At 45.4% G+C, this 144,179-nt stretch overlaps 2 protein-coding genes across 2 annotated transcripts; one reads left to right on the top strand and one right to left on the bottom strand.

Moving 5' to 3' along the window:
* Nucleotides 1–35,016: 35,016 nt before the first annotated feature.
* LOC115142171 (uncharacterized) lies at nt 35,017–35,619 on the bottom strand. Its single transcript, XM_029681633.1, has one exon. The coding sequence runs from the start codon at nt 35,617–35,619 to the stop codon at nt 35,017–35,019; it is 603 nt and encodes a 200-aa protein (XP_029537493.1).
* A 9,614-nt stretch (nt 35,620–45,233) lies between these two features.
* Nucleotides 45,234–121,777, top strand: LOC115142168 (adhesion G protein-coupled receptor B1-like). Its single transcript, XM_065008538.1, is given in 34 exon segments — nt 45,234–46,338; nt 65,847–66,005; nt 68,556–68,681; nt 69,403–69,573; nt 70,161–70,265; nt 70,268–70,324; nt 72,313–72,477; nt 72,594–72,758; nt 77,323–77,424; nt 79,167–79,273; nt 79,564–79,758; nt 79,981–80,049; nt 80,431–80,539; nt 84,380–84,523; nt 86,720–86,795; nt 88,453–88,555; nt 90,356–90,399; nt 95,154–95,280; nt 102,104–102,207; nt 102,503–102,605; nt 102,805–102,955; nt 103,079–103,148; nt 103,592–103,658; nt 104,667–104,752; nt 106,566–106,631; nt 113,389–113,487; nt 114,811–114,982; nt 115,252–115,347; nt 115,457–115,496; nt 116,457–116,738; nt 116,741–117,123; nt 117,966–118,001; nt 118,409–118,567; nt 119,310–121,777. Coding segments are annotated over 34 exon segments (4,899 nt in total). The 5' UTR covers nt 45,234–45,572; the 3' UTR covers nt 119,505–121,777.
* The last annotated feature ends 22,402 nt before the right edge of the window (nt 121,778–144,179 follow it).

The raw sequence follows: 144,179 nt of genomic DNA, 5'->3' as shown, positions 1-144,179 counted from the left end.
AACATGCATTGTGAGGATGCAGGGCCAGGGAGGGGAACTCAGGGCGAGGGCAGGCAACAGTTACAAAGTCCACCCGTTACACTATGACACTGACCAACGAGGCTCACTAACTCTGACCATCAACACAACATCACACAGAGTGATGATATCCATCCTTTGAGACAGACATGCTTGTTTGTGTTTTCGTGTTTGGGCCTGTTGTGTGAACCAGTCGTAAGGCTTTCTCATTAAACATTTACCCTTCTCTGATGCTAGCTCTCCATCACGCAAGGATAGAGTCTTCAGTTGGCACATCACTGGGCTTGTAGTGTGTTTTGGAGCAAAACATTCATACATATTGAAGCAATATGAGCTCAGAGGAAAAGTGAAGTAAGATTGTTATAAACTGTATGCCAAGGAATGTTTTTGTTTTTTAATGGAGTGGATCTCACTTTCTCTTTCATGCTCTTCTACAGCTGATAAAACAGGCTCTGAAGACATGGTATTGAATTAGCAAGAGATCCTTTGCCTGTTATTTTTATCCTGGGTGTTCAATGGGGGTGAGAAGGGAATGAGGTAGAAGAGAAACACCCTCACATCTTATGTGTGTGTGTGTGTGTGTGTGTGTGTGTGTGTGTGTGTGTGTGTGTGTGTGTGTGTGTGTGTGTGTGTGTGTGTGTGTGTGTGTGGATGGAGAAACACCCTCACACCTTTCTGCTTCTTCTGTCTGTCTGCATTTCTGGTGTGTTTTAATTACATTGGGAGTTGTTAAAGATCAGGGGGGTCTGGTAAGGACGTGTGTGTGTGTGTGTGTGTGCGTGTGTGGGTGTGGGTGTGTGTGTGTGCGTGTACCCATACTGAATGTGCATGTGTAATGAGTACTGTAATGTACTGGACACTTGAGCCATGCATCATTGTATCCCTACAATGCAATGTGATGCTTTGTTAGAAAATCTTTTTTAGACTAAGTTATAGACTACAGGCAACAAGTTTGTGTGTCTGTTAAGGTTTGCTGTGAGTGTGAATCATTGTAATGTCAAATAAAGTAAAAGTAAAGTTGTAGTCTGCACCAACAAGCAGGCATGTAGGCCAAAGTATAGGGTTTGAAGGAGAGAAATGACACAGAAATTAGAAACACAGAGACAGACACAGGCATGCTCCCTCTTTCTCTCCTTCTCTCTCTCTCACAACACACACACACACACACACACACACACACACACACACACACACACACACACACACACACACACACACACACACACACACACACACACACACTGTACACAGAGACAGACACAGGCATGCTCCCTCTTTCTCTCCTTCTCTCCTTCTCTCCTTCTCTCTCTCTCTCTCTCTCTCTCACACACACACAGACACACTGTACACAGAGACAGACACAGGCATGCTCCCTCTTTCTCTCCTTCTCTCCTTCTCTCTCTCTCTCTCTCTCACACACACACACACACACACACACACACACACACACACACACACACACACACACACACACACACACACACACACACACACACACACACACACACACACACACACTGTACACAGATGCTCTGGCGTAGAACTCACAGATGGCTGTCTTTCTGCTTCCGCCACAGTTTTCTTTTAGGGGTTGTGACCTTCTGTTGGGGTAGAGAACATCCCAGTACATTTTTTACATTCAGCTATCTGTATTTCAGCTTTCTATTTTAGCTTTATGTGGATGTGGACTGTTTAAGATTCAATTTGAATGCATTTTTTGATACAACTATTTCACAAATTGTGGTTTTACAGGATATGTGGCTACTGTGTCTATGTTAGAGGTACATTTCAATTTAAATTTCAATATACAGATTGCAATTCTGTTTGTTCATGTTGGTTGTTGTTTTTTTTAAAAATAAATATGAATTCTTATTAGCTTACATTTTGTTTACAAAACCCAACGATAAAAGACAGGTTGTTGGATCCAATCATTTCTCCCCAGTCTGTCTGTATACTCCCTGATGAGAACAAGGCATGGTTGTGCTTTGATCTCAAGTCCCTTAGATCATCATCTGTATCAGATACCACATCTCAGTGAGTCTCCATTCAATCCCCTCTGATTCCTCTATGAGTTAGTTAGCCTAGTGTAAACACAGGAACTCATCAGAGTTACCTCCATTCTCCACACTAATTGGTTGCCTGAGCAACATGGTATCATTAAAATCATTAAAATACTGAAAGCTGTATCATTACAAAATGTCAAAACGCTGAAAGCTGTTGTACATAGGATCAAAGAATCTGTTTTAAATTTTTGAGTAGTGAGTAGGGTAGCACAATTCCTAGAACCTTCAATAAACTCCCTGGTTTTCCTAACATCCTAGACGGAGGGAATTTATTGAAAGTTTCTGGTATTTTTCAACCCCAAAAGTGAGTATTATTATAGGGTAGGGGTGTTTTAAGATAGTCCATATTGGAATTATAACACTGAGTGGTAGCATTCAGAATCATACTTAATTCCACATGTTGCAACAGAAAAGAGAAGATAAGGATGTAGTAAGGTTTATTTGAGCTTGTACACATTCACAGCTGAAAGCTGAATTACAGTATACAGACAAAAGGAAACAAAAATAAGAAGATTTTAAGGGGAAATAAAGAGTTGATATAGATAAAGTTGAATTAGCATAAATGTCTGATCGTGTGACATAGTATGTTATGAAGTTCTATGTCTTAAAAACCTCTTAGCACCACCTGAGACGTCTGCGTCCCACCCAGCCATCAGGAAATGCAAATGCGCCACGCCAAATGCTAATAGCACTCGTTAAAACTCAAACGTTCATTAAAACACACATGCAAGGTACTCAATTAAAGCTACACTCGTTGTGAATCTAGCCAACAAGTCAGATTTTTAAAATGCTTTTCGGCGAAAGCATGAGAAGCTATCATCTGATAGCATGCAACCCCCGGAAATACCTAATGGGGACATAAACAAAAGAATTAGCGTAGCCGGCGCTACACAAAACGCAGAAATAAAATATAAAACATTCATTACCTTTGACGAGCCTCTTTGTTGGCACTCCTATATGTCCCATAAACATCACTATTGGGTCTTTTTTTCGATTAAATCGGTCCATATATACCCAAAATGTCCATTTATGAAAACTGCGTGATCCAGAAAAAAACACAGTTTCAAAACGCAACGTCATTTTTTAAAATGAAAAAAGTTGCCTATAAACTTTCACAAAACACTTCAAAATACTTTTGTAATCCAACTTTAGGGATTAGTAAACGTTAATAATCTATCAAATTGATCACGGGGCGATGTGTATTCAATAGCTCCACGTCTTCAAATCATGGTCGAAAATCTCTCTTCCAAAACATCCTGTCGTATACCGGATGATATGGGGTGTCTCTTCTTCGTTTGACCAAGGAACAACCTCCAGGCAATTGCCAAGACTGGCGACATCGTGTGGAAGCTGTAGGACTTGTAAGCTGGGAGCCATCTATTTTGCTGTGCCATAGACAATACATGCAACTGGCGCATTGATATTTTTTTCCCTTTTTTGTGATCAGTATTCCTTGGGCTTTTCCACGAAACACACGTTCTGTTATAGTCACAGCCGTGATCTAACCAGTTTTAGAAACTTCAGAGTGTTTTCTATCCAAACATACTAATCATATGCATATACTATATTCCTGGCATGAGTAGCAGGACGTTGAAATGTTGCGCGATTTTTAACAGAATGTTCGAAAAAGTAGGCCACATCCTTAAGAGGTTTAATATTGAGGGTAAAATGGCGCCGGAAGAAATGTTTTTTTTCCGTGTTATCTGTAACTTATTTTGTACATAATGTTTCTGCAACCATATCTTATGGCAAAAAAAGAGCTTCTGAATATCAGGACAGCGATCACTCACCTCGGATTAGACAAAGATTTTTTCTTCAACAAGCAGGACACAGGATGTACTTCAGACACCCAACAAGGCCAACATCCCTGTCATTGGCAAGAGAAAGAGACGCAGGTACAGAGGACACAGAGCGGAGTGCCTCTTAAGGATCCACAGACGACGAGTGGGAAAGCTGCCCTTACCATCAATATTACTTACCAACGTGCAATCACTGGACAATAAATTAGACAAGGTACAATCACGAACATCCTACCAACGGGACATCAGAAACTGTAACACTTATGTTTCACGGAATCGTGGCTGAATGATGACATGGATATTCAGCTAGCGGGATATACGCTGCACCGGCAAGACAGAACAGCACACTCTGGTAAGACGAGGAGGGGAGGACTGTGCATATTTGTAAACAACAACTGGTGCACGAAATCTAAGGACGTCTCTAGATTTTTCTCGCCTGAAGTAGAGTATCTTATGATAAACTGTAGACCACACTATTTGCTGAGAGAGTTTTCATCCATACTTTTTGTTCATTTACCACCACAGACAGGTGCTGGCACTAAGACACGCAGTCAGCTGTATAAGGGAATAAGCAAACAGGAAACCGCTCACCCAGAGGCGTCACTCCTAGTGGCCAGGGAGTTTAATGCATGGAAACTTAAATCATTTCTAACTAATTTCTATCAACATGTTAAATGTGCAACAAGAGGGGAAACAATTCTAGATCACCTGTACTCCACACACAGAGACGCATACAATGTTCTCCCTCGCCCTCCATTTGGTAAATCTGACCACAATTGTATCCTCCTGATTCCTGCTTACAAGCGAAAATTAAAGCTGAAAGCACCAGTGACTCGGTCTATAAAAAGTGGTCAAAGAAGCAGATGCTAAACTACAGGAATGTTTTGTTAGCACAGACTGGAACATGTTCCGGGATTCTTCCGCTGGCATTGAGGAGTACATCACATCAGTCACTGGCTTTATCAGCAATTGCATCGAGGACGTTGTCCCCACAGTGACTGTATGTACATACCCCAACCAGAAGCCATGGATTACAGGCAATGTTCGTACTGAGCTAAAGGGTAGAGCTGCCGCTTTCAAGGTGCAGGACTCTAACCTGGAATCTTATAATAAATCCTGCTATGGCCTCCGACGAACCATCAAACAGGCAAAGCGCCAATACAGGGTTAAGATTGAATCATACTACACCGGCTCCGATACTCGTCTTATCTGGCAGGGCTTGCAACTATTACAGTCTTCAATGGGAAGCACAGCTGCGAGCTGCCCAGTGACACGAGCCTACCAGATGAGCTAAATCACTTCTATGCTCGCTTCGAGGCAAGCATCACTGAGGCATGCATGAGAGCATCAGCTGTTCCGGACGACTGTGTAATCATGCTCTCCGTAGCCGACGTGAATAAGACCAATAAACAGGTCAACATTCCCTTGGCCGCGGGGCAAGACGGATTACCAGGACGTGTGCTCCGGGCATGTGCTGATCAACTGGCAGGTGTCTTCACTGACATATTCAACATGTATCTGATTGAATCTGTAATACCAACATGTTTCAAGCAGACCACCATCGTCCCTGTGCCCAAGAACACTAAGGCAATCTGCCTAATTGACGACAGACCAGTAATACTCACGTCCGTAGCCATGAAGTGCTTTGAAAGGCTGGTAATGGCTCACATTAAAACCATTAAAACCATTATCCCAGAAACCCTAGACCCACTCCAATTTGCAAACAGATCCACAGATGATGCCATCTCTATTGCACTCCACACTACCCTTTCCCACTTGGACAAAAGGAACGCCTACTTGAGAATGCTATTCATTGACTACAGCTCAGCATTCAACACCATAGTACCCTCAAAGCTCATCACTAAGCTAAGGATTCTGGGACAAAACACCTCCCTCTGCAACTGGTGAGCGAAGGTAGCAACACATCCGCCCCGCTGATCCTCAACACTGGAGCCCCTCAGGGGTGTGTGCTCAGTCCCCTCCTGTACTCCCTTTTCACCCATGACTGTATGGCCAGGAACAACTCCAACACCTTCATTAAGTTTGCAGATGACACAACAGTGGTAGGCCTGATCACCGACAACGATCATACAGTCTATAGGGAGGAGGTCAGAGACCAGGTCGGGTGGTGCCAGAATAACAACCTATCCTTCAATATGATCAAGATGAAGGAGATGATTGTGGACTACAGGAAAAGGAGGACTGAGCATGCCCCCATTGTCATCGACATGGCTGTAGTGGAGCAGGTTGAGTCCTTGGTGTCCACATCACCAACAAACTAGAATGGTCCAAACACACCAAAACAGTCGTGAAGAGGGCACAACAAAGTCTATTCCCCCTCAGGAAACTAAAAAAAGGTCCTCAAAAGGTTCTACAGCTGCAACATCGAGAACATCGTGACTGGTTGCATCATTGCCTGGGACAGCAACTGCTCGGCCTCTGACCACAAGGCACTACAGAGGGTACTGCGTATGGCTCAGTACTGTACATCACTGGGGCTAAGCTGCCTGCCATCCAGGACCTCTACACCAAACGATGCCAGAGGAAGGCCCTAAAAATTGTCAAGGACCCCAGCCACCCCAGTCATAGACTGTTCTCTCTATTACCGCATGGCAAGCGGTACCGGAGCACAAAGTCTTGGACCAAAATGCTTCTCAACTGTTTTTACCCCCAAGCCATAAGACTCCTGAACAGGTAATCAAATGGCTACCCGGACTATTTGCATTGTACCCCCCCAACCCCTCTTTTATGCTGTTGCTACTCTGTTTATCATATATGCATAGTCACTTTAACTTTACAGTACATTCATTTACATACTACCTCAATTAGCCCGACTAACCGGTGCCCCTGCACATTAGCTACCCAGACTATCTGCATTGTGTCCCACCCCCCATCACCTGCCAACCCCTCTTTGGTATTGTCTTTGACATTGTTCTCTGTAGATCTTCTATATTCTATTCTGAAAATGTATACCGTTTCAGTTTCAATGGACACAGTAGTTTATTGATCCACATAGTGTTTGTTTAGTTAATGTTGTCAGTAAGTAAGGTGCTGCTCTGCATGGTTTTACAGGCGACTGTTCTACGAGATGGGTATCATGCTGTGTAAATATGCTTAGAAAACCCAATGATAAAGGACAGGTTGTTGGAACCAATGATCTCTCCCCACTCTGTCTGTATACTCCCTGATGAGAACAAGGCATGGTTGTGCTTTGATCTCAAGTCCCATAGATCATCATCTGTATCAGATACCACATCTCAATGAGTCTCCATTCAATCCCCTCTGATTCCTCTATGAGTTAGTTAGCCTAGTGTAAACACAGGAACTCATCAGAGTTACCTCTATTCTCCACTCTAATTGGTTGCCTGAGCAACATGGTATCATTAAAATCATTAAATTCATTAATATGCTGAAAGCTGTATCATTAAAAAAAAATAGCTGAAAGCTGTTGTGTATTTTTTGGAAGATGGCATGTAGTCTACCTCACTTTGTGGGGGATTAATTTGATAATGGACTTGAAAGTGAGTAGGGTTGCAAAATTCCTAGAACCTTCATTAAATTCCCTTTTTCTTCAGAAATCCCAGATGGAGGTTTCCCGGTATCAGGAGGGAATAACCAGGAAGTCCAGAGTCCTCCAACCAGGATTTCTGGGAAACCAGGGAATTTATTGAAAGTTCCAGGAATTGTGCAACCCTAAAAGTGAGTATTTTTATAGGCTACAGGTGTTTTAACCCTCCTGTTGTGTTCATTTCATGTTCATTAATTCTATGTTCCCGGTCTAAAATGACCACCCCATTATAGCTGATTATAAATCCATAATAATACAAATACAGTGCCTTGCGAAAGTATTCGGCCCCCTTGAACTTTGCGACCTTTTGCCACATTTCAGGCTTCAAACATAAAGATATAAAACTGTATTTTTTTGTGAAGAATCAACAACAAGTGGGACACAATCATGAAGTGGAACAACATTTATTGGATATTTCAAACTTTTTTAACAAATCAAAAACTGAAAAATTGGATGTGCAAAATTATTCAGCCCCCTTAAGTTAATACTTTGTAGCGCCACCTTTTGCTGCGATTACAGCTGTAAGTCGCTTGGGGTATGTCTCTATCAGTTTTGCACATCGAGAGACTGAAATTTGTGTCCAAGTTTGACAAGGAGATTTGTTTTGAAACCATTTGAAATGTTTAAATAGTGGCAGGATTTTATGTCATCAACCCGGGATATGGCGTATCTCGTTGGGCCTGGCGTCATCCTGATAACATTTTCAGCCGACAGCCGACCTCTCCTCTCAGGGGTGGATGAAAACCAGGACATATTCCCATTATTTGACCGAATGTAACAACAACCTCAGCAGGGCCCTCTGCCTCATCACTGGAATGTAACAACAACCTCAGCAGGGCCCTCTTCCTCATCACTGGAATGTAACAACAACCTCAGCAGGGCCCTCTTCCTCATCACTGGAATGTAACAACAACCTCAGCAGGATCCTCTTCCTCATCACTGGAATGTAACAACAACCTCAGCAGGGCCCTCTTCCTCATCACTGGAATGTAACAACAACCTCAGCAGGGCCCTCTTCCTCATCACTGGAATGTAACAACAACCTCAGCAGGGCCCTCTTCCTCATCACTGGAATGTAACAACAACCTCAGCAGGGCCCTCTTCCTCATCACTGGAATGTAACAACAACCTCAGCAGGGCCCTCTTCCTCATCACTGGAATGTAACAACATCCTCAGCAGGGCCCTCTTCCTCATCACTGGAATGTAACAACAACCTCAGCAGGGCCCTCTTCCTCATCACTGGAATGTAACAACAACCTCAGATCCTCTTCCTCATCACTGGGCCCTCTTCCTCATCACTGGAATGTAACAACAACCTCAGCAGGGCCCTCTTCCTCATCACTGGAATGTAACAACATCCTCAGCAGGGCCCTCTTCCTCATCACTGGAATGTAACAACAACCTCAGCAGGATCCTCTTCCTCATCACTGGAATGTAACAACAACCTCAGCAGGATCCTCTTCCTCATCACTGGAATGTAACAACAACCTCAGCAGGGCCCTCTTCCTCATCACTGGAATGTAACAACAACCTCAGCCCTCTTCCTCATCACAGGGCCCTCTTCCTCATCACTGGAATGTAACAACAACCTCAGCAGGATCCTCTTCCTCATCACTGGAATGTAACAACAACCTCAGGGCCCTCTTCCTCATCACTGGAGGATCCTCTTCCTCATCACTGGAATGTAACAACAACCTCAGCAGGACCTTCTTCCTCATCACTGGAATGTAACAACAACCTCAGCAGGACCCTCTTCCTCATCACTGGAATGTAACAACAACCTCAGCAGGGCCCTCTTCCTCATCACTGGAATGTAACAACAACCTCAGCAGGACCTTCTTCCTCATCACTGGAATGTAACAACAACCTCAGCAGGGCCCTCTTCCTCATCACTGGAATGTAACAACAACCTCAGCAGGGCCCTCTTCCTCATCACTGGAATGTAACAACAACCTCAGCAGGACCCTCTTCCTCATCACTGGATTGTTCCTCATCACTGTCTCTTGGTCTGGATCATATTCTGTGTTGTCTTCAACTTCTGACACTTCCTCCTCTAATGCATCTTCACTGTCAGTTTCCTGGCCTCTCTCCTCCTCACCAGTGTCATGATCAAAGATATGATCTAGAGCCTCACATACAGTATATCGTTTGGTCATTGTGCTGCCACAGAATGAATTATGAGTTATGAGCCTCAAAAAAGCTTAATTTACCAGCGCTGCTAGAAAAGTTCTATACATTATTGAAACAATGTTGCGATTGTTTGTAAGAATGCCAACAGGTGCGGTTCCCATGGGGGAAAGATTCTGTTGGGGAAAGGTTCCCGTGGGGGTTGCCATGGAAGCCAAGAAGGGGAGTGAGGTGTGTGTGTGTGTGTGTGTGTGTGTGTGTGTGTGTGTGTGTGTGTGTGTGTGTGTGTGTGTGTGTGTGTGTGCTAAACACACATGCATGTGGGGAGTCTGGGAGAGGAAGTGTGTCTGTCTGATGAATGGGCATATGTCTGAACTCAATTTTATACACTAATTGTAGTCTCACTAATTCATTTCTAATGACCGGTCATTTTTGACCGGGAACACCACAGGTGTATAAAAGTTAAATAAAACACCCAAAATGTAATGGAAATCACCTAAGTATATTTGGTGTGTTCAGATGCCCTGTGTGGACAAAGTCATGGAACCTTGTGACAATCATATCAAATGAACTACATTTTTCAGAGAGAAAACTTGTAAATCGGTTCAATTCGACTGGAACAATGCAGGAGGGTTAAGCTAGTCCATATTGGAATTATAACACTGAGTGGTAGCAATCAGAATCATACTTAATTCCACATGTTGCAACAGAAAAGACAAGATAAGGATGTAGTAAGGTTTATTTGAGCTTGTACACATTCACAGCTGAAAGCTGAATTGCAGTATACAGACAAAAGGCAACAAAAATAAGAAGATTTTAAGTGGAAATAAAGAGTTGAAATAGATAAAGTTGAATTAGCATAAATGTCTGATCGTGTGACATAGTATGTTATGATCGTCTACGTCTGAATACTGATGTAAATAAGGTATGTTAATAGGTTCTGTTTTTGCCACACAAAAACACTGTTTTTGTTTTGTCATTGGGGGTATTATGTGTAGATTGATGAGGGAAATCATTTATTTAATCAACGTAATATAAAACAAATTGGATTAAAGTAAAGGAGTCTGAATACTTTCCGAATGCATTGTATATATATATATATATTTCTTGACAGGGCTGTCCTGAGGGTTGGGTGATGTTTTTGTATGTTGGGTGTCATTTGGGCATCATACACTCTACATTAGTGAGGGGCACTGACAGCCATATGTATTGTCTTTGACCTTATTCTCTGTAGATCTTCTATATTCTATCCTGAAACAATATACAGTTTCAGTTTCAATAGACACAGTACTTTATTGATCCCCATAGTGGGAATATGTTTGTTAATTTAATGTTGTCAATAAGTAAGGTGCTGCTCTGCATGGTTTTACAGGCGACTGTTCTACGAGATGGGTATCATGCTGTGTAAATGTGCTGTGCTTAGAAAAATCAGATGCTTAGCTGCTATTGTTGCGTCTGGTCTGTATAATCTGGAGTTTGCACCATTCGATGATCACAGCAGTGGTTTTCTTTTCATTCTACATGTGTTTATGCAAGTTCATGCAAGCAACACTGAAAGTCTTGCAGTAATTTCCTATAATCATAGACCCATGCATCTCCCATCCCCACTCTCCTATTCTAGAGTTTCCAAACAGATGTTAGCTAGCGCTCAGCTGCGGAAGGATTGGCATTATCATAAAAAAAGGCATAAAAAGCAGTCCCAACCAAACGGCCATATCGGGTCCAGAGTACATCTGTTAGTCATTTGTCTTCCACTAGTTAATATGTTTACTACATACTGCGTTTGTCTTCCACTAGTTAATATGTTTACTACATACTGCGTTTGTCTTCCACTAGTTAATATGTTTACTACATACTGCGTTTGTCTTCCACTAGTTAATATGTTTACTACATACTGCGTTTGTCTTCCACTAGTTAATATGTTTACTACATACTGCGTTTGTCTTCCACTAGTTAATATGTTTACTACATACTGCGTTTATCTTCCACTAGTTAATATGTTTACTACATACTGCGTTTATCTTCCACTAGTTAATATGTTTACTACATACTGCGTTTGTCTTCCACTAGTTAATATGTTTACTACATACTGCGTTTGTCTTCCACTAGTTAATATGTTTACTACATACTGCGTTTATCTTCCAGTAGTTAATATGTTTACTACATACTGCGTTTGTCTTCCACTAGTTAATATGTTTACTACATACTGCATTTGTCTTCCACTAGTTAATATGTTTACTACATACTGCATTTGTCTTCCACTAGTTAATATGTTTACTACATACTGCATTTGTCTTCCACTAGTTAATATGTTTACTACATACTGCGTTTGTCTTCCATTAGTTAATATGTTTACTACATACTGCATTTGTCTTCCATTAGTTAATATGTTTACTACATACTGCGTTTATCTTCCACTAGTTAATATGTTTACTACATACTGCGTTTGTCGTCCACTAGTTAATATGTTTACTACATACTGCGTTTGTCTTCCACTAGTTAATATGTTTACTACATACTGCGTTTGTCTTCCACTAGTTAATATGTTTACTACATACTGCGTTTGTCTTCCACTAGTTAATATGTTTACTACATACTGCGTTTGTCTTCCACTAGTTAATATGTTTACTACATACTGCGTTTGTCTTCCACTAGTTAATATGTTTACTACGTACTGCGTTTGTCTTCCAGTAGTTAATATGTTTACTACATACTGCGTTTGTCTTCCACTAGTTAATATGTTTACTACATACTGCGTTTGTCTTCCACTAGTTAATATGTTTACTACATACTGCGTTTGTCTTCCACTAGTTAATATGTTTACTACATACTGCATTTGTCTTCCAGTAGTTAATATGTTTACTACATACTGCATTTGTCTTCCACTAGTTAATATGTTTACTACATACTGCATTTGTCTTCCACTAGTTAATATGTTTACTACATACTGCGTTTGTCTTCCATTAGTTAATATGTTTACTACATACTGCATTTGTCTTCCATTAGTTAATATGTTTACTACATACTGCATTTATCTTCCACTAGTTAATATGTTTACTACATACTGCGTTTGTCGTCCACTAGTTAATATGTTTACTACATACTGCGTTTGTCTTCCACTAGTTAATATGTTTACTACATACTGCGTTTGTCTTCCAGTAGTTAATATGTTTACTACATACTGCGTTTGTCTTCCACTAGTTAATATGTTTACTACATACTGCGTTTGTCTTCCAGTAGTTAATATGTTTACTACATACTGCGTTTGTCTTCCACTAGTTAATATGTTTACTACATACTGCGTTTGTCTTCCACTAGTTAATATGTTTACTACATACTGCGTTTGTCTTCCACTAGTTAATATGTTTACTACATACTGCGTTTGTCTTCCACTAGTTAATATGTTTACTACATACTGCGTTTGTCTTCCACTAGTTAATATGTTTACTACATACTGCGTTTATCTTCCACTAGTTAATATGTTTACTACATACTGCGTTTGTCTTCCACTAGTTAATATGTTTACTACATACTGCGTTTATCTTCCACTAGTTAATATGTTTACTACATACTGCGTTTGTCTTCCACTAGTTAATATGTTTACTACATACTGCGTTTGTCTTCCACTAGTTAATATGTTTACTACATACTGCGTTTATCTTCCACTAGTTAATATGTTTACTACATACTGTGTTTGTCTTCCACTAGTTAATATGTTTACTACATACTGCGTTTATCTTCCACTAGTTAATATGTTTACTACATACTGCGTTTGTCTTCCACTAGTTAATATGTTTACTACATACTGCGTTTATCTTCCACTAGTTAATATGTTTACTACATACTGCGTTTGTCTTCCAGTAGTTCATATTTTTACTACATACTGCATTTGTCTTCCAGTAGTTAATATGTTTACTACACACTGCATTTGTCTCTACAACAGAAGAGTGACAACATCTGGTTCAGAAGTGCTGACTGTCCAGTCTGCCATAGTCAGCTACTATAGAAGAGTTCTTGTGAAGTGAAGCATGTTTGTCTGTGACCTCAAACGTTCTGTTCCATTTAGTCCAACATGTTTGTTTTGTTTTAGATGACGCTAGCTGCAGCTGAGAGTGTGGACTGTACACTGTGGGTGTAGGCCTACTGGGCATGTTGTGTAGTTTGGTTGCTATTCAGTGTCCCTATATAGTGAATAGGGTTGTGTGGCATTTAGGACATTGCCTTTGTGTGTTTGGTAAATCATTAGAAATGTAGTGTCTCCTATCCTCCTCTCCTCTCCTCTCCTCTCCTCTCCTCTCCTCTCCTCTCCTCTCCTCTCCTCTCCTCTCCTCTCCTCTCCTCTCCTCTCCTCTCATCTCATCTCATCTCCTCTCCTCTCCTCTCCTCTCCTCTGCCCTCCTCTCCTCTCCTCTCCTCTCCCCTCCTCTCCCCTCCTCTCCCCCTTCCCTCCGTACCCCTCTCTGTATCTCTGTGGAGGACAGTGTTGATGGATGAGCTGGGTCAGTGTGGAGTGTTTGACAGTGATAGCCTCTGTCACTGCTCAGACAGTGTGCTTGTCCCTCTTATCTTTCCCTCCCTCTCTATCTTCCTAACTTTCCTCAGACCCTCTCTGGATTATTGGCAGTTGTCTCAGGATACTGAGGCTGAGTATTCCTCTGTGGGATGATTGGATCATGTGGATATAGGGGGTATTGGAGTGATGGCTGCAAATGGGTGTAAGTAAAGAAGTAGATGTGGAGGGATGGAAAGAGGGATGGGTGAGTGAGAGGGATGGAGGGAGAGGGACGTGGGCAGACTGATAGTGTCACTGGATTATCTGCACAGCCATGTGGTGTACAGAGTCAATAACTGGTCTGTTATCCACACAAAAAAACAAAATTGAAGGTTATTTGCATACGCTCCTGATGCATATTTTCGGTTTTCTGTCATCTATTGCGTTCAGTATTTGTGTTTTGGGAAAGGCAATGCGTCCCATGCTGCTACGACAACCTTGCTATTCTATTATATGACCGGAGTAATAGAGGGTAGACCTGGAAGGTTTGAAGGAAGAACAGCTAGTCCTGTACATGGTGTTGTTTAGTGGCAGTGGGTTCAGGGTGTGGTGATGCAGAGTGGTAAAGGCCTCTGTCTGGCAGTGGGAATGCACACACACACACACACACACACACACACACACACACACACACACACACACACACACACACACACACACACACACACAAACGAACATACACACACAAACACAAACCAAACACATACAGTGGGCATCCTCTCACCAGGCTTGTCAAGGCAGTGTAATCAGCCATATTCACCATGGAGCTCTGCCAGGGCCAGAGCTGGCACCACAAATACACCCCAGAGCTCGGTGTGTGTGTGTTAGTGCTACCACCCCCCCCACAGACACTTACACAACTACTCCGCGGCCCATCCCATATCATTCCCACATGACCATCCAGCTCCCTGGGGTTGTATGGAATAAGAGACAGAAGTACATTGCCGCTGGATACAAATGGAAGATGTATTTTATTTTGGTACATATGGATGAAGCCAGGAAGATCTATATTCCATTCCTAGTGCAGGAAGATGCACATTGTATTTCAGTGTATATGAGTAGATGTGCATAGCCTTTGGGTACATATGGAATCAGGGATATCAGAAGCATATTACACAAAGGGCCTGTATAGCCATACAGAATCTATGGTCTAACCCTTGGGGAGAGGACTGTGATGAAGCTTTAGTAATAGTTGTTAACTTGGGTAATTGTGCCCCAAAGCCATGTCATGGTTTTTTGAGTTTGATGATGAGAAATATCACATTAAATCCTTCTGGCATGGTAAAAGAGAGACAGGGGGATGGAGTGAGAGGGATAGAAAAAGACAGAGAGGGAAATGGAGAGGGAGGGAGAGAAAGAGAGAGGGGTAGAGAGGGAAATGGAGAGGGAATGGGAGAGAGAGGGAGAGAAGGAGAGGGAGGGAGAGAAAGAGAGAGGGGAGAGAGGGAAATGGAGAGGGAATGGGAGAGAGAGGGAGAGAAGGAGAGGGAGGGAGAGAAAGAGAGAGGGGGAGAGAGGGAAATGGAGAGGGAATGGGAGAGAGAGGGAGAGAAGGAGAGGGAGGGAGAGAAAGAGAGAGGGGGAGAGAGGGAAATGGAGAGGGAATGGGAGAGAGAGGGAGAGAAGGAGAGGGAGGGAGATAAATAGAGAGGGAAATGGAGAGGGAATGGGAGAGGGAATGGGAGAGAGAGGGAGAGAAGGAGAGGGAGGGAGAGAAAGAGAGAGGGGGAGAGAGGGAAATGGAGAGGGAATGGGAGAGAGAGGGAGAGAAGGAGAGGGAGGGAGAGAAATAGAGAGGGAAATGGAGAGGGAATGGGAGAGGGAATGGGAGAGAGAGGGAGAGAAGGCGAGGGAGGGAGAGAAAGAGAGAGGGGGAGAGAGGGAAAGGGAAATGGAGAGGGAATGGGAGAGAGAGGGAGAGAAGGAGAGGGAGGGAGAGAAAGAGAGAGGGGGAGAGAGGGAAAGGGAAATGGGAGAGAGAGAAAGAAAGGGAGAGAAGGAGAGGGAGAGAGAGAGAGGGAAAGGAAGTCTAGGCAATTGGTTGTCCAGAAAGGAAGACAGGAAAGAAGATGAGGTAGGCTATGTTCTCTATTTACTCTCCTATCACACGCACGCACACACACATGCGCTCACACATGCACACGCATGCACGCACACGCAAATGCGGACACACTGTGAGTTATTTTAGTTAAGGGCTCATTTATTTGTTTGTGTGTGTGTGAGCCGTTTGCAATCGTTAGGCTGCAGGTGACAGTCGTAAATATTCTGCCATTAATTTGTAGTATACTGTATATGGATGTCAGGCCCTCCCTGGGATCCCCGGACTAAAATAAGCTTTGTTTGGCAGCTCAGCACTTGTAAATCTGCCTGTGACATTTTGATAGCGGGCGACACACCGGGGGGAGAGAAAATATAATTAGTGGAGGGCTGGATTAAAATCTGTCACTCAAAGACCCCATTATCGACACAATGAGCATGAGGCGCTCCAGGAAGACGCAGCTGTTGGCGGGAGACAGACCGACAGAGCCATCAGCAAGTCAAACGACAGGAAAATAAAAAAGAGAAGGATGGAATTTAAAGGGGAAGAGAAGGTGTGAACTTGTGGGTGTGTGGTCTTGTCAATCAGGGTAGTTGTGGGTAAACAGAAAGTGGTAAATATTTCAGCCGTCATGGCAGAGTGTGGTTAGCTGGTCCCGTCTGAATGGTGATGAAGGAAGAGGAGGAGAGAAAGAGACCGCCTCAATAGAGCCCTTCAGTCCTGGACTGGGAACCTCTACTGCCTGCCTGCCTGCATGCATGCCCACACACACACAACAACACGCACACACGCACACACAAAATCGCAGACCTGTGGCGCCCCAGCTGAGTGGAGAGTCCCACAGGACAGGGCTGCTCTGTGTGTCCTCATTGTGCCCTCTATTCCCAGGCCTCTTGTCTCTCTGGTCTCGGCCTCTATTCCCAGGCCTCTGGCCTCTCTAGTCTTCTGTCTCTATTCCCAGGCCTCTGGTCTCTCTAGTCTCTGTCTCTTTTCCCAGACCTCTGTTCTCTCTGGGCTCGGGCTCTATTCCCAGGCCTCTGGTCTCCCTGGCTTCCGTCTCTATTCCCAGGCCTCTGGTCTCTCTAGTCTCTGTCTCTTTTCCCAGACCTCTGGTCTCTCTGGGCTCGGGCTCTATTCCCAGGCCTCTGGTCTCCCTGACTTCCGTCTCTATTCCCAGGCCTCTGGGCTCTCTAGTCTCTGTCTCTATTCCCAGGCCTCTGGCCTCTCTAGTCTCTGTCTCTATTCCCAGGCCTCTGGCCTTTCTAGTCTTGGTCTCTATTCCCAGGCCTCTGGCCTCTCTAGTCTCTGTCTCTATTCCCAGGCCTCTGGTCTCTCTAGTCTCGGTCTCTATTCCCAGGCCTCTGGCCTCTCTAGTCTCTGTCTCTATTCCCAGGCCTCTCGCCTCTCTAGTCTCTGTCTCTTTTCCCAGACCTCTGGTCTCTCTGGCCTCCGTCTCTATTCCCAGACCTCTGGTCTCTCTAGTCTCTGTCTCTATTCCCAGGCCTCTGGTCTCTCTGGTTCAGTCTATTCCCAGGCCTCTGGTCTCTCTGGTCTCACTCTCTTTTCCCAGACCTCTGTTCTCTCTGGGCTCGGTCTATATTCCCAGGCCTCTGGCCTCTCTAGTCTCTGTCTCTATTCCCAGGCCTCTGGTCTCTCTAGTCTCTGTCTCTTTTCCCAGACCTCTGGTCTCTCTGGGCTCGGTCTCTATTCCCAGGCCTCTGGATTCCCTGGCCTCCGTCTCTATTCCCAGGCCTCTGGAGTCTCTAGTCTCTGTCTCTTTTCCCAGACCTCTGGTCTCTCTGGGCTCTGTCTCTATTCCCAGGCCTCTGGTCTCTCTGGCGTCAGTCTATTCCCAGGCCTCTGGTCTCTCTGGTCTCACTCTCTTTTCCCAGACCTCGGTTTTCTCTGGGCTCGGTCTATATTCCCAGGACTCTGGCCTCTCAAGTCTCTGTCTGTATTCCCAGGCCTCTGGTCTCTCTAGTCTCTGTCTCTTTTCCCAGACCTCTGGTCTCTCTGGGCTCGGTCTCTATTCCCAGGCCTCTGGTCTCCCTGGCCTCCGTCTCTATTCCCAGGCCTCTGGCCTCTCTAGTCTCTGTCTCTATTCCCAGACCTCTGGTCTCTCTGGGCTCGGACTCTATTCCCAGGCCTCTGGTCTCCCTGGCCTCCGTCTCTATTCCCAGGCCTCTGGCCTCTCTAGTCTCTGTCTCTTTTCCCAGGTCTCTGGTCTCTCTGGCGTCGGTCTATTCCCAGGCCTCTGGTCTCTCTGGTCTCACTCTCTTTTCCCAGGCCTCTGGTCTCTCTGGGCTCGGTCTATATTCCCAGGCCTCTGGTCTCTCTGGGCTCACTCTCTTTTCCCAGACCTCTGGTCTCTCTGGGCTCTGTCTCTATTCCCAGGCCTCTGGTCTCTCTGGCGTCAGTCTATTCCCAGGCCTCTGGTCTCTCTGGTCTCACTCTCTTTTCCCAGACCTCTGTTCTCTCTGGGCTCGGTCTATATTCCCAGGCCTCTGGCCTCTCTAGTCTCTGTCTCTATTCCCAGGCCTCTGGACTCTCTAGTCTCTGTCTCTTTTCCCAGACCTCTGGTCTCTCTGGGCTCGGTCTCTATTCCCAGGCCTCTGGTCTCCCTGGCCTCCGTCTCTATTCCCAGGCCTCTGGCCTCTCTAGTCTCTGTCTCTATTCCCAGACCTCTGGTCTCTCTGGGCTCGGTCTCTATTCCCAGGCCTCTGGACTCCCTGGCCTCCGTCTCTATTCCCAGGCCTCTGGTCTCTCTAGTCTCTGTCTCTTTTCCCAGGCCTCTGGTCTCTCTGGCGTCGGTCTATTCCCAGGCCTCTGGTCTCTCTGGTCTCACTCTCTTTTCCCAGGCCTCTGGTCTCTCTGGGCTCGGTCTATATTCCCAGGCCTCTGGTCTCTCTAGTCTCTGTCTCTTTTCCCAGGCCTCTGGTCTCTCTGGCGTCGGTCTATTCCCAGGCCTCTGGTCTCTCTGGTCTCACTCTCTTTTCCCAGGCCTCTGGTCTCTCTGGGCTCGGTCTATATTCCCAGGCCTCTGGTCTCTCTAGCTTTCTAATACTCTAGTGTCCCTAAGGGGCCCATGATAAAGCCTACCCATCAGCCTATTACTCATTCTCAAAGCCCCATCATTCTAGTCATCATATTTAAAAGCCTGGTTAGTCATCACACTCAATGCCCAGTCATCTCTGGATCGTTTACTGACTTCCATTTGTCTTCATCACTCGCTTATGTAACTCTACATCAGGGGTAGGCAACTAGATTCAGCCGCAGGTGTCACATGGAATGATGCTGGAGAGACGAAGCAGGTACGGGGAGTGAAACATTAAATAAATAACTGACATGGAACGAGACAGGAACATCGTCAGCAAACAGGTAACACAAACAATAAACAATTAATGCAGCAGCAGGGAACAGAGCTGGGGAACTGACAAATATAGGGGAGGAAATAAACAGATGAGTGAGTCCTGGTGAGTCCAATATTGCTGATGCGCTTGACAAGGAAAGGCAGGTGTGCGTAATGGATGACAGGAGTTCGTGATGCAGGGCAGCCTGGCACCCTCAAATGCCAGGAGGGGGGAAGAGCGGGAGCAGATGTGACAGCAGGATGTTCTGGGGGCTGGAACAACTAAAATCATTTGTACACTGCAAAGGATCACAATTATGCCCAAAAATAAATTTAATTTGAAAATAACAATTGTTTCATTCCTTGATTGCATTGAGACACGATCACATATGTCCCTCTTTTTATTTGTGGGAATAATTGAGAACAGTTTTCCTAAATAAATATTAGTTAAGCTGAATTGCTGTTGATTTTTTTTTAATATTACAAAAATTCATATACAGTACCAGTAAAAGGTTTGGACACTCCTACTCATTCTAGGGTTTTTCTTTATTTGTACTATTTTCTACATTGTAGAATAAACTATTTGAGATTCTTCAAAGTAGCCAGCCTTTGTCTTGATGACAGCTTTGCACACTCTTTGTATTCTCTCAACCAGGTTCATGAGATAGTTACCTGGAATGCACATCAATTAAAAGGTGTGCCTTGTTAAAAGTTAATTTGTGGAATTGCTTTCCTTAATGCGTTTGAGCCAATCAGTTGTGTTGTCACAAGGTAGTGTGGGAAACAGAAGATAGCCCTATTTGGTAAAAGACCAAGTCTATATAATGGCAAGAACAGCTCAAATAAGCAAAGAGAAACGACAGTCCATCATTATTTTATGACATGAAGGTCAGTCAATCTTTGTCAACTTTGAAGGTTTCTTAAAGTGCAGTCGCAAAAACCATCAAGTGCTATGATGAAACTGGCTCTCATGAGGACCGCCACAGGAAAGGAAGACCCAGAGTTACCTTTGATGCAAAGGATAAGTTCACTAGAGTTAACTGCACCTCAGATTGCAGCCCAAATAAATGCTTCACAGAGTTCAAGTAACAGACACATCTCAGCTTCAACTGTTCAGAGGAGACTGAGTGAATCAGACCTTCATGGTTGAATTGCTGCAAAGAAACAACTAGTAAAGAACAACTACAATAAGAAGAGACTTGCTTGGGCCAAGAAACACTAGACTGGTGGAAATCTGTCCTTTGGTCTGACAAATCCAAATTTGAGATTTGTGGTTCCAACCGCCGTGTCTGTGAGATGCAGAATAGTTGAACGGATGATCTCTGCATGTGTGGTTCCCACCGTGAAGCATGGAGGAGGAGGTGTGATGGTGCTTTGCTGGTGACACTGTCTGTAATTTATTTAGAATTCAAGGCACACTTAACCAGCATGGCTACCACAACCTTCTGCTGCGATACGCAATCGTTTCTGGTTTGCACTTAGTGGGACAATCATTTTTTTTCTCCAAAAGGACAATGACCCAGCACACCTCCAGGCTGTATAAGGGCTGTATGACCAAGAAGAAGAGTGATGGAGTGCTACATCAATTAATCAATCAATCAATCAAATGTCTTTATAAAGCCCTTTTAACATCAGCCGATGTCACAAAGTGCAGTACAGAAACCAGGCCTAATTTTTTTTTTAAGAAACCCAGTCAAAAAACCCAAACAGCATGCAATGCAGATGTAGAAGCACGGTGGCTAGGAAAAACTTCCTAGAAACCAGAACCTAGGAAGAAACCTAGAGAGGAACCAGACTCTGGGGGGTGGACAGGTCAGCACCTCAGGAGTAAATGTCAGTTGGCTTTTCATAGCCAATTATTCAGAGTTAGAGACAGCAGGTGCGGTAGAGAGAGGGTCCAAAACAGCAGATCCGGTAAGGGTAGCACATCCAGTGAACAGGTCAGGGTTCCATAGCCGAAGGCAGAACAGTTAAACTGGAGCAGCAGCATGACCAGGTGGACTGGGGACAGCCAGGAGTCATCAGGCCAGGTAGTCCTGAGGCATGGAGAGAGAAAGAGAGAGAGAGAGAGAGAGAGAGAGAGAGAGAGAGAAGAGAGAGAGAGAGAGAGAGAGAGAGAGAGAGAGAGAGAAAAAAAAGAGAGAGAAAAAGAGAGAGAGAATTAGAGGGAGCATACTTGAATTCACACAGGACACCGGATGAGACAGGAGAAATACTCCAGATATAACAGACTGGCCCTAGCCCCCCGACACATAAACTATTGCAGCAAAAATACTGGAGGCTGAGACAGGAGGGGTCGGGAGACACTGTGGCCCTGTCCGTTGATACCCCCGTGGACAGGGCCAAACAGGCAGAACAAAACCCCACCCACTCTGCCAAAGCACAGCCCCCACACCACTGGAGGGATATCTTCAACCACCAACCTACTACCCAGAGACAAGGCAGAGTATAGCCCACGAAGATCTCCCCACGGCACGAACCCGAGGGGGGCACCAACCCGGACAGGAAGATCACGTCAGTGACTCAGCCCACTCAAGTGACGCACCCCACCTAGGGACGGCATGGAAGAGTACCAGTAAGCCAGTGACTTAGCCCCCATAATTGGGTTAGAGGCAGAGAATCCCAGTGGAAAGAGGGGAACCGTCCAGACAGAGACAGCAAGGGCGGCTCGTCGACCCAGTGCCTTTCCATTCACCTTCACAGTCCTGGGCGAGACTATGGAACCTACTGAAGAGATGAGTCTTCAATAAAGACTTAAAGGTAGAGACCGAGTCTGCGTCTCTCACGTGGATAGGCAGACCATTCCATAAAAATTGAGCTCGAAAGGAGAAAGCCCTGCCGTAGCGTACGTGTAGATATGTACGGCAGAATCAAATCGGAAAGATAAGTAGGAGCAAGCCCATGTAATGCTTTGTAGGTTGGCAGTAAAACATTGAAATCAGCCCTTGCCTTAAGAGAGGAGAGGAGGAGGGGCCGCTGGAACATTGTGGATGTATATCATATTTTCCCTGAGTGACATAGCCACAGAGGTAGTGTAGAGGGCTAGCACTGGAATAATATGATCATATTGTTTGCTTCTAGTCAAGATTCTAGCAGCCGTGTTTAGCACTAACTGAAGTTTATTTAGTGCTTTATCCAGGTAGCCGGAAAGTAGAGCATTGCAGTAATCTAATCTAGAAGTGACAAAAGCATGGATTCATTTTTCTGCATCATTTTTGGACAGAAAGTTTCTGATTTTTGCAAAGTTACGAAGATGGAAAAAATCTGTCCTTGAAATATTCTTGATATGTTCGTCAAAAGAGAGTTCAGGGTCCAGAGTAACTCCAAGGTCCTTCACAGTTTTATTTGAGATGACTGTACAACCATCAAGATTAATTGTCAGATCCTACAGAACATCTCTTTGTTTCTTGGGCCCTTGAACTAGAATCTCTGTTTTGTCAGAGAAAAAAAAAAAAAAGATTGACGCCTTCAGATGACCTGGCCTCCACAATCACCTGACCTCAACCCAAATGAGATGGTTTGGGATGAGTTGGACCGCAAAGTGAAGGAAAAGAAGACAACAAGTGCTCAGCATGTGGGAACTCCTTCAAGACTGTTGGAAAATAATTCCAGGTGAAGCTGGTTGAGAGAATGCCAAGAGTGTACAAAGCTGTCATCAAGGCAAAGGGTGGTTACTAAAATATATTTTGATTTGTGGTAAAAAAAAAAAAAAAGGTAAATACATGTTATTTCATAGTGTTGATGTCTTCACTATTATTCTACAATGTAGAAACTAGTACAAATGAAAAAAAAACTTGAAGTAGTAGGTGTGTCCAAATATATATATCAAGACTCGGTATATATACAGTATATATACAGTATACATATATACATGTATATACATGTATATACATATATATACAGTCGTGGCCAAAAGTTTTGAGAATGACACAAATATGAATTTGCAGTCTGCTGCCTCAGTTTGTATGATGGCAATTTGCATATACTCCAGAATGTTGTGAAGAGTGATCAGATGAATTGCAACTAATTGCCAAGTTCCTCTTTGCCATGCAAATGAACTGAATCCCTCAAAAACATTTCCACTGCATTTCAGCCCTGCCACAAAAGGACCAGCTGACTATATGTCAGTGATTATTTCGTTAATGCAGATGTGAGTGTTGATGAGGACAAGGCTGGAGATCACTCTGTCATGCTGATTGAGTTGAGGAGGGTGGTGCTTGGAATCACTGTTCTTCCTCAGTCAAACATGGTTACCTGCAAGGAAACACGTGCCGTCATCATTGCTTTGCACAAAAAAAGGCTTCACAGGCAAGGCAAGGACATTGCTGCCAGTAAGATAGCACCTAAATCACTTCAAGGAGACCGCTTGAGACCGCTTCAATTGTTGTGAACAAGGCTTCAGGGCGCCCAAGAAAGTCCAGCAAGCACCAGGACCATCACCTAAAGTTGATTCAGCTGCGGGATCGGGGCACCACCAGTACAGAGCTTGCTCAGTAATGGCAGCAGGCAGGTGTGAGTGCATCTGCACGCACAGTGAGGCGAAGACTTTTGGAGGATGGCTTGGCGTCAAGAAGGGCAGCAAAGAAGCCACCTTTCTCCAGGAAAAACATCAGTGACAGACTGATATTCTGCAAAAGGAACGGGGATTGGACTGCTGAGGACTGGGGTAAAGTAATTTTCTCTGATGAATCCCCATTCCGATTGTTTGGGGAATCTGGAAAAAAGCTTGTCCGGAGAAGACAAGGTGAGCGCTACCATCAGTCCTGTGTCATGCCAACAGTAAAGCATCCTGAGACCATTCATGTTTGGGGTTGCTTCTCAGCCAAGGGAGTGGGCTCACTCACAACTTTGCCTAAGAACACAGCCATGAATAAGGAATGGTACCAACACATCCTCCGAGAGCAACTTCTCCCAACCACCCAGGAACAGTTTGGTGACAAACAATGCCTTTTCCAGCATGATGGAGCACCTTGCCATAAGGAAAAAGTGATAATTAAGTGGCTCGGGGAACAAAACATTGATATTTTGGGTCGATGTCCAGGAAACTCCCAGACCTTAATCCCATTGAGAACTTGTGGTCAATCCTCAAGAGGCGCGTGGACAAACAAAAACCCACAAATTCTGACAAACTCTAAGCATTGATTATGCAAGGGCTGCCATCAGTGGATGTGGCCCAGAAGTTAATTGACAGTATGCCAGGGCGGATTGCAGAGGTCTTGAAAAAGAAGGGTCAACATTGCAAATATTGACTCTGTGCATCAACTTCATGTAATTGTCAATAAAAGCCTTTGACAATTATGAAATGCTTGTAATTATACTTCATTATTCCACAGTAATATCTGCCAAAAATATCTAAAGACACTGAAGCAGCAAACTTTGTGAAAATTAATATTTGTGTCATTCTCAAAACATTTGGCCACAACTGTGTATATATATATATATCTAGAGAGGGCAAAATGATATATATATATATAGGGCAGGGCTGCTCTGTGTGTCCTAATTTTGCCCTCTCTCGATTCTATATTATCTCTATTCTATTTATTTATTACTCCACCTGGATTCGGTCTGATGTTGCAAAATTTGAACTTGTGTTTTTTACATTGGATAAAAATATAGACTCAGAGCTACAAAATGTTATATCATATACTGCATTTGAGGAACAATGGGAAAGTAATTCTGCTTTGAAAGTTGATCAACTTATAAACTCACTTTTGAGAAAATCGCCTTGGAATGTCTTGGTATCTAGTGAAAAGCTCCTCTTTGTCTACACCCATTCAGCATCGTTCACACCCTCTTAAGCTTTAGCTCCACCCATCTTGTTTCACTCTCGGAGCGTACACTTGACAGTCAGGCTGATGATTTGTTTTACCTCTGGATAACATGAAAACAGCCTAACCAGCTCATCTGGCAACAATTGTATTAGGCTTTCTTGCAGACCTTTACTGACACTGGCCATATTGAACTGGTGTTGTACACACGTCACGTAACGTTAACGAGCCAGCCAGCTATGGACAGTGCTAACAATTCCACAGTGCTGGGAGCTAACCAACCAGAACTAGAAAAGCAAACAACTCTGGGAAATGAATAATAACGTCAACGCGGGAGCCAGACAGCTAATGTTAGCTAGCTAGCTAACAGTATACTTTAGCCTAAGACATATAGCTAGCAGTGGGTCGGTTTTGTTCGCAGGCCAACTGCTCTAGATGGATCCAAAATAGCTTTCTACTTCCTAGAATTTGCACCACTTTTGGCTCGTGTCCCCATGAGCACCTCCAGACACAGCCTCCCTGTCTACTGCCCTGCCCCCTACAGCACATCATCAGGGTACCATGGGATCTCTGTGGGTCTGACAGGATGCGAGGTGATGGGTGTCCCTGTATCTGTATCTGGTCCTGATACTGTATCTGAGCTCCATATCACTCAGCGTGAACCACTTTAATCTGAGAACTCACTAAAACATTTTAGTTCTGGTCTTTCTCTGAGCCTCTTTGTTGAGATATGTGGTGCATGGCTGGGAAATAGATCTAATTCACACACTCTGGGCAAGCACAAGGGGGGGGAGTAGTGTGTAGCTGGGGGGAGAAGGGGGGGTTGGTTAGCACACAAGCGTGTGTATATATGTGTGTGCGTGCGTGTGAGTGTGGCAGCAGGGTAGTTCCCTGACAAGTGCAGTAACAAAGGCTAATTATCTGCAACATTTAAAGCCTCATTGCGTGTGACAAGCTTTCCCTGTCGTCTCCAGCAGGAGAAGTAACATGATTCAACCCCAAAATAGACTACTTCTACACAACGGCCTGGAACACAACGTGTGAAATCTGATTGCAACGCCTTAAATAATACAGGGAGGGAATATAGCCGTAATGTCTTGTTCTTCAGCGCTCACTTTCTCTATTTCTCTATCACACAAACACTCACACACTTTCTCTATCACAAACAAACACTCACACAAACACTCACACACTTTCTCTATCACACAAACACTCACACACTTTCTCTATCACACAAAAACACTCACACACTTTCTCTATCACACAAACACTCACACACTTTCTCTATCACACAAACACTCACACACTTTTCTCACACAAACACTATCACACAAACACTCACACACTTTCTCTATCACACAAACACTCACACACTTTCTCTATCACACAAACACTCACACACTTTCTCTATCACACAAACACTCACACACTTTCTCTATCACACAAACACTCACACACTTTCTCTATCACACAAACACTCACACACTCACACAAACACTCACACACTTTCTCTATCACACACTTTCTCTATCACACAAACACTCACACACTTCACACACTTTCTCTATCACACAAACACTCACACTATCACACAAACACTCACACACTTTCTCTATCACACAAACACTCACACACTTTCTCTATCACACAAACACTCACACACTTTCTCTATCACACAAACACTCACACACTTTCTCTATCACAAAAACACTCACACACTTTCTCTATCACACAAACACTCACACACTTTCTCTGTCACACAAACACTCACACACTTTCTCTATCACACAAAAGCTGACACACCGCCAGACAGGCACTCACACTCTGATAGGCAAAATACACACATTTACCGTACATATGCTACACTGAAACACATATACACACTTCCTATCTCTCTCTTTCGCCGCAGATTTCCCATATTAAGTAATTGCTGAGTCACTGTTATTGTCTCAATGCTGTCAAACAGCTGATTTTGCAGTTAGTCCTGATACCGTATCAGTGTAATGTATTCTGATACTGCTGGGGTTAGAACGTTGTTTTTGTCTGAAACCATAGTGTCTGTCAGGCTGTGAGGTCATGAACTTATGAGGTCATGCAGTGAAGTTGTACTAATGTTGGCACATTGTGTTGCTCAGTCTTTTTCATCTCTTTGAGTGACAGTAATACCACATTGTAGGGGAAAGTGGGGTAAATGGAGATGTTTACATTCAGCATCGCTCCATCAATTTCAGGATGTTGTGTATCCCTGGAAATAATCAGAATTCATTTAAACATTACAGCTTTGAAAACATAGCTTGTCCAAAGAAAGTGGTCTCTTGGCACAACTTAGCCCAGGTATGGGGATGGTTGAGCATAGCCACAGGTTAAATTAAGCCGCATACACATTTCTGGACTGAACAAAATATTACCACTACCTTTTTAAAACCATTTATTTTATTTTTATTTCACCTTTATTTAACCAGGTAGGCTAGTTGAGAACAAGTTCTCATTTGCAACTGTGACCTGGCCAAGATAAAGCAAAGCAGTTTGACACATACAACAACACACAGTTGCACATGGAATAAACAAACATACAATCAATAATACAGGATAAAAACCTATATACAGCATGTGCAAATGAGGTAGGATAAGGGAGGTAAGGCAATAAATAGGCCATGGTGGCAAAGTAATTACAATATAGCAATAAAACACTGGAATGGTAGATGTGCAGAAGATGAATGTGCAAGTTGAGATACTGGGGCGCAAAGGAGCAAGATAAATAAATACAGTATGGGGATGAGGAAGATTGGATGGGCTATTTACAGATGAGCTATGTACAGGTGCAGTGATCTGTGAGATGCTCTGACAGCTGGTGCTTAAAGCTAGTGAGGGAGGTAAGAGTCTCCAGCTTCAGAGATTTTTTCACATTCCAGTCATTGGCAGCAGAGAACTGGAAGGAGAGGCGGCCAAAGGGGAATTGGCTTTGGGGGTGACCAGTGAGATATACCTGCGGGAGCGAGTGCTACGAGTAGGTGCTGCTATGGTGACCAGTGAGCTGAGATAAAGCGGGGCTTTGCCTAGCAGAGACTTGTAGATGACCTGGAGCCAGTGGGTTTGGTGACGAGTATGAAGCGAGGGCCAGCCAACGAGATCATACAGGTCGCAGTGGTGGGTAGTATATGGGGCTTTGGTGACAAAACGGATGGCACTGTGATAGACTGCATCCAATTTGTTGAGTAGAGTGTTGGAGGCTATTTTGTAAATCACATCGCTGAAGTCGAGGATCTGTAGGATGGTCAGTTTTACAAGGGTATGTTTGGCAGCATGAGTGAAGGATGCTTTGTTGCGAAATAGGAAGCCGATTCTAGATTTAATTTTGGATTGGAGATGTTTAATGTGAGTCTGGAAGGAGAGTTTACAGTCTATCCAGACACCTAGGTATTTGTAGTTGTCCACATATTCTAAGTCAGAACCGTCTAGAGTAGTGATGCTGGACGGGCGGGCAGGTGTGGGCAGCGATCGGTTGAAGAGCATGCATTTAGTTTTACTTGCATTTAAGAGCAGTTGGAGGCCACGGAAGGAGAGTTGTATGGCATTGAAGCTCATCTGGAGGTTAGTTAACAGTGTCCAAAGAAGGGCCAGAAGTATACAGAATGGTGTCGTCTGCGTAAAGGTGGATCAAAGAATCACCAGCAGCGAGAGCAACATCATTGATGTATACAGAGAAGAGAGTCGGCCCGAGAATTGAACCCTGTGGCACCCCCATAGAGACTGCCAGAGGTCCGGACAACAGGCCCTCCGATTTGACATACTGAACTCTATCGGAGAAGTAATTGGTAAACCAAGCGAGGCAATCATTTGAGAAACCAAGGCTGTTGAGTCTGCCAATAAGAATGTTGTGATTGACAGGGTCGAAAGCTTTAGCCAGGTCGATGAATACGGCCGCACAGTAATGTCTCTCATCGATGGCGGTTATGATATCGTTTAGGACCTTGAGCGTGGCTGAGGTGCACCCATGACCAGCTCTGAAACCAGATTGCATAGCGGAGAAGGTACGGTGAGAATGGTCGGTAATCTGTTTGTTAACTTGGCTTTCAAAGACCTTAGAAAGGCAGGGTAGAATAGAAATCTTTAGCAGTTAGGCAGTCTGTAGCAGTTTGGGTCTACAGTGTCTCCCCCTTTGAAGAGGGGGATGACCGCGGCAGCTTTCCAATCTATGGGAATCTTAGACAATACAAAAGAGAGGTTGAACAGGCTAGTAATAGGGCTTTCAATAATTTCGGCAGATAATTGTAGAAAGAGAGGTTCCAGATTGTCTAGTCCGGCTGATTTGTTGGGGTCCAGATTTTGTATCTCTTTCAGAACATCAGCTATCTGGATTTGGGTGAAGGTGAAGTGGGGGAGGTTTGGGCGAGTTGTAGTGGGGAGAGCAAGGCTGTTGACCCGGGGAAGGGGTAGCCAGGTGGAAATGGCCAGCCGTAGAAAAATGCTTATTGAAATTCTCAATTATTGTGGATTTATCGGTAGTGACAGTGTTTCCTAGCCTCACTGCAGTGGGCAGCTGGGAGGAGGTGCTCTTATTCTTCATGGATTTTACAGTGTCCCAGAACTTTTTTGAGTTTGTAATACAGGATGCAAATTTCTGTTTGAAAAAGCTAGCCTTAGCTTTCCTAACTGCCTGTGTATATTGCTTCCTAACTTCCCTAAAAAGTTGCATTTCACGGGGGCTATTCGATGCTAATGCAGAACGCCACAGGATGTTTTTGAGCTGGACACAGGGCAGACAGGTCTGGAATGAACCAAGGACTATATCTATTCCTAGTTCTACATTTTTGAATGGGGCATGCTTATTTAAGATGGTGAGGAAGGCACTTTTAAAGAATAACCAGGCATCCTCTACTGACGGGATGAGGTCAATGTCATCTTTATTTCCCAAACACAATTCAACATAATCACTATCACTTTTATGTCTTTTAGTCATTTGAAACTTATTTTAGCACAGGCGTAACATCTAACAAGCATGACTGCTATGGTTTAGATACATTCATCATGAAACCTCTAACACAATAAATTCATTTGACTTTTTGGACCTAACTTTTTGGACCTAATCACTTTTTCAATGTGAGCTCTTCCTTCACAGACTCCATGACATGATGACCTCATCCTAAATATTTGGTCAGATGATTCATTTTGTGTATGGTTTCCTAGAATCAAGGGTGGCTCAACTTATCCCTTAGGCTCAACTTCCTCCAGTCTCCCCTATGGTTTCACTATATTATTTCATTTCTGTGGGTTGATGGGTTGGTGGTTTGGCAGAAACTTGTGGAATAGAGTTGACGCTGACAGGCAAATCAGTAGTAATGAGAGATTTCTTGGCTCATGAGGTCCTCTTTTGCATAAACATATTTCCATTTGCTATGGAAATTCATAACAAATATTATCGCCACATGAAAAGAAGGGTAAATTGTGAAAGTTGCCAGGAGAATATGATATTCAGCAGCACTAATCCCACTCTCCTTTTGTTTACTGTCTGGCTTATTTGATTTGTATGTGATATGACTTAATTTGATTTAGTATCCAGTGCAATTCCCTTTCATATTTATGTGATTATGTCCAAGCACAAAGCTCCTATTATGCAGTAAATTATGCTTGATGGAATAAAGGACCATCACTTGGCCATCTGTAGCATTCCCCACTGTGTGATGTGGGTATTAGGAAGAGAAGATGAGACATTTCCTATTCCATGCACTACCCACCACACACATGCACACGGACACATGGACACGACACACACACACGCACACACACACACGCAAATATTTATATCGCTGGATTTACACTTGCAACCCTTGACAGGAGAGGCAGGTGCCATGTCATCTCCCGTTGTTCTCAGACATGGATGGACGTGGAATACTGACTTGTATTGCACCTGATCTGGCTGCACAGAAACACACATACACACACACGCTCATGCTGGCACGGAGACACACACACACATGCAAGCAGGCACACGCACACATGCAGGCACGCACGCTTACACAAACACAGACCCACACCGTGTCCCCTACGTCACCGCAATGTGTTGAAAAAGCTACACAGAGGTTGTTTTAGGGCCAGCCGGGGCTGTGTGATTCAGACCAAGTGCTACAGACCAACCACCAAAGCAATTCATCTGTTTGTCATTAACGGCCAATAAAAGTGTTTGTTAAACCACTTCTGCAATTTGCTTGTGTGGCAAGAAGACGATAATCTGGGTTACAGATGTCACCAATTAGGGTTATATTTAACACTGCATCCATTCCAACCAACACAGACACAGGAAGGGCCATGGTGGCAGCACTGCGTATTGTCTGTGTGGGATAATTGCTCGCTTTCATACGATGTGACTGCGCCACTGGGCATCACTCACAGAAAGGCTCTGCAAGTCATCACACCATTCAGGGAGGAAGAGGAGAGGAGGAGAGAGAAAATTATGTTTAGGGCTACTTAATACATGTTTGCTTCTTTGCACATATAATCAATCTATAAGCCTAATGAAGGAGATGTGAAATTAAACACTTTCTTTCCTCGGAAGGTGGAGGATCTGATGTGACGTGCTAAACATGGAGAAAGGCCAGTGTGGTGTGGGTGGGGAGGACCCGAGAGATAGGGAGGGAAAGGGGGGGTGGGGTACAGTGAGACAGACAGAGAGAGAGATGGTGTCAGGAAGAGAAAGACAGAGACAGAGTTAAAGACAGGACAGAGAAGGATATATGGGCAAAGGATGAGAGAAAGAGAGATGGAGAAAGAGGGTGAGATAGAGTGAGACAGGAAGAAATAGAACGATGGACAGATAGACAGAGATGGAGAGAGGAGTAAAAGGAGAGTGACAGAGAGGTGGAGAGCAAGAGGCAGAAGCAGAGGGAGAGACAGAGGTCTAGTTCCCTCCCAGTGCATCCTATTCCTTTCAGAGCACAGGTATGTGTATCCTATCCTCATATAAACATTAGGACCAATGCTGGGAAACAGACAAAAGGAAACAGAAAACATTTCATACGGACAGATAGACAGGCAGGTAGGCAGGCAGACATGTCGCACCAGACTGCCCTCCTAGCTCCTCCCCCACTCTATCAATTTCCTCCCACGTTTAGTCTCCTAATTGAAATGAAGTGCAGCTAAGCACGAAGTGATGTCTGTGAGGGGAGGAGCTCTAAAACAACAGACCAGACCGAGAGAGAGCCTTTTAGGGAGAGAGGAGAACTCATTCACCACCAGGCCTGTTTAATCATCTTACTAAGAGACCGAAGTGTGACTGACTGACTTTCTGAGACTTGTTCTTTTTCATTCTATTACTGGTGTCTTTTCAGTTGTACTTTTGTTGAAATGGTTAAGCTCCAACATAGGAAGAGGTGAAAATGCGTTCTCTTGTTTTCTGAGAGGCTTTTCACTTTGCAATTAGAGGTTGAGAAGAGACAGATACTTTAATGACTCATTCCAAGATTTCCTTTGTTCCTCTACAGTTATCTATTGTTTCAGTACTACTTACCATTAAATCGTCATTCACAGATCAGTGAAGAAAAATATATTCTTGTAAGAAAACCAATGTTCAATGGGTGCATACTGTTCTTGTTCTCTGTGTGTGTGTGTGTGTGTGTGTGTGTGTGTGTGTGTGTGTGTGTGTGTGTGTGTGTGTGTGTGTGTGTGTGTGTGTGTGTGTGTGTGTGTGTGTGTGTGTGTGTGTGTGTGTGTGTGTGTGTGTGTGTGTGTGTGCATTTATGCAGTGGTGTATGTGTTTACCCGTGCGAGTTGAGGCAGGCGTATTTCCGTTCATTTGTTTCTCTGCTGATGAGAAAGGTTTGGCATTTAATACAGTAAACACATTCATCACCATAGACAGATAATTATCTCCATAATGTGGAAGCCTTCGCAGGCCTCCCTGGGTTGTTGTCATAGTCATCAGTGGATGTGCTGTAGACAGAGATGTGTTTTGCCTTTTGTTGCTTTCTGTTTGTTTGTTCAAATAACCTTGCTAGCTCTGGGGGGCACTGCAGATCTTTATTTTAGAGAGAGAAGGATGGAGGGATAGATGGATGGAGGAGAAGAAGAAACGGGTGGCACATCAAAAAGGAAGCCGATAAAAGAAACCACTCAGGAGAAACGCTAGTCGGTCATGGTGCTTAGGTCCTCTGTCTGACTCTGTCTGGCTCTGGACGCTTTTTTCCTTGCACCCAGTTTTTCTCTCCTCCTTCTTTGCTCTTTCTGCTGTCGCGTTCTGTCTTTGCTGCTTCCTGTTTTCCCCTTACTTTCTCTTCTTCTCTCTCTCTCTCTCTCTCTCTCTCTCTCTCTCTCTCTCTCTCTCTCTCTCTCTCTCTTTGTCCCAGTCCTTGCTGCACCTGTTTTCTTTTCTCCGCCCTCCTCCCCTTCTTTTCTCTTGGGTGCAGTTTTTTGATTTCTGCAATCCTGGAAACTGAAAGCTAAAAGGCTAAATGCTGTTGATATTCAATGATTACATGCTCACCTCCCCTCTTTTCGAGTGGGGTGATAAAACGTTACGCTCTTAAATTTCCCAGCTCATAGAATAATGCGATGGCACAACAGTACTTGATTGTATGCAATTTACATTTTCCTGTGATTTATATATTGCATATTCTCTCATTTAGTTTGTTGTGCCCGTTGTGGCTTCCCTAATCAGTGTGTAATCCTGGAGCTGATGATGAGGGAGGAAGAGGGGATGTGAACAGAAGAATACTTCCTTATCTATCTCGCATCCCAACTCTATCATTTTCTCATCAGTGTGTTGTGTGCTGTGTGACTATGACAGAGAAGTGGAGGCAGCTGAGAGAAGTGAAAGGAGGGAGTCTCTCCCCTAGCTCTGTCTCTGTGATTGTGGCATTGTTCTAGTGTGTGTGTCTATGTGTGTTGAGGCTGGCCTGCCTCCTCTCAGCATCAGACAGCTAGCTATCCTCTGGGACGTGTAGACTGTGGTTTCCTGGTTGGGTTAGTCAGCTAGCTAATGCAACACCTTTGTTCTCCTAATTGCCTGCTGTGTCTGCCTCGGGGCGGAAATTAAATTGCATGAATTATTCCAGTACGTTGGAATACTACAATTATGAAGTCGGTTTAACACGTTTTGCACTATATCATAGTTCCACCGTAAGTCATCATAACTTATGCACATGCAACTTCGATTATTTCTTCCATCACCATTTCTGAATGAAATTGGTGACATTTTCCTTACTGACAACATGGTGTCCAAATCTTGAAGGGCACGGATGTATGTGAATCTCTGAATCTCTGTCCTCTTTGGTCCTGCCTTGGTTTGTTCACCATTCCTGTGGAATAGATTGTGTGTTAATAGCCTGCTGTACATCTGTCTGCTGGCTTCTCAAACACACAATCATTAAAAAGAAGAGGGGGGTAGTAAGAGGAGCACTGGGAGGCAGCACAGGAGGTGCTCCCGGTGCATGCTGTGTGTGTATGTGTGTACGTGTGTGTTTGTGTGTGAGGGACAGGTGGTGATGTATAAAGAGACCAGCAGCTCTTTCTTTCTTTCTTGCTCCTGTTCTGTTGAAGCCACATCCATTTCATTAGTGTCAGGCTCGTCTGGTAAAACGCTGCTAAATCCGGCTCTCTGGACACCTTGGACTGAAGGTTACTCTAGGTCGGAGGAGTGTTTAAACAGGGCAGGAAGGGAGCATGTGTGCGGATTCATAAGAATGCAACCCACTAAATGTACTGCTCCAATGTTTCCCTTCCCAGGATCAAAATGATATGCTCAGAAGGCCCAAGTGTGCTCATTGGGTGTGGGGACTGGTGGGTACTTGCATGGGGTGTGGGGACTGGTGGGTACTTGCATGGGGTGTGGGGACTGGTGGGTACTTGCATGGGGTGTGGGGACTGGTGGGTACATGCCTGGGGTGTGGGGACTGGTGGGTACATGCATGGGGTGTGGGGACTGGTGGGTACTTGCATGGGGTGTGGGGACTGGTGGGTACTTGCATGGGGTGTGGGGACTGGTGGGTACTTGCATGGGGTGTGGGGACTGGTGGGTACTTGCATGGGGTGTGGGGACTGGTGGGTACATGCCTGGGGTGTGGGGACTGGTGGGTACATGCATGGGGTGTTGGGACTGGTGGGTACATGCATGGGGTGTTGGGACTGGTGGGTACATGCCTGGGGTGTGGGGACTGGTGGGTACATGCCTGGGGTGTGGGGACTGGTGGGTACATGCATGGGGTGTTGGGACTGGTGGGTACATGCATGGGGTGTTGGGACTGGTGGGTACATGCATGGGGTGTTGGGACTGGTGGGTACATGCCTGGGGTGTGGGGACTGGTGGGTACATGCCTGGGGTGTGGGGACTGGTGGGTACATGCATGGGGTGTTGGGACTGGTGGGTACATGCATGCAATAGGTGCCCGTTTGTACAGTAGTTTCATGTTTCAAGTAATTCATATATTTCTGGTTGAGATCATACCAGCTGGATTACAGATTCAGTTTTAGTCAGACAAGTTTAGTGTTTCCAAATCCATGTCTGACATCTTTGCTCCTTCCAGAACTAGAACCAGAGGTGATGTTAGAAGGTAATGAAATAAGCTCTGCTGTGTTCATTCAGACAGTTCTCATAGCCTCACTGCTAGTGGAGACACACTGCATTCAACGGACCAAGAGCAACAACGCTAATTGAGTGGTTCCGTATTGTGATTCAGCCTGCCTCCTCCACAGTAGCTAGTTGGAGTATGTGCTTGTGTACCAGTGGTGGCTAGTGAATCAATGTCACTGCACTGACTGTCAGACGCTACTAGTGCCAGACATGTTCTTCCAGGAACTGGCCCGCCTGGCCACATTTCTCTCTAGTGTAGGCTACACATTTGGGACACAGAGGCTAAGTCATTTCCTGTGTTCTTGAAAAGGTAAAGATGTCTTACTGTCTGGAAAGTATATGGTGAAAGTGTTTTGATATTTATTTTAAAAAATGATGGTAGTGGTAGCACTTGTAGGAATCAACTATAATTGGACACAAAAAAATACAAACACAAACCAAAAATATTTTCCTACAAATGAATCAAGCTGTCCTCAATCCAAAACTGTATTTGGGGAAATAGGCTATGGGTATTTTGAAAGAAAATACAGCCTACTCACAAACAAATACGTTCCTTTTCAGAGCTTAAAAAACACTGGCAAAGCCAGGGTTGCGTTCAGTACAATAGAACCAGTGGAGGCTGCTGGGGGGAGGACGACTCATAATATTGGCTGGAAAGGAGTCATTGGAATGGTTTTAAACACATCAAACACATGGTTTCCTCCCCTCAGCAGCATCGACTGGATAGAATTGTGTGCAACATTGAATTCAACATAAACAGTGCTGTACTGAATGACCAAAACGTTGTGCTTATGCTGGTTCAGAGGGAATTTACCGTATGGTGCACTACATGAGTTTTGCGATTTCAGATGGTCACACCCATATTGATCATCCCACAACTTGCCACACCCACCAAATGGGAGCAAACGTACCTCAAAGACTGTTGAAGAACGGTGCTCACCATTTTGGGGAACCGTCACGCAACATAGAAAACGTTGAAGCAAAGTGAACACACCTCAGGTAAAATTGCCAAGTGCCACTCTCTGGACCAAACCATTACCACAACAAGCAGGGGTGCACATAACCAACAAAGTAGTTGAAGTCCCCATTGCGAACCTAAGGGCATTAGAAACATCTCAAAGAAGACTTTCATCATCATAATACTATACACAGACCATTCTCAATTAAACCAGTATACATTTTCAATAAACAAAGTAATCAAATGACAGAAACCACTGGAAAAGGGGTGCACGCTTCTCGAGCATCCACGGGATACAGGCTACATGCACAGATCTGCTCGTATATAACCTCATATATAACGAGCGAAGCTAGAGGAAGCAGCAACGATCAAACACAATGGAAGCACTCAAAATGCACAAACAAACAACATACATTAACTCGAATGACACAGAAGGCTTGGGCCCTTGTTAGCAATTTCATAGTCAAACATGTTTAAAATCAGTAACAAGGTTTGGAAACATGATTATTTAGCAGACAGTGAACAAGGGAGAGCAAGGCTTACATTTCAGCGGGAATGTGAGACAGGCCGCCATCACAGTGTTCTCAGCCAACTTTGCCCAACATGCTGCATTTGCTTTGTTAGACATACATATAAAACGTACTGCCACACAGGGATCCAATGGTCCACATTTGTCTTAGTATTGTATTTGATCTCAGGGGAGATGGGAATGGTTAGCGAGGCTTTTGGATCAGCTTGATTGATCAGTGAAAACCTAGATGTGGTGTCTGGTGTCCCTGACTCCTCCAGTAAGCCTGCTATATGCCCTCTCCTGGCTCCCCATCTGAAATCCATACAGGTCTGAGAGAGCCAATGCTGCATCATGAGGCATCCAAAGTGATAGTGCCCGTTTAATAGGACTAGTAATTGTTCTACCATGAAGCAGTTTTCCACAACAAAATAGTTTTAGAATGAAATAGTTTGTATTTTAGTATTATGGATTGTAATGAAGGACAAATATCCATTTAAACAACAACATGTTCTATTGACATATTCACCTATTTATTGTTTCTTAACAGGCAAGTTAGTTTAGAACAAATTATTATTTTCAATGACGGCCTAGGAACAGTGGGTTAACTGCCTTGTTCAGGGGCAGAAACGACAGATTTGTACCTTGTCAGCTCGGGGATTCGATCGTGCAACCTTTCGGTTACTAGTCCAACACGCAAATTGAAAACAAACGAAGCTATTGATCACACTATGGCAAGCTAAAGCAAAGGCACAGAGATAATGAATGATTGCAGCTGTTTATATTTTTGGAGTTAATAGCCGCATAATTGGACAAATTTGTGTGCTCACTGATCAAATATGAGAGGGGACATCTTAAACAAGCCATTGTCTCTCAGGAAGGGACCGTTCTGCACTTGACTAATGAACCAAAACAAAGCTAGGCCTATATAATATAATCCTTCTGTCTGGTGGTTACACATACTTTATATTTTCAGAGATCTGGATGAACTGGGCATATGGTTCTCTTCTCAAGCCTCACTGACTGTGTCTAACAATATTCTGCTGTGTCAGTTGATTAATGTGCCTTCAGAAAGTATTCACAGCCCTGGACTTTTTCCACGTTGCTGTGTTACAGCCAGAAATGGATTAAACTAATCTTTCTGTCACACATCTACACACAATACCCCATATTGACAAAGTGAAAACATATTTCTAGAAATGTTAGCAAATTTATTGGAAATGAAATACAGAAATATCTCATTTACGTAAGAAGTCACAGCCCTGCGTCAATACATGTTAGAATCACCTTTGGCAGCGATTTCGGCTGTGAGTCTTTCTGTGTTAGTCTCTAAGAGCTTTGCACATCTGGAAAAATTCTAGATCACCTGTACTCCACACACAGAGACATTTACAAAGCTCTCCCTCAATTATATCCTCCTGATTCCTGCTTACAAGCAAAAATAAAAGCAGGAAGCACCATTGACTCGGTCTATAGAAAAGTGGCCAGATGAAGCAGATGCTAAACTACAGGACTGTTTTGATATCACAGACCGGGATTGTTCCGATGGCATTGAGGAGTCACTGGCTTTATCAATAAGTGCATCGAGGACGTCGTCCCCACAGTGACTGTACGTACATACCCCAACCAGAAACCATGGATTTACAGGCAACATTCGCACTGAGCTAAAGGGTAGAGCTGCCGCTTTCAAGGTGCGGGACTTTAAACCGGAAGCTTACAATAAATCCTGCTATGACCTGCGACGAACCATCAAACAGGCAAAGAGTCAATACAGGGCTAAGATTGAATCATACAACACCGGGTCCGACGCTCGTCTTATGTGACAGGGCTTGCAAACTATTACAGACTACAATGGGAAGCAAAGCCGCGTGCTGCCCAGTGACACAATCCTACCAGATGAGCTAAATCACTTCTATGCTCGCTTCGAGGCAAGCAACACTGAGGCATGCATGAGAGCATCAGCTGTTCCGGATGATAATGTGATCACGCTCTCTGTAGCCGACGTGAGTAAGACCTTTAAACAGGTCAACATACATAAGGCTGCGGGGCCAGACTAATTAACAGGACGTGTGCTCCAGGCATGTGCTGACCAACTGGCAGGTGTCTTCACTGACATTTTCAACATTTTCAACGTCCCTGATTGAGTCTGTAATACCAACATGTTTCAAGCAGACCACCATAGTCCCTGTCCCGAAGAACTCTAAGGCAACCTGCCTAAATGACTACAGACCCGTAGCACTCACGTCCGTAGTGTTTTGAAAGGTTGGTAATAGCTCACATCAACACCATTATCCCAGAAGCCCTAGACCTACACCAATTTGCATACTGCCCAAACAGATCCACAGATGATGCAATCTCTATTGCACTCCACACGGCCCTTTCCCACCTGGACAAAAGGAACACCTATGTGAGAATGCTATTCATTGACTACAGCTCAGCGTTCAACACCATAGTACCCTTAAAGCTCAGAATAACAACTTATCCCTCAACATAACCAAGACAAAGGAGATGATTGTGGACTACAGGAAAAGGAGGACTGAGAACGCCCCCATTCTCATTGACGGGGCTGTAGTGGAGCAGATTGAGAGCTTCAAGTTCCTTGGTGTCCACATCAACAACAAACTAGAATGGTCCAAACACACCAAGACAGTTGTGAAGAGGGCACGACAGAGCCTATTTCCCCTCAGGAAACTAAAAAGATTTTGCATGGGTCCCTAGATCCTCAATAGGTTCAACAGCTGCAACATCAAGAGCATCCTGACTGGTTGCATCACTGCCTGGTATGGCAATGGCTTGGCCTCTGACCGCAAGGCACTACAGAGGGTAGTGCGTACGGCCCAGTACATCACTGGCACTAAGCTGCAAGCCATCTAGGACCTCTACACCAGGCGGTGTCAGAGGAAGGCACTAAAAATTGTCAAAGACCCCAGCCGCCCCAGTCATAGACTGTTCTCTCTACTACCGCATGGCAAGAGATACCAGAGTGCCAAGTCTAGGACAAAAAGGCTTCTCAACAGTTTTTACCCCCAAGTCATAAGACTCCTGAACAGGTAATTAAATGGCCACCCGGACTATTTATATTGTGTGCCCCACCCCCAACACCTCTTTTACGCTGAAGGTACTCTCTGTTTTTCATATATGCATAGTTACTTTAACTATACATTAATGTACATACTACCCCAATTGGGCCGACCAACCAGTGCTCCCGCACATTGGCTAACCGGCTATCTCTATTGTGTCCCGCCACCCGCCAACCCCTCTTTTACGCTACAGCTACTCTCTGTACATCATATATGCATAGTCACTTTAACCATATCTACATGTACATACTACCTCAATCAGCCTGACTAACCGGTGTCTGTATGTAGCTTCGCTACTTTTATAGCCTCGCTACTGTATATAGCCTGTCTTTTTACTGTTGTTTTATTTCTTTACTTACCTATTGTTCACCTAATACCTGTCATGACGTTGGCCTGGGGGTAGGTTTATGACAGTCAGAAATACCTCTTCCCGCCCTTTTTCCTCTCTCTACCCTACTGATGTTACATTTGCAAACACCTTGGTTAACATAGAGATTCTGGGAACATCAGTAGGTGGGGGGAAATTAACTATATTCTGTTAATCCGACCAATTGAACATATGCGGTGGTACTTAAGGAATATGATGTCAGTTCGGTTGTCATCTGAGACATTCTCATCAATGATAAGATGACAGTGGAAAGTCTAAACATCAGAGTTATCGGATTCACATGGAATTGTTGTTCAATTTAAATGTTTGAATATGAAATAGTTCGTGATGGGATGAAATGTGTTTTTTGCTTCTAAAATGTGAGATTTGGGTTTTCATAAGGTAGGGCCCTGCTCAATCAGTGGCCTGCCCCTGTGAAGGGACATGGGCTATAAAAAAATTCAAACACGCCCTCCTCTCCCTTCCTATATAAAGCCTTGACGACAATATAACCTCTTGTTCCGAGGATGTGATGACGACGGTCCAATGTCAAAATGGTTCAGATAATAACTACAGAACAAAGCCACATCAGCATGAGCTTTGGTTGCGAATGGTATGAACTTTGAACTCTTATTAACTAGAGAAAGTGATACTTCCCAGCCGTTGAGTTAGCAACAGCAGCTGTAAACGAGGGCTAGGAAGGAACAGACAGAGTATCCCGTCTATCACACAACAACGTTACTACAACGTATCCAATTGACAACCAGAGACATTCTTCAAAGGACAAAGGACTCGGTTTGGCAACACGGCCTTCCATCTACCACCAACCTACTGAAGCGCAGCTCAGAGTAAATATTTATTGCATTTTCCTTTTTCAAATGGGCGGTAATTTAGAATGCATAAGATTTTGTATTTACGATAGCACAGCATCACCCTTTGTTACGCAATCTTCCCGCTCTTTCACTCAAACCCAGCCCCTTTTCTTTTGTGTAACAAGCTGTCATATCTGCTCCGCCCGCTAGGGACGTTTTCCTTTATGATGTAATTTGTAATCAAATTATGATTAATTATGTGTATGTGTAATTCTGTGTGATTAGTTAGGTATCTAGTAAATAAATAATTAAACCCAATTTTGTATTGCTGATTCAACTTGTTAGCCAGGGTTCGTGCAGATAACCAATCATTTACAACTTTCAGATGAGACTGAATTGAGGTGACGATTAATATTGACTGCTATTGATGTAAAATATTACTAGGTCTTTAAGAGTTTATTCGGAAGATAACAGCTCTATAAATATTATTTCGTGGTGCCCCGACTCTCTAGTTAATTACATTATTAGCTCAATCAGGTAATATTCATTACTGAGAAATTATTTTATAGAATAGCATGTCATATCACTTAATCCGGCATAGCCAAAGACACGACATACCTCTTTTGCACAATTTGTATTTTTATTTTTTATTTCACCTTTATTTAACCAGGTAGGCTAGTTGAGAACAAGTTCTCATTTGCAACTGTGACCTGGCCAAGATAAAGCATAGCAGTGTGAACAGACAACACAGAGTTACACATGGAGTAAACAATTAACAAGTCAATAACACAGTAGAAAAATACATAATTTTGCAGATTAACACTGGAGTGATAAATGATCAGATGGTCATGTACAGGTAGAGATATTGGTGTGCAAAAGAGCAGAAAACTAAATAAATAAAAACAGTATGGGGATGAGGTAGGTAAAAATGGGTGGGCTATTTACCGATAGACTATGTACAGCTGCAGCGATCGGTTAGCTGCTCAGATAGCAGATGTTTGAAGTTGGTGAGGGAGATAAAAGTCTCCAACTTCAGCGATTTTTGCAATTCGTTCCAGTCACAGGCAGCAGAGAACTGGAACGAAAGGTGGCCAAATGAGGTGTTGGCTTTAGGGATGATCAGTGAGATACACCTGCTGGAGCGCGTGCTACGGATGGGTGTTGCCAGCGTGACCAGTGAACTGAGATAAGGCGGAGCTTTACCTAGCATGAACTTGTAGGTGACCTGGAGCCAGTGGGTCTGGCGACGAATATGTAGCGAGGGCCAGCCGACTAGAGCATACAGGTCGCAGTGGTGGGTGGTATAAGGTGCTTTAGTGACAAAACGGATGGCACTGTGATAAACTGAATCCAGTTTGCTGAGTAGAGTGTTGGAAGCAATTTTGTAGATGACATCGCCGAAGTCGAGGATCGGTAGGATAGTCAGTTTTACTAGGGTAAGTTTGGCGGCGTGAGTGAAGGAGGCTTTGTTGCAGAATAGAAAGCCGACTCTAGATTTGATTTTAGATTGGAGATGTTTGATATGAGTCTGGAAGGAGAGTTTACAGTCTAGCCAGACACCTAGGTACTTATAGATGTCCACATATTCAAGGTCGGAACCATCCAGGGTGGTGATGCTGGTCAGGCGTGCGGGTGCAGGCAGCGAACGGTTGAAAAGCATGCATTTGGTTTTACTAGCGTTTAAGAGCAGTTGGAGGCCACGGAAGGAGTGTTGTATGGCATTGAAGCTCGTTTGGAGGTTAGATAGCACAGTGTCCAAGGACGGGCCGGAAGTATACAGAATGGTGTCGTCTGCGTAGAGGTGTATCAGGGAATCGCCCGCAGCAAGAGCAACATCAATGATATATACAGAGAAAAGAGTCGGCCCGAGGATTGAACCCTGTGGCACCCCCATAGAGACTGCCAGAGGAGCGGACAGCATGCCCTCCGATTTGACACACTGAACTCTGTCTGCAAAGTAGTTGGTGAACCAGGCAAGGCAGTCATCCGAAAATCCGAGGCTACTGAGTCTGCCGATAAGAATATGGTGATTGACAGAGTCGAAAGCCTTGGCAAGGTCGATGAAGACGGCTGCACAGTACTGTCTTTTATCGATGGCGGTTATGATATCGTTTAGTACCTTGAGCGTGGCTGAGGTGCACCCGTGACCGGCGGGGGGGTGACTGCGGCAGCTTTCCAATCCTTGGGGATCTCAGACGATATGAAAGAGAGGTTGGTTAGAGCCTGTAAGTAAGCATTTCACTGTAAGGTCTACACCTGTTGTATTCGGCGCAAGTGACAAATAAACTTTGATTTGATTTGATTGTACAATATTTGCCATTATTGTTTTCAAAATTCTTCTAGCTCTGTCAAATTGTTTTTTGATAATTGCTAGACAACCATTGTCAAGTCTTGCCATAGATTTTATACACTGCCTTAGGAACATTCACTGTCTTATTGGTAAGCAACTCTAGTGCAGATATGGCCTTGTTTTTTAGGTTATTGTCATGCTGAAAGGTTCATTCATCTCCCAGTGTCTGGTGGAATGCAGACTGATCCAGATTTTCCTCAATGATTTTGCCTGTGATTAGCTACTTTCCATAAAAAACCTCCCAGTCATTAATGATTATATGCATACCATAACATGATGTAGCCCACACTATTCTTGTAAATATGAACAGTGGTACTCAGTAATTTGCCCCAAACATAACACTTTGTATTCAGGGAAAAAAGTTATTTGGTTTGCCACATGTTTTGCAGTTTTACTTTAGTGCCTTGTTGCAAACAGGATGCATGTTTTGGAATATTTGTATTCTGTACAGGCTTCCTTCTTTTCACTCTGTCATTTAGGTTAGTATTGTTGAGTAACTACAATGTTGTTAGTCCATCCTCAGTTTTCTCCTATCACAGCCATTCAACTGTTTTAAAGTTACTATTGGCCTCGTGGTGAAATTCCCGAGGGGTTTCTTTTCTCTCTGTTAACTGAGTCAGGAAGGATGCTTGTATCTTTGTAGTGACTGGGTGTATTGATACACCACCCAAAGTGTAATTAATAACTTCACCGTGCTTAAAGGGATATTCAATGTCTGCTTTTTTTACCCATCTACCAATAGGTGTCCTTCTTTGTGAAGCATTATAAAACCTTTTTATGGTTGAATCTGTGTTTGAAATTCACTGCTCAACTGAGGGAGTTACAGATAATTGTATGTGTGGGGTACAGATATGGGGTAGTCATTCAAAACTCATGTTAAACACTATTATCCATGCAATTTATTATCTGACTTTTTAAGCAAATCTTCTCCTGAACTTATTTAGGCTTGCCATAACAAAGGGGTTGAATACGTATTTCAGCTTTTCGAAAAGCATAATTAAACTTTGACATTAGGGGGTATAATAAATATGCGTGACAAAAAAATCTAAATTTCATCCATTTTAACTTCATGCTGTAACACAACAAAATGTGGAAAAAGTTAAGGGATGTGACCTCTTTCTGAAGGCACTGTATATATCTGTGTGGTAATGGGGATCAAACCACTATGCACAAACTGAGTCTGGTGGTGAGAGTATAATGGAAAGAGTGAATGATTCATGTCTTATCTTGTTGATTTGCTAGTGCATTTGCTGTTATAGTGATGTGTCCTCTCAGGTCAAAACATCTCTCTTATTTCTTTCTCTCCAGGTTCGTCTGAAAGTCTGGGTCGACTGACACACACAATCATGGACAGATCACTGGACCGCTGAGTGCAATCTTCCTCTTTCTCCTCCTCCTTCCTCTTTCTCCTCCTCCTTCCTCCTCCTCTTCTTCCTCCTCCTCCTCCTCTTCCTCCTTCCTCGTCTTCTTCCTCCTCCTCCTCTTCCTTCTCTTCCTCCTCCTCCTCTTCCCCCAGAGGCTTCAGTGAACACCCTGAAGGTCCCACCTGGTTGCCAAAAAATCAGTGAGACAGAAAGACAGATCGACGAGAGGTTACAAAAAAACAGAGGTTCCAACAAACCCCCTCTGGTCTTTCTAATTCATTTGGTAACCATGACGACCACTCTTTTTTCCTCCTTACCTGGGCACCTGGTGAACCCCCAAGTCCCCCTGCCATCATCGTTGCTGATTTTGTTGCTGTTACAACTGTTTAGTCAGTGCCCTGCTGCTCCCTCAGGGCCTGAGTCAGACACCTGCTCCACTCTGGTTCAGAGCCGATTCTTCGGCCACTTCCTGTCCTCCTCCACTTTCCCCATGGCACCCTGCTCCTGGACCCTGCAGAACCCAGACCCGCGCCGCTACACCATCTTTATCAAGGTAACCAAACCTACCTCCACAACGGACTGCATTCCACGGCAGCTCCGCACATTCCAGTTTGACTCGTTTCTGGAGACCACGCGCACCTACCTGGGCATGGAGAGCTTCGACGAGGTGGTCAAGCTGTGTGACTCTTCATCCCCTGTGGCCTTTCTGGAGGCTGGGAAACAGTTCCTACAAATGAGGAAAGGGCCACCCCGGGCCGGCGTGATGGTCACCACCCCTAACGCTAGCGAAGATGGGGAATTTAAGACAGAGTACCTGGTGGTGGGGAAGCGTAACCCCAGCATGGCAGCGTGTCAGATGCTGTGCCAGTGGCTGGAGGACTGCCTGGCATCCAGCACCTCTAACAGGCCCTGTGGCATCATGCAGACCCCCTGCCAGTGCTGGGAGCCCCTTCCTCCTCCACAGCTCAGCGAAGGAGATGGATGCTACAGGAACGGGTTCTATCTGGAGAACTGCCTACCCAGTGCCGATGAGAAGAGTGATACTGACAGCAACAGTGAGTGGAATAGTTCTCTGGTTTTAGTTATGGGAATTTGTGGAAATGTTTTGGCCAACATGTGATGCCGTTTTGTCTATTGGAGGAGAGCTTGTAGGCGAGGCTTGTGGCTCACTTGGTCATCTTGTCTGTATAGCATGCCATTTCATGTTAAATGGGGGGCCTCTGTGGTCCAGGTCAATCAATGAATGTGTAGGGAGCCACGTACCCTAACCTGTCACAATACAATGAAACAATTATTTAAAAGGAAAGACAAGAAATTGACATAGCCACCTCCTTATAATTTCCGGACAATTTGAGGCAATTTGTGTTCAAATGACTATGCAACATCCAAAAAAGTGCTCTGGCTAGGTCACAGAAAGTAGAAAGGCCGTGAAAGATCAGTAGAATGACAGTAGCTAAAAGACAGAACAGAGATGGTATAGGGTTTCAGCTGATGGATTCTGAGCTGAATGACCTTGGCAGGTCGGCGCCGTGTCCTGTCTCTCTGTGGTTGGGAAGAGAGATACTGGATCGGCCCGAGGGAGGCTGGGACTGGGGAGGAGGATCTGGGCGTGATATGGGATTGCTGCAGGAGGGATATGGAGGGAGGTAGAGATGGGCAGGGAGAGATGGAGAGAGGGGGAACTGGATGGACAGAGAAGGGAGGCTGGGACTGGGGAGGAGGATCTGGGCGTGATATGGGATTGCTGCAGGAGGGATATGGAGGGAGGTAGAGATGGGCAGGGAGAGATGGAGAGAGGGGGAACTGGATGGACAGAGAAGGGAGGCTGGGACTGGGGAGGAGGATCTGGGCGTGATATGGGATTGCTGCAGGAGGGATATGGAGGGAGGTAGAGATGGGCAGGGAGAGATGGAGAGAGGGGGAACTGGATGGACAGAGAAGGGAGGCTGGGACTGGGGAGGAGGATCTGGGCGTGATATGGGATTGCTGCAGGAGGGATATGGAGGGAGGTAGAGATGGGCAGGGAGAGATGGAGAGAGGGGGGACTGGATGAATAGAGAAGGGAGGCTGGGACTGGGGAGGAATGATCTATGTGTAATATGGGATAGCTTTAATGGCAGCTCAGAGCGGGGGGAGTGGGTGTGTGTGTGAGCTGGATACACAGTAGATGTGCTTTAGATTATTGGGACTGTAGCTAGCTGGAGTTCTGTGTATGGCTGCTCTGAGCGGGGGGCAATGCACAGGAGAGCGACTATAGGGGCTTGGATAAGGATATGGATCTGTAGTTGGTTAGATGTGTGATGGTGCTGTGTGATCCTGGCTCCCCTCCCCAAGCCTGGACCTGACAGACAGGCTGATAACTGAGAGCTCCATCCCTGAGGGAGACTAGGGCTACTGCCTGCCATTGGGTTGAAACATTGCTCTCCCCACCCCCCTCTTCTCCTTCTCCATCCATCTTTCTCTTCTTCTCTCGCTCTCTGCATCACTTCCTCTTATCAGCCTCTGGTCTCTTCTAGGGCCGGGACAATGCCAGATTTGCGATACTTTAGTATGGAGGCAAGGAAACAAAAAAACAAAGCAGATTTCACTTATTAAAGAAAACAGCCCTAATGTTGGAAACAAACATCATTATGTTGTCATCCAGAGTCACATGCATTTATTTTCCAAGGTATAGCACACAATATTTTACATACAGCAGGTTTTTAACTTACCAAAGAGTTAGGTTTGCTTTGTGTTTTAATTTTTTCCATAGGAAAAATATCACGATACTGGTATCATCACAACCCTAGTCTCTTCTTCTCAGAGCACCCAGCCCTCTCCCTCCCACCGCATCTCTTCCCTCCATCTTCCCCTCCATCCATCCATCCTTCCTCTCTTTCTCTTCTCTATCACTTCAGCCTCTGGTCAAACCTCTCCCTCCCTCCCCCTACCCAGGCCTATAGGCTGATTCCAGGCTGATGGAGGAGACTCCGTCTTGCAGCCAGCCAAGCAGAGCTGATGTTGTGGGTAGTATCTCATGTCGTCTTCTCCCCCCTGTCTCTTCTCCTCTCTCTACAGCTAATGTTCCCTGTCATCAAGGCTCTCCTCTCCTCTTATCTCCTCTCCTCTCTTCTCTCCGCAGCTAAGTTTACCTGTCACCAAGGGTCTCCTCTCCTCTCCTCTCCTCTCCTCTCCTCTCCTCTCCTCTCCTCTCCTCTCCTCTCCTCTCCTTTCCTTTCCTTTCCTCTCCTTTCCTTTCCTCTCCTCTCCTCTCCTCTCCTCTCCTCTCCTCTCCTCTCCTCTCCACACTAGGCTAGTTATCCTTTTTATGTCATCCAGATCATGGGGTGTGGTCTCGAGGTACATGCAACACAGACTTGGCTGGGTACATCATTAGAAAGATGTGAATTCTTCATATTATGAATCTCTTCCTACTCTTTTTCTTTCTTTCTTTCTTTCTTTCTTTCTTTCTTTCTTTCTTTCTTTCTTTCTTTCTTTCTTTCTTTCTTTCTTTCTCTCTCTTTCTCTCTGTCGCGATTTATTTATTTGTCTTTCTCAGTCTCTCTTTCTTTTTCTCTGTTTCTGTCTCTCAGAATAGCAGGGCCTCTAAGGTCAAAGTGAACTTTGATGATATTCCTATACCTCTCTGAGTGGCAATTGAACCCCCACTGAGCATGGGGAGACAGTCGATGGATGGATGGCTAGCTGGAAGGATGGATGGGTGGGTTAGTTGAGGATGAAGAGAGAGAAGAAAGGATCATGGATTCTGTGTGGGAATGGGCTGGAAGCCAGACTGGCTTGCTGTGCTGAGGAGGAGAGGAGCAATGAGCGGAGAGAAGAGGAGCATGAAATGATATGACTGTTGAAGGGTTTGGGAAGTGAGCGATTGAGACAGAGGACATCGTGGCCCTGTCTGTCTATGAGGCCTCACCCAGCACACGATTAATGGATCCCAGTCTATCTCACCCTCCGTCTTCCCTCCATCTCTCTCTTTGTCTCTCTCTCTCTATTGCTCACTCTCTCTATGGAGAGGAGAGGAGAGACGTCACTTCCACACTTCCTCCCGTCCACACATCTATCCCTTTCACATGGAGCGCAGATGGCTGGAGTAGTCAGTTAGAGGTCAGGCAGTTGGAGAGCAGATGGCTGGAGTAGTCAGTTAGAGGTCAGGCAGTTGGAGAGCAGATGGCTGGAGTAGTCAGTTAGAGGTCAGGCAGTTGGAGAGCAGATGGCTGGAGTAGGAGAGCAGATGGCAGTAGTCAGTTAGAGGTCAGGCAGTTGGAGAGGTCAGGTCAGTCAGGCAGTTGGAGAGCAGATGGCTGGAGTAGTCAGTTAGAGGTCAGGCAGTTGGAGAGCAGATGGCTGTAGTCAGTTAGTCAGGCAGTTGGAGAGCAGATGGCAGGCAGTTGGAGAGCAGATGGCTGGAGTAGTCAGTTAGAGGTCAGGCAGTTGGAGAGCAGATGGCTGGAGTAGTCAGTTAGAGGTCAGGCAGTTGGAGAGCAGATGGCTGGAGTAGTCAGTTAGAGGTCAGGCAGTTGGAGAGCAGATGGCTGGAGTAGTCAGTTAGAGGTCAGGCAGTTGGAGAGCAGATGGCTGGAGTAGTCAGTTAGAGGTCAGGCAGTTGGAGAGCAGGCCGACACTGGTAGAACGAGGAGGAAAAAGAGGAAGCGAAGGAGGCAGCTTTAATTTGAATGCTTAGCCTGTGTGTGTGTGTGTGTGTGTGTGTGTGTGTTGCACAGTGGGAAGACATCACGGAGCAGGAGAGGATTCATTTCTCACTTTACAGAGACAGCAGGGGAGGCAGTGACAAACTAAAGGAGGGATTTTAGAGACGAGGAGAGAAACAAAGAGAGAAGGAGAAGAGGGAAAGATTGGTGTGGGGATGAGAAAATGGGAAGATGGGACAAAGACAGAAAATTGACAAAAATGAGAGTAAGAGGAGTTCAAGGGGACTGGAAAGGAGGGAGGAGTAAAACATGTATTCATGACTTGCACTTTTCTTTATGGTGGTCAGATGTTAGCAGAATGCTGTCGTTAAGTAAGATGAATGTGTGTGGTAGTTCCCAGAGAGGACAGCTTCTTGTGCACACACACACACACACACACACACACACACACACACACACACACACACACACACACACACACACACACACACACACACACACACACACACACACACACACACACACACACACACACACACACACACACACACACACACACACACACACACAGCTTAGATGTGAGGTTGCTAAACTAAGGGATATCAAACCACTGCTCCCAGAGGAGAGGGAGGAGAGTCTTATAGCAAGTCTAATGCATTAACACCTCTTCCCACACACACTATGCTACTTCTCTCGGTCTCTGTCTCTCTCCATCTCTCTTCAAAGAAACACTCTCTCTCCCTCTCTTGTTGGGCAGATAGTTGCACACACTGGTCCCTCGTGACAGAGAGTGGGTGGCTGACAGAGTGCTAAGATAGAAGCTAAAGTTTGTGTGGACACAAACATTTGACCAACTGGGGACATTTTGTTAGTTCCCACAAGGTTAATGTTATTTCTAGGGGTTTAGTGTTAGGGTTAGAATTAGTGTTAGGGTTAGATGTTAGAGTTAGAGATAGGAGCTAGGGTTAGGGTTAGGAGCTAGGGTTAGGAGCTAGGGTTAGGAGCTAGGGTTAGGAGCTAGGGATAGGAGCTAGGTTTAGTTGTTGGTTGATGGAGAAAACAGGGACTCACGCACACAGGAAGGCAGGAGAGAGAAGCTATGAACAGCAGATGAAAACGTGACTGTGGACTTTGTCCCAAGCAGAACACCGGGCGGATAGACCGACATTTCAAAGTCGCCCATTAACTTAAGTCTGGTGCTATCGAATGGAAGCATGCTATGCTAGTGAGCAGCTATTGACTGACAGACTGCATCCCGATTCAGAGCAGTACATGCAGCAGAACAATGGTGGTGGAATGTGGCTGGAGCCCAGGCTCTCATAACTAGCCATTTGGTCATATTTAATGGCACTAGGCGATCCCCAGTCACCATGTTCACTGAGAAGGATTTTATGGAAGTAACCAAGGAAAGTGGGGGTTACCCGCTGTTCGTTGCAAGCCACAAAATGAACTATAGCTTCTGGGAGTGTAGAATTGTGATGGAGGAGGAGGAATACACTTGGCTTAAATGCTTCCATCAGATCAGGCCTCATCTGAGTGGCATCACCTCAGACACAGAGCCGTTCTTTTTCACATCCTGCGGCAAAATGTACGATAATCTTGGGGAGTATCTGGCCCAGATATTTGCTGATTTCGGCATTGGAAGTAAAGGGACCTTCGGTACACTTCGACAAAGCGTTGCTACAGTGAACTTTAATCGAGGGTTGGTTACATATGTGTCACTCCCTGGCGACGCAGGCATGGTATTACTGGGACCATAATTTGCCTCATAATGCCAGCCGGACCCGGTCACTAATTGAGGGACAAATCAATCCATGATTCACTGATAAATAAAGTACATTTCTTTGAAATTCACCCTTGTATTTGTGTGTCATTTGGTCATGGTTGAGAATGTATGGAGGCCTGGCGGTCTGAAGGGACAGGGTGTTAAAGGATACCAGGTGGACCGAGCTGAAGTGACAGGCCGAGAGAGAGGGCAGGTAGGCAGGGCAGAGAGAGTAGGCCAAGAGGCATGGAGGTCTGTAGTTAGCCTGTAGAGGCTCGACACCTGCTAACCCGTTAAATCACCAGGTGCACGGCTGGACATAGTCTGTGGAGCGAATGCTGAACTTAGTCGTTTTTCAGCAGAGCTCTGTCATTGAATTACATAGGGTTCCCAGGTGATGATGGTTGAAAACTGCTAAAACAACCAGTGGAGCCCCCAGTTGGCTTGACCTGGGTGGGTCAAAAGCCATTAAAAACCATTTTAAAATGTGCACCTAGTAACCTGTTCAATCCCCAGGTGCACGGCTGGAATGTGTACTTAGAATTGTTTTCGTCCATTCTTCTGATTTTTCAGAAAATGATAAAAAAATACTTCCAGAGGGGTTAAAGGTCCCAAATTTGGACTGGTACCCTCTCTCATCATGGGCTAGGAGCTACGTTTAGGAGCTATGGTAAGGAGCTAGGTTAAGTTTTAGGTTAGGAGCTAGGGTCAGGAGCTAGGGTTAGTTTTAGGGTTAGGGTTAGGAGCTAGGGTTAGGTTTAGAGTAAGGGTTAGGGTTAGGGTAAATAGGATTTTGAATGTGACTGAATTGCGTTTTCCCACAAGGTTAGCTATAAAAGACTGTGTGTTTGCGTGCCTGCATGTGTGTCTGGTGTGTTTATGTTTGTGTGTGTGATATATCCCTGGTGTGTGTGTGTGTGACATGTAGCCTAGTGTGTGTGTGTGGTGTAGCCTAGTGTTAGCCACCGGGTGTCTGTGTGGGTTGGAGCAGGCCAGACTGTGGAGTCAGACTGTACTCTGTTTGACATCCCGGGGCTAACGCAATGCTACAGTACCATAGCTAACTCTGCAGAGAGAGTGTGACAGTCTTGTATAGGAAATCTACTACTGTCATATCTTATAGAGCCCAGCTGTTCTACACTCAGTTTTAAGTCCAAGTGTGGAAGCCCTTTTTTATAATATACCTTCACTGAAACACACATTTTCAAAATGAATCTTCCTATCTCTCCCTCTTCTGTCTGAGTAGTTGTTCTAGTGAACATGTTGAGGGATGGTGTCCCTCTCCTCTCCTCTCCTCTCCTCTCCTCTCCTCTCCTCTCCTCTCCTCTCCTCTCCTCTCCTCTCCTCTCCTCTCCTCTCCTCTCCTCTCCTCTCCTCTCACAGTTCCCTGCCAACAAATCTACTACCTCAGGTTTTATTAAAAATGCATATTTTAATTAAGCAATTTTACTGCCAAATCAGCAGTTGCTACATCAATTTAATGATAAATGAATGGTATGTACCCATTGATTCTTCAAGAATATAACTTATACATGCCTCATGAGCTTAGTTCAACTGTTGTACCCCATCAGAACCCCAAATACGAGCTTGTTTTAATCCAGTGTTTGTAAACAGCGTAAATGTAAACACACTGTATAGCCTCAAAACATGGTTAAAACTAAAAGGTTCATATCATTGATGGTCTGTCCTTGCATCCATGGCTCTGTCTATTTGAGAGTGGTTACATTTCTCCAGCCCCATCCCTCAGCTTTTCACAGAAACAGGGGCAGGGAGTTGGCTTTGTTATTGTTTCTATTGCTGATTGCTGCTTTAATGTGTGAATCGGCTCCAGTTTTTGGCTGGCGAGCATACGGACGTGTGTGTGTGTGTGTCTGCATAGTTACTGTGCGTAACTGTAACTGTGTGACTATGTGGATAATGGTTAGCATTGGACTGTGTGTGTCTGTGTGCATGTGTGCGTGAAACCTATTGTACTGCTCCAGGAATTCCTTGTTGCTCTGACAGATAACTCGTCACTGCTTACAACTGACACACCTCCCTCTCTCCCTGTCTTTCACTCTGTCACACCTCCACCTTTCTCTCTCTCTCTTTCTCTTTCTCCCTCTCTCTTTCTCCCTCTCTCGCTTTCTTTCTTTCTTTCTTTTGCTCTTTCTCTCTCTCTCTCTCTCTCTCTCTCTCTCTCCTTCACTCTCTTTCACACTCTTGGGAATTCTTCATGCTGTGATCTGTAGTCTTTCATTTTCTTCATTTCATTGGTTTCTTTTCAGTGCTGTTGGTCTGTGTGTCTCTGTGTGGGTGTGTATGTGTGTATGTATGTGTGTGTGTGTGTGTGTGTGTGTGTGTGTGTGTGTGTGTGTGTTCTCTCCCTTAAGCCACCTTGGGATATGATACTAGCCGTAGCAGGGCTTTAAATGCTAGACTGAGGCTCTCTCTGTCTTTCTTCAGATTTGATGAGAGGGAGAATGAAGATGAATGTCCTCTGATCAGGCAGCAGTGTACAGTTTACTGCCGCCGTGCGCCAAAGGCACTGCAAAATGTCATTGTGTGTGTGTGTGCCTTTGTCTCTCAATGTGTGTCCTCATAAAGGTTTGTGTGTGTACGCCTGGGTGCCTATGTGTGTCTGCTAAGAGAGTGTTTTAGTGCATGTGTGTGTGTTTGTGTGTGAGCGTGTGTGTCTCTGTGCCCTTGTTAGGGATGAAGCAGTAGCTCAGTGGGATGTACTGTCTTTTTTTCGCTCTTTTCTCGTTGGTGATATACCCAGGAATGACAAGCAGGGGTGGTATACTGTCACAGCGCCCACCTCCCACACACACACACACACACACACACACACACACACACACTCTCTCTGTCTGGTCAGAGCCTGGCAAGCCCAGGAGAAGAGCTCATTAGCACAGACATGTCACGTGTGCTCTTCCAAACCAAAGCAGACCCACACACAAACCCTAAACCATACACACACACACACACACACACACACACACACACACACACACACACACACACACACACACACACATCCACAACCATACACGTACACACACACAAACAAACCCACAACCACACGCACACACACAGGCTCCAGGGCCCCCTCTCTCCAGCCCACCACTCTGGCAGGGGGAGATAGGACCTGAGGTTTGCCCTGACCCCCCCTTCCCTCCTCATCCACCTCCTCCTTCTCTTTCTCTATCCCTCCATCCCTCTCTTTCTCTGTGAGTCACAATGCCATCCCACGCTGTGTGGGGAGAGAAGGGCTTCAGATGTATGAGAGTATTACAGAGCGTGGTGAGAATCTACCACAGTGCACTCTGTGCTAGGAGTGTGTGTGTATGTGTGTGTGTTTCTCTCACTCTCTACACGTCCTACAGGGCAGGGGTCCAGTAGTAGCTGTCCTTGGTTTTTTAAATAGGTAACCATTCCTTTAGAACATAGAAGCAGTGTATTGTAATGTCCTTGGTTGGTGACTGTGAGACAGTAGGAGGGAGAATGACGACAGTGACACTTTCATTAGAAGAGGTACCTGGTGGGCTCCAGAACGAGTTAGAGAGACCGGAGGAGGATGAGGAGAAGAGGAGGAGGAAAGAGGATTTCAGTGGTGGGGATTGTTTTAAGTCCCATAAAACCCTCTAACTCTGCACACTACACATGCACACACACACACACACACACACACACACACACACACACACACACACACACACACACACACACACACACACACACACACACACACACACACACACACATACTGCCCAGGAGAAAATGGAGGGGGGTGAGGGGGTGGGCAGTTTACTCACCATGGAGGAAATAGATACAGAGGCCCTGGCCGTAACCATAGGAACACATTAGCCTGACACCCTGCACATCGAGGACGACTTGTAAGTAACAACCTGTAAACAACCTCCAGCTGGAGTCAAACTGTTTCTCTCTTATTGAGTTAAGGTCAAATCATCTGCCGCTTTTCTTGCTTTCCAACATTTCTCATCTCAGACACAAACAAGATGAAAACAAACATTTTCTAGGTTAATTCAGAACCAAGGAAAATGTATAGTTTTCAAAACTAAAGTGTTTATTATTGACAGACAAACAAGTTTGTGTGTGTGTGCGTGCATGTGGGCGTTTCTGTGCACATGTGTGTCTGTCCGTGCGTATTCGTGCTCCTATATTTTCGCCAACAACGATTTGCTAGCCTCTTATCAGAGCAGGTGTTCCTGCTTGAAGATGGATGTGTCTAGAGAAAATAAGAAAAGCCTGGTAACTTCTCTAACTCTCTCCCTCTCCGTCTCCCTGTCTGTCTGTCAGTCTGATAGAGAAAGTAGAATAGCCGCCATTTGATCCCTACCAGTCAAAGGACCTTTTGAGCTTTTTCTTATCGCACCCTCTGAAGTGAAGCATCCATCATCCGAATTGAAGTGTCTGCCTGACTGACCTGCACCTGAGAGCATACAGCCCCTCCACCTGATAAGTATTTATAGACAATAGGTCCATTCAGCCGGACTAATGGGAAGGTAAAGGCTGGAGCTGGGCTCACAGGTTATATTAGGGCTTTAAAGGGATGTTGTGGTTTAAAGGGATGTCGTGGTTTAAAGGGATGTTGTGATTTAAAGGGATGTCGTGGTTTAAAGGGATGTCGTGGTTTAAAGGGATGTTGTGGTTTAAAGGGATGTTGTGGTTTAAAGGGATGTTGTGGTTTAAAGGGATGTTGTGGTTTAAAGGGATGTTGTGGTTTAAAGGGATGTCGTGGTTTAAAGGGATGTCGTGGTTTAAAGGGATGTCGTGGTTTAAAGGGGTGTCGTGGTTTAAAGGGATGTCGTGGTTTAAAGGGATGTCGTGGTTTAAAGGGATGTTGTGGTTTAAAGGGATGTTGTGGTTTAAAGGGATGTTGTGATTTAAAGGGATGTCGTGGTTTAAAGGGATGTTGTAGTTTAAAGGGATGTCGTGGTGTTTAAAGGGATGTCGTGGTTTAAAGGGATGTTGTGGTTTAAAGGGATGTTGTGGTTTAAAGGGATGTCGTGGTTTAAAGGGATGTTGTGGTTTAAAGGGATGTCGTGGTTTAAAGGGATGTGTGAGGTTGATGGTTAGAGGAGGTTCTGGTTTGTGTTGTAGATGTTGGATCTGGTAACTGTCAGGGTGTGGCATGGTGGGGCAGATGTTGGGGTAAATTCCATTTATATTCAGAGAATTATTCAGGAAATGAATTCAAATTCCAATTTGAAAATGGAAAATAACTATTTATTTTTAATGAGGATTTTTCCATTGTTGAATAGGAATTTCAATTCCTTTCTTGAACAGAAAAGCGATTCCAAACGTAGTTGTTGACTACAGTATGTTGGTTAAAGTTATCAGGGGTACAAGGACTAATTAAGTTGGAACGGAAGCACATGAGGGTTAGCGGGGACATGGGGTTAATGCCACCATTGACCTGGTAGGGGTTAAGATTGGAAGCTGGAACTGAAGGATAGGGGGTTAGATAGGGTAGGGGGTAATGACATCAGAGGGTTGAGGATGGGAACTGAAGGATAGGGGGTTAGATAGGGTAGAGGGTAATGACATCAGAGGGTTGAGGATGGGAACTGAAGGATAGGAGGTTAGATAGGGTAGGGGTAATGACATCAGAGGGTTGAGGATGGAAACTGAAGGATAGGGGTTAGATAGGGTAGAGGGTAATGACATCAGAGGGTTGAGGATGGAAACTGACGGATAGGGGTTAGATAGGGTAGGGGTAATGACAGAGGGTTAAGGATGGGAACTGAAGGATAGGGGTTAGATAGGGTAGGGGGTAATGACATCAGAGGGTTAAGGATGGGAACTGAAGGATAGGGGTTAGATAGGGTAGGGGGTAATGACAAAGGGTTGAGGATGGGAACTGAAGGATAGGGGTTAGATAGGGTAGGGGGTAATGACATCAGAGGGTTGAGGATGGGAACTGAAGGATAGGGGGTTAGATAGGGTAGGGGGTAATGACATCAGAGGGTTGAGGATGGAAACTGACGGATAGGGGTTAGATAGGGTAGGGGGTAATGACAGAGGGTTAAGGATGGGAACTGAAGGATAGGGGGTTAGATAGGGTAGGGGTAATGACATCAGAGGGTTAAGGATGGGAACTGAAGGATAGGGGGTTAGATAGGGTAGGGGTAATGACAAAGGGTTGAGGATGGGAACTGAAGGATAGGGGTTAGATAGGGTAGGGGGTAATGACATCAGAGGGTTGAGGATGGGAACTGAAGGATAGGGGTTAGATAGGGTAGAGGGTAATGACATCAGAGGATTGAGGATGGGAACTGAAGGATAGGAGGTTAGATAGGGTAGGGGTAATGACATCAGAGGGTTGAGGATGGAAACTGAAGGATAGGGGTTAGATAGGGTAGAGGGTAATGACATCAGAGGGTTGAGGATGGAAACTGACGGATAGGGGTTAGATAGGGTAGGGGGTAATGACAGAGGGTTAAGGATGGGAACTGAAGGATAGGGGGTTAGATAGGGTAGGGGTAATGACATCAGAGGGTTAAGGATGGGAACTGAAGGATAGGGGGTTAGATAGGGTAGGGGGTAATGACAAAGGGTTGAGGATGGGAACTGAAGGATAGGGGGTTAGATAGGGTAGGGGGTAATGACATCAGAGGGTTGAGGATGGGAACTGAAGGATAGGGGTTAGATAGGGTAGGGGTAATGACATCAGAGGGTTGAGGATGGGAACTGAAGGATAGGGGTTAGATAGGGTAGAGGGTAATGACATCAGAGGGTTGAGGATGGGAACTGAAGGATAGGAGGTTAGATAGGGTAGGGGGTAATGACATCAGAGGGTTGAGGATGGAAACTGAAGGATAGGGGTTAGATAGGGTAGAGGGTAATGACATCAGAGGGTTGAGGATGGAAACTGACGGATAGGGGTTAGATAGGGTAGGGGGTAATGACAAAGGGTTGAGGATGGGAACTGAAGGATAGGGGGTTAGATAGGGTAGGGGGTAATGACATCAGAGGGTAAAGGATGGGAACTGAAGGATAGGGGTTAGATAGGGTAGGGGGTAATGACAAAGGGTTGAGGATGGGAACTGAAGGATAGGGGTTAGATAGGGTAGGGGTAATGACATCAGAGGGTTGAGGATGGGAACTGAAGGATAGGGGTTAGATAGGGTAGAGGGTAATGACATCAGAGGATTGAGGATGGAAACTGACGGATAGGGGTTAGATAGGGTAGGGGGTAATGACAGAGGGTTACGGATGGGAACTGAAGGATAGGGGTTAGATAGGGTAGGGGGTAATGACATCAGAGGGTTAAGGATGGGAACTGAAGGATAGGGGTTAGATAGGGTAGGGGTAATGACAAAGGGTTGAGGATGGGAACTGAAGGATAGGGGTTAGATAGGGTAGGGGTAATGACATCAGAGGGTTGAGGATGGGAACTGAAGGATAGGGGTTAGATAGGGTAGGGGTAATGCCAAAGGGTTGAGGATGGGAACTGAAGGATAGGGGGTTAGATAGGGTAGGGGTAATGACATCAGCGGGTTGAGGATGGGAACTGAAGGATAGGGGTTAGATAGGGTAGAGGGTAATGACATCAGAGGGTTAAGGATGGGAACTGAAGGATAGGGGTTAGATAGGGTAGGGGTAATGACATCAGAGGGTTGAGGATGGGAACTGAAGGATAGGGGTTAGATAGGGTAGAGGGTAATGACATCAGAGGGTTGAGGATGGGAACTGAAGGATAGGGGTTAGATAGGGTAGGAGGTAATGACATCAGAGGGTTGAGGATGGGAACTGAAGGATAGGAGGTTAGATAGGGTAGGGGTAATGACATCAGAGGGTTGAGGATGGGAACTGAAGGATAGGGGTTAGATAGGGTAGGGGGTAATGACATCAGAGGGTTGAGGATGGGAACTGAAGGATAGGGGTTAGATAGGGTAGGGGGTAATGACATCAGAGGGTTGAGGATGGGAACTGAAGGATAGGGGTTAGATAGGGTAGGGGTAATGACATCAGAGGGTTGAGGATTGGAAGTGAAGGATAGGGGTTAGATAGGGTAGGGGGTAATGACAGAGGGTTGAGGATGGAAACTGACGGATAGGGGGTTAGATAGGGTAGGGGGTAATGACAGAGGGTTGAGGATGGAAACTGACGGATAGGGGTTAGATAGGGTAGGGGTAATAACAGAGGGTTGAGGATGGAAACTGAAGGATAGGGGTTAGATAGGGTAGGGGGTAATGACATCAGAGGGTTGAGGATGGGAACTGAAGGATAGGGGTTAGATAGGGTAGGGGGTAATGCCAAAGGGTTGAGGATGGGAACTGAAGGATAGGGGTTAGATAGGGTAGGGGTAATGACATCAGCGGGTTGAGGATGGGAACTGAAGGATAGGGGGTTAGATAGGGTAGAGGGTAATGACATCAGAGGGTTAAGGATGGGAACTGAAGGATAGGGGGTTAGATAGGGTAGGGGGTAATGACATCAGAGGGTTGAGGATGGGAACTGAAGGATAGGGGGTTAGATAGGGTAGAGGGTAATGACATCAGAGGGTTGAGGATGGGAACTGAAGGATAGGGGGTTAGATAGGGTAGGAGGTAATGACATCAGAGGGTTGAGGATGGGAACTGAAGGATAGGAGGTTAGATAGGGTAGGGGGTAATGACATCAGAGGGTTGAGGATGGGAACTGAAGGATAGGGGGTTAGATAGGGTAGGGGTAATGACATCAGAGGGTTGAGGATGGGAACTGAAGGATAGGGGTTAGATAGGGTAGGGGGTAATGACATCAGAGGGTTGAGGATGGGAACTGAAGGATAGGGGGTTAGATAGGGTAGGGGGTAATGACATCAGAGGGTTGAGGATTGGAAGTGAAGGATAGGGGTTAGATAGGGTAGGGGTAATGACAGAGGGTTGAGGATGGAAACTGACGGATAGGGGGTTAGATAGGGTAGGGGGTAATGACAGAGGGTTGAGGATGGAAACTGACGGATAGGGGTTAGATAGGGTAGGGGGTAATAACAGAGGGTTGAGGATGGAAACTGAAGGATAGGGGGTTAGATAGGGTGGAATGACAGAGGGTTGAGGATGGAAACTGAAGGGGTTAGATAGGGTAGGGGGTAATGACAGAGGGTTGAGGATGGAAACTGAAGGATAGGGGTTAGATAGGGTAGGGGGTAATGACAGAGGGTTGAGGATAGAAACTGAAGGATAGGGGGTTAGATAGGGTAGGGGGTAATGACATCAGAGAGTTGAGGATGGAAACTGAAGGATAGGGGGTTAGATAGGGTAGGGGTAATGACAGAGGGTTGAGGATGGAAACTGCAGGATAGGGGGTTAGATAGGGTAGGGGATAATGACATCAGAGAGTTGAGGATGGAAACTGAAGGATAGGGGGTTAGATAGGGTAGGGGGTAATGACAGAGGGTTGAGGATGGAAACTGAAGGATAGGGGGGTAGATAGGGTAGGGGGTAATGACAGAGGGTTGAGGATGGAAACTGAAGGATAAGGGGGTAGATAGGGTAGGGGGTAATGACAGAGGGTTGAGGATGGAAAGGGTCATTTACATTTTTATTTTTTATTTGACCTTTATTTTACTAGGCAAGTCAGTTAAGAAAAAAATATTATTGTCAATGACGGCCTAGGAACAGTCGGTTATCTGCCTTGTTCAGGGGCAGAACGACAGATTTGTACCTTGTCAGCTCGGGGATTCGCTCTTGCAACCTTTCGGTTACTAGTCCAACGCTCTAACCACTAGGCTGCCTGCCGCCCCTGCCGTAATGACACCAGAGGATTTGAGGATGGGTACTGAAGTGCATGGAGTATAATGTCACCACTGAACTGGTAAGGGTGTTGATGTTGTGCTGGGAGGTTTGAAGTTGGACCTGAAGAATAGGAATGTTAGATGGGGTTAGAGGGAATAGGCGGTAATGTCACCATAGACCGGGTAGGGCTGTTGATATGGTTCTGGGAGGACACCTGAGTTTAAGCTTCCTGGCCCCAGAGGGAGAGGAGGGAGGGAGAGGAGGGTGGGAGAGGAGGGAGGGAGAGGAGGGAGGGAGAGGGGGAGGGAGAGGAGGGAGGGAGAGGAGGGAGGGAGAGGAGGGAGGGAGAGGGATCCATAGGATGGGATTGTGTGAGTGCTGCTGTTCAAATATTTATCCAGAGCAGGATACTGAATGACTGACTGTAGGCACTGGATTATACCTGCTGGATGCAGCCTATAGCAATGTCTGAGTGAACACAAAAAGATGGAGAGAGAGAGAGAGGGAAGGAGAGAGCGAAGGAAAAAGGGAGGGAGAGAGGGTGAAGGAGAGGGTAGGAAAAAGGGAAAGAGAAAGAGATAGAGAAGAAGAAAAGAGAGAGAGAGAGAGAGAGAGAGAGAGAGAGAGAGAGAGAGAACAAGGACAAAGTGTAATGTTGTCATGGCTTTGCAGAATGTTGTCTTAGTATCATTGACCTTTATGTCATTGATGGTGAATGTGTGTTATTTACATGTGGTCGGGGTAATTACTTGTTTAAGGGAAAATACACAGGTTGTTCTCACTGTCTCTATCTCTTCATGTATTAATTTTCAATGTGTGCTCTCATGTGTGGACAAAGACAATGTAGAACATCTAGCAAACTTTACACATGAACTATCATCCCCTCTCCCTCCTTATCTCTCTGTCGCTTTCCTTTTTCCTCATCCCCTACCACCCTCTCTCTCCTTCCCTATCTCTCCCTTCCCCCTCTCTCTCCTTCCCTCTCTCTCCCTCCTTATCTCTCTGTCGCTTTCCTTTTTCCTCATCCCCTACCACCCTCTCTCTCCTTCCCTATCTCCCTTCCCCCTCTCTCTCCTTCCTCTCTCTCCCTCCTTTTCTCTCTGTCGCTTTCCTTTTCCCTCATCCCCTACCACCCTCCCTCCTTCCCTCTCTCCTTCACCCTCTCTCTCCCTTCCCCCTCTCTCCTCCTTTTTCCTTCCCTCTCTCTCCCTCCTTATCTCTCTCCTTATCTCTCTTTCCTTTTCCTCATCCCCTACCACCCTCTCTCTCCTTCCCTATCTCTCCCTTCCCCCTCCTTCCCTCTCTCTCCCTCCTTTCTCTCTGTCGCTTTCCTTTTCCCTCATCCCCTACCACCCTCTCTCTCCTTCCCTATCTCTCCCTTCCCCCTCTCTCCCTCTCCCCTCTCTCTCCTTCCCTATCTCTCCCTTCCCCTCTCTCCCTCCCCTCTCTCTCCCTCTCCCCTCTCTCTCCTTCCCTATCTCTCCCTTCCCCCTCTCTCGCTCTCCCCTCTCTCTCTCGTTCCCTCCCTTGCTCTTTCTGTCCCCCCCTCTCTGTGTGTGTGTGTGTGTGTGTTATCTCCAGCCTGCAGTTGACTGCTTCTGTCCTCTGGGTGTCAGCACTAGCCGTGTGATAGAGCTCGACCATACAGCCGCTCAGCCCAGACACTAATCACACAAGACTTGTATGCACACACACACACACACACACACACACACACACACACACACGCACACGCACACGCACACGCACACACACACACACACGCACACGCACGCACACGCACACAAGCGCAGCCACACACACACACACTCACAGCCACACACACGCGGTCACACACACACAAGCGCAGCCACACACACACACACAGATATGTACACATAATACTCACAAGCCTATACACAGTAAATTCACGGAAACTCATACCGTCATTATTATGCTCAGACAGAGATACACAACTATCGATTAGATTTATTATGCAGTCTTTACCCCTTCACTCCTTTCTCTCTCTCTCTCTCTCTCTCTCTCTCTCTCTCTCTCTCTCTCTCTTTCTCTTTTCTTTCTCTCTCTCTCTCTCTCTCTCTCTCTCTCTCTCTCTCTCTCTCTCTCTCTCTTTCTCTCTCTTCTCTCTCTCTCTCTCTCTCTCTCTCTCTCTCTCTCTCTCTCTCTCTCTTTATTTCTCTCTCTCTCTCTCTTTATTTCTCTCTCTCTCTCTCTGTTTCTCTCTCTCTCTCATGAGATAGGGTTACATTAGCTGTATTTATTGTAGAGGGGTGATTTTACTGGGGGTTGGAGAGTTTGCCTGGTATTGATGATTTCAGTTGGAGCAGGAACCTGATATGTAATGGAGATGCCAGTGCAGCCGTTACAGTGCTCCAAATGGGAGGGGAAGGTGACTTTCAGAAGAAGTTAACTACGAAAGATGGACACCCATGCATGCACGCACACACAAATACACGTACAGTACGCACACTGAGAACTGTACTACATATATTTTAATGAGTGTGCATGTGTGATTGAGAGATAGGGGAAGGAGAAAGTACAGTATGAGATTTGGAGATATATGGAGAGAGGGGGGGGCAGAAGAACAGACAATAAGAGTGAGGGAGGACAGAGGCGAAGAGAGGGAGTAGAGTGGAAAGTAGAGGAGAGAGAGGAGGAAGTTGTGGTGTGATGAAGGAGTGACTGAGACTGTAATGGGTTTAGATACACGGGGCTGGGTTAGGCTGTGCTGAGCTGTGCTGCAAAGCTCAACAATTGAAGTCCACTGAATTATTAAGAACATAATGAAATGTCCTTGAGGACAGAGTCAGAAAACTCTGCATGATTCTCTCCCGTCCTCTTCCCCCCCAGCCTGACTGGGATTATTGGACAACAAAAGTTCATACTCTTCTGTTGTTTCTCTGAGATAATCTTATCTGCAAATTGAGTTTTTGTTCTCTTTCTCTCACTCTTTCACTCTCTACCCCTCTCTCCCTTTCTCTCTCTCTCTCCCCTCTCTCTTTCTCTCTGCAAAACATTTATTTGACAAACATCCTCCACGGAAACAGCACTCTCTCATTCTCTCTGTATTCATATGCTGCAGCATTTCATCCTAAAAAGCCCAAAATGGTTCAAGGGAAAGAGGAGCTGAAGGTTATTTTGCTATAATTTCACCCTCTTCATTTTCCCCTAGGAGCAGTCAATGTGCCACAATGCATCCATTTAAAATAGCATTGGGTGGAGTGGGAGGAGGGCTTTTGTAGTACACATTTCAAATTGAGTGTGTGTATGAGGGGGGAGGTACTGTACTTGTCATTGTTTGGGTGGGTGCTTGACTTTGCTCTGACTGGTGGACAGGGTGTTTTGGTGTTGTGCTTTTCAACAGGGTTATTTATTGTTCTCCCATTGGATGTTTTGGTGGTTTACTGTTAGCGCTGCCTGGGATTGGATGATGAGACTCTGGTCACAGAAACTTAAACAAATCCAATTTCACAGTCACAAGTAAACAATCTGGCCTCAGTCGGTCATCCTGGAGAAAACAAATGGGTATTGACTGTGCTCAGTGGTGCATCAACAGCTAAATTCAGAAACAATATTGAGGCTTTTTTCCATTTAAAACTATTATTCTCTGTCCTTAGATTGTGTGGATGGAATTCATTTAAACCTTGGATTACCTGGGTGTAAAGCATTTTAATGAAACATTGCCCCTCTTTTCTCTCTCTCTCTCTCTCTCTCTCTCTCTCTCTCTCTCTCTCTCTCTCTCTCTCTCTCTCTCTCCCCTCCTCTCCATTAACTGTTTCACGTGCACTGTGCACTTCAAGGTCCTCCCTTCCTTCTCACCCCAAACCGCCGGTTGCCCTGTGGAAACGGATTTGCGAGTAATTAAAACTGTGTGTCTGGACGTCATCCAGCATCATGTTCTATTCATGCAGATTAATACATATTTGTGGGGGCCTGTGGGTGCTGAAAGGCATCTGTCTGACCCATTAAACATTCATGAACTATAGGACATAGAGAAGACACAGAGGCTGTGTCCCAAATACTACCCTATCCCTCATATAGTGCATTACCTTTGATCAGGGCCCAGTGCACTATATAGGGAATAGGGTACCATTTGGGATGCAGGCTTAGAGAAGAAGACCATTCAGCTGCTGCTATTTATACACTTCTCCTCCTCTTCCTCATAACTACAGCCACATCTTAATGGAGAAACCTCAAATGAGAATTGCTGGACATGGATTCTGAAATGACAATGACATTTATCACTCCTGTACACCTTTATGTTTTAATTTAAAGGGATGTTTTGCATGAAAACAGTGGCTTACTGTGTGTGTGTGTGTGTGTGTGTGTGTGTGTGTGTGTGTGTGTGTGTGTGTGTGTGTGTGTGTGTGTGTGTGTGTGTGTGTGTGTGTGTGTGTGTGTGTGTGTGTGTGTATGTGCTCCTACAGGTGGCTGGAGTGTGTGGGCGGAGTGGAAGGAGTGCAGCAGTGACTGTGGTGGTGGCATTCAGACCCGGAGCCGTACCTGTCAATCTCCCCCGGAGGAGACATACCTGTGTGAGGGAGTAGTGGAGGAGGGAAGGCCCTGTAACCCACAGCCCTGCAGTGGTGAGCTTGACAAATACATTGCCCCGACCATGTGTGTGCGTACCTGTGTGTATGTGTGTGTTTGTTTCTGTGTGTGTAAATGTGTGCGTTCGTTCAGGTGGATAAGTGCTCACTTGCTTGTGGGTATGCGTGTTTCTGTGAGTGTGCATTAGTGATGTGCGGGTTGACTCATAACCTGCGGTCCTTGTAGTTACATCCCTGCAGTTACATCCCTGTAGTTACATCCCTGTAGTTATATCCCTGCAGTTACATCCCTGTAGTTACATCCCTGTAGTTACATCCCTGTAGTTATATCCCTGTAGTTACATCCCTGTAGTTATATCCCTGTAGTTATATCCCTGTAGTTATATCCCTGTAGTTACATCCCTGTAGTTACATCCCTGTAGTTACATCCCTGTAGTTATATCCCTGTAGTTACATCCCTGTAGTTACATCCCTGTAGTTATATCCCTGTAGTTATATCCCTGTAGTTATATCCCTGTAGTTACATCCCTGTAGTTATATCCCTGTAGTTATATCCCTGTAGTTTTATCCCTGTAGTTACATCCCTGTAGTTACATCCCTGTAGTTACATCCCTGTAGTTATATCCCTGTAGTTATATCCCTGTAGTTACATCCCTGTAGTTATATCCCTGTAGTTATATCCCTGTAGTTATATCCCTGTAGTTATATCCCTGTAGTTACATCCCTGTAGTTATATCCCTGTAGTTATATCCCTGTAGTTATATCCCTGTAGTTATATCCCTGTAGTTACATCCCTGTAGTTATATCCCTGTAGTTACATCCCTGTAGTTATATCCCTGTAGTTACATCCCTGTAGTTATATCCCTGTAGTTATATCCCTGTAGTTATATCCGCAGGGCGGGCATGTTTAGATCATGACATATTGTGTGGATGAAGTGCGGGTGGGTGGCAGGTGGGTTGAACAAAGAAAAAACAATAACTTAACAAATCCATAAATGAATAATTATTGTGTAATTTCTATCTGTAGGCTATATTTACATTTTCATTTCATTATTTTAGGCTATCGGGCATTAGTGCCCAAGCCTAAGCTTAAGGGCCTAACTATACACGTGCCAAATAGTCTACACACCAATCACCAAAATGTCAGAGTTTACTGTAATTCAATAAGAGAAAAGCTGCAAAAAAAGAGAGTTGAAAATAAAGAGAAGGGAGGCCAGAAAAGTCATGTTTGGGAAAGATTTGGTGAAGTGGTCAAATAGGATGATAGCAGTGCCGGCGATGATATGTGTGACGAGTGTGAGGCGCCATACAAATTCAACAGTCACAAGACGGGCACTTCAAATAGGCCAATGGCACATCAAGGGAACTGTATTTACATTTACATTTAAGTCATTTAGCAGACGCTCTTATCCAGAGCGACTTACAAATTGTCAGATGGGTTAAATGGAAACTGACATCTGGACACTGACTGTAGGTCTACAAACTCTCACATAGCCTTGATATTAACTCCTGCAGAATGAAGCATTTCTTGCAGTAAAATGTCACACCAAATGCAGGTGAAATATGATTTCTTACTTTGAGCATCTTGAGAGAATGTGCAGTCAGATACCATCTGTAGAGGTGCTTTACTATCATCAGTTTTCCCAGCCCAACCTACCAAACTGTTGTAAATTATAAACCAGGAATATATCTAAATCAGGCAAAAAGACATCCGGCGCCTCCTGTGTCAAAAACAATTTCCATCGCCTCTGACTGTAGCCTACAGGGCATATTCTATATTAGCGGGTTAGGGACGGGTGTGGGCCTCAGATTTTCACTTTATCACATACAGTCGTGGGGTTGCAGATGGGTTATTAGCAATTGCTGGCGGGTATGTGTGAACAAAGAGCTGACCTGCGCACCACTAGTGTGAATATGTGGGTATGTGTGTACGTCCTCATCAATCTAAATATCTATGTCTGTTTCTCTTTGACTCTCTCTCTCTCTATTGTTCTTCTCTCAATCTCATTTCTCTGTTATTTCTCTCTGTGCTTTTCTCTTGTTCTTTATTCCCTCCACTCTCTTCCGTCCAACAAGTCATTCTTGTGATGTAAGGAGGCCATGTTGGAAAGGGGACTTTGATCGATGCTATTATTTGGACATAGTCAACCTCTCAAGGCAAATACAGAAGGATAACTCTTAAGAAAGAGGCTGAAGAATCCCTCACACTGCAATGTGCATATAATCCATTCTATAGAAGTAAAGAGGACTTAGGAACAGGGCTTCCAATAGCTCTGTATCCCTCTTCCAGTCTTCAGAACTATAGATGTTTTGATAGATTGTGATCCATGTCAGAATTCCATGTTCTTATTCCATCTGTTCGTGAACTAACAATCACGGTTCCAAAGACAAAAAAGACAGCGAGACACACAGTAAATACACAAACACACAATCACACACCACACCTGGTTTTCCATTACAAAATTCCCAAGTTTGGCTGATGCTCTTCTGGGTGACCAATCACGTCACGGTTGTGTCCTAAAAACAAAATGCCATTGGTGGTTAAGTTGCTAACCCCTCCCCCCTGGCCTTGCCCCACCCCTCTAGGCAAAGGCCGTCATCTCACTCGCAGCCAATCACTTCGCTCCGTGGACAGCCGCAAGCGTGATGGCGGCGGTGGCGAGGTAGACAAGACGCGGGGCGGTGGCGGCGGACAGCAGGCCCCACAGACAGGTAAGACAACAGGACGCAGAGGGAGCCCATGCATCAGTCTCTAACAGCCGCTTGGGTCACAGACCACACAGGACCACCTCCTACCATTATAGTCTGTCACTGCACCAAGGCTATAGCTAGCTATCCCTGAATCCCTCCCTCACATAGGCCTGTACATCCATCAAAATCTCCCAAACTCTTTCTTGCCTAAGTGCCACGGCACTAATTCCAACATGGACCCTGAATAAATTGGGTGAAACTGTTTGCTGTTTTGTTGTTTTGTGAGGTCATGAATGTAGCCGCTATACTGGAGATTGTGTCCTGTCTTGAAAAGTGGATAAGTCTCCGCTGAATTAGCGAATCAGGTCCCCCCTCACCCCTACCATTGGACAGCCATGACTGACCAGCTTTTCCCATTGGTCAGACTAGGCTTGACTGACTGACCGGGTCTACTGAATGCATTGGGCAGTCATGGCAGCCAGGGAAATGATTGACATATCCAGTAACCAATCGCATTGCCTTCCCCTGTATGTCAAGTCAATGCTAAGGATATGGAATCAGAGCCCAGGGAGCCTGGCAGCACAGAATCTCCCCTACGCCAAACCATGCCACGCCCCTTCCTATTTTGGCCAATGGGAGGCTGCTCCTGCATGATAATTAGTTTCGGCCCTTCTCCTCCCCCCTCCACCCTGGACCATCCCTTCCTCCTCTCCTCCTCCCTCCCTTCCTCCCTCCCCCTCAGTGGACCAGACTGCGTCAGGTGAGGAGTGGTCGTCGTGGAGTGTGTGTTCGGCCACATGCGGTGAGAGCTGGCAGAGCCGCACGCGTTTCTGTGTCTCCTCCTCCTACAGCACCCAGTGCAGCGGCCCGCTCCGAGAGCAGAGGCCCTGCAACAACTCTGCCGTCTGTCCAGGTAAGCTGAGCCCCTCCACCTACCCCCCTCCCGGCTGTCTCCTTGCTGCCCCTCGTCTCCAGCCCTCTCCTGGCTCCGCTCACACATACAAGCCCTCCTCTCTCCCCCTGAAGATCTCTACTCCTTCTTCCCACTGAACAACTCCATGGCCTGGATGTCTATAGCCCTATACAAATCCTCTTTCGAAGCCTCTGCCTCAGAGAGATGGGCAAGGGGCTTACCTGCTGAGCAGCAGAATAGTTATTCTGATGCCCAACTTCCTGGTGCTGTCTTTACAGAACCTCTCTGTGCAATGCATCCTGGGGCTTCTCTTACGTAACAGACAATAACCCTCCAGACCAGGACTTTAATATGGAACTATGCAGGTGAATACATTTAAACACTGAAATAAGGTCAGAGTAGTCTACACAGGAGAACCATGCAGGCACTGAGAGAAGGATGTTTGTGATGGCATTATGGCATCAGGCTGGTTTGTATCATAGAGTGTTGGATGATTATGTGTTTTGGAGTTGATGTGGTTGTTGTTGTCGTGGTGAAGGTCTGTGTGGTTCTCTCTATAAATCATACCCTAGCCGCTCTGATTGCAGTGCATGGGACTTGGGATGAGTGGTCGCCATGGAGCTTGTGTTCGTCAACCTGCGGCCGTGGTTACCGGGATCGCACGCGCAGCTGCAAGCCCCCTCAGTTTGGGGGAGACCCTGTATGGGGCCGGAGAAGCAGACCAAGTTTTGCAACATCGCTGTCTGCCCAGGTGAGATTACACAGATTTCTCACTGGATTCTTACTCATCTGCTTTAGAAATGGCACCCTACAGTATTCCCTATATAGTGCACTACTTTTGACAACTTCAGTCATCATGGCAGCCACGTCTATGGTTATATAGAGACAAATTATCCCTGAGAAGTGTGAAAAGGTTCTTCTTTATGCACGAAGGTTGAATAAAAACATGCACAATGTGTGTACGTTGCGTTATGCACACAGAGACGTAGACAAACTAATACAGTTGAAGTCCAAAGTTTACATACACCTTAGCCAAACACATTTAAACTCATTTTTTCACAATTTCTGACATTTAATCCAAGTAAAAATTCCCTGTCTTTGGTCACCCATTTATTTTAAGAATGTGAAATGTCCGAATAATAGTAGAAATAATTATTTCTTTCAGCTTTTATTTCTTTCGTCACATTCCTAGTGAGTCAGAAGTTTACATACACTCAATTAGTATTTGGTAGCATTGTCTTAAACAATTTTAACTTGGGTCAAACGTTTCGGGTAGCCTTCCACAAGCTTCCCACAATACATTTTGGCCCATTCCTCCTGACAGAGCTGGTGTGAAGAACTGAGTCAGGTTTGTAGGCCTCTTTGCACGCACACGCTTTTTCAGTTCTGCCCTCAAATGTTCTATAGGATTGAGGTCATGGCATTGTGATGGCCACTCCAATACCTTGTCTTTGTTGTCCTTAACCCATTTTGCCACAACTTTGGAAGTATGCTTGGGGTCATTGTCCATTTGGAAGACCCATTTTCAACCAAGCTTTAACTTCCTGACTGATGTCTTGAGATATATAATATATCCACATAATTTTCCATCCTCATGATGCCATCTATTTTGTGAAGTGCACCAGTCCCTCCTGCAGCAAAGCACCCCCACAACATGATGCTGCTACCCCCGTGCTTCACGGTTGGGATGGTGTTCTTTGGCTTGCAAGCGTCCCGCTTTTTCCTCCAAACATAACGATGGTAATTATGGCCAAACAGTTCTATTTTTGTTTCATCAGACCAGAGGACATTTCTCCAAAAAGTATGATATTTGTCCCCATGTGCAGTTGCAAACTGTAGTCGGGCTTTTTTTATGGTGGTCTTAGAGCAGTGGCTTCATCCTTGCTGAGCGGCCTTTCAGGTTATGTTGATATAGGACTAGTTTACTGTGGATATAGATACTTGTGTACCTGTCTCCTCCAGCATCAACACAAGGTCCTTTGCTGTTGTTCTGGGATTGATTTGCTCTTTTCGCACCAAAGTACGTTCATCTCTAGGAGACAGAATGCGTCTCCTTCCTGAGTGGTATTATGGCTGTGTGGTCCCATGGCGTTTATACGTGTGTACTATTGTTTGTACAGATGAACGTGGTACCTTTAGGTGTTTGGAAATTGCTCCCAAGGATGAACCAGACTTGTGGAGGTCTAAAAAAAAATCTGAGGTCTTGGCTGATTTCTTTAGATGTTCCCAAAGTACTGAGTTTCAAGGTAGGCCTTGAAATACGTCCACAGGTCCACCTCCAATTGACTCAAATGATGTCAATTAGCCTATCAGAAACTTCTAAAGCCACAACATAATTTTCTGAAATTTCCAAGCTGTTTAAAGGCACAGTCAACTTAGTGTATGTAAACTTCTGACCCACTGGAATTGTGATGCAGTGAATTATAAGTGAAATAATCTGTCTGTAAACAATTATTGGAAAAATGATCTGTGTCATGCACAAAGTAGATGTCCTAACTGATTTGCCAAAACTATAGTTTGTTAACAAGAAATTTGTGGAGTGGTTGAAAAACGAGTTTTAATGACTCCAACCTAAGTGTATGTAATCTTCCGACTTCAACTGTACATGTACAGAAGTAACCATGATCTCTCTGTCTCTGTCTCTCTCTCTCTCTCTCTCTCTTTCTGTCTCTCTCTTTCTCTCTCTCTCTCTCTCCCTCTTATTTTCTCCCAAATCCCTCTCTCTCTCTGCTGTCTCAGTTGATGGGGTGTGGAATGAGTGGGCTAATTGGGGTTCATGCTCTGCGTCCTGCTCCAACGGGACCATGCAGCGCATCAGGGAGTGTAACGGACCTTCGTACGGAGGATCAGAGTGTCGCGGGGAGTGGATAGAGACCAGAGACTGCTTCCTACAGGAGTGCCCAGGTAACATCTGCTGTCAAAACTCTGTGTAGATGTTGCCCACAGGTATACAGATCTAGGATCAGTTTACTCTACACTAATCCTGATCTTAACCATTAGAGCTGTGTTCTGTGTCTTAGTGGAGGGGAAGTGGCATCCTTGGACATCGTGGGTGGGCTGCACCAAGACATGTGGCGGGGGGAGCCAACAGAGACAGAGGATTTGCTATGGGCCCTTCTTTGGGGGTGAAAATTGTCCTGGAGATCGGGAGGAGGTGCGACACTGCAATGAGAAGCGGTGTCCAGGTGAGTAGTCAGAACACAGTCATGGAAAGGTGTGCTCTTAATCAATCTATCCAATGTATTTATAAAGCCCTCTTTACATCCGCTGATGTCATCGGCAATCTGTCATTTTTTATTATACTATACGTCCTGTATCTCATATTTACTTTTGCTTCATATCTTTTGTCAAAATTGAACATATTTGGGTTGTTTCACGAAGTGAATGCCTTTTGCGTCCCTTTTGATATTTTAAGTAGAAATTGTGCATCAATATTGCCTTTAAAAAAACTCTTATATTATAGCTGGAGTTGCTACATCCATTTTTATACTTATAAATTAATGATACCGTATTTACCCGATTGAAGAATATAGCTTATAAATGCCTCATGAGCTTAGTTCAACTGTCATACTGTACCCCATCAGAACCCAAAATACAAGCTTAGTTCAACTGTCATACTGTACCCCATCAGAACCCAAAATACAAGCTTAGTTCAACTGTCATACTGTACCCCATCAGAACCCAAAATACAAGCTTAGTTCAACTGTCATACTGTACCCCATCAGAACCCAAAATATAAGCTTAGTTCAACTGTCATACTGTACCCCATCAGAACCCAAAATACAAGCTTAGTTCAACTGTCATACTGTACCCCATCAGAACCCAAAATACAAGCTTAGTTCAACTGTCATACTGTACCCCATCAGAACCCAAAATATAAGCTTAGTTCAACTGTCATACTGTACCCCATCAGAACCCAAAATATAAGCTTAGTTCAACTGTCATACTGTACCCCATCAGAACCCAAAATATAAGCTTAGTTCAACTGTCATACTGTACCCCATCAGAACCCAAAATATAAGCTTAGTTCAACTGTCATACTGTACCCCATCAGAACCCAAAATAGAAGCTTAGTTCAACTGCCATACTGTACCCCATCAGAACCCAAAATAGAAGCTTAGTTCAACTGTCATACTGTACCCCATCAGAACCCAAAATAGAAGCTTAGTTCAACTGTCATACTGTACCCCATCAGAACCCAAAATATAAGCTTAGTTCAACTGTCATACTGTACCCCATCAGAACCCAAAATATAAGCTTAGTTCAACTGTCATACTGTACCCCATCAGAACCCAAAATAGAAGCTTAGTTCAACTGCCATACTGTACCCCATCAGAACCCAAAATAGAAGCTTAGTTCAACTGTCATACTGTACCCCATCAGAACCCAAAATAGAAGCTTAGTTCAACTGTCATACTGTACCCCATCAGAACCCAAAATAGAAGCTTAGTTCAACTGTCATACTGTACCCCGTCAGAACCCAAAATAGAAGCTTAGTTCAACTGTCATACTGTACCCCATCAGAACCCAAAATAGAAGCTTAGTTCAACTGTCATACTGTACCCCATCAGAACCCAAAATAGAAGCTTAGTTCAACTGTCATACTGTACCCCATCAGAACCCAAAATAGAAGCTTAGTTCAACTGTCATACTGTACCCCATCAGAACCCAAAATAGAAGCATATTTTACTATAATGTTTTTAAACAATGTAAATGTAAGCAAACACGGTTTAGCCTCAAAACATGGTTTAAAGTATCATTTTGATGTTATGGATGATCAGTACTTGCAATCATAACTCTTATTGAATTTGAGTGGTTACATTTCTCCAGATCCATCCCTCAACTTTTTTACCAGAACACAGGAGAGGTGACAGTTTTGTTATTGTTTCAATGAAGGATTCTTGCTTTAAATAAAGTCCCCTTTAATATAGACCAGATGGAGAATTCAATAAATCTGATTTTGAATATGAAAAAAGCTGGCTAAAATAGAAAAATGCAGCATTTTGACTCTTCCTCCGTCAACCCTCTGTCCTCCGTTATACTGCCTTGGCAGCAGCTAATAGAAATCCATAAAAAATACAAAAACAAACCCTGTGTCACTTCTAGGAAGATTATAACCCACTTAATCCCAAAATGTCTCCAAGTTGCACCATCATTGTAAAGAGCTAGTTGTTTTGTTGCTTTGACAAAAAGTCATTTCCGAAGATTATTATTTATTTCATGTGATTAGTGTCCCTCGTTTTTAAGGTCAACCCTGTTACATGAACTGAACTCTCATTTTATGATCAACCCTGTTACATGAACTGAACTCTCATTTTAAGGTCAACCCTGTTACATGAACTGAACTCTCATTTTATGATCAACCCTGTTACATGAACTGAACTCTCATTTTAAGGTCAACCCTGTTACATGAACTGAACTCTCATTTTATGATCAACCCTGTTACATGAACTGAACTCTCATTTTAAGGTCAACCCTGTTACATGAACTGAACTCTCATTTTATGATCAACCCTGTTACATGAACTGAACTCTCATTTTAAGGTCAACCCTGTTACATGAACTGAACTCTCATTTTATGATCAACCCTGTTACATGAACTGAACTCTCATTTTAAGGTCAACCCTGTTACATGAACTGAACTCTCATTTTATGATCAACCCTGTTACATGAACTGAACTCTCATTTTAAGGTCAACCCTGTTACATGAACTGAACTCTCATTTTAAGGTCAACCCTGTTACATGAACTGAACTCTCATTTTAAGGTCAACCCTGTTACATGAACTGAACTCTCATTTTATGATCAACCCTGTTACATGAACTGAACTCTCATTTTAAGGTCAACCCTGTTACATGAACTGAATTCTCATTTTAAGGTCAACCCTGTTACATGAACTGAACTCTCATTTTAAGGTCAACCCTGTTACATGAACTGAACTCTCATTTTAAGGTTGACCCTGTTACATGAACTGAACTCTCATTTTAAGGTCAACCCTGTTACATGGACTGAACTCTCATTTTAATATGGTGAAACTATTCCTTTTTAAATATATATTTTTCAATATAATAATATAATCAAATCATAGTGTAAAAGAAGGTGAGCTGGTTTAACTATATTTGACAAATTTCTGGTGTTTTGTGGCAGAAAACTGAGTGGGTCGAGGATAACTCGTCAACCCTGATATCCATAGATAGTCTCGTAGCGTTGACTATCATTAAATGTGAAGACTTATATTATCAAATCAATTCTCTATGTGTAATTATTCTTTACGTGATTAAACTAATCATGTAACTTTAATTAACTAGGAAGTCGGGGCACCACGGGAAAATATTTAAACAGTATTTATTTCCAGAATGAACTCTTTGGATATTTTCATATCTTATCAATTACAGTCACTTATTAATGTATTATTACCTCACCGGTCTCTTTGCTGAATGCCGCAAACCCTTGGATATCTGCACGAACCCTAGCAGAAATCATGAATTAGCAATATACAAATTAGCTTAATTATTTATTTGCTAAATAATAAATCGTATCAATTACAGACTTACAAACACAAACACAATAGTTCAAACATTGGTTACTGACATGATAGAAAAATCGCTAGTGGGCTAAGCCGATATGACAGCTTGGTAGAAAGGGGTGGGGACAGTTCAAGAGCGGGAAACTCAGTGTGGATTCACTACATACATACAGTTGAATACTTCATCGTAAATATAGACATTTAGCACCCTAACAACCGCACATTTGGATTTTAGAAATGCAATTGACATATTCACGAGTGTATGCCTTTGTTGTCTCTCTGTGATCGCTGGTCTGTCTGCTGGATAGTCAGTACACAGAAAGCCTCTGGTTTGTCCACCCAAGATCTAAGTCTGTCGTAGATGTCAGTTGTTATATTGGATACGTCAGAGTACTTCTTTGGTTGAGTTGCCAACAATTTCAACATGTAGCGACAGCTTCCATGTTTTCTGGTCTGATGTACATTTTATCACGAGTGGTTTTGTACTCTGTGGAAGACGGGCCGGTTCCATGACGCCTGATGTCATTTCTGGGCTCACGGGGGCGTGGCCACTGACTAGTTAAAACTTTATATCTAAACAAGTATCTTGTTTAGAAGGCCAACAATACATTACATCTTCTCACAAATAGTTTCATATTCAGTCATATATTTTATACAACCATCAGATGCAAAACCCATAATTAAGAAGTGTACACAACCAAAGACACAGTAATGTGTGTTTCCTGTCCTTCATGAGATCACCAAATGAAACAACCTTAACTGTCCCTTAAGTGTCCACGGACCACTCCAACATTCTCAAAAATATAAATATTGTTTAATTCTCCAATTTTGGGGATTGGGAGTTTTGGCAAGAATAATGTCTTTGTTCTCCATAGGCTCTCTCCCTCAATACTCCATGGCAGTGAAGATAGTTTTTACCAGGAATTTATATGCACACCACAAGCTTCCATTCCTCCTGTCACAAGGGGATTCATGGCTGATTTAAGAGGAAACCCTGTTACTTTAAGTTGGCACTTAATAGGCACTTACTATTCTTTACTTTATTTAACCTCTTGAGATGGGAAACCATGAACATGTGCTCTTTATGACAGGTGTACATGTTTTGTGAAATCAAATGTTTTTTTTATACCAAGTTACACTTCTGAAAAGGCACTGAATCGGTGGAACGACCCATTTGACACTCAGATTGGTGGAACCCTGATGTTTGCTTTTGGTTTTGGTGCAGAACCTCATGAGATCTGTGCAGAAGAGAACTTCTCCAACGTAGTGTGGAAAATGACTCCAGCAGGGGACACTGCGGCCGTACGCTGCCCTCCCAATGCCAATGGTGAGCTACCTCCCTTTTACCCTGAGACATACAGTGGATTCAGAAAGTATTCAGGCCCCTTGACTTTTTCCACATATTGTTACATTAAGGCATATTTCTAAAATAGATTTAAAAAATGTATTTCCCTCATCAATCTACGCACAATACCCCATAATGAAAAGCTAAAACAGGTTTTTATAGATTTTTGCACATTTATAAAAACAACAACAACTGAAATATCACATTTACATAAGTATTTAGACCCAATACTCAGTACTTTGTTGAAGCACCAATGGCATTGACTACAGCCATCGAGACTTCTTAGGTATAACGCTACAAGCTTGGCACACCTGTATTTGTCGAATTTCTCCCATTCTTCTCTACAGATCCTCTGAAGCTCTGTCAGGTTGGATGGGGAGCGATGCTGCAAAGATATTTTCAGGTCACTCCAAAGATGTTAGATCGGGTTCAAGTCCGGGATCTGGCTGGGTCACTCAAGGACATTCAGAGACTTGTCCCGAAGTCACTCCTGTGTTGTCTTTACTGTGGGCACAGGGTCATTGTCCTGTTGGAAGGTGAACCTTCGCCCCAATCTGAGGTGCTGAGCGCTTGGAGCTCTCTGTACTTTGCTTCGTTCATCTTTTCCTCGATCCTGACTAGTCTCTCAGTCCCTGCCGCTGAAAGACATCCCTACAACATGATGCTGCCACCACCATTTTTTCACTGTAGGGATGGTGCCATGTTTCCTCCAGACGTGATGCTTGGTTATTCAGACCAAAGATTTCTAGGTGCTGTTTGGAAAACTCCAAGCGGGCTGCCATGTGCATTTTACTGAGGAGTGGCTTCTGTCTGGCCACTCTACCATAGAGACCTGATTGGTGGAGTTCTGCAGTGATGGTTGTCCTTCTAGAAGGTTCTCCCATCTCCACAGAGGAACTGTGGAGCTCTGTCAGAGTGACAAAGGCCTTTCTCCCCTGATTGCTCAGTTTGGCTGGGTGGCCAGCTCTATGAAGAGTATTGGTGGTTCCAAACTTCTTTCATTTAAGAACGATGAAGGCCACTGTGGTCTTGTCGACCTTCAATGCTGCAGAAATGTCTGTGCCTCAACACAATCCTGTCTCCGGGCTCCACAGACAATTCCTTCAACCTCATGGGTTGGTTTTTGCTCTGACATGCACTGTCAACTGTGGGACCTTATATAGACAGGTGTGTGCCTTTGAAAAACATGTCCAATCAATTGAATTTACCACAGGTGGACTCCAATCAAGTTGTAGAAACATCGTAAGAATAATCAATGAAAATATAATTAATTTGAGCTCAATTTTGAGTCTCATAGCAAAGGGTCTGAATACTTAGTGTATGCAAATAAGGTATGTCTGTTAGTTTTTTTTATATATAATTTGTAAAACATTCTAAAAACATGTTTTTGTTTGTCGTTGTGGGGTACTGTGTGGAAATTGTGGAAATTGTGTGAAAAAAATATGGAATAAATGTTCGAATAAGGCTGTAACTTAACAAATTGTGGGTAAAGTTAAGGGGTCTGAATACTTTCTGAATACACTGTAGCTGTAGACTCCAATGGCTTCAGACGCTAGACGCCATAAGAGTCTACAGCCATGTCTCAGAGTAAACGCTTAGTAACCTTCCTGATCTACACCTAGCCAGAGGGATACCCATAAGACATGCCTGGCTTAAGATGGGTTATGCCTCTAGGATCCCCCGGTTCTAGTGATGTTAACTCCCCAGTCTGTGTCCCCATCCAGGGCTGATCCTGAGGCGGTGCACCCTGGATGATGAGGGAATAGCCTACTGGGAGAACCCCACTTATATGAAGTGTATCTCCAATGACTACCGCAGCATCCAAACACTGGTGAGTACCAGAGAGATGACCAACGATTGAAAATGTACTCTTGTACATTACATCTGAAAACAGAAGCATCCAAACACTGGTTCAATACATCCCACTGGGCACAGATGTACCGTTGGTGTAAGGTAATGTCTTTGAAAGAGAAACAATGTTGACCAACCGTTACTAACAAATCATAAATGGTCAAGACCAAATTAAGAAGACAGACAGGAAATGTATGTTAGTGATCAGAAGATCACCTCTATTCAGTGGTGATATGTTCTGAGTGCTTCACTCATACCTTTCCTCCACAGACTCGGGAACACCTGTCCAAGGCCCAGCGGGGGCTTGTGGGGGATGGAGTTTCAGAGGTGATGACCAAGCTCAGGGTGACGTCCAGCGATGGGACCAGCTACAGTGGAGACTTGCTGGCCATAGTGGACGTACTGAAGAACATGACAGAGATCTTCAGAAGGGCCTACAACAGCCCCAGCAATGCAGACATGAGAGTAAGAGGAGGGAGCATGTGTTTGGATTGGAGGTCATTAGGTCATTAGGTCATTAGGTCATTAAGGTCATTAGGTTTGGGTCAGGGCTACATTTAGAATTGACTGGTGTTAAAGAAATGGCTGGAGGGAATGTTTGTAGTATGTCTATTGATGGCTAATGTTGTAGAGTCATGTCTCATGGCCTCCTCGCTCCATTTCTCTTCCTTCTCTACTGGATCACAGAACTTTGTCCAGTCAGTCAGTAACCTGCTGATGGAGGAGAACAGAGAGAGATGGGAAGAAGCACAACTGGTGAGTTGGTCTCTTTCTCTTCTTCTCACAGACTCCCTGGCGCTTCTTTATGCACACACATGAGCTAGCATGCATGGTCACAGTTTGTGCTCCTTCTTGATGTGTATCGGCCATGTGTTGTACAGAGATCATTTCAATGACTATTCTCTGGTGCCGTTGTGTCTAGCCATTGGCATCATAGTGACATCATACCAGTCTCCCTGGAGATATATGGATGGTGTGTGATGCATATGAACAGTGGGTGTCTGTTTGGTGTTCGCTCCATCAGTTCTCGTCTCTCTCTCTCTCTCTCTCTCTCTCTCTTTCTCTCTCTCTCTCTCTCTCTCTCTCTCTCTCTCTCTCTCTCTCTCTCTCTGGCTTCCCCTATTCTCTCTCTCTTAGTTGGGTCCTAACATCAAGGAGCTGTTCCGGTTGGTGGAAGACTTTGTGGACGTCTACGGTCTTAGGATGAAAGACTTCCAGGACATGGTCGAGGTCACGGATAACTTAGGTAAGCTTTTTCCTTTGACCTTAGTCTCTTTGGCTGTGTCTGAAAATATTGCTTCCTCTGTCCTTGTGTCCTCAATTCTTCTCAAATTGCATGTCTTGAATTCCTCCAAAGCTCATTGGAGGAGGAGGGACTTTGGATCCTCTCCTCCAACGACAGGAATTGTTGAAACAAGGATGGAGAAAGCAAGGATTCGATGGCTTGTAATGTTTTCAGACAGCTGCGCCTTTGTTCGTTCAATGTGGACTTTTTTTATTGAACTATTTGTTTTTTTCCAAGTTAATACTAGGTCTTTAGGCCATGGTGGAAAAGCAGGGATAGCCACATTGGCAGTATTCCAGAGCTGTATAATCGGAATTGGATATGCACCCAGCCAGGACACTAGGGGATCTCATGTGTTAGCGTTGTGTCTGGTGTGTGTGGATCTCACTGGTTCAGTCAGTACAGTCTCTCTATGTCTTTTGGAATCAGAACAGAGAGTGTGAGCAAGGAGGTCTAAATGGGTACCACCCACAAACCAAACATTGCCATTCCCCTGGGTACCACCCACAAACCAAACAGGGCCACCCACACAAACCAAACAGGGCTATAGACAGACTTCCTGGGCTGTTCCCCTGGGTACCACCCACAAACCAAACAGGGCTATAGAACAGACTTCCTGGGCTGTTACCACCCCAAACCAAACAGGGCTATAGAACAGAACACCCACAAACCAAACAGGGCTATAGACAGACATCCTGGGCTGTTCCCCTGGGTACCACCCACAAACCAAACAGGGCTATAGAACAGAGTACCACCCACAAACCAAACAGGGCTATAGAACAGACTTCCTGGGCTGTTCCCCCTGGGTACCACCCACAAACCAAACAGGGCTATAGAACAGACTTCCTGGGCTGTTCCCCCTGGGTACCACCCACAAACCAAACAGGGCTATAGAACAGACATCCTGGGCTGTTCCCCCTGGGTACCACCCACAAACCAAACAGGGCTATAGAACAGACATCCTGGGCTGTTCCCCCTGGGTACCACCCACAAACCAAACAGGGCTATAGAACAGATATCCTGGGCTGTTACCACCCACAAAACCAAACAGGGCTAGAACAGACTTCCTGGGCCACCCACAAACCAAACAGGGCTATAGAACAGACATCCTACCACCCACAAACCAAACAGGGCTGTTCCCCTGGGTACCACCCACAAACCAAACAGGGCTATAGAACAGACTTCCTGGGCTGTTCCCCCTGGGTACCACCCACAAACCAAACAGGGCTATAGAACAGACTTCCTGGGCTGTTCCCCCTGGGTACCACCCACAAACCAAACAGGGCTATAGAACAGACTTCCTGGGCTGTTCCACAAACCCCTAGGTACCACCCACAAACCAAACAGGGCCCACAAACCAAACATAGAACAGACTTCCTGGGTACCACCCACAAACCAAACAGGGCTGACTTCCTTCCCCCTGGGTACCACCCACAAACCAAACAGGGCTATAGAACAGACTTCCTGGTCTGGGCCACCCACAAACCCCTAGAACAGACATCCTGGGCTGTACCACCCACAAACCAAACAGGGCTATAGAACAGACTTCCTGGGCTGTTTCCCCTGGGTACCACCCACAAACCAAACAGGGCTATAGAACCATCCTGGGCTGTTCCCCCTGGGTACCACCCACAAACCAAACAGGGCTATAGAACAGATCCTTACCACCCACAAACCTGGGCTATAGAACAGACATCCTGGGCTGTTCCCTCTACCACCCACAAACCAAACAGGGCTATAGAACAGACATCCTGGGCTGTTCCCCTGGGTACCACCCACAAACCAAACTGCTATAGAACAGACATCCTGGGCTGTACCACCCACAAACCAAACAGGGCTATAGAACAGACTTCCTGGGCTGTTCCCCCTGGGTACCACCCACAAACCAAACAGGGCTATAGAACAGACCACCCACAAACCAAACAGGGCTATAGAACAGACATCCTGGGCTGTTTCCACTGGGTACCACCCACAAACCAAACAGGGCTATAGAACAGACTTCCTGGGCTGTTCCCCCTGGGTACCACCCACAAACCAAACAGGGCTATAGAACAGACATCCTGGGCTGTTTACCACCCACAAACCAAACAGGGCTAGGGTACCACCCACAAACCAAACAGGGCTATAGAACAGACATCCTGGGCTGTTCCCCCTGGGTACCACCCACAAACCAAACAGGGCTATAGAACAGACATCCTACCACCCACAAACCAAACAGGGCTGTTGGGCCCCCTGGGTACCACCCACAAACCAAACAGGGCTATAGAACAGACATCCTGGGCTGTTCCCTCTGGGTACCACCCACAAACCAAAAGGGCCAAACAGGGCTATAGAACAGACATCCTGGGCTGCTTAGAACAGACATCCCCCTGGGTACCACCCACAAACCAAACAGGGCTATAGAACAGACATCCTGGGCTGTTCCCTCTGGGTACCACCCACAAACCAAACAGGGCTATAGAACAGACATCCTGGGCTGTTCCCCCTGGGTACCACCCACAAACCAAACAGGGCTATAGAACAGACATCCTGGGCTGTTCCCTCTGGGTACCACCCACAAACCAAACAGGGCTATAGAACAGACATCCTGGGCTGTTCCCACTGGGCACACACTGGTTGAATCAACATTGTTTCCACGGCATTTCAACCAATGTGAAATAGATGTTGAATTGACGTCTGTGCCCAGTTTGGTTGTGTCTCAAGAGATCCTAAAATCACACTCACAATCTGCTCAGTTCCAGACCAGTGACTGTGAACTTCTGTTTACACATGCACAAACACACAAACAAACATGCGCGCGGGCACACACTCTTGCGCACACACACACACATACACACAAACACAAGGACTGTGAACTCCTCTGTTTCACGCAGCATATAATATTTACAGAACTAACAGCATCCCACCAGCAGGCGCTTGGCTTCTAGCTGACCTGCAGATGAACATGGCACAGTGTGTATAGGGAGGTCTGTAGCTGGCGTGTCTGGGGAGTGTGTGGAGGAGTGGTGGGGCCTGCCGTAAGGTTCTGTTTCTAGCTCTGCCCAGCCCAATACCCGCCTCGCTGTCTGCACTGCAGCCGAACCTCCACCCAAACCCACCGCCACACCGCTCCTAGTTACTGACCTCACACTCCCTAGTCCCACACATATCACACAGAGAGAGAGAGAGAGAGAGAGAGAGAGAGAGAGAGGAGAGAGAGAGAGAGAGAGACAGAGACAGAGAGAGAGAGAGAGAGAGAGAGAGAGAGAGAGAGAGAGAGAGAGAGAGAGAGAGAGAGAGGGATGGATGGATGGATGGATGGATGGATGGATGGATGGATGGATGGATGGATGGAGAAAGATAAGGAAAATAAACAAGTTAGTTATTACTGTATTTAGATAGCTATAATTTAAATATGTACATAGTGAGAAAGAAGATGCTGGCCAAACAAATGGCTGACGCACATTATAAACTGGATGGATCAAGCCCTGAATGCTAATTGGATGATGGTTCGAGCCCTGAATGCTAATTGGCTGTCATACCCGTATACCACAAGTTCGACAAAACACTTATTTTTACTGCTCTAATTATGTTGGTAACCAGTTTATAATAGCATTAAGGCACCTCGGGGGTTTGTGGTATTTGGCCAAAATACAACAGCTAAGGGCTGTATCCAGGCATCCTGCGTTGCATCGTACGTAAGAACAGACCTTAGCCGTAGAATATTGCCCATATACCACACCCCCTCGGGCCTTATTGATTAAGTAAGTGATGAGTCATGAGTTTATGTAGTGAATAAAATATAGCTCTCTCTCTCTCCAGTTCTGTCCATCCACAAGCGTCCGGTGGCGGGTAATGCAGACATCAGCTTCCCTATGAAGGGCTGGAAGGGGATGATGGACTGGGCCCGCAGCTCTGAGGACAGAGTTACTGTCTCCAAGAACATCCTCTCCACAGGCAAGCCAGGTGAGAGCATACACACACACACACACACACACACACAGACAGACAGACAGACAGACAGACAGACAGACAGACAGACAGACAGACAGACAGACAGACAGACAGACAGACAGACAGACAGACAGACAGACAGACAGACAGACAGACAGACAGACAGACAGACAGACAGACAGACAGACAGACAGACAGACAGACAGACAGACACACACACACACATACACACACCCAAACATTCATACAAAATTTGCATATGGAATTGCACTTGACATTTGAGAGCCTCCAGACTCTCACCTCTGTCGAGACGTGGGGTTCCTCAGCCAATGGGATAGTTTTGGTTCTCTCTGTGACATAGATCATTACCACGGCTACCATGCTAATGAACCAGTCACTTGCTAATCAGAAGTCAACAGGAGCCAATCAGGGGCAATTAAAGCTAATCTCCTCCCCCACTGGTAGAAGTGTCTCCATGGCGGCAACAGCATATCAACAGTCACTCATGCCTCTCACCTGCTGCTCTATACTGGGCATGGCTCACAGGGGGCCATGCCCAGATGCACTGATTGAAATGTTTTTCCTCAGCCGCCTCTCTGAAACTTATCAGAGCAGTAAAAATGGGGGACATGCATCGAAACACACAAACACACACACACATGCGCGCGCGTGCGCACACACAGACACGCATGCACACACACAGACACACGCACACCCCCCACACAAACACACACAACAGTGCACTGTATAATTGTTAAATATCCCCATTTGTTGCCTCTCTACTGCTGTGATCATTCTGGCTGAACATATTGGCTAGCAGGCCCATTATATGAAGGGGTGTGCAAGATACTTTATGTCACACACACACAGACATGCATACACAAACTTTCCCTCTCTCTCGCTCGGTTCCTCCCTGATGCCCATGGGATCTCAGCTGCCTGGCCTGGAGCAGTATAGTACCCATTGCACGCTGCCTGGCCTGGAGCAGTATAGTACCCTCTGCATGCTGCCTGGCCTACTTCTGTGTCCTCTCAGCACACATCCACACAGCCAGCCTGCCAGACACAGCGTGTTGGAGCGTGAGAGAGAGCTGAGGTCCTTTAGATAGAGGAACAGATGGACTTTGTGGGTTTCTGTCTGTGACACTACATCAGGAGACAGCTTCAGGCTCTGTCCTTCTCTTCTTTCCTTCTGCCCAGCAGTTTAGTTTAGCTGTGACACAGGTTGGACTAAATCTCATATTTTTCTGGGTTTTTCTGGGTGTGTTTTTTGTCTTTTTTGCCAGTGCAGTCTGCCATCACAGCATACCATGCCCAGCCATGCTACCATGGCAACCCTTTTCGTTGCATGAAATACATTGTTGTGTGACAGTGGAAAGTTATTCAATGTTATCTGGCCTTTTGCATTTGGCTGTGTGTGTGTGTGTGTGTGTGTGTGTGTGTGTGTGTGTGTGTGTGTGTGTGTGTGTGTGTGTGTGTGTGTGTGTGTGTGTGTGTGTGTGTGTGTGTGTGTATGTGTGTGTGTGTGTGTGTGTGGGTGTGTGGGTGTGTAAGTGCATGCATGTGTAAACAATCATGTTTATTAGGTATGTTCCAATGGCTATTTAGTGATTATGAGTAAGTCTGGATGTAAGTGTGTTTGTGTGTGAGTGATGATGTCGTGTGAGTGTCTGTTTATAGATGGGTAGTTATGTAGGCCAGCTGCAGAGGTACAGAGCCAAGAGGACAGGAGGGAGGCTGGCTGACCTGTACTCCCTCTCCTGCTGTCCTTCAGCACAGACCACTAAGACTAGAGCTGCAGGTCATCACACACACCTGCACACACCACTGACACACTAACACAAACACACACCACTGACACACTAACACAAACACACGTCACTCCTCCATCTCTCCCTTTTTTAATGGATTCTGAACTCTCTCTCTCTCTCTCGCCCTCTCTCTCTCTCTCTTTCTCCCTCTCTCTCCCTATATATATATATATATATATATATATATATATATATATATCCCTCTCCCTATTCCTCTCTTTCTCTCCCTCTCTCTCTCTCCCTCTCTCTCTCTCTTTCCCTCTCTCTCTTTCAATTCAATTTCAATTTAAGGGGCTTTCTCTCACTCGCTTTCTTTCTCTCTCTCCCTCTTTTGTGTCTGTTCGTGTGTGTGTTGGTCTGTGTCTGAACGGTGGGCACATGTCTGTGTTGTACTCCAGATACAGATGACTTGTCAGCGTTTGTCACCGGGATCGTTCTCTACAGAAACCTGGGCAGCATCCTATCTCTACAGAGGTGAGAGGGTTTATTGACATCTCTACTTGCAATGCTTTCTCCAAAGATGCGTCAAAAGTAGTGTAATATAAAGGGAATGGGGTGCCATTTGGAACGCAGCCCAGCACAGAACGCATCCCAGAAGCTCTTTTGATTGGTGGCTAATGGGCTTTGAATGCTACCACGTAGTTCCTTAGTCTCTTGTCTGTGAGAAGGATGTCTGAAGGAGCTAGAATGAATAACATTTCAGAGAACGGCTTTATGCTAAGCACATGTATTCAAACACCATGTGTATTTGTGGGCTACAGCTTTCTCTCGTCCAGTGAGGAGTGTTCTCTCCGTTATGTTAATGTTATGTGCGTGTGTAATGAGATGGAGGAACACAGGCTAGCGTGGCGGAATCACACTCAACCCTCCCACATACTTCATTCACTGCAAACGGATGTATTTTGTCGCCCTTTCCTGCCGTCAAATGACCTAGTGGCCTCATGGGTGGAATGTTATTCATATCTTTCATCATTTCATAATTAATCAACGTTATTTCAAAAACACACCTAAAATCCGGTGTTTCAATGTCAAACGGTTTTGTTCTATTTCAGTCTTCTGTGATGTATATAAAGTGTAATATTGGGATGCAAATTCACAAGTTAATACATTTCAACTCTATATCTGACATGGTACAGGTGTCTTATTTTTTAAGCCCATAACCATGTGTGTGAGGTTTCAAAATAGAATTGTTTAAGACTACCAGAAAACACCCTGTGTGAAAACACGCTGATTTAGCCCACTGCAGTAAAAGGTTTTGTAACAGATTCCTCTTTCCATTCACCAAATTGCGGAGTTGGGAAGCTGGAATCATTTGCGAGTGGACGAACGTGCGCGTTTGAAGTGATTGTTTGACAATCAGTTGAAAACATCATGACTGATTGTTTTTATGCCACATTAAAAGGAAATACATATTAGAAGTGATATGACAAATCTTTACTGGGTCTAGGGCACAAGGCCCACAGAGATCATATACAAAATGAATAGGGATTCTATAGGCCTATGTAATTCTATGATTACACCAAGGCTATAAAATATTCATTGTGTGCGCGCTTGGGTGTCCCGTACCGGTAAGAAATTAATTCTACTTTCACCCCAGGGCGTGCATGTGGAAGCTCCTCTTATATCTTGTCTTTATCAGGGCCTAGTTAGTTATTTTTCTTTCCTTTTTTTCCCTCAGATTTTTTTTACCCTTCAAGGAAATGTGATCAGTTTTAGACAGAGGCTGACTGACACAAACGTTTACGTTGACTGATTGCGTTCTGAGAAGTGAGAGGGAGAAAGAGCGAGAGGGAGAAAGAGCGAGAGGGAGAAAGAGCGAGAGGGAGAAAGAGCGAGCGGGAGAAAGAGCGAGAGGGAGAGGGAGTGGGGGCAGTGAAACACTGTCTATTTCAAACGGGACACGGGTTAAGTGCTGGGACATACAAGGGTGTCTTGAGGGACATGTGTGCTGTGTTAGGGAGAGATGGGAACGTGTTGTAGGGATGGGACAATATTACTGCAGGGAGGTTTGAGTTGGTTGAAGGGAACAGCGATTGACAACGATGACAATGATGTGTGGTTCTCACGTGATATGTCACCTGACCATGTGTGTTGTCCTATGCTGGTGACACCACTCTGTCCCTCCCTCCAGAAACAGCACCGTGCTCAACTCCAAGGTGGTGTCTGTGACCATCAAGCCCACCCCAGGATCCCTCTCTACCCCGGTGGAGGTCCAGTTCTCACACCTTTACAACGTGAGTGACCTTTCACATCTGACCCTCTGACCTGAGCAGTGACCTCAGTAGTAATTGACCTCTGTAGTGTAACAGAGTAGGAAGGGCCTTGACAAATCATGTGGCTTATCGCATAAAAACACACACTACTGATATTTGAGAGCATTTCAAAAGACTTACCATGCCTTTATCACTGAAAATCACTTTTAGCACTTAGAAAAGCACTAGACAAATCAATTTCTTCATCCCCTCACATGGAGGTATATGAGAACATCTGTAATCAGAGCATATGTTCATGGAGGTATATGGAGGTATATGAAAACATCTGTAATCAGAGCATATGTTCATGGAGGTATATGGAGGTATATGAAAACATCTGTAATCAGAGCATATGTCCATGGAGGTATATGGAGGTATATGAGAACATCTGTAATCAGAGCATATGTCCATGGAGGTATATGGAGGTTTATGAGAACATCTGTAATCAGAGCATATCTCCATGAAGGTATATGGAGGTTTATGAGAACATCTGTAATCAGAGCATATCTCCATGGAGGTATATGAGAACATCTGTAATCAGAGCATATGTCCATGGAGGTATATGGAGGTTTATGAGAACATCTGTAATCAGAGCATATGTCCATGGAGGTATATGGAGGTTTATGAGAACATCTGTAATCAGAGCATATCTCCATGGAGGTATATGGAGGTATATGAGAACATCTGTAATAAGAGCATATGTCCATGGAGTTATATGGAGGTTTATGAGAACATCTGTAATCAGAGCATATGTCCATGGAGGTATATGGAGGTATATGAGAACATCTGTAATCAGAGCATATGTCCATGGAGGTATATGGAGGTTTATGAGAACATCTGTAATCAGAGCATATGTCCATGGAGGTATATGGAGGTTTATGAGAACATCTGTAATCAGAGCATATGTCCATGGAGGTATATGGAGGTTTATGAGAACATCTGTAATCAGAGCATATGTCCATGGAGGTATATGGAGGATGAGAACATCTGTAATCAGAGCATATGTCCATGGAGGTATATGTCCATGGATATGGAGGTTTATGAGAACATCTGTAATCAGAGCATATGTCCATGGAGGTATATGGAGGTATATGAGAACATCTGTAATCAGAGCATATGTCCATAGAGGTATATGGAGGTATATGAGAACATCTGTAATCAGAGCATATGTCCATGGAGGTATATGGAGGTTTATGAGAACATCTGTAATCAGAGCATATCTCCATGGAGGTATATGGAGGTATATGAGAACATCTGTAATCAGAGCATATGTCCATGGAGGTATATGGAGGTATATGAGAACATCTGTAATCAGAGCATATGTCCATGGAGGTATATGGAGGTTTATGAGAACATCTGTAATCAGAGCATATGTCCATGGAGGTATATGGAGGTATATGAGAACATCTGTAATCAGAGCACATGTCCATGGAGGTATATGGAGGTATATGAGAACATCTGTAATCAGAGCATATGTCCATGGAGGTATATGGAGGTTTATGAGAACATCTGTAATCAGAGCATATCTCCATGGAGGTATATGGAGGTTTATGAGAACATCTGTAATCAGAGTATATGTCCATGGAGGTATATGAGAACATCTGTAATCAGAGCATATGTCCATGGCCACAGGAAGATGATTTGTAGTGTGGATGCACTCTTTTCTTTTGGTATATTTTTAATTGAGATTTTTCAGGGTGTGCTGCAGCCCCCTCAGCACCCCTACTAACCGCGTCTATGCATATGTCAACCATGTGACCGTTTCTCTCTCTGTCTGATCAGGGCACCACAAACCAGACCTGCATCTCCTGGGACGAGAGTGACAGGTAAGGCCTTTGTTAATTTCCTTTGGTTATTCACTCATGTGCCGGCTGGGCTGACCCTAGACGCTGCCAGACTGCAGTGTGGAGCCTGGGGGTGGAACTGCCTGAATCAACTGAATAATAGGACCTCTATGATTCTACCTGGCTCTGAAAACAGAAATATAATTACTAGAATGGACATCCTCATTCAAGTCAATTTACCATGATGGGTGGACTAGCAGCCAGGATGTAAGGTAAGAAGTGTACCCATAACCAGGACCTAAAGTCATTATATTTCTATGGTGGACCCGCCTGGCTACCTGGCTCTGAAACACCTGCTGGTGTGGACCATCACAGTGAGGGATAGAACTTTGGGAGACGGCCTCACATCACCTCATCTCCCACTGTGACTGTGTGTTCCGTGGCTGTTCCCGCTCCACTGTTTCTCATCTTGACGAAGTGCACATGACACACACTGACCCTGTAGAAAGGTGCTGAGTTTGTCAGACGGTTCCGGAGCTCCTCTCTGTGGGTGACGGGAGATGGGACGGGGTTGACACTAACCCCTACCCTGCTAACACCGCGCCGACAGTGATGCAGGATGTAGAAAATTAAAAGTGTCGCTCACAGCTTTCTCTCCTGTGCAGCCGCGCGCACACGAACCAAGAGGGATGAATGGAGAGTGCTTTGGGATCTACTGAGAGAGGGAGAGAGTGTATATATGTGTAGTAAGAGAGAGAGAGAGAGACAGAGAGAGAGAGAGAGAGAGAGAGAGAGAGAGAGAGAGAGAGAGAGAAAGAGAAAGAGAGAGAGAGAAAGAGAGAGAGAGAGAGAGAGAGAGAGAGAAGAGAGAGAGAGACAGAGAGAGAGAGAGAGAGACAGAGAGAGAGAGAGAGAGAGAGAGAGAGAGAGAGAGAGAGAGAGAGAGAGAGAGAGAGAGAGAGAGAGAGAGAGAGAGAGAGATAGAGGGAGAAATGCATTACACAGTTCAATTGCACAGCTAATGTGGGTCTGTTTCACACACTCTTCATATGCTTCATACCCTTTTTGTTTTAAACCCCAAAACAGAGACAGTGAGTGAGTGAGTAAGTGTGTGAGAGAGAGAGAGAGAGAGAGAAAAAAGAGAGAAGAGAGAGAGAGAACAAGAGAGAGAGCGAGAAAGAGAGAGCGAGAGAGAGAGAGAAAGCACAATGTGCCCATGGGCCTTATTGCAATGCAGGTTGGACATTTGCATTTAGATAAGTGCCTACACTTGTATTACTGAAACGAGGCATAGAACAGAGCGATATTTTGCCTTAAAAAAAAGTTGAACCAGGTAAATATAGACCAAGAGAGAGAAAGAACGACCGAACAATGAGGGAAGAGGAGAGAGACAGGGTTGAGAGAAAGCAAGAGGGATGAGAGAGGATATAGGAAGATGGATAGAGAGGCAGAGCGAGAGAGAGGCAGAACAAAACAAAATCTAATCTAGCTTCACCCACCATGTTGGGGAGTGTGGGGAGAGAAGGGGGAGGCGAGGGAGGCGGTGGGGAGTGACATGTTCTAAGCAAAATGTAAATCCATCTTGGACAGCAGCTATGATTAATGAGTTAATTTTGGGGGGAGAAATTGAAATGTGAGGTGTCCTTGTCATGGTGGTGTCTTGTTGATAAGGGCTGTGAGAGAGCGAGGCAAGCGGGTGTGAGACGGGTGGTCTTCTCTCCTAGGGCTCACACTTCGGTCTGGGGCGGGGGACCAATAAACAACAGCAGTGTTGCCATCCTGGCCTGCAGGTTGGCATTTATTGTAATGAATCTTGCCCTGGAGGCAGCTCTGCAGAGAGGTCACTACCTGGCACAGACACAAAGTTATAAAATCTGATTTCCAACCTAACCCTAAACTTAACTTTAACCTTAACCACACTGCTAACCCTAATGCCTACACCCTAACCTTATATTAAGATCTAGTGGAAATCGCTCAGTTCTGCTCCAGGGCAAGATTCATAACAATAAACGTCAACCTGCTCCTGACCTGGCCCAGTTACCCTCCCTACCTTATTTCTCCTCGCACACCTCCAGTTCTTTAGAAACCCACAATGTGATTTGTTCCCTTTACAGTTAGTTCCTTGAATTTAGCTTCCCCTGTTCTTTAATCTGTCTGTTGGTTTTAGTTAATGCATAATTTATTATGATTTCCATCGCTGGGTGTTATAGCACCAGATTCAACCATTTCTGAAATAATGTCAAATATTCGTCTGGGCTTGATTGAGCTTGTCTTGGAACCAATAGAAACGTTGGAAAAGTTGCCAACCCTGCCCATCTGGCTCTGTAGGTAGACTAGAGCAAACGCTAATATTATTTGAACCCAGGGATGTCTGGGATGTTGTGGCTGTCAGGCAGGCCCTGCTGTCCCATTCATTCATGTGGTCCTGGCCTGTTGTTGGCAGGGACCGTTCACACATGCCGTGCTGCTGGACCGCCACCCAAATTATCCCATTAGACCGCAGTGAGGCCTGTGTGTGTGTGTATGTGTGTGTATGTGTGTGTATGTGTGTGTGTGTGTGTGTGTGTGTGTGTGTGTGTGTGTGTGTGTGGTGTGTGTGTGTGTGTGTGTGTGTGTGTGTGTGTGTGTGTGTGTGTGTGTGTGTGTGTGTGTGTGTGTGTGTGTGTGTGTGTGTGTGTGTGTGTGTGTGTGTGTGTGTGTGTGTGTGTGTGTGTTGCTGTGGCTTGCTGTGTGGTTGGGAGAGCGGCCTAATCGTGTCATCCACAGAGACTCTGCGCTGAGATATAATATTGGATTTCTGTTAGGGTGATGTGCTAATGTTAGCACTGAGCCTACTCCTGGGGCTACAAGACTGTACTACTCTCTCTCTCTCTCTCTTTCTTTCTCTCTCTCTCTCACTCTCGCTCTCTCTCTCTGCTCGTCATGGTTTTCACCCCTCAGCACTCTCCAACCAGATGCACCATGGATAACCCTATCAAGGGCTGCTGTGAGGTGGCCCTGTTAGAGGCCATGGTGTGTTGTGATGAGATGTCCTTGGCCCTGAGGTACAGACCTGGGTTCAAATAGTATTGGGTTTCTTTCAAATACTTCATTTGCTCTTGATTGAGCCTGCCTAGCTCAATGGAACCACTAGAAGAATCAACACAATGCAAACCCTGCCCCACGGGCTCTCCAGACTGAAGCAATGAAATGCTTCAAAGTATTGGAAAGAACACAACTACAATTTGAACCCAGGTCTGCTGAAGCACAGTCCCAGGCTGTCACTGGTTTGTTGATTTGTTGGTTGGTTAAAACCCTGGGGGCTGCTGTGTGTTCCTGGTGCCACTAGCCCCAGAGACCTGTAGGGGACAATGTTCCCCCAGTCTTGATGAGTCCCTTTGGGGACCACTCTGTTTGTGAAGAGTATGTAAGGGCTCACTTGAGATGGATGGAGTGTGACATCACCAATGTGCCAACCAGCATCACTGTGCCATGGGAGAGAGAAACACACAACTCCCATGAAGACATGAGGAAACAATAACCATCGGGTCATTCTCTGTGCACCTGCAGTCAGACCAAAATGAAGAGAGGAGTAAAACTGAGCCATGCACAAAACAAGAGAAGTCTTCTTTATTATTTAAACCAACTGGGTTTGGCGTGTTGTCTTTGTCAGGGTTTTAGAACAGCTGTGTGGTAATGTAGCCACTTGTGGAAGGTCTGATGTTGTAAACAACAATTAAATAGTTGTGCTCTGGTATTACAGCACCATGCATAGTGGGAAAATATGGTTTCTGATATTTGGAGTTCAGCACCACATGGCAGTGGACAGCGTACAGGCAATGCAATGTCACTGGCCACCGAGAATACCCCATTCAATGAGGGAAGAGGCCTGCAAGCAAGATGTCTAGAGGGGAAGGCTCCCCATGAACTCCACGCTAAGCTGTTAGGCAATGTTGTTTTTGAATGTTAAAACTTTAGAATTGTTAGTAATGCTTTATAGTAAAAGTGGGTAAAAGTTTAGTCAATCCAATAAACAGTGAGTGACAAAGTGGTGTGGATTCAGCCTGGTCCATTTAGGGTAATTAAGACTTAGAAAAATATGGTATCTGTCAAAGTTCAGAGAAAATTCAGAATTCACGTTTTGATTAATATGCTCAACTGAAGAATGGTGAACAATATAACATAAAAATGAACTACATGTGTCTTTAAAGTGCTTTCTTATTGGGTTAGAATTTAATTTATTGTTGATGTATGGTCCAGTACGCTACAACAAAGGCCTAGACCAGGCCATCAAAAACCTATTTACCTGTAAATTGAAGTTAGGATGGCATTACAGCCTCATGAAGTACTGTAAAATGGGTTCACACAATAAAACATGTTTTCCAGCTGATTAATTGTATATTAGGTACACAAATATGATCTCTTTAGCTTTTAAATGGTTCCACCAATAACGCAATCTAAATCTAGGGATAAATAATGAAATTCAATAATAACTTAGATTTGCATTATTATTATAATTTTTAAAATTATCATTATTGTTGTTGTTCTTATTGCTATTGTTTGTTTTTGGGTCATTTGTGAATTCCACCTCTATATTGCAATAACCTGGCCAAGCAGAAACCTGAGCTGCACGGCGTCTGGCTCACAGATAACCTTTCATCACCATTTTCACTGCGTTTTCTGCGCTCTTGCTCGATAACCGCGAAGATGCAAAAGGGGATTTGGAATTAAATAGCTGGTGTCTGTAACGTGGTGGGGGATTTGACTAGCTTTCCCCCGTTTTTATTCACCGCAGCGCTCTCTCTCTTTTCCCGCAGCTCTTCGCTGCTCGGATCGTGGTCTGCCAGGGGCTGCAGAGCCGTGCCTGTCGACTCATTGAGAACCAAATGCGTGTGTAACAGACTCTCAACCTTCGCCATTTTAGCACGGCTAAATCCTGACATGGTAAGTCCGACAACTTCCTTCATTATTTTATGTTAGTGTATCCGAATCGAGGTGCTTGTGTATGTATCTCACGGGTTTAGTGGAAAAGGGCGTCATTGCCATTCGGTATCAACAGAGCCCTCGCGCGCGCCCGCCCTCTCTCTCTCTCCTCTCCTGCTTGAGACATGCAGATGCCATTCAGCAAGGGCTCTGTGTATTCTCAAATAAAGAATTTGGGCATCTTTCAAGTCGTCCCACCGAGCATAAAGGGGAGATTTGTGTCGAGATGACACATTTTAGTCGAGGTACATTCAGTTTATATATTCCAACTGCAAAATGACCGTGTTGACTATTGATTTGCATACATTACATGCTGAATGAGAAATTGTAAGGCTATGTGAATACTTATTTTAGGGTTTTAGATATTCAGCTATTATTATAATCATGTTAAGAGTCCTTGCATTTTCATGTGAACACTGTCCAATGTAACATAGTAACATATTATTCCAGCATTTTGACAAATGAAATAATATTTTTACTGCACATGTCTCCATTGGAATGCTGTTATGCTCCATGTATGCTGCCTAAATATCCTCTAATGATGCATTTACATAAAATGGGCCTAAAATTACAGAACAAATCACAGATAATCAGTATTTGATTCCAACTGGGGAAAAATAGGTGTGTTAATATGACAATATCTTCGTAAATCCAGTGATGGCTCAAACCGCTCAAATGTGGCCCAGATGAAAAGGCCAGTACTGCCTTTGTGAGGAAGTGTTCATTCAGAGTGATTAGTTATTATTAGACTGGAAACTGCCTCTGAAGCAGTTGTTCACTAGTTGCCCTGGTAACAGTATGGAGGGTACCAAGGGCTCTTAAAGCTATAGAAGACCCTGTACTAATTCACCATCACAGCCTTTGCGCTGTGTGGCCTAGATAGAGGGAAGGGAAGAACGGATGGATGGATGAAGGGAGGGATGGAATACCATTACGTTACCCAAAATATTCAGACAGATGAGACATTTACCCGTTTTAGATATGCATGTGGTTTTTATATGGCTGTTCCCAAATGCTACATCAAAAGGAGGGGATGGGGATGAGAAAATGTGCACCTGCAAGCAACGGACAGGCTTGATTTGATGGGTCTTAGGAAAGCAAATAAACACGCCAGACTTTCGCCCTGAGAATCTGCAGCTGTGCGTTTGATGTTCTGTATCTCTGTCTTCTTCATCTCTGTCTCTCTCTTCTCCATCTCTGTCTCTCTCTTCTCCCTCTCTATCTCTCTCTTCTCCATCTCTATCTCTCTCTTCTCCATCTCTGTCTCTCTCTTCTCCATCTCTGTCTCTCTCTTCTCCATCTCTGTCTCTCTCTTCTCCATCTCTGTCTCTCTCTTCTCCATCTCTGTCTCTCTCTTCTCCCTCTCTATCTCTCTCTTCTCCATCTCTATCTCTCCCTTCTCCATCTCTGTCTCTCTCTTCTCCATCTCTGTCTCTGTCTTCTCCATCTCTGTCTCTCTCTTCTCCATCTCTGTCTCTCTCTTCTCCATCTCTGTCTCTCTCTTCTCCATCTCTGTCTCTCTCTTCTCCATCTCTGTCTCTCTCTTCTCCCTCTCTGTCTCTCTCTTCTTCATCTCTGTCTCTCTCTTCTCCCTCTCTGTCTCTCTCTTCTCCCTCTCTGTCTCTCTCTTCTCCCTCTCTGTCTCTCTCTTCTTCATCTCTGTCTCTCTCTTCTTCATCTCTGTCTCTCTCTTCTCCCTCTGTCTCTCTCTTCTCCATCTCTGTCTCTCTCTTCTCCCTCTATGTCTCTCTCTTCTCCCTCTCTGTCTCTCTCTTCTTCATCTCTGTCTCTCTCTTCTTCATCTCTATCTCTCTCTTCTTCATCTCTATCTCTCTCTTCTTCATCTCTGTCACTCTCTTCTTCATCTCTGTCTCTCTCTTCTCTCTCTCTCACACTCCCTCCGTCTTCCCCTCGTCCATCCTACAGCTAAGATTATTCAGCCAGGGGGGGATGATCTTGGAAGTGTGTGTTTGTGTGTGTGTGTGTTTGTGTGTGTGCACCTCTGCAAGATGTTTACAGATCATCACTTGCTATACACCCACAGAAGCAGTTGCTATCCTTATTGCACACAGCTGCACATATGCATACAGTTACACATACTGCACACACACACAGTTACACATACTGCACACACACACACACACACACACACACACACACACACACACACACACACACACACACTGTTTATTTGGCGTGTGCCTGTGCAATGGGCAGCAGTAGTAGTAGCATCATGTGTTAATAGCACTTCGCAAGTGATTTCTGCTTCTCCCCCCCATTCTTCCTTCCATCTCTCTACCTCTATTCATCCCTCTCTCTACCTCTATTCATCCCTCTTTCTACCTCTATTCATCCCCCTCTCTACCTGGGCACTCGACAGGCTATTTCACAGCAGTGTCGCATTCTGGGGGCTTTTAGATGCCCTACGAGAAGCATATTGTGGCAATTATATTCACCTGGTTCTGTGCCAGGAGAGAAGGGCACTCCTTTTCCTCCCTCTCCCTCTCATCCTCCCCCCCTCTCTTTCTTCTTCTTCCTTCCTCCCTCCTGCCATGCTAGTTGGTTTGTGAGACAGCCATGGTTACGGAACAGGCTAATTATTCCTGCAGCAACACTTGCCACATTCTGAATGGCGCAGCCCCTCTCCTCTCCTCTGTCTGCAGCTAGCCTCATACAGCCCCAGAATGACAAACACCCAGTCTCCCACTGTCTCTCTTCTACCCCTTTATCCCATCTTCCTCTCCCTCCTGCTTAGTCATTTTCCCACATCCTTTTCCTCTGCTGCTTTCTCTGCCTCTCTCTCTCTCTCTCTCTCTCTCTCTCTCTCTCCACATAGTAGGTCCCTGTCCCGCCCCTTTATCATTCCCTCTCTTCATCTCTCCTCTCTTGTCTTCTGTAATGTTACCATGTTCAGTCAATCCTACTCAGCTGCAGGCTGTAGAAGGGAAGAGAGAGAGAAAATGCACTGCAGTCCCAAACCTGAACCCAGCAGGCTTGTGTTTTTGGGAATCGGATGAATGAATGAATGAATGGATGTGTGTGTGTGTGTGTGTGTGTGTGTGTGTGTGTGTGTGTGTGTGTGTGTGTGTGTGTGTGTGTGTGTGTGTGTGTGTGTGTGTGTGTGTGCGTGCGTGTGTGTGTGTGTGTGTGAGAGAGAGAGAAAGACAGACAACTCTTTGTTAGAATGTGTCATGGGTCTGTGAGTACGCAGTTCACACACCTACAGACCTGCCATTTACCATGTAACCCATAGTAGACCTCTAGATAGTAAGACATAGATCAACTAACTCAGCAGAACCACAGAACAGCTTTGTGTTTCCCATTATATCAGAGAGACTGTTCCTCATGCTGTAGCTTCACCAGTACTCATTCATAGATGTATGTTTCTTTAGATGCTATCAATCCTACTTGGGTTTGAGTCACATGCAGTCAGATACAGAGTTCAGTGGAAGGTCATGATCAAAGCCAAAGTCTGACTCTACACACTAGACACACCCAGGCTAGGTATCATTGAACTACTGTTTCCATGGTGATTCCCAGAAAATCTTGATGGTGTTGGATAGCTGTTAACACTATGATACTGTATGTATACCTGTATATCTGCATTGATACAGGACAGCAACCAACAAATCAACATCACCATTTAGCCATTTCTGAAGGCAGTTTTGGTTCAACTCTGGGATAACGTAGCCTCTACCGGATGGGAAATCTTTGGTTCAACTCTGGGATAACGTAGCCTCTACCGGATGGGAAGTCTTTGGTTCAACTCTGGGATAACGTAGCCTCTACCGGAAGAAAAGTCTTTGGTTCAACTCTGGGATAACGTAGCCTCTTCCGGATGGGAAGTCTTTGGTTCAACTCTGGGATAACGTAGCTTCTACCGGATGGGAAGTCTTTGGTTCAACTCTGGGATAACGTAGCTTCTACTGGATGGGAAGTCTTTGGTTCAACTCTGGGATAACGTAACCTCTTCCAGATGGGAAGTCTTTGGTTCAACTCTGGGATAACGTAGCCTCTACCGGATGGGAAGTCTTTGGTTCAACTCTGGGATAACGTAGCCTCTACCGGATGGGAAGTCTTTGGTTCAACTCTGGGATAACGTAGCCTCTACCGGATGGGAAGTCTCTGTCTGTCTCACTAGGCGATTGCACTGTACGTGATTCTCATCACACATCCCTGCTCTGCCATTAGTGGAGACAGAGAGGGCTGTAAAAGTTACTCGGTCTCGGCGGACATTGTTCCATTCGGCTGCACTCGTAATCTTTTTCCTTCAGACGGAGAGAGAGAGGGGAACTCACCGCAGTGCAGATTAATCAAAGGATTTAATTCACTTGGCACTCTAGCACACATCAAACCAGGAAACAAGACAGACTATAAACTCCAATTATCTTCTGCTTGAGGGTGGAATGCCCAACCATAGAATAGATGCCCCTACCCCCATCCCTGTCATAAGACTGGCGCTCTCCCTTCCACCTGCATCTCACCTCTAGCTACCTCAACACCACCTCAACCCCCCCCCCCCCTGCATGGCGACCCTCCATCCCTATCCCTTCCCATCAGACCCATTCACCTACATCCACCCCCCCAACACCACCTCAACCCCACCCCCTGCATGGCGACCCTCCATCCCTATCCCTTCCCATCAGACCCATTCACCTACATCCACCCCCAACACCACCTCAACCCCACCCCCTGCATGGCGACCCTCCATCCCTATCCCTTCCCATCAGACCCATTCACCTACATCCATCCCCCAACACCACCTCAACCCCACCCCCTGCATGGCGACCCTCCATCCCTATCCCTTCCCATCAGACCCATTCACCTACATCCATCCCCCAACACCACCTCAACCCCACCCCCTGCATGGCGACCCTCCATCCCTATCCCTTCCCATCAGACCCATTCACCTACATCCACCCCCAACACCACCTCAACCCCACCCCCTGCATGGCGACCCTCCATCGCTATCCCTTCCCATCAGACCCATTCACCTACATCCTCCCCCCAACACCACCTCAACCCCACCCCCGGCATGGCGACCCTCCATCCCTATCCCTTCCCATCAGACCCATTCACCTACATCCACCCCCAACACCACCTCAACCCCACCCCCTGCATGGCGACCCTCCATCCCTATCCCTTCCCATCAGACCCATTCACCTACATCCACCCCCAACACCACCTCAACCCCCCTGCATGGCGACCCTCCATCCCTATCCCTTCCCATCAGACCCATTCACCTACATCCATCCCCCAACACCACCTCAACCCCACCCCCTGCATGGCGACCCTCCATCCCTATCCCTTCCCATCAGACCCATTCACCTACATCCATCCCCCAACACCACCTCAACCCCACCCCCTGCATGGCGACCCTCCATCCCTATCCCTTCCCATCAGACCCATTCACCTACATCCTCCCCCCAACACCACCTCAACCCCACCCCCTGCATGGCGACCCTCCATCCCTATCCCTTCCCATCAGACCCATTCACCTACATCCACCCCCCAACACCACCTCTAGCAAACCTTAGGAAAGACAGCTACCCTTAGAACATGTTTCCTTTTGGAACACATGACACGTTTAATCAAGCTAGTCTTCTAGAGTAAGCAGACTTCATTAAGCAACACTCCTGAACATGGGCTTCTTGAACATCCTCTAGTCTACAGGTCATACCCACATGTTGGATATGGCTTGCTGTTAGCACTGCCGTGTAGAGCACACAATGGTATATTGAGGAACGCAGTCAACACACACGCCTGGCCTGCATTGGGAGAGTGGCATGCCAGTGCCCAGGATGACATGCATGTGAGCCTGCATGCTGCACTGCTCCCTCAGATAGATACACTGTCTGCCAGCTTTCACACTGTTCAGGCCACAGCAGGGAACACTCGTCAGTCAGTGCTGCTAAGCATGTATGAGTCAAGTTTGGGAATTGTGTCTGAAATACACACACAGACACGCTCTTAAACACACAGACACACACACCAGTGAGATGCATAAAGCAGACGCAGGGTCAGTGGGTTGCTGCAGCCTTCCTTCCATCACTGCCTCTGCTGCCACGCTACCGTACCGAAATCCTGCATCACCATGGCAACTAAGATAATGGCTGCTGCGGGAACATAGAGACGGCGATCTGTTGTTGTCGATGCTTTCACAGGAGGAGGTTTATCTTGCTGTGTTTCATAGTAGAACGTTTGAATCTGGCTGAATCAGACTACACGTCTGACAAAATAATCTGTCAAAATGTGCTTCATGGCCTTCAGCTAAGAATCTTTGTGGTGATTAACCTTGGAGTCACCTTGCTCCATATCCAGCCAAGGCCATATCCAGCCAAGGCCCAAACAGCAGCCTGCCTGCCAGCCTTTCTCCAGCTACCTGCTCTTTTTATCAAAGATACCAGATATACCTACCTCTGTACACGACACTGCACATGTCTGTGTGTGTGTGTGTGTGTGTGTGTGGGTGGGGGGGTCCTGTGTGTGTGTGTGTGTGTGTGGGTGGGGGGTCCTGTGTGTGTGTGTGTGTGGGTGGGGGGTCCTGTGTGTGTGTGTGTGTGGGTGGGGGGTCCTGTGTGTGTGTGTGTGTGGGGGGGGTCCTGTGTGTGTGTGTGTGTGTGTGGGTTGGGGGGTCCTGTGTGTGTGGCTGTTTTAGCTTTGCAGTCATGAACCAGGAGAGTGGAAGAAAGAATCTGCTCTTAAAAGGAGAAGAAGACGGCTTCTTTACATGTCTTTACAGTCCCAACAGTCTGTGTGTTGACTGTATGTGTGTCTCCTGCAGAACATGGATAAAATGCAGCTTCCCTCTGTGACGCTGATGGTGGGCTGTGGAGTCTCCTCTCTCACCTTGCTGCTCCTCATCATCATCTATGTGTCGGTCTGGAGGTGAGAACACATCGACTCTGGTCTTTTGTTTCGAGTGGTATCTGAGTAGTTACTATGCCCAGCTGACCTGTATTAGGCTGGTTTGGTTACACATCCTCCATAGGTGCTTGAACCATGCTGGAAATGACAAAGTGGACTAAATCTGAGCCAGCCTACTGCGGTTCAGGTTGGCTTGATAGTGTGAAAAGGCTAGAGCTTTTGAACCGTTTAAGTGAAGGAAGTATGGGTGTGGTTGTTGATGGTTGACGGTCAACTGGGAAAGGTGTGGACCCCTCAACATGTTGTCTCTCCTCAGGTACATTCGCTCCGAGCGCTCCGTCATCCTCATCAACTTCTGCCTCTCCATCATCTCCTCCAACGCCCTCATCCTCATTGGTCAGACGCAGACACGGAACAAGGTAAGAGCCAATGAACAAGCTGTATCTTACCATGCACTCTCTCAAGGTCTTGTAAAGATCCTTTACTCACATCTCTTCTTCTCTTCCCTGTTCCCTCTTTCAACCCCCCTCACACTCTCCTTCTTTCTCCCCCTCTTGTTCTCTTTCTCCCTCACTCTCTGTCCCTCTCTTCCTATCTTGTGTTCTCTCCCTCTCTCAGGTGATCTGCACACTGGTCGCTGCTTTCCTGCATTTCTTCTTCCTGTCGTCGTTCTGTTGGGTTCTGACAGAGGCGTGGCAGTCATACATGGCCGTGACTGGCCGGCTGAGGAACCGCATCATCCGCAAGCGATTCCTGTGTCTGGGCTGGGGTGAGGATGCTGGGGGCAAGGGGGGGGGGGGGGGGGATCAGTTTTATCTGTTTCTCTGTCTGTCCATCTGTGTGTCCGTCCCATCCCTTCCCAGTACTGACCCTTCCCCCTCCTCCTCCTTAGGTCTACCTGCTCTGGTTGTGGCAGTCTCTGTGGGTTTCACCAAAGCTAAGGGATATGGCACTGTCAACTAGTGAGTCTGCTATCCCTGATATTGTTGCTGTGTGTCTCCCTTTGTCTAGACAAATGTACTTTTGTCTCTCTCTCTTTCTGTATCTTTCTTTCTATATACCTGTATACCTCCAGAACTCTCTTCTTCTAAACCTTTCCATATTGGATTAGCTAACTGTTTAAAGAGCATTTAAGACATGTGATACAGAATCCTTATACGTGGGGGTTGTATTTGTGTGAATTGAGTGCTGGTATCTGACTTGACCTCTTCCTCTCCTCACTCTACCCCTCCCTCCTTTTCTCTCTTTCTTACACCATCTTTTTTTAAATTTTTTATTTTTTACAATTTATCCATCCTTTTTTTCTCATGCCACCTTTCTTTCTTTTCATTTGTCTTCTCTGGGTGTCACTCTCTCTTCCTGACTTTTTCCTTTGCTCCTCCCTCTCTTCTTCTTTCTCTCTCAGCTGCTGGCTGTCTCTGGAAGGTGGTCTGCTTTATGCGTTTGTGGGACCGGCTGCCGCTGTAGTCTTGGTACTTCCTATCTCTCTGTCTCAGCCTCTATTTGTCTGAGAAAACTTTGTTGCTTTACTGATCTTAGATGAACATTTAGCCACAGACATATGTCAGATACTGTAATGCTTATCTTGACCTAACCGTAAACTTAACATTTTGGCTTAATGCAGTCAACATACTACATACTACTATTGGTTATAGCCAGTCAATAGATTGTACATTATCTTAACTAACATCTTCATCAACCATGTATAGTCATCAATGGACCCTATGTGCAAGATTTCTACCACTTGTCTAACTACATGTAACTACATTACCTTGACTTAGCAGTTACAACTTTATATACACTACCATTCAAAAGTTAGGGGTCACTTAGAAATGTCCTTGTTTTTGAAAGAATAGCAAATTTCTTGTCCATTAAAATAACATCAAATTGATCAGAAGTACAACGTAGACATTTTACAAATGCTGATGCTCCAGAAACTCAACTGGTCTAAAGAAGGACGGTTTTATTGCTTTTTTAATCAGGACAACAGTTCTCAGCTGTGCTAACATAATTTCAAAAGGGTTTTCTAATGATCAACGAGCCTTTTAAAATGATAAACTTGGATTAGCTAACACAACGTGCCATTGGAACACAGGAGTGATGGTTGCTGATAATGGGCCTCTGTACGCCTATGTAGATATTCCATTAAAAATCAGCCGTTTCCAGCTACAATAGTCATTTACAACATTAACAATGTCTACACTGCATTTCCGATCAGTTTGATGTTATTTTCATGGACAAAAAAAAAGTGCTTTTCTTTCAAGAACAAGGAAATGCCTAAGTGACCCCAAAACTTTTGAACGGTAGCGTACATACTGCAGGTTTGATATGTAAAGCTATTCTCTTTATGTGTGGAACTGACATAATTCACATGCATGCATCATACTCATGTCTGTAGTCCCATGTCAGACTGACAGAGAGGTTGTAGAGTTTCTCTGTATCTGGCTGCTTCGTTCACATCTCTCTTTTCTCTCTGACAGGTTAACATGGTTATCGGGATTCTCGTATTTAACAAACTGGTGTCCAAAGACGGCATTACTGATATGAAACTGAAGGAGAGGGCAGGGTATGCCTTATCCTACCACACATCCATCTCACTGGTCCACCAATCACCAGCCTGGGGGCATACGCTTGGGGGTGGGGCTAGCGATGCCATTGGCTCTCGCGTTTAGAACGCAGGAGAAGAAGAAAGAGTCAGATGAGGAAATTGCTTGAGTTATTTTTTTTGGAAGACAGAATTTAGAAACGGGAGATAAAAGCTGGGGAATAGGAGCACAGACAAAAGGAGAGAGGGAGAGAGAAAGAGAGAGCGGGAGGAGAGATATCTTGAGAGCAGAGAGAGAGAGAGAGAGAGAGGGAGGAGAGATATATTGAGAGCAGAGAGAGGGAGAGAGAGGGAGGAGAGATATCTTGAGAGCAGAGAGAGAGAAAGAGAGAGCGGGAGGAGAGATATCTTGAGAGCAGAGAGAGAGAGAGAGGGAGGAGAGATATATTGAGAGCAGAGAGAGAGAGAGAGAGAGAGAGAGAGAGGGAGGAGAGATATATTGAGAGCAGAGAGAGGGAGAGAGAGGGAGGAGAGATATCTTGAGAGCAGAGAGAGAGAGAGAGAGAGAGAGGGAGGAGAGATATATTGAGAGCAGAGAGAGAGAGAGGTGAGATATATTGAGAGCAGAGAGAGAGAGAGATGAGCTATATTGAGAGCAGAGAGAGAGAGAGAGAGGTGAGATATCTTGAGAGCAGAGAGAGAGAGAGATGAGCTATATTGAGAGCAGAGAGAGAGAGAGAGAGGTGAGATATCTTGAGAGCAGAGAGAGAGAGAGATGAGCTATATTGAGAGCAGAGAGAGAGAGAGAGAGAGGTGAGATATCTTGAGAGCAGAGAGAGAGAGAGAGGTGAGAGCGGGGAAATAAAAAGGAGCAGATATTGAAAGGATGCAGATGTTTTTATAAGACAGAAAGTGATCAATGATTGGAAGATTTGTAGAGGATGAGGTCTGACAGAGAGGCATAGAAGAAGAGAGGAGCGAGGGAGGGTGGGGAGGGAGGGAGATATAAGAAAAGGGAAGATTGGAGTGGTTATCGGACCCTGCCATTAAGAAACAAGATGGCGCATCAGTGCTCATCTCATGGCTATCATATTAGTTTCATTATACTCTGCCATATACTGTATGTTGCTTTTACACATTCACTCAGCTTCTCTTCATTTGCAGGTGTTGCTATATAATGTACATTTCTGTATATCCATCTTTCTCTTTTTTTTTCTTCTTTTTTCTTTTTTTTTGATTGTTTTATAGGGAAGGGGAGCAGGGGCCCTATGGGTATAGAGTAGAGACCTCAGAGATCACTCAAAGCGCACGATAATGTCATGTGTTTGATTTATTGTACACCGCTAATGGTGTCTCTATGTCCATAGAAATTGGTTTATTTTCTGTTGTGTTTGTTAAAAAATGCTACTCACTATAGTATGAAACATACTCCATCTGATACATCTGTTTTGTTGGAGATGGGGTTTTACCACAGCCATACTACAGCCAAGTTCCTATATATACTACTGCTACTTAATACAGACAGTAGCATGTGCAGTTCAATACTCGCCAAAGTTGTGAGAGGTCATGACCTTTAGTCCCTATATAACCCCAGGGTTGACCTTTGACCTCTTGGTGACCCCTGCTCCCCCCTTCTCGCAGGCTGCTGATCTGTGCCCTCATTGGCCATAGTTAGTACATCCAACTGTATTGTTGTTTATTTATGTATTTATTTTCTCTGAACAACATGTTTGCCTCTCTGCAATGATCTATTCTTGAACTGTACAAGTTTGTTTTTTGCTGTCTGAAACGTTCTTTTTGAGTTTGCACAGAATCCCCCCTCTCTCTCACTCAGGGCTCCTCCTCTCCAATCAGGAACACCTCAATCTCAGCTCCCCCTTTCCACCTCGTCACTTATTCGGTAAAACATCTGCCCCTCCCACTGTTGTTGATTTGTATTGGCTATCAGCCCTGCTCATGGCCCACCCACTAAATCTCCTCCCCCTGGCTTTATCGCTCTCTGATTGGCTTAATATCCCCTCCTTACACTCTGATTGGCTTAATACTCCCTCCTCACACTCCCCTACTAGTAGAATTGTAGAATCTCTTTCCCTGCTGTCAATATCCCAGCTTCCATCTAAAACCAGCTAGACAAGAACTAGATGTATAGAATAACTATAAACATAAACTGCAGTGCAAAATCTAGAACACAGTTGTGATCCATAGTTCTGTTCAAAGTTGTCACATTACTAAGATACAGAATGAATAGTGACAGAAGTATAGGACATGGCACAGAGTAGTATATGACAGGGTGTGTGTATGTTCGTGTGTGTTTAGATGAGTGAGTCTGTGCTTTGGCCTGTGTGTTTGTGAGCATTCGATTACACAGTGGGTACTGGGGGGTTGTTTAAGGGTTGTTTTACACCAATGTTACGCAGCAGACCACTGGGCTATCAGTGATGCCTAGAGGGGGCAGAGTTGGCACCAGAAGACTGGATACATACACAACACAGTAGGATACCATGGTATTCTCTGATATTATACTCACTGTTTGGGCCCCCTCTGCTCCCTCTGCCTTCTCAAGGATCAAATTAAGCATACGTGGACTGAGAGGTGGAGGGACTGTGGGGAGGGGCAGAGTGGATACGTGGACTGAGAGGTGGAGGGACTGTGGGGAGGGGCAGGGTGGATACGTGGACTGAGAGGTGGAGGGACTGTGGGGAGGGGCAGGGTGGATACGTGGACTGAGAGGTGGAGGGACTGTGGGGAGGGGCAGAGTGGATACGTGGACTGAGAGGTGGAGGGACTGTGGGGAGGGGCAGGGTGGATACGTGGACTGAGAGGCGGAGGGACTGTGGGGAGGGGCAGAGTGGATACGTGGACTGAGAGGTGGAGGGACTGTGGGGAGTGGCAGGGTGGATACGTGGACTGAGAGGTGGAGACCCTGTGGGGAGGGGCAGGGTGGATACGTGGACTGAGAGGTGGAGGGACTGTGGGGAGGGGCAGAGTGGATACGTGGACTGAGAGGTGGAGGGACTGTGGGGAAGGGCAGAGTGGATACGTGGACTGAGAGGTGGAGGGACTGTGGGGAGGGGCAGGGTGGATACGTGGACTGAGAGGTGGAGGGACTGTGGGGAGGGGCAGGGTGGATACGTGGACTGAGAGGTAGAGGGACTGTGGGGAGGGTAGAGTGGATACGTGGACTGAGAAGTGGAGGGACTGTGGGGAAGGGCAGGGTGGCACTCCAGAGTGGATACGTGGACTGAGAGGTGGAGGGACTGTGGCGAGGGGCAGGGTGGATACGTGGACTGAGAGGTGGAGGGACTGTGGGGAAGGGCAGAGTGGATACGTGGACTGAGAGGTGGAGGGACTGTGGGGAAGGGCAGAGTGGATACGTGGACTCAGAGGTGGAGGGACTGTGGGGAGGGGAAGAGTGGATACGTGGACTGAGAGGTGGAGGGACTGTGGGGAGGGGCAGGGTGGATACGTGGACTGAGAGGTGGAGGGACTGTGGGGAGGGGCAGAGTGGATACGTGGACTGAGAGGTGGAGGGACTGTGGGGAGGGGCAGAGTGGATACGTGGACTGAGAGGTGGAGGGACTGTGGGGAAGGGCAGAGTGGATACGTGGACTGAGAGGTGGAGGGACTGTTGGGAGGGGCAGGGTGGATATGTGGACTGAGAGGTGGAGGGACTGTGGGGAAGGGCAGAGTGGATACATGGACTGAGAGGTGGAGGGACTGTGGGGAAGGGCAGAGTGGATACATGGACTGAGAGGTGGAGGGACTGTGGGGAAGGGCAGAGTGGATACGTGGACTGAGAGGTGGAGGGACTGTGTGGAGGGGCAGGGTGGATACGTGGACTGAGAGGTGGAGGGACTGTGGGGAGGGGCAGGGTGGATACGTGGACTGAGAGGTGGAGGGACTGTGGGGAGGGGCAGGGTGGATGCGTGGACTGAGAGGTGGAGGGACTGTGTGGAGGGGCAGGGTGGATATGTGGACTGAGAGGTGGAGGGACTGTGGGGAGGGGCAGGGTGGATACGTGGACTGAGAGTTGGAGGGACTGTGGGGAGGGGCAGAGTGGATACGTGGACTGAGAGGTGGAGGGACTGTGGGGAAGGGCAGAGTGGATACGTGGACTGAGAGGTGGAGGGACTGTGGGGAAGGGCAGAGTGGATACGCGGACTGAGAGGTGGAGGGACTGTGGGGAGGGGCAGGGTGGATACGTGGACTGAGAGGTGGAGGGACTGTGGGGAAGGGCAGAGTGGATACGTGGACTGAGAGGTGGAGGGACTGTGGGGAGTGGCAAGGTGGATACGTGGACTGAGAGGTGGAGGGACTGTGGGGAGGGGCAGGGTGGATACGTGGACTGAGAGGTGGAGGGACTGTGGGGAAGGGCAGAGTGGATACGTGGACTGAGAGGTGGAGGGACTGTGGGGAAGGGCAGAGTGGATACGTGGACTGACAGGGGGAGGGACTGTGGGGAAGGGCAGAGTGAATACGTGGACTGAGAGGTGGAGGGACTGTGGGGATGGGCAGAGTGGATATGTGGACTGAGAGGTGGAGGGACTGTGGGGAAGGGCAGAGTGGATACGTGGACTGAGAGGTGGAGGGACTGTGGGGAAGGGCAGAGTGAATACGTGGACTGAGAGGTGGAGGGACTGTGGGGAGGGGCAGGGTGGATACGTGGACTGAGAGGTGGAGGGACTGTGGGGGGAGGGGCAGGGTGGATACGCGGACTGAGAGGTGGAGGGACTGTGTGGAGGGGCAGGGTGGATACGTGGACTGAGAGGTGGAGGGACTGTGTGGAGGGGCAGGGTGGATACGTGGACTGAGAGGTGGAGGGACTGCGGGGAGGGGCAGGGTGGATACGTGGACTGAGAGGTGGAGGGACTGTGGGGAGGGGCAGAGTGGATACGTGGACTGAGAGGTGGAGGGACTGTGGGGAGGGGCAGAGTGGATACGTGGACTGAGAGGTGGAGGGACTGTGGGGAAGGGCAGAGTGGATACGTGGACTGAGAGGTGGAGGGACTGTGGGGAGGGGCAGGGTGGATACGTGGACTGAGAGGTGGAGGGACTGTGTGGAGGGGCAGGGTGGATACGTGGACTGAGAGGTGGAGGGACTATGGGGAGGGGCAGGGTGGATATGTGGACTGAGAGGTGGAGGGACTGTGGGGAGGGGCAGGGTGGATACGTGGACTGAGAGGTGGAGGGACTGTGTGGAGGGGCAGGGTGGATACGTGGACTGAGAGGTGGAGGGACTGTGGGGAGGGGCAGAGTGGATACGTGGACTGAGAGGTGGAGGGACTGTGTGGAGGGGCAGGGTGGATACGTGGACTGAGAGGTGGAGGGACTGTGTGGAGGGGCAGAGTGGATACGTGGACTGAGAGGTGGAGGGACTGTGTGGAGGGGCAGAGTGGATACGTGGACTGAGAGGTGGAGGGACTGTGTGGAGGGGCAGAGTGGATACGTGGAATGAGAGGTGGAGGGACTGTGGGGTGGGGCAGGGTGGATATGTGGACTGAGAGGTGGAGGGATTATGGGGAGGGGCAGGGTGGATACGTGGACTGAGAGGTGGAGGGACTGTGTGGAGGGGCAGAGTGGATACGTGGACTGAGAGGTGGAGGGACTGTGTGGAGGGGCAGAGTGGATACGTGGACTGAGAGGTGGAGGGACTGTGTGGAGGGGCAGAGTGGATACGTGGAATGAGAGGTGGAGGGACTGTGTGGAGGGGCAGAGTGGATACGTGGACTGAGAGGTGGAGGGATTATGGGGAGGGGCAGGGTGGATACGTGGACTGAGAGGTGGAGGGACTGTGGGGAGGGGCAGGGTGGATACGTGGACTGAGAGGTGGAGGGACTATGGGGAGGGGCAGGGTGGATACGTGGACTGAGAGGTGGAGGGACTATGGGGAGGGGCAGGGTGGATACGTGGACTGAGAGGTGGAGGGACTATGGGGAGGGGCAGGGTGGATACGTGGACTGAGAGGTGGAGGGACTGTGGGGAGGGGCAGGGTGGATACGTGGACTGAGGGGTGGAGGGACTGTGGGGAGGGGCAGGGTGGCACTGCAGAGTGGACACGTGGAAAACAGAAGGGTGTAGCCTCTTTTCCCCCTCGCCTTTCAATACCTAACATGTTTAATCAAGATAATTAATGATTGCTAGATGGTGTGCCTAATTGGGCACAGTGTACTGTAGCTCCGCTCTCTCATATCTCAGAGATTTAGATGTACACTCACTGCCTGGTGAGGTTCTCTCTCACTTTTTTCCACCCCTAAAATGAGAGACTAATTGTAGGGGAAAATGGAAACAGACAGGAGAATAGAGGACAAGACAGGAGAGAAGAGGAAAGGCCAACTGTAAAGCCATCCAGGCAGAGCTGGTGGGGTGTACTGTTTCCTCCTTCCTCCTTCCAGGAAGTGTTAGCACTGTGTTAGGAGGTTGCTGTTCAGTTACTTTAACCCTAGTTGTCACTATACAGACTGGCTCCTCCCAGGCTCACTGGAAAAAAGTGGCAATTGTTACAGAGTGGACGATCCATGTGAAAGAAATACCAGTATACTGGGTAAGCTTTGTACCCTTGTTTGTCGACTGGGAACCACAGGATATCACATCTAATCTAATCTCTTCTACCCACATTGTTGAGACAGAACAATGAAGTGAGCATTAAGCTGAAGAGTATTGGTTGTTTGATTGAAGACCTGGATTTTATTTGAACAGGTCTATGTGTCCCTGTGTATATGGGAGTTTCCTACTCAGCTTCATTCTCTCACTGAACTCTCTCTGTCGTCTACACATCATAAAGACGAGGGAAATGGTGTTGTATTTCAAAAGCTACTGATTGCTTTTTCATATCACTGCCTATGGCAGAGGGGGGTATTGGTTGTATTTCTTATAATGTGATTTTTAATCCATCTGTCCAGCGGCTATATGGAATCAAAGGTTTAATTGTTGTTTTGCGAGCGGCCATTTTGTGACACTGTTCTTCTCGAACTCTGTTTCTTCTAGATGTGTGTTTCTTGTGGGGGTATTTTAATATAATGAAGCAGCTTTCAAGCCATTGTGTTGAATTATGGATGGACAGTTTATTGTTGCATCACGTCCTGATAATAATCTCAGTAATCACATACCCTCTCGTGTATTATTGCTGTATTATTTCTCAGACAGTATGTCATCCATGATGAAGAGGCATTGTAGAGATTGTACTGTGCCTCTTACTTCCAGCCAGGCATCCAGGCAGAGAGAGGCAGGCCACAGCCACACTGGGCTTTGTGATGTGATGAGAGGAGATTAGATGACAGCACAGACACTGGAGAAGTGGGGTGACACAGAAATAGACTGCTAGATGGGAACTGTGATGATTCTCTACAGTATTCGTGGATTACAGTACCAGTGGAGAAACAGCTTCTCAGGAAATCTTTAGAATTCATTGTCTATCCTTTGTGTTGTTCAAATACAGCCATGCAGAAACACACACTCATACGTACACACATTCACATATGTACACCTGGTAATGAACAGGCGTAAAAACACACTGTTCATTTGTTAATTGGCGATATAGGCTAAGAGTCCTGTCACGACTCACTACTTTGAGTTCATAGTTCATTGTTTGTGCGTGCATGTGTTTGAGTGTTACTTTGTGTGTGTATGTGTGTGTGTACATGCCTACATGTGTGTGTGTGTGTGTGTGTGTGTGTGTGTGTGTGTGTGTGTGTGTGTGCGTGAGAGAGAGGGTGTTCAGTAATGCCTGTATAAAGTAATCAGTCTGACCAGTGAGGCGTAGGGAGAAATAACCAGGGGTGAAAATATTCACAGCAATTACATTTAGGAAGCTAAATAAACAACGCAACTGAGATGCAAAGCATGAATTGGCACATGAAGTGTCTCTAATTAGACATTTGCATTATTAATTTATAAGAATACCATCATTATCTAGTTGAATGCATATAAATGAAGGATTCAACAATGTGAATAATAAGATGAAGAAGAGAAATATAATGTGTATTCATGCCAGTGCACATACAGGTGCCTGGCCAATAAGAATCAGACCTGCACAAGTATCTCTCTTTTTACATGTTGGTCATTTAGCAGACACTTATCCAGAGTGACTTACAGGAGCAATTAGGGTTAAGTGCCTTGCTCGAGGGCACATTGGCAGTTTTCACCTAGTCAGCTCAGGGATTCGAACCAGCAACCTATACGGTTACTGGCCCAACCTCTGAACTGCTAGGCTACCTTAACCACTTATGAATCTTATTTTGAATCACTAGTTTGAGCGACATCATGTGCAGCAGTGTCACTGCACTCAAGATGATTAGAATAATGTCGGAACGCAATAGTGCCTTTGTTGACTTGATTATCCCACTCACTCTGTGTTGGTTAGGATCCCCTATACGTTTGTCCTGTTCACATAGTAGGAGCAGTGATCAATCATTGAGGAATAAATCAGCCCTTAGTGACATATCCACCCATGTGGTTGTGTATCTTGTCCGGCTCAGCCCCGACACATACCCCTTAGCCCTGAGAGAGAGAGAGAGAGAGAGAGAGAGAGAGAGAGAGAGAGAGCGAGCTAGAGAGAGAGAGGGAACTGTGACTCACTCTGAGTGTAAGTGTGTGTGTATGTGTGCGTTTGTATCTGTGTGTGTTATGTTACAACGTGTGTTAATTTGACTACTTTGCAGTCAGATGACAGTACCACTGTACAATATGACGCTCAAATGTGCCAAGTGCGGAGTTATCTCGTCGGCTGACGTTTCTACCACAGCTACCAGTAACGCCATGTTAGTCCTGCTAACTATTTACCCACATATTCTATACTGCTTTCTTTACCTCTGTTTCCTTTACCTTGATATGCCTCCTCTACTTCCTCCTCCTCTTGTTTATATCTTTTTGTTTCCCCCCCTTTTCGTTCCCTCTCTTCCCCTGTACCCTCGCTGAGAATCATTGGGAATTTGTTCTCCAGTGCTGTTCTTGTAAGGTGTGTGTGTGTGTGTGAATCACAGACTGCAGAAAAACAGCTTTAATATAGGCCAGAGTGAAAGTGCAAGGCTCAGTGGCTTTCAGCTATGTAATGCCCCCAGGCTATGGATGGATACAGTAACTCTACATCTGTATCGGCATGGAGGAGGTTTTCACGGGCAGTGCACTTGACTTATCAATTAGTGTGTGTGTGTGTGTGTGTGTGTGTGTGTGTGTGTGTGTGTGTGTGTGTGTGTGTGTGTGTGCGCGCGCTTTGGGTTTCTGTTGCCAGGCCTGACATGTAGCTATATTTTATGTAATGTGTTATTCAGTGGGAGTATGTCTGAATGCTTGGATCTGTTTTGAACAACACCTAGAAACCTTTCATTCAATCAACTCAGGACAGAGTTAACAAGTGGACATGTGAAACAAAGACTCTGAAGAGTTGAGGAGTTTAGGGAAAGAAATACACATGTTGATAAAGGAGAGAGAGAGAGAGACATTGTCCTGTAGGAACATATGGACCAGAAGAAAGACAAGTCCTTGTCCACTTAATCACACCTCTGCCCTCTGCCTCTTGCGTTTGTCTTTATGTTACGTTTCTTTGCTTCATTTCACTTTTGTTCCTCCTTTACTCACCTCAGCTCCTCCTTTTCCTGTTGCTCTTGGTCTCATATGTTTTATTGACACATCCTAAACGTACATGCATATTGTATATGTCAGTTATGGAACATATATTTCAATTGATTATGGATGTATGTTTTTGTGTGTGATATTAGCATATGTACGGTAGCTACTGTAAGTATATTTAAAAGATCAAGCTATGTACCTATACCTTGCTATAGGTTTATTATACTATACATAATGCCAATCATTTCAACAACGAGGGCAACATGCAGTACATAGATGCCTTTTTTAGGAGTAGATATTGTATGTATTACATTTGACACGCTTCTATTGTAATTATAAATATACATGTAGTTTTTACTATCATTGGATCCCATTTCAAACAAGTAAATCATTGAAAATCATATTAAATAGAGACAGTTGTTTTCCAAGAGTGTAGTCTTTCCCTATTTGTGTATCTTCTACTGACTGTAGTTCTGACCCTGGCCCTGGGCTGCTGTTCCCCTCCCATCCTCCAGGGCGTCGCTGTGGAGCTCCTGTGTGGTTCTGCCTCTCCTGGCCCTCACCTGGATGTCTGCTGTCCTGGCCATCACCGACCGCCGCTCCTCCCTCTTCCAGATCCTGTTCGCTGTGTTTGATTCGCTGGAAGGCTTCGTCATCGTCATGGTGCATTGCATCCTGCGCCGAGAGGTACATCATTCTTTACCCTGTTGTCACTCTGACACATTTCACCTTGATGATACTCTGTCTCCTACTCTTTTTTATTCATTATTATTAAAAAAAATGTATTGGTTGGTGTGCTCTGTGCTCCACTAGGAGTTAAAAGGGAAAAGTTGATTAAGTAAACTAAGTCATTGTTTGTTTTGAGGGTGATGTGGAGGGGAGGAGGATGAGCAGAGAGAAATCTGACTGTGACATTGAAAGGTCATGACCTCTGTGTTTATGATGGTGTACTGTAGGTTCAAGAGGCAGTGAAGTGTCGGGTAGTGGACCGCCAGGAGGACGGGAATGGAGACTCAGGGGGATCTTTCCAGAACGGACACGCTCAGCTTATGGTAGTACCAATGGAACGTTATTCTTCATCTTAAACAATATCTAATATACTTGATATGTATTACATGCTCTTTGTTAACAGGTTTTCTATACATTTCTTTTCTTCGTTAGACTGATTTCGAGAAAGACGTAGACATGGCTTGCAGAGGAGGTAAGAGTACCGGCAAAAAAAAGAGTGAGTTTATGCAGGGTGTCCGTCTGTCCGTCTGTCTGTCTGTCTGACCCTATACAACTCTCTCTATGCATGTGGATTTTTCTTTGAGTTCTGTCATTAAAAAGTTGCACCTGCTTTTCCCTGTCTGCTGTACACGTATTGTGTTTTAGCAGCACCCTCCCATTCCACAGCAGCCGCCCCTTATGAAGCACAAAACACTGTTTTGACATGAGATGCACCACATTCCTGCAGCATAACGCAATTTAGCCCAGCCATTTGGCAATAGGGCGGTGGTGTGCGAACGAGTGCGGAGCAGTAATATGAGGATAAATAGGGCTGTCTGGGTCTCCCACATCTTCCCCCACATCCACCGGCAAGCGGGCCGGCCGTGCTATAATTATGTACCGACCAACACTGCAGCATCAGATAGAGGCTCTCCTCTGGTGTCCGTTGGGAGCGGACGGAAATCTGATTATCTCCCGAGAGGATATCAGGAAAAGCATCTGGAGCAGAAACGCCATTGAGACGCGAGACACAGCAGACAAGCCCTCTGAAGGGGGAGATGGAATATAAGAGGAGTGAAATGACTTTTTCTTTGTGTGAGTGTGTGTGGAGCGGTGGAGACTGGAGAGTGATTGTAAGATATTTTGTCATGCTGACAGGAAGTTGGCTGATGCTGTTGTCTAGCCCTGTGCTCAATAGTGAGATGTACACCACAGCAAGCCAGCAGTTGCAGTGAAACAGGGTCACGGCGTAATCTTCAAGCTAATGATCAGAAGTTCAAGGAAGTCAGTGTAGTCACTCGTTAAATCAACAGTGGGAAGGTTTGCACTCCTTCTATAGCATGTCCAAGTCTGAGTTGGACATCTTGAAAGTCACCCACTCTTTATCTCTGAGTTTTGCGTCCTCTCAAATCTCTCTCTCTCTCTCTCTCTCTCTGTTGCCCTCCCTCCCCAGGTACTCTGAAGCGTTCCTCTCTCCAGGGTGATGAGAAGCCATCCTCCCAGCCCCTGACCCTTCAGAAGGGCTCTAACTTCAACACCATGCCTGCCAGCATGGCCAAGGTCCACCTCCAGAATGTGGCAGACTACCCCAGTCATACTCTCACCCTGCGCAGGGAGAAGGGTGGCGCCACCAAGGGCATCAGCACCGAGCTGCCGGGAGCCAAGTCCATCTACATCTGTGACGGGGAGCTCTTTAAACAGCTGGATGGGGAGCTGTCTCCACGGGGACAGGGGAGGCCGGGGGGCCTGAGGGCACAGGGTACATCATCCTGCCTAACAACAACAACACTGGCACCCTGGGGCGGCCCGGAAAGGGCAGCAAGGAGGACACGACGGCCAAGTACAACATCAGCATTGAGCAGCAGATGCCCCAGACCAGGCTCATCCACCTGGCCAACTCGGCGGGGGTGGAGGGCGTCCCGGGTTTCGCGCTAAAGAGCCTGCCTGCAGACCTGGTCAGTGTCTCCTGCTCAGAGAGGGAGTCGCCCGTCCACAACATGCAGAACGTCTCCGGAGAATCCCACATGACCAACAGCATGTGTGAACAGGGTGATTCTGGGAACTCTGGAATGATGTCCAAGAGCGAGACCGTGTCCACGCTCTCCATGAGCTCCCTGGAGGTAAGACACACACACACACACACACACACAACCGCATGTTTTCACCATATGACTTGGGAAGGAGATGGGACAGCTTGATCAAAGAAAATATCAGAAACTAACCAGTGCCCTTTACTGTCAATATGTGGTGGTACTGTATTCATGGCGTAGGGTTTCTGTTGAGATATCTTTATAGTCACTATCCTTTTCTGTGTGATAACAGCACTGCAATGGCAACATGTACGGAAATATCCCTATCTCGCCTGGCTCGACAGAACACCTAGATCTTTAAAAAGGTCAGGTTTTAGTATTCTCTCCTTGACTGGGCCAGTCCAGTAGGGGAGCTCAAACTCAGACTGCTACACTGACCAGCACACACCCACGCACAGCTAGTCGTGCCAAGCCAGCCAGTCAGATAGGCAGCCAGTCAGATAGGCAGCCAGTCAGATAGGCAACCAGTCAGACCTCTCAGCCTGCTGGTGTCTTTTCACCTCAGGGCCAAACTCGCTTCCCTCCCAAAATGCTGTTCATGCAAGGTCGCAGCTGCCAGGGCAACCAACAACCAAGCCGCTTGAAGGTCAGGCCTTTCTTTTTCTGCTCGCTAACAAAGGTCACGCGATCACAAGCTGTTTACTGCGAGGATTCACGCCAATGGGGTCAGGATTAAGCAGCATGGACGCTCAGTTTGTCATGAGTCACTGTTTCCACTGAGAAACTGTCTCAGTCTTTTTAACTGATTTGAAACTAACAGTGAAACAGTAAAATGCTGAGGAAGACATCACCATTTTGTCTAGTCAGACTCACACAGCATAATGATAATAGCAGAATGTATCTTTTAATCTTTCCCTCTTGTCTTTCTCCAGAGACGAAAATCTCGCTATGCGGAGCTGGACTTTGAGGTAATTTCAGACTTCTGCATTTCTTCTGAAATAATGTCTTGACGGTTTGACAAACTGTCTCTAATGTCTCAATTCTGCTTCCAAAAATCCACTAGAATTGACATAATCCCCTTTTCTTTACAATTATGGTGCATGGGACTGCATAGCAGATCATATACAGTACTCTATCTAAGCTTTGTAGACATCTCTGGTGGATGGGAGCTAAATGAAGGATTTTTCTTTGATGGTAGTTTTTTATGTGTTTGGTCCATGTAGAAGATTTTGCACAAGCTATGTTGTTGTTTAAGGATGATTGATGTTTTTTTCTCTGTTCATACCAAAGTAGTACCATGGTATATAACACACTGTGTAGATGGTGATGGTGGATAAATGGGTGGTTGGTTTTCCTGTGTGATTGTCCCATGTAGAAGATCATGCACACACGGAAGCGTCACCAGGACATGTTCCAGGACCTGAACAGGAAGATCCACAGTGCAGACCAGGACAGGGCGTCTCCGCCTGGCGATGGGAAGGCAGGGAAGAGGTGGAGTGTGTCCTCAGCAGGCAGCGACAAGACCATCATGAGTGTACGAAACTCTTGTCTCTCACTCTTATCTCTTTCCCTCTCTGTCTGACTCCCTCTCTCTTTCTGACTCCCTCTCTCTTTCTTCCCCTTCTCCACCTCTTCTCTCTACCTCTACCTCTCTCTTCCCCTTCTCTACCTCTACCTCTCTCTTCCCCTTCTCTACCTCTCTCTTCCCCTTCTCTACCTCTACCTCTCTCTTCCCCTTCTCTACCTCTACCTCTACATATCTGTTCCCCTTCTCTACCTCTACCTCTCTCTTCCCCTTCTCTACCTCTACCTCTCTCTTCCCCTTCTCTACCTCTACCTCTCTCTTCCCCTTCTCTACCTCTCTCTTCCCCATCTCTTCCCCATTTCTACACCTCTCTCTCTCTCTCTCTCTCTCTCTCTCTCTCTCTCTCTCTGTCTGTCTCCTCTCTGTCTGTCTCCTCTCTGTCTGTCTCTCTCTGTCTGTCTCTCTCTGTCTGTCTCCTCTCTGTCCGTCTCCTCTCTGTCTGTCTCCTCTCTGTCTGTCTCCTCTCTGTCTGTCTCCTCTCTCTCTCTCTCTCTCTGTCTGTCTCCTCTCTGTCTGTCTCCTCTCTGTCTGTCTCCTCTCTGTCTGTCTCCTCTCTGTCTGTCTCTCTCTGTCTGTCTCCTCTCTGTCTGTCTCCTCTCTCCTTCTGTCTGCATGTCTCTTGCCCTTTGATGATTTGGTCTGTTCTCTGGTTCACCTATTCTCCTCTCCTGCCCCTCCCTCTATCCAACAGGACAAGCAGCAGACACCCAGTAAGAGAGCCTGGGAGGGCATCAGGAAGACCCAATCTCCCCCGTCGTGGATGAGGAAGGACCTGGAGCCCTTGGCGGCCTCTCCCCTGGAGCTGCAGAACGTGGAGTGGGAGAAGGCCAGCGCCACCATCCCTCTGGTGGGACAGGAGCTCATGGACCTGCAGACAGAGGTGTGAGACTGAGACAGAGAGACAGACGGAGAGAGAGCAGCCAACCCCGTCCCCCAGCCCATCTCTCAGACAGACAGAGAGACAGACGGAGATAGAGCAGCCAACCCCGTCCCCCAGCCCATCTCTCAGACAGACAGACAGACAGACGGAGAGAGAGCAGCCAACCCCGTCCCCCAGCCCAGCTCTCAGACAGACAGACAGACAGACGGAGAGAGAGCAGCCAACCCCGTCCCCCAGGCCAGCTCTCAGACAGACAGACAGACAGACAGACACCTTCCCTTCCCGCAGCTCCACGTCTCAATCTCACTCTGAGAACCAACGACCAAATGATCAATGACCAACGAAACGGGCAGGGGTGAGTGAGAGAGAGAGTGAGTGAGTGAGTGAGTGAGTGAGTGAGTGAGTGAGTGAGTGAGTGAGTGAGTGAGTGAGTGAGTGAGTGAGTGAGTGAGTGAGTGAGTGAGTGAGTGAGTGAGTGAGTGAGTGAGTGAGTGAGTGAGTGAGTGAGAGTGAGAGAGAGAGTGAGTGAGAGAGAGAGAGGCTCCTTTATGTTAGGACCCAACTAAGAGAATGGGAAGACATACAGACAGAAAGAGAGAGAGAGAGAGAGAGAGAGAGAGAGAGAGAGAGAGAGAGAGAGAGAGAGAGAGCGAACAATGGCCTGTTAAATGGGGGGGAAGAGAACAGGTTTGCGGTGCATTTTGTTATATTTTCTTATTGCTGCTGGAATCAGTTTTTTGTTTACTATGTCAGACAGTCATATATCTGGTCTGTTATTATCCACAGTATTACTTCACTGGACACATACTTGAGTCCCTCTCTCCTCCTGGTAGATCTCTGTGGATGGTTAGCCAGTTTGGCAGTTGGGTGGTGTAGGTAGTGTAGGTTAAAAGGACAGACTGCAACTGCCTATGGACTCTTCACCAGCCTGCTAACAGATCACCTGGACCAGCCATACAGTTCATGTTCCAACCAAGCCTTTAGGCAATGGACCTGGTCTGGGCAAGACCTTCACCCAACATACAGTACATGTTCCAACCAAGCCTTTAGGCAATGGACCTGGTCTGGGCAAGACCTTCACCCAACATACAGTACATGTTCCAACCAAACGACATGTCCAGTACATGTCCCAAACACGCCTAGGCAGTGGAGGAGGCAGACTGCTGGACCATAACCACGTGCCTCTCCATGCCAACTAAGAGCCCCCCCCCACCCCCCCACCCCCCACCCTCCACTGCACTGTCAGACAGAGTCCACACCCCCTTGACAGGAAGGGAGCAGATCGATGACATCAGCCAGCCAAAAGGGTGGAAAACCCTTCCATTGGTGGGTGCCATAGTGACATCAGCATAGACCAACAAGGATGAGATATCTCATTTGCGGATGCCCTTAATGACATGACTGAAAGCCAAGATGGCCATATCTCATTGGTGGAAGCCTCTATGACCTCAGCAGAAGCCAAGGAGACAGTGTTTTGATTGGTTGACTGATTGCTTGATGTACAAGCAGGCTTGGTACATTTGTGGCAAATATAATTCTGCTTGTTCGGTAAATGCAGGTGGTAAAAAATGAAGGACACTCATGTCACAAAGTATATAAAGAATTATGCTTAATAATGACAATGGAAATGATTAAATATAAAAATATATATGATAAATACTGTATAGGACATGACAGAGGTTGTGACTCTGCAGTATGGGGTTAGGATTAGTTGCACACAGAGAAAGCACAAGGCTCTTTTGGAGTCCTGTTGTACAGCAATGTCATTATTTCAACAGAGTTCTACAGAATGAATTTTAGCCTATAAATATCTTTCTTACTGTGCTTGGGGATTATTGTTCTCATTATTATAATTATGACCATGATTATTCAGATTACATCTGCGTCCGAAATGGCACCCTATTCCCTATGTAGTGCACTGCTTTTGACCAGGTCAAATGACAGGAATTAACACCAGGTTAAAAGTAGTGCGCTATATAGGGAATAGGGTGCCATTTCGAACACATATTATGATTCCCCTCCCATCCTTTTCAGGGTACTGGAATATGAGTGTTCTGTAACTCCATGTAACAGTGTGTGTTTTGGTATCACTGACTGTCACTCCCTCCTCAGATCTGTACCTGTCTGACATGAACCCTGACCTCTGTCCCCTGACCTTTAACCTCCACCGCCCCCTCCTTTTTAGTTCACTGGGGTTGACTCTTTGTTAATGTACAGTTTTCAGAGCACAAAATGAATGTGTCATATTTCTAATAAAAATATATCTATATAATAAACTATCTGTTGTCCTGGTGCATTTGTACTGCCAATATACAATTCATATGTCAGCATCGCGCCCCCCCCCTCCAATGTCTTAAACTCGGGAAAAAATGAAGAAAAAAACAAGTCATCTCCCTATTCCCCTATCGTTTGTGTTCTGTATGTTTTAAAAATATTCCATAAATGGACTTGGAAAATGTTTTTCCCATTATGTATATGTCAAAGCACAAGGCATCCGACCCAATTACCTGGAGGATGATTGAGGGCTCGAACTGTGTGTTTGTGTGCGTGCTTATGTGTGTGTGTGTGCTTATGTGTGTGTGTGTGTGTGTGTGTGTGTGTGTGTGTGTGTGTGTGTGTGTGTGCACGTTCGTCCATGTGTGTGTGCTCGTGCTTCTGCTTGTGTGTGAGATTAGAAATGGGAAGGCGTGTGGCTGTAATGACCTAAGCATTATTTACAGCCCCTGAACAGACACCCAATCTGGACAGCAAGACGCTCGCTCGGCTAATAAAGATTTAACTGCTCGTAAAATAGCCCAGGCAAATAAAAATGATGTGTGTTATTATTAGATTTAAGGAATACATCAACGGTGGAGGCACTAAGGTTCAGAGTGCTGAGGAAATACTATCCAGCACAAACAGGGGATATTACTCCATGTCACTGCAGAGCTGCTAAATGTCCTCACCCTAATTATTGGGCTATCATTTATTCATTAATTTATTCACAATGGATCAACTTCAGACATTTTAAGTGCGGCAAATCCAATGGAAAAGATTTTAGGGGCCTACTGTACAATACAGGAATGTTTAAAAGGTATGCTGGACTGCTGGACTAACCACATGTTATCTCTTAGGAAAATAAGGAGTTGCATCAAACTATAAACACAAAAGTCATTAACATTTGACCTGATCTGCTATAAGTACTTTGGACAGGCTTTATCAATCTAAATGTTACCAAGGAACAGAGGCCCAGAACCCAGGTGGTGTAGGAGTTGTTCCCCTCTATGCAGAGGTTTGTCCTCCAACCCCTACACTCCCTACATCCACCACTTCTCTACTCAGAGAGAGGAGGCCAGCTGCACAATGGACCAAACTCACTGAAACACTAAAGAACAGCATCTGGCCTTCCACACACAGACAACAAACCACTGGGCATTGTTCCGCTCCCTGATTCTCTTCCGTTTTAGCTTGGTGTTTAAAAAAGTATATTTAGAGTGAGACTCTTCATCTGGAATCTGGAGTTTTGTCTCCCTCCTCCCCCGTGGCACAGATGATGTTTTATTTGTGTTTTTCAGAACAGGGAATGTATGTACAGCAGTGTCACAGGGACTCAGAGAGAAGCTGGCACTGATTTAGGCTGCCAGGGTCCAACAGCCGACCTACCGCAAAGCCCTTGGCTGGGTGTGTGTGTGTGCGCACATGCGTGTGTGTTACACACTGACTCACCTTCCTCTCTCCTCTCATCTCCTCTCTCATTCACAGACAAGCCAACCTTTCTTCTCACGTAACCACCCTAACAGTCCTGGTTCAAAGTCCAGGTTCTCCAAGTATTACAACCCCTACAAATGACTCTGCTAGACCTTCGCTGGTCCCATATACACATTAGAATGCCTCCAACGATCCAGCGGGAGCCGCAGTCTTGTTAGAAACCTATAGTACCCTTCATTAGCGACCATCCATAGATATTAGCCTCACATTGTACTTTAGGCAATCAGTAGACATTAGGTTCAAATTAAGACTCATTATGAAAGAGACTGTCATTAGGTTTTAATGAGGATCAAATGACAGGAGTTAACACTGGCCGCCTATGGACTCTCAGAGTGCTCCATCCTCACTGAGGCCAGCGGAAAAGCTACAGGAGAGAGTGATTAGAAGAGCTGGAGGAGAGGAGAGAGGGAATGGAAGAGCTGGAGGAGAGGAGAGAGGGAGTAGAAGAGCTGGAGAAGTGGAGAGAGGGAGTAGAAGAGCTGAAGAAGTGGAGAGAGGGAGTAGAAGAGCTGAAGGAGAGGAGAGAGGGAATGGAAGAGCTGAAAGAGAGGAGAGAGGAAATGGAAGAGCTGGAGGAGAGGAGAGAGGGAGTAGAAGAGCTGGAGGAGAGGAGAGAGAGAGAATGGAAGCGCTGGAGGAGAGGAGAGAGGGAGTAGAATAGCTGAAGGAGAGTAGAGAGGGAATGGAAGAGCTGGAGGAGAGGAGAGAGCGAATGGAAGAGCTGGAGGAGAGGAGAGAGGGAATGGAAGAGCTGGAGGAGAGGAGAGAGGGAGTAGAAGAGCTGGAGGAGAGGAGAGAGGAATTGAAGAGCTGGAGGAGAGGAGAGAGGGAGTAGAAGAGCTGGAGTAGAGGAGAGAGGGAATTGAAGAGCTGGAGGAGAGGAGAGAGGGAGTAGAGGAGCTGGAGGAGAGGAGAGAGAGAGATTGGAAGAGCTGGAGGAGAGGAGAGAGAGAGAATGGAAGCGCTGGAGGAGAGGAGAGAGGGAGTAGAATAGCTGAAGGAGAGTAGAGAGGGAATGGAAGAGCTGGAGGAGAGGAGAGAGGGAGTAGAAGGGCTGGAGGAGACGAGCGAGGGAGTAGAAGAGCTGGAGGAGAGGAGTGAGGGAATGGAATAACTGGAGGAGAGGAGAGAGGGAGTAGAAGAGCTGGAGGAGAGGAGAGAGAGAGAGAGAATGGAAGAGCTGGAGGAGAGGAGAGGGGGAATGGAAGCGGTGGAGGAGAGGAGAGATGTGGTAGAAGAGCTGGAGGAGAGGAGAGAGGGAATGGAAGAGCTGAAGGAGAGGAGAGAGGGAATTGAAGAGCTGGAGGAGAGGAGAGAGTGAATTGAAGAGCTGGAGGAGAGGAGAGAGGGAATGGAAGAGGTGAAGGAGAGGAGAGAGGGAGTAGAAGAGCTGGAGGAGAGGAGAGAGGTAATGGAAGAGCTGGAGGAGAGGAGAGAGGGAGTAGAAGAGCTGAAGGAGAGGAGAGAGGGAGTAGAAGAGCTGGAGGAGAGGAGAGATGGAATGGAAGAGCTGGAGGAGAGGAGAGAGGTAGTAGAAGAGCTGGAGGAGAGGAGACAGGGAGTAGAAGAGCTGGAGGAGAGGAGAGAGGGAGTAGAAGAGCTGGAGTAGAGGAGAGAGGGATTGGAAGAGCTGGAGGAGAGGAGAGAGGGAATGGAAGAGCTGGAGGATAGGAGAGAGGGAATGGAAGAGCTGAAGGAGAGGAGAGAGGGAGTAGAAGAGCTGGAGGAGAGGAGAGAGAGAGAATGGAAGAGCTGGAGGAGAGGAGAGAGGGAGTAGAATAGCTGAAGGAGAGTAGAGAGGGAATGGAAGAGCTGGAGGAGAGGAGATGGAATGGAAGAGCTGAAGGAGAGGAGAGAGGGAGAATAAGAGCTGGAGGAGAGGAGAGAGTGAGTAGAAGAGCTGGAGGAGAGGATAGAGGGAGTAGAAGAGCTGGAGAAGTGGAGAGAGGGATTAGAAGAGCTGAAGAAGTGGAGAGAGGGAGTAGAAGAGCTGAAGGAGAGGAGAGAGGGAATGGAAGAGCTGAAAGAGAGGAGAGAGGAAATGGAAGAGCTGGAGGAGAGGAGAGAGGGAGTAGAAGAGCTGGAGGAGAGGAGAGAGAGAGAATGGGAGCGCTGGAGGAGAGGAGAGAGGAATTGAAGAGCTAGAGGAGAGGAGAGAGGGAGTAGAAGAGCTGGAGTAGAGGAGAGAGGGAATTGAAGAGCTGGAGGAGAGGAGAGAGGGAATGGAAGAGCTGGAGGAGAGGAGAGAGGGATTAGAATAGCTGAAGGAGAGTAGAGAGGGAATGGAAGAGCTGGAGGAGAGGAGAGAGAGAATGGAAGAGCTGGAGGAGAGGAGAGAGGGAATGGAAGAGCTGAAGGAGAGGAGAGAGGGAGTAGAAGAGCTGGAGGAGAGGAGCGAGGGAGTAGAAGAGCTGGAGGAGAGGAGTGAGGGAATGGAATAACTGGAGGAGAGGAGAGAGGGAGTAGAAGAGCTGGAGGAGAGGAGAGAGAGAGAGAATGGAAGAGCTGGAGGAGAGCAGAGGAGAGAGAGAATGGAACAGCTGGACGAGAGGAGATAGGGAATGGAAGAGCTGGAGGAGAGGAGAGAGAGAATGGAAAAGCTGGAGGAGAGGAGAGAGGGAATGGAAGAGCTAGAGGAGAGGAGAGAGAGAGAGAATGAAAGAGCTGGAGGAGAGGAGAGAGAGAGATAATGGAAGAGCTGGAGGAGAGGAGAGAGGGAATGGAAGAGCTGGAGGAGAGGAGAGAGAGAGAGAATGGAAGAGCTGGAGGAGAGGAGAGATAGATAGAATGGAAGGGCTGGAGGAGAGGAGAGAGGGAATGGAAGAGCTGGAGGAGAGGAGAGAGAGATAGAATGGAAGAGCTGGAGGAGAGGAGAGAGGGAATGCTTCATTTTTTCATGACCTCGAAATTTCCCTCTTCCCCCTCTTCACCCTCTTCACCATTTGTGCCCTCTTCCGCCCTCTTTACCTATATTTTGCTCATCTCTCTCCCCCCCATTACAAGCATTACAAGCCTGTCTATGCTGCCTCCCTGAAGCTCATTGGAGAGGAACACATTCTCCAAACTCAACACTAACTCAGCTGAAGAGAATATATATATAATCAAACAGTGTGGTATATCAAATAAATAATTAAATTAACATAAACCCCCTGGCATTGTCTCTTTGGTTATCAGTTAATTTTTCATAACAGCTTCCACTAATTCATGAGGACATCTGTTTTTACAGCTTCCCCTTTGCTGGGTTAGACAGGCACAGCGATTACGACTGGCTTCAGCTGCAAACTGCTCTGTTTGGTCGAGAGATTACCGGGACCTTTGAGGGCAATTACAACAGCTGAAGACATTCGTGCATATACACACTCACTTTGACATACATACACAGACTCTCTCGATATCTTCGCTTGGCCAGCAAAACAAAAACAAAAACAAAAACAAAAACAAAAACACACACACACACACACACACACAAACACACACACACACACACACCCTTATCCATTTAGTTACAGGCTAATGGTGCCACCAGGCTATTATTCCTAGGTTGTAGATAACATTGGTGGTTGCAGGCACACACAAACACACACACACAAACATATCCCAGCCCTGTTCTGCAAAAGCCTAAGGCTTATCACTACAGCCCACGATCACACCACCAGACTGACAGAAAGCAGCTATATGGCCTAAGACTTGTTTTTCCTGTTTCAGATCGCTCAAAATCCTCCTGTATAAGACTCTGCTAAGAAGACGAAACCACTTGTGTCGTGAGGTGGAACATGTTGTTGTTAGGAGGATGGGTGTGTGATAGATTGCTAGCCACTACTGCAGTTCCAAATTCAAAAGTTTAAGTTAGCATATTTTCAAGAGAGGGCTATTTTGTGTTGTATTTCAATAGAATAGAGTCCATGTATTTGATTATTTGGTGTGAGTTGTCATCTCATTCTTTGTCCTGTTTCCTTTTTCCAGGAGGCAGAGTTTATAGGTGCTTTGCAGGGACCCTAGCTGTGTTCACTCCAGATGAGAGGGCTAATTAAATGTAATCTGCAGAAGAGGCCCGGATTCGATTACATGGAAATCACCCCTCTGTGTCTCTCTACCGTGCAATTAGGCCCAGTGTGTGTGTGTGAATATGAGCGTGCGTGAATGTGTGTGTGTGTGTGCGTGCGTTCTCCTCATCAAGTGGATCATATATGTGTGTGTGTGTGTGTGTGTGTGTGTGTGTGTGTGTGTGTGTGTGTGTGTGTGTGTGTGTGTGTGTGTGTGTGTGTGTGTGTGCATTCATCAAGTAGAATCAATGAGATAAGGCTGAAAATAGCTGCTTCTGTCTTCCTGATTAGAATCCTGCTGACAACACCTATCAACAATGGATGTTAAGAAAGAGAAAATAATGAATAGAGAATAAAAACATCTAGGACTCTACAACTCACTACTACCACTCGCTGAGAAACAGAGAGAAAGAGAGTGACAGAGAGATAGAGAGAGAGAGAGAGAGAGAGAGAGAGAGAGAGAGGGATAGAGAGAGACAGAGTGAAAGTAAGCAACATTATTATTTGACCATGCTGGTCTTTTATGAACATTTGAACATCTTGGCCATCATGTTCTGTTATAATCTCCACCCAGCACAGCCAGAAGAGGACTGGCCACCCCTCATAGCCTGGTTCCTCTCTAGGTTTCTTCCTAAGTTTTGGCCTTTCTAGGGAGTTTTTCCTAGCCACCATGCTTCTACACCTGCATTGCTTGCTGTTTGGGGGTTTTAGGCTGGGTTTCTGTACAGCACTTTGAAATATCAGCTGATGTACGAAGGGCTATATAAATAAATTTGATTTGATTTTGACAGAGAGAGAGTGACAGAGAGTGAGAGAGAGAGAGAGAGAGAGAGAGAGAGAGAGAGAGAGAGAGAGAGAGAGAGAGACAGAGAGAGAGAGAGAGAGAGAGAGAGAGAGAGAGAGAGAGAGAGAGACTAATATGGACTTTATGTACTCAGATATTAGATATATCCCACACAAAAGTTAGAATATCCTTGTCTCACATAATGTAATACTGTATAAATGGAATGTTTTATACACCTGCATTATGAAGGTTTTTCTTCTTACTTTGTCAAACATTCATGAATAAACTCATTGGGTCTTTCTACATTCATCTAACACAGCATCTTGAAACTGACACCTCTAAAGCACACACCTGTCTCACAAACAAAATGGCTCCCGTCAGGTGTTGGTAGTGATGAGCGTTACCTGTTCCCACACGGAACAAACACACGGAACATACACACACACATGGAATGAAAGAACACACACACATACGGAAACACACGGAAGGAACACACAAGTAAGTAAACTGTCACTACACCTGCCGAAGTTGGATCCCCTGCCTGTTCGGGCGGTGCTCGGCGGTCGTCGTCACCGGCCTACTAGCCGCCACCGATCCCTTTTCCCTTTTCTGTTAGTTTAGTCTTATGAGTTGCACCTGTTTCTATTTGTGTTTTCTTGATTTGCTTACCTATTTAAGCTGGTGAAGCCCGCCCTTGTTTGTGCGGGATTATATTTTGTTCACGTTTTGTATCGGAGGTGTTATTGTGTTCTGGACCGTGTTACCCTGTGTTCTGGGTTGGTCAGTGTTTTCCGCCCTGTGTTCTGGGTTGGTCAGTGTTTTCCACCCTGTGTTGTGGGTTGGTCAGTGTTTTCCACCCTGTGTTCTGGGTTGGTCAGTGTTTTCCACCCTGTGTTTTGGGTTGGTCAGTGTTTTCCGCCCTGTGTTTTGGGTTGGTCAGTGTTTTCCGCCCTGTGTTCTGGGTTGGTCAGTGTTTTCCACCCTGTGTTCTGGGTTGGTCAGTGTTTTCCGCCCTGTGTTTTGGGTTGGTCAGTGTTTTCAGCCCTGTGTTTTGGGTTGGTCAGTGTTTTCCGCCCTGTGTTGTGGGTTGGTCAGTGTTTTCCACCCTGTGTTCTGGGTTGGTCAGTGTTTTCCACCCTGTGTTTTGGGTTGGTCAGTGTTTTCCACCCTGTGTTGTGGGTTGGTCAGTGTTTTGGCCCTGTGTTTTGGGTTGGTCAGTGTTTTCCGCCCTGTGTTCTGGGTTGGTCAGTGTTTTGGCCCTGTGTTGTGGGTTGGTCAGTGTTTTCCACCCTGTGTTGTGGGTTGGTCAGTGTTTTGGCCCTGTGTTTTGGGTTGGTCAGTGTTTTCCGCCCTGTGTTGTGGGTTGGTCAGTGTTTTCCACCCTGTGTTTTGGGTTGGTCAGTGTTTTCCACCCTGTGTTGTGGGTTGGTCAGTGTTTTCCACCCTGTGTTTTGGGTTGGTCAGTGTTTTCAGCCCTGTGTTCTGGGTTGGTCAGTGTTTTCCACCCTGTGTTGTGGGTTGGTCAGTGTTTTCCACCCTGTGTTCTGGGTTGGTCAGTGTTTTCCGCCCTGTGTTGTGGGTTGGTCAGTGTTTTCCGCCCTGTGTTTTGGGTTGGTCAGTGTTTTCCTCCCTGTGTTGTGGGTTGGTCAGTGTTTTCCGCCCTGTGTTCTGGGTTGGTCAGTGTTTTCCACCCTGTGTTGTGGGTTGGTCAGTGTTTTCCACCCTGTGTTGTGGGTTGGTCAGTGTTTTCCACCCTGTGTTCTGGGTTGGTCAGTGTTTTCCACCCTGTGTTGTGGGTTGGTCAGTGTTTTGGCCCTGTGTTTTGGGTTGGTCAGTGTTTTGGCCCTGTGTTTTGGGTTGGTCAGTGTTTTCCACCCTGTGTTTTGGGTTGGTCAGTGTTTTGGCCCTGTGTTTTGGGTTGGTCAGTGTTTTCCGCCCTGTGTTTTGGGTTGGTCAGTGTTTTGGCCCTGTGTTTTGGGTTGGTCAGTGTTTTCCGCCCTGTGTTTTGGGTTGGTCAGTGTTTTGGCCCTGTGTTCTGGGTTGGTCAGTGTTTTCCACCCTGTGTTTTGGGTTGGTCAGTGTTTTCAGCCCTGTGTTTTGGGTTGGTCAGTGTTTTCAGCCCTGTGTTGTGGGTTGGTCAGTGTTTTCCACCCTGTGTTTTGGGTTGGTCAGTGTTTTCCACCCTGTGTTTTGGGTTGGTCAGTGTTTTCCACCCTGTGTTCTGGATTGGTCTGTGTTTTCAGCCCTGTGTTTTGGGTTGGTCAGTGTTTTCAGCCATGTGTTTTGGGTTGGTCAGTGTTTTCCGCCCTGTGTTTTGGGTTGGTCTGTGTTTTGGGTTGGTCAGTGTTTTCCGCCCTGTGTTGTGGGTTGGTCAGTGTTTTCCGCCCTGTGTTCTGGGTTGGTCAGTGTTTTCCACCCTGTGTTGTGGGTTGGTCAGTGTTTTCCACCCTGTGTTGTGGGTTGGTCAGTGTTTTCCACCCTGTGTTCTGGGTTGGTCAGTGTTTTCCACCCTGTGTTGTGGGTTGGTCAGTGTTTTGGCCCTGTGTTTTGGGTTGGTCAGTGTTTTGGCCCTGTGTTTTGGGTTGGTCAGTGTTTTCCGCCCTGTATTGTGGGTTGGTCAGTGTTTTCCGCCCTGTGTTTTGGGTTGGTCAGTGTTTTCCTCCCTGTGTTGTGGGTTGGTCAGTGTTTTGGCCCTGTGTTTTGGGTTGGTCAGTGTTTTCCACCCTGTGTTCTGGGTTGGTCAGTGTTTTCCGCCCTGTGTTGTGGGTTGGTCAGTGTTTTCCGCCCTGTGTTTTGGGTTGGTCAGTGTTTTCCTCCCTGTGTTGTGGGTTGGTCAGTGTTTTCCGCCCTGTGTTCTGGGTTGGTCAGTGTTTTCCACCCTGTGTTGTGGGTTGGTCAGTGTTTTCCGCCCTGTGTTTTCGGTTGGTCAGTGTTTTGGCCCTGTGTTTTGGGTTGGTCAGTGTTTTCCACCCTGTGTTTTGGGTTGGTCAGTGTTTTGGCCCTGTGTTCTGGGTTGGTCAGTGTTTTGGCCCTGTGTTTTGGGTTGGTCAGTGTTTTCCACCCTGTGTTTTGGGTTGGTCGGTGTTTTCAGCCCTGTGTTTTGGGTTGGTCAGTGTTTTCAGCCCTGTGTTGTCGGTTGGTCAGTGTTTTCCACCCTGTGTTTTGGGTTGGTCAGTGTTTTCCACCCTGTGTTTTGGGTTGGTCAGTGTTTTCCACCCTGTGTTCTGGGTTGGTCTGTGTTTTCAGCCCTGTGTTTTGGGTTGGTCAGTGTTTTCAGCCCTGTGTTTTGGGTTGGTCAGTGTTTTCCGCCCTGTGTTGTGGGTTGGTCAGTGTTTTCCGCCCTGTGCTTTGGGCATGACCATTTTGTGCCGGAATAAAGTGCATTTCTCCGTGAACCCTCTGCTCTCTGCACCTGATTCCTACCTTCCCCTCCTAGTCATCCGTGACATAAACACACAGCTAGTTGTTTGTTTCTCTATTTTGTATCGTATACTCCTCTATTGGACATCAAAGAAAAGCATGTTTTAAAAAAAACATACACTGCTCTTTATTAAGCTTTACGTCTGATGAAATGGCACAGCAAACAAAGTACAGACCAAGGTCTGTTAATAGAATGGGGATCCAGCAATGCTCAGTCAAATGTTTTGTAAGATATGGATCATACATACATTATCTTAATTATCCAAGAGCCATTCCCACATTCGGTCTAAGGCACTGCATCTTAGTGCAAGAGGTGTCACTACAGTCCCTGGTTCAAATCCAGGCTTTATCACAACTGGCTGTGATTGGGAGTCCCATAGGGCGGCACACAATTGGCCCAGCGTCGTCCAGGTTTGGCCGGGGTAGGCCGTCATTGTAAATAAGAATGTGTTCTTTAACTGACTTGCCTAGTTAAATGAAGGTTAACAGAAGGCAGGATCAGGGCAGAAACCCGATCCACATTCCAGTTTCAGCATGAAACCAGGCCTATTGCACCAGTGGTCCTCTTGAACAACTTCTAATGGGTAATATAATTGAAAAACTAATTAAAAATAAATCAACAATAGTGCTTAGCTGTACAGTCATAATAGCCGAGCCATCAGTTGCCCGCTCATTTGAAACGTGATGGCCGCAGAGCAATGGAAATATTTTCCCTGCAAAAAAATATCTGTAATCATCAAGAAAAAGTAACATTCTTCCTTCACGGAGGAAAGTGCAGGAAAATAAATGTAATTGGTGGCCTCTGGACCTATCTGTGCAACCAGACCAAAGAATGTCTCAGAGCAGCTATATTTAACTTTCATAAATAAGGTTGCCATTACTGTGTTGTTTTCAATCAGAGATTTATTGCAAAGTTCATATAAACATATATTTTTAAGTCTGCCTGGAATATCCTGTAAGTGCTTCTGTATAAAATGCAAGGGGGTTTAACTCCATAAAGTACAACTCGTCACAATAATGACATCTACCTACACTCACCAGAGAACAGAAGGGAGGCAATGCTGCTTCTACTAATGCTACAAATGGAGGCTTCTGTGGCTGGTCGCTCCTGACAGTAGCACAATGCCAGAAAAGCTTTCACGCTAATAAGCTGAGAGGAGTCGTGGTGAATGGATGGTTTGTATGTGTGTGTCTGTCTGTCTGTCTGTCTGTCTGTCTGTCTGTCTGTCTGTCTGTCTGTCTGTCTGTCTGTCTGTCTGTCTGTCTGTCTGTCTGTCTGTCTGTCTGTCTGTCTGTCTGTCTGTCTGTCTGTCTGTCTGTCTGTTTGTCTGTCTGTGTGTGCATGCATGCGTGTGTGTGTGTGTGTGTCTGTCTGTGTGCGTGTGCATGCATGCGTGTGTGTGTGTGTGTGTGCGTGTGCATGCGTGCATGTGCGTGTGTGTGTGCGTGTGCATGTGTGTGTGTGTGTGTGTGTGTGTGTGTGTGTGTGTGTGTGTGTGTGTGTGTGTGTGGGTGACCCACTGGGCCTCTGACCGACCGGACCAGAGGAATGCAACAACACATTGTTTGCTTGTTCTTAATTACTAAGAAGCAGAGCCAGTGTAGTTCTATTCTGAATGAATTCCCCTCTCGTCACACTGCCGTCTCTATCTGGCCATTGTGAGTCGACTTAACAGGGTCGCTCTCTCTCCAAAAATACATCAGGAAATGTGATTACCAGCCCTCTCTAGTGGAGTCAAGCAGGGACTGAAACATCACAGTAATCACTAGCCACTCTAGTAATAATATGTACAGTGCATTTGGAATGTATTTATCCACCTTGGCTTTTTACACATTCTGTTGTGTTACAACCTGATTTAAAAATTCACTAAACTGAGATTTTGTTTCACTGATCTACACACAATTCCCCATAACGTCAAAGGGGAATTATGTTTTTATAAATGTTTACACATATATTAAAAATGAAAAGCTGAAATGTTTTGAGTTAATAACTATTCAACACCATTCTTATAGGAAGCCTAAATAAGTTCAGGAGTAACAATGTGCTTAACAAGTCACATAATAAGTTGCATGGACTCACTCCGTGTGCAATAATAGTGTTTAACATGATTGATGACCTTTTGAATGATTACCTCTTCTCTGTACAACATCACAGACATTGAATATCCCTTTGGTGAAGTTATTAATTACACTTTGGATGGTGTATCAGTACACCCAGTCACTACAAAGATACAGGCCACCTTTCTAGTTGTCAGAGAGTTACATAGTTTAATAGCTGTGATAGAAAACTGAGGATTGATCAACAACATTGTAGTTACTCCACAATACTAACCCAAATGACAGAGTGAAAAGAAGGAAGCCTGTACAGAATACATATATTCCAAAACATGCATCCTGTTTGCAATAAGCCACTAAAGTAAAACTGCAAAAAATGTGGCAAAGAAATTAACTTTGTGTCCTGAATACAAAGCGTTATGTTTGGGGAAATCCAACACAACACATCACTGAGTACCACTCCTCATATTTTCAAGCATGGTGGTGGCCGCATCATGTTATGGGTATGATTGTCATTGGCCAGGACTAGGGAGTTTTTTGGGGGGATGAAAAATAAATGGAATAGAGCTAAGCAGAGGCAAAGTCCTAGAGGAAAACCTGGTTCTGTCTGCTTTCCAACAGACACTGGGAGACAAATTCACCTTTCAGCAGACAATAACCTAAAATACAAGGACAAACACACTGTTGTTCCTGAGTGGCCTAGTTACAGTTTTGACTTAAATCAGAGTGAAACTCTATGACAAGACTTAGCAATGATCAACAACCAACTTAACAGAGCTTGAATATTTTGTTTTACTAATAATGTGCAAATATTGTGCAATCCAGGTGTGCGAAGCTCTAAGAGACCCAGAAAGACTCACAGCTGTAATCGCTGCCAAAGCTGATTGTAACATGTATTGACTCAGGGGAGTGAATACTTATGTAAATAAGATATTTATGTGTTTAAGTTTCAATACATTTGACAACATTTCAAAAAACATGTTTTCACTTTGTCATTATGGGGTATTGTGTGTACATGGGTGAGAAATGTTTTTTGAATACAGGCTATAAAACAACTAAATGTGGAATAGTCAAGGGTTATGAATACTTTCTGAAGGCACTACATATACAAGATGGGCTATCCAGCTGATCCTGTATTGCTTATAAAGATGTTGGGTTGTAATATGGAGTGGAACGGAGAGCGTCTCGGTTGAGCCACCCTTTCATCATGCGTCTTCCAAGAGTCTATCATTTCCTGCAGAATATAATTTCCTGTCAGAGAAGCGAGCCTTTTTGTGTGACACGAGGCTCTCTCTTTCTCGTGGATATATCTGAACATTCTGTACTTACTCAATACTGACAATATTCTCCCTAAAATGAGCTCTTTAGCATAGAAAAGCTTTGGCAGCTCATCATTGATTTTCCTTGAAAGACTTCAAGGTCTTGTTTGACATCACTGGAAAAACAATTTTTTGGTGCAAATTTATTTACAGAAGTATTCTGACCCTTTGCTATGAGACCCGAAATTGAACTCGGGTGGATCCTGTTTCCATTGATCATCCTTGATGTTTCTCCAACTTGATTGGAGTGCACCTGTCGTAAATTCAATTGATTTGACATGATTTGAAAAGGCACACACCTGTCTTTATAAGGTCCTACAGTTGACAGTGCATGTCAGCCATGAGGTCGAAGGAATTGTCCGTAGGACTCCCGAGACAGGATTGTGTTGAGGCACAGATCTGGGACAGCGTTCCAAAACATTTCTGCAGCATTGAAGGTCCCCAAGTACACAGTGGCCTCCAGGGCCTTGGTCAGGGAGGTGACCAAGAACCCGATGGTCACTCTGACAGAGCTCTAGTTCCTCTGGGGAGATGGGAGAACCTTCCGGAAGGACAACTATCTCTGCAGCACTCCACCAATCAGGCCTTAATGGTAGAGTGGCCAGACGGAAGCCATTCCTCAGTTAAATGCACATGACAGCCCACTTGGAGTTTGCCAAAAGGCACCTAAAAACTCTCAGCCCATGAAAAACAAGATTCTCTGGTCTGACGCAAACAGGATTTTGTCTGAATGCCAAGCGTCAGGTCTGGAGGAAACCTGGCACCATCCCTATGGTGAAGCATGGTGGTGGCAGCATTATGCTGTGGAATTGTTTTTCAGTGTCAGGGACTGGGAGACTAGTCAGGATTGAGGCAAAGATGGAACGGAGCAACGCACAGAGAGATCCAGACCTCAGACTGGGGCAAATGTTCACCTTCCAACAGGACAACAGCACTTAGCACACTACCAAGACAACGCAGGAGTGGCATTGGGACAAGTCTCTGAATGTCCTTGAGTGCATCAAAGCTGGGACCAAGAGACTGAAAAACAGCTATCTCAAGGCCATCAGACTGATGTGCTAGCCATCGCAAGCACATCGGAGGCAGCTGCCTATAGACATAGATTTGGAATCACTGGCCACTTTTAGAAATGGAACACTAGCCACTTTAATAATGTCTCCATATCTTGCATTACTCATCTCATATGTGTAAACTGTACTCAATACTATTCTATGATATCTTAGTCACTTTATTTCTTTGTAAATATTGCATCACCCGTCTCATATGTATATACTGTACTCTATACTACGCCACTGTAACTTAGTCCAATGCCGCTCTGACATATATATATATATATATTCTTTATCTATGCCTTACTTAGATTTATGTGTATTGGGTATACAGTGCCTTGCGAAAGTATTCGGCCCCCTTGAACTTTGCGACCTTTTGCCACATTTCAGGCTTCAAACATAAAGATATAAAACTGTATTTTTTTGTGAAGAATCAACAACAAGTGGGACACAATCATGAAGTGGAACAACAATTATTGGATATTTCAAACTTTTTTAACAAATCAAAAACTGAAAAATTGGACGCCCCGAATTTTATACATTTGCTAACATTTTTTAAAACCTGTTTTTGCTTTGTCATTATGGGGTATTGTGTGGAGATTGATGAGGGGAAAAAAAACTATTGAATCAATTTTAGAATAAGGCGTAACAAAATGTGGAAAATTGGAGGGGTCTGAATACATTACGAAGGCACTGTACAGTTGAAGTCGGAAGTTTACATACACTTAGGTTGGAGTCATTAAAACTAGTTTTTCAATCACTCCGCAAATGTCTTGTTAACAAACTATAGTTTTGGCAAGTCGATTAGGACATCTATTTTGCGCATAACACAAGTCATTTTTCCAACAATTGTTTACAGGCAGATTATTTCACTTATAATTCACTGTATCTCAATTCCAGTGGGTCAGAAGTTTACGACACTAAGTTGACTGTGCCTTTAAACAGCTTGGAAAATTCCATAAAATGATGTAATGGCTTTAAAAGCTTCTGATAATATTGCAGGGCGCCAAATACAAATCAACAGAAATCTATGAATAAATCAATGAATAAAGCACATATGAATAAATCAAATTTCTCAAACATACAAGTATTAGGCACCATTTTAAAGATACAATTGTCATTAATCCAGCCACAGTGTCTGATTTAAAAAATGCTTTACACAGAAAGCTCCACAAACGATTATGTTAGGTCACCACCAACTCACAGAAAAATCCAGCCATTTTTCCAGCCAAAGAGAGGAGTCACAAAAAGCACAAATAGAGATAAAAATTAATCACTAACATTTGATGATCTTCATCAGATGACACTCATAGGACTTCATGTTACACAATACATATATGTTTTGTTCGATAAAGTGCATATTTATATTAAAAAAATCTCAGTATACATTGATTGGTGCATTACGCTCACTAGTTCCAAAAACATCCGGTGATATGGCAGAGAGCCACATCATTTTACAGAAATACTCATTATAAATGTTGATGAAAATACAATTGGTAGACATGGAAATATAGATACACTTCCCCTTAATGCAACCGCTGTGTCAGATTTCAAAAAAACTTTACGGAAAAAGCATATTCTGAGAACGGCGCTCAGAGCCCAAACCAGCCAGAGAAATATCTGCCATGTTGGGTTGTCCACATTATTCATAAATAGCATTATAAATATTCACTTACCTTTGATGATCTTCATCAGAATGCACTCCCAGGAATCACAGTTCCACAATAAATCTTTGTTTTGTTCGATAATGTCCATTATTTATGTCAATTTTGTCCAATAGCTTCTTTTGTTAGGGCATTTGGTAGACAAATCCAAAAGCGCGATATGGTCTTTTCGGACGAAACGTTCAAAAAGTTATATTACAGGTCGAAGAATCTTGTCAGACTAATTATAGAATCAATCTTTAGGATGTTTTTATCATAAAAGTTCAATAATGTTCCAACTGGAGAATTCCATTGGCTGTAGAAAAGCAATGGAACGAGAGCTACCTCTCAAGTGAAAGCGCATGACTGAGAACGAGGCTGTAGGCAGACCCCTAGGTCAAACAGCTCCCATCCGGCCCCACTTCCCAGTAGAATCCTCAAACAAGTTTCTAAAGATGGTTGACATCTAGTGGAAGCCTTAGGAAGTGCAACATAACCAATATCCCACTGTGTATTCGATAGGGGTGAGTTCAAAAACCACAAACCTCAGATTTCCCACTTCCTTTTTGGAAATTTTCTCAGGTTTTTGCCTGCCATATGAGTTCTGTTATACTCACAGACATCATTCAAACAGTTTTAGAAACTTCAGAGTGTTTTCTATCCAATACTAATAGTAATATGCATATATTAGCATCTGGGACTGAGTAGGAGGCAGTTCACTCTGGGCACGCTATTCATCCAAAAGTGAAAATGCTGCCCCCTATCCCAAACAAGTTATCTTGTTATGGCTGCAATCCCCCTATCGGGATAAGTGTCATCAACAACCGCTGAATAGCATAGCGCTACATACAATAAATATTCATATAAATATTTATATTCATGAAATCACAAGTGCAATATAGGAAAACACAGTTTAGCCTTTTGTTAATCCACCTGTCGTGTCAGATTTTGAAATTATGCTTTACAGTGAAAGCAATCCAAGCGTTTGTGTAAGTTTATCGATCGCACGATAAAACATTAAGTACACTTAGCATCAGGTAGCTCGGTCACGAAAATCAGAAAAGCAATCAAATTAATTGTTTACATTTGATGATTTTCGGATGTTTTCACTCGTGAGACTCCCAGTTACACAACAAATGTTCCGTTTGTTCCATAAAGATGATTTTTATGTCCAAAATACCTCTGTTTGATTGTCGCATTATGTTCAGAAATTCACAGGAAACTCAGACGATAATTCCAAATAGTTTCCATTATGTCCACAGAAACATGTCAAACGTTTTTTATAATCAATCCTCAGGTTGTTTTAAAATATATATAATCGATAATATAACAACCGCAAATGTCTTTCACAGTAGAGGAGAGGGGAAAACAATGGCTGTCCAAATTCTGTTGTGCAAGCAAAACTCATGTGACCACTTGACGCGATGTTATCATTCTGGCTTATTTTTCAAAATAAAAGCCTGAAACTATGTCTGAAGACTGTTGACACCTTGAGGAAGCGATAAGAAAAGGAATCTGGTTCATATCCCTTTAAATCCAGCAAAGGGAGGCTATGGAACATGGAGTTTTCAAAATAGAAGCCACTTCCTGTTTTCATTTTCCTCAGGGTTTCGCCTGCAATATCAGTTCTGTTATACTCACAGACAATATTTTGACAGTTTTGGAAACTTTAGAGTGTTTTCTATCCAATACTAATAATACTATGCATATATTAGCAACTGAGACTGAGGAGCTGGCCGTTTACAATGGGCACCTTTTCATCCAAGCTAGTCAATACTGCCTCTGCAGCCATATGAAGTTAACAAACTATAGTTTTGGCAAGTTGATTAGGACATCTACTTTGCGCATGACACAAGTCATTTTTCCAACAATTGTTTACAGGCAGATTATTTTACTTATAATTTTACTGTAGTAAAAGTAAATGCATGCTCTTCAACCGGTCACTGCCCGCACCTGCCCGCCTGTCCAGCATCACTACTCTGGACGGCTCTGACTTAGAATATGTGGACAACTACAAATACCTAGGTGTCTGGTTAGACTGTAAACTCTCCTTCCAGACTCACATTAAGCATCTCCAATCCAAAATTAAATCTAGAATCGGCTTCCTATTTCGCAACAAAGCATCCTTCACTCATGTTGCCAAACATACCCTCGTAAAACTGACCATCCTACCAATCCTCGACTTCGGCGATGTCATTTATAAAATAGCCTCCAACACTCTACTCAACAAATTGGATGAAGTCTATCACAGTGCCATCCGTTTTGTCACCAAAGCCCCATATTCTACCCACCGCTGTGACCTGTATGCTCTCGTTGGCTGGCGCTCGCTCCATACCCGTCGCCAAACCCACTAGCTCCAGGTCATCTCTAGTCTCTGCTAGGTAAAGCTCCGCCTTATCTCAGCTCACTGCTAACCACAGCAGCACCCACCGTAGCACGCGTTCCAGCAGGTATATCTCACTGGTCAACCCCAATGCCAATTCCTCCTTTGGCCGCCTTTCCTTCCAGTTCTCTGCTGCCAATGACTGGAACGAACTGCAAAAATCACTGAAGCTGGAGACTCATATCTCCCTCACTAGCTTTAAGCACCAGCTATTAGAGCACCTCACAGATCACTGCACCTGTACATAGCCCATCTGTAAACAGCCCATCCAACTACCCCTTCCCCATAATGTATTTATTTATTTATCTTGCTCCTTTGCACCCCAGTATCTCTACTTGCACAGTCATCTTCTGCACATCTACCATTCCAGTGTTTAATTTCTTAATTGTAATTACTTCTCCACCATGGCCTATTTATTGCCTTAACTCCCTTATCTTACCTCATTTGCACTCACTGTATATAGACTTTTTTTCTACTGTATTATTGACTGTATGTTTGTCTATTCCATGTGTAACTCTGTGTTGTTGTACGTGTCAATCTGCTGTGCTTTATCTTGGCCAGATTGCTTATCGTTGAAAATGAGAACTTGTCCTCAACTAGCCTACCTGGTTAAAAAAAGGTGAGTAAAATTTTTTTAAATTAAAAACCTGAAAGGCCGCTCAGCAAGGAAGAAGACACTGCTCCAAAACCGCCATAAAAAAAGCCAGACTATGGTGTGCAACTGCACATGGGGACAAAGATCGTACTTTTTGGAGAAATGTCCTCTTGTCTGATGAAACATAAATAGAACTGTTTGTACGATGGTGGCAGCATCATGTTGTGGGGGTGCTTTGCTGCAGGAGGGACTGGTGCTCTTCACAAAACAGATGGCATCATGAGGGTGGGAAATTATATGGATATATTGAAGCAACATCTCAAGACATCAGTCAGGAAGTGAAAGCTTGGTCTCAAATGGATCTTCCAAATGGACAATGACCACAAGCATACTTCTAAAGTTGTGGCAAAATGGCTTAAGGACAACAAAGTCAAGGTATTGGAGTGGACATCACAAAGCCCTGACCTCAATCCTATAGAAAATGTGTGGGCAGAACTGAAACAGCGTGTGCGAGCAAGGAGGCCTACAAACCTGACTCAGTTACACCAGCTCTGTCAGGAGGAACGGGCAAAAATTCACCCAACTTATTGTTGGAAGCTTGTGGAAGGCTACCCAAAACGTTTGACCCAAGTTAAACAATTTAAAGGCAATGCTACCAAATACTAATTGAGTGTATTTAAACTTCTGACCCACTGGGAATGTGATGAAAGAAATAAAAGCTGAAATAAATCACTCTCTCTACTATTATTCTGACATTTCACATTCTTAAAATAAAGTGGTGATCCTAACTTACCTATGTCCGGGAATTATTATTCAGATTAAATGTCAGGAATTGTGAAAAACTGAGTTTAAATGTATTTGGCAAAGGTGTATGTAAACTTCCGACTTCAACTGCATGTGTAAGTTAGTATAGGGTGTCATGGTGCTCCCTGTGTGTATTCTCTGAGAATCATTTCATCTCAGAGGAAACAGTATTATTCTAAGGCCGATGTGTATTCATCACCAAAGAGGCTGTGTTTATTAACCATTCATATTTATGTCAGATGGAGCAACAAGTTGAACGAGACTGGGAACATTCTGAAGACTGCAGCAGTCGTATTCAGATGGTAATGGCCTCAGCTGATGGATAATACTTTCCAGTCACACACTTTAGATATTTAATGCTTATTAACTCCTGTAGAGTGTCATAAATATTAATTGCAGGCACTGGGCTGTGGAGGTTACAGATCGTAGCTGGTCCGGGTATCATTAGTCTTAATGGAGGTGCACCATGCTGAGACAAAGGTTTCAGAAGAATGGGTTGTGTGTTTGTGTGCATTCGTGCATGTGTGTGTATGCACATTATCTTTGTGTGTATGCGCATCTGTGTGTGTGCGTGCATGCGTGTGTATGTGTGTGTGCATGCATGTGAGTGTGTGTGTGCACATCTGTGTGTGTGCGTGCGTATGTGTGTGTGTGCACGTCTGTGTGTGTGCACATCTGTGTGCGTGCATGTGTGTGTGTGCATCTGTGTGCGTGTAGATCAATAAACATGTTAATGATTTCACATTGGTCAAAAGGTTCTCTCCTTATTGATTTGGAGTTGTCTTTTGAAGAAATCTGCCTTTTGAAAGGAACTCACTGTTATTCAATCAAGACTTTACTTGAATAATTGAGGATGTCCAGCAGACTGTGTTTTTACCCTGAACACCGTCCAGGATTCCTCTAACTGTTAGCTCTGCTGGCCCGTTAAACAGAAAGACACACATTAGTTCCCTGTTGCCTTTGGTCTATTGAAAGAGATTTGATTCAGTGCAACACCACTTCCCTTCCCCAGGTTGTGTAACACATTTTCACCAGCCTTCAAAAACAGCCTCCACTATGTTTGTCTATGTTTAACAAACTGAAAAAAAATGAAATACATTTGACAGATCTTAGGTATTTAATGTGCTACTTATAAGTTAATGTTAACTGTAATAATGTGTTTGGTATGCACACATGGTATTACAGATTGGTGTATGTTGCATAGATTGTGAATTGTCTGCCCCTGTTTGTGACCATGGTGTGTGTTTACAGTGGGATCGATAGGGAGCCATGGTACCCTACGCCTGAGGGGCTCTGTGTGTGTGTGTGTGTGGGGGGGGGGGGTGGGTGAGTAAGTGAGAAGCCTGTGGCCAAACCAATAAAACTCTCCTCTCTCCCCTGATAACAGTACTCCAACTCCTCTCACTGCATGATCTCCTCACGTGTCTGCAAATGAGGGACATGTGATGTCACGGTTTCCCCTCCCTCGTATTCCTGGAATAGTGAGTCTCTTACGCACTCTGACCTTCACCACACGGTGCCGCCCACGATAACACATACTGTATATTTTAAGCAGATCAAACTTTAGAAAAAAAACTAAACAAATCGACAAATATTCACCCAAAAACATAACAAATTATCCAACTTCAGTAAAAAAAAAAAAAAGACCCCTTTGTCTGACATTCTACGTTGAGATCTTTCCTAGTCGGGTGCGTTTGACGTAGATGATGGAGGTCTAGCAGACAGTCAGTCGGACAGTAAGTAAAGTAGCAGTGTGGCATGGTGTTTCATCATTCCACAGTGTTCTGATTTAGAATAGTACTCTTAACCTCACCACACGTCCCACACAACAGATGGTCTGTATTCACCCTCACTTCTATGGTGGAAAATAGAAAACATTTAAGTTGGCAAAGATACGTTTTCCTCCTAACTCTATTAGTGTGCTAAGTGGCTAGATGTTGCCATAGACATTACATATTGGTATATCTAATGTGTTGTATTTCTTTTCATTCGAGGTGAGGAGAGGTTGTTACGAATCCCTTTTGGCCCGACAGTCTAGGGGGATGGTAATGAGACCCGTAACATAACTCAGGCAAATTATAATAGTGACAAAGTAAAAGTGTGAACGAAATAACCAGGACAACTGAAATCTACCGTCAAACTCAAGGTTTATTTGAAAACACACGGTAATGGGGGGAGCAGGAAAAGGGGCTGAGCTGGACCCAAGGAAAGAAACAATAAGCATCCAAAACACCCCTGAGCTAGACTAGCCTACTTTAACAACAGCTAACTAACTAACCAAAAATACAGTGGGTGGTCCACCCAGTTCTAACTAGTATATTTAACAAAGTTTACCTACGGGTAGTGTATGCCTATGGGCGACTTGTCTTGGTTTCCCCTTTTCCCACCAGCAAACAAACAAACACCATAACCAATACTCACAGGTGAGGACAAAGTGCTATGGAGGTGCTCAAACAAGAGAGGTCAACACACAAAGAGAGAGAGTAACACACAAAGAGAGAGAGTGACACACAAAGAGAGAGAGTGACACACAAAGAGAGAGAGTGACACACAAAGAGAGAGAGTGACACACAAAGAGAGAGAGTGACACACAAAGAGAGAGAGTAACACACAAAGAGAGAGAGTAACACACAAAGAGAGAGAGTAACACACAAAGAGAGAGAGTAACACACAAAGAGAGAGAGTAACACACAAAGAGAGAGAGTAACACACAAAGAGAAAGAGTAACACACAAAGAGAGAGAGTAACACACAAAGAGAGAGAGTGACACACAAAGAGAGAGAGTGACACACAAAGAGAGAGAGTGACACACAAAGACCTATAGACATGGCATTTACAG

This window comes from Oncorhynchus nerka, linkage group LG3 (assembly GCF_034236695.1).
Source record: "Oncorhynchus nerka isolate Pitt River linkage group LG3, Oner_Uvic_2.0, whole genome shotgun sequence".
In the NCBI taxonomy this organism is placed as follows: domain Eukaryota; kingdom Metazoa; phylum Chordata; class Actinopteri; order Salmoniformes; family Salmonidae; genus Oncorhynchus; species Oncorhynchus nerka.
The sequence above is the reverse complement of the archived record's forward strand: the minus strand, read 5'-3'. Positions and strand labels throughout refer to the sequence as shown.

Coding starts and splice junctions, on each gene's coding strand:
- LOC115142171 (XM_029681633.1), bottom strand. CDS start 35,619: ATGCATGTACCCACCAGTCCCCACACCCCAGGCATGTACCCACCAGTC.